Source organism: Xyrauchen texanus, chromosome 5 (assembly GCF_025860055.1).
Source record: "Xyrauchen texanus isolate HMW12.3.18 chromosome 5, RBS_HiC_50CHRs, whole genome shotgun sequence".
NCBI classification, from domain to species: Eukaryota; Metazoa; Chordata; class Actinopteri; order Cypriniformes; family Catostomidae; genus Xyrauchen; species Xyrauchen texanus.
The window spans coordinates 42,529,376-42,673,554 of record NC_068280.1 but is presented as its reverse complement, the minus strand read 5'-3'; the positions used below and the strand labels follow the sequence as shown (position 1 = coordinate 42,673,554).

At 37.4% G+C, this 144,179-nt stretch overlaps 6 protein-coding genes and 1 long non-coding RNA gene across 8 annotated transcripts in view; 4 read left to right on the top strand and 3 right to left on the bottom strand.

Annotated features, from left to right (window-relative positions):
- The window catches only part of LOC127644308 (tetraspanin-5-like), a 13,412-nt gene extending 10,725 nt beyond the window's left edge, over nt 1-2,687 (top strand). Inside the window, exon 9 of the mRNA XM_052127432.1 lies at nt 210-2,687. Coding sequence (XP_051983392.1) covers nt 210-222 — 13 coding nt within the window. The 3' untranslated portion in view covers nt 223-2,687. The remainder of the gene's footprint in view (nt 1-209) is intronic.
- Nucleotides 2,688-12,159: 9,472 nt separating this feature from the next.
- Nucleotides 12,160-43,364, top strand: LOC127643465 (sodium/potassium/calcium exchanger 2-like). Of its 2 annotated transcripts, XM_052126247.1 has the most exons (11): nt 12,160-12,308; nt 16,506-17,564; nt 24,402-24,461; nt 29,331-29,366; nt 29,540-29,648; nt 29,756-29,830; nt 30,275-30,351; nt 30,491-30,628; nt 32,488-32,577; nt 41,384-41,550; nt 41,668-43,364. In XM_052126247.1, exons 2-11 carry the CDS (start codon nt 16,656-16,658, stop codon nt 41,915-41,917), a joined length of 1,911 nt encoding a protein of 636 aa, XP_051982207.1. In that variant the 5' UTR covers nt 12,160-12,308; nt 16,506-16,655; the 3' UTR covers nt 41,918-43,364. The 2 variants fall into 2 exon arrangements, with proteins under 2 accessions (XP_051982207.1, XP_051982208.1); XM_052126248.1 differs by lacking the exon at nt 24,402-24,461.
- A 1,084-nt stretch (nt 43,365-44,448) lies between these two features.
- Nucleotides 44,449-49,840, top strand: saraf (store-operated calcium entry-associated regulatory factor). The gene is made up of 6 exons (XM_052127020.1): nt 44,449-44,714; nt 45,853-46,031; nt 46,203-46,686; nt 47,778-47,940; nt 48,087-48,181; nt 49,122-49,840. The coding sequence occupies exons 1-6, from the start codon at nt 44,645-44,647 to the stop codon at nt 49,145-49,147; spliced, it is 1,017 nt and encodes a 338-aa protein (XP_051982980.1). The 5' UTR covers nt 44,449-44,644; the 3' UTR covers nt 49,148-49,840.
- Nucleotides 49,841-85,810: 35,970 nt separating this feature from the next.
- On the bottom strand, nt 85,811-87,373 carry LOC127644186 (uncharacterized). The gene is made up of 2 exons (XM_052127242.1): nt 86,988-87,373; nt 85,811-86,882 (listed from the first exon to the last, which is right to left on the bottom strand). Exons 1-2 carry the CDS (start codon nt 87,313-87,315, stop codon nt 85,819-85,821), a joined length of 1,392 nt encoding a protein of 463 aa, XP_051983202.1. The 5' UTR covers nt 87,316-87,373; the 3' UTR covers nt 85,811-85,818.
- Nucleotides 87,374-87,566: 193 nt separating this feature from the next.
- Nucleotides 87,567-98,361, bottom strand: LOC127644187 (uncharacterized). Its single transcript, XR_007970623.1, has 3 exons — nt 98,243-98,361; nt 87,881-88,011; nt 87,567-87,802 (listed from the first exon to the last, which is right to left on the bottom strand). It is a non-coding gene; the product is annotated as an uncharacterized LOC127644187 (long non-coding RNA).
- On the top strand, nt 98,252-111,664 carry LOC127644185 (uncharacterized protein C4orf54-like). Its single transcript, XM_052127241.1, has 2 exons — nt 98,252-102,450; nt 111,021-111,664. Exon 1 carries the CDS (start codon nt 98,317-98,319, stop codon nt 102,442-102,444), a length of 4,128 nt encoding a protein of 1,375 aa, XP_051983201.1. The 5' UTR covers nt 98,252-98,316; the 3' UTR covers nt 102,445-102,450; nt 111,021-111,664.
- A 5,277-nt stretch (nt 111,665-116,941) lies between these two features.
- Nucleotides 116,942-141,215, bottom strand: LOC127644194 (microsomal triglyceride transfer protein). The gene is made up of 18 exons (XM_052127252.1): nt 141,068-141,215; nt 137,501-137,688; nt 135,037-135,180; nt 134,758-134,865; nt 134,419-134,535; nt 134,183-134,322; nt 133,941-134,091; nt 132,826-132,983; nt 130,974-131,142; nt 130,278-130,385; nt 129,593-129,805; nt 128,580-128,791; nt 126,147-126,244; nt 125,729-125,850; nt 125,382-125,609; nt 122,219-122,343; nt 117,479-117,649; nt 116,942-117,263 (listed from the first exon to the last, which is right to left on the bottom strand). Exons 1-18 carry the CDS (start codon nt 141,129-141,131, stop codon nt 117,116-117,118), a joined length of 2,664 nt encoding a protein of 887 aa, XP_051983212.1. The 5' UTR covers nt 141,132-141,215; the 3' UTR covers nt 116,942-117,115.
- Between the last annotated feature and the right edge of the window lie 2,964 nt (nt 141,216-144,179).

Sequence of the window (144,179 nt, the reverse complement as noted above, 5' to 3'; positions counted from 1 at the left end):
ATTTCTAATTCAAAATTCAAATGAATTGAAATTAGAATAAATTTTGTTACTGTAAAATATTTATGCTGTCTGTCTGCCATCGTCAATCAGATGGCCAGAGTTTCAGTTCATAGTATAGGGACAAGGAGAGTCCACTGGGAAAAGACTATCAGTTTAATTGTTGAGATGTGTCATCTTGCTAACCTTTGTATCTTTTTTTCATCCTCCAGTTTGTTCACCTGAAACGCTTGAGCCGTTCCGCAGACAGAGCTTTCATCTTTCTGTCTCTCAGCAACAGAATTGGCACATTGTCATTACAATAACTTAGCAGCCAGTGAGGGAGTCCATTCACATACTTTCTTTATTGCAATGTGCAGTGACATCCTATTGATTCCATGATAATGGTGTCCAACGTTAGATTTGTATTATATTGAATTCACCTCTAATCCTCTGATCCAATCATCAGACACAAATTAATTTAAATAGTATTAACATGCTGACCCAACATGCAATTTCTAAAGAGTACCCACCCATAATGTTACAATAAACAAATAAGGGTGCATTCTTTCATTGCATCTGCACTATTTTTAAATTGTTTGTCTATGTAAAAGTACACTTTAAATGTTGCATTTTTAAGACGCGGTGTCAAGTTACAAATATTTAAACTTCTAAAAAGCATGTCTGGAGATCCATGTAATCAGTTTATTTTCATTGCACATGATGTGTGTATGCCCCATAACACATTTCTGCCTTATTGCAGTTGATGCAGAAGATGCAATAGTGTTAAAGGTGCTGTCAGTCATGTGTTTCCATGTTTGTAGGCAAATACAAACACACTCACTCAGAATTTAAAGTCTTCGTATACCCAAACAGAATCTGCAAATTATTATTTTTATTTTTCAAATTCTTTGCACTGATTTTGTCGGCAAATCAGTAGAATTATTTTAAATTCTATAATATGTGTTAAAAATTTTCAGATGACTTATATTGGTAGTTGAAAGTATTGTTAAATGATCCATAGTATTTAATAAACAAACACGCAATGGTCAGGATTGTTCTAATTTTGTGAACGACGAGCGTTCATATTCTGCAGAGCTTTTAGTAGAATTTTGTGGGTGCTGATTCAGTGCAGGTGTAGTTTTTAGTGAGACACACTAGATTGTGCAAAGTGAACAGTTACTGTACGTCTCCTGACCACTATATGAGTGTTTAGCTCTCATGTACATAATTCATTGAGACTATTTGTTTATTTTGTTCACATTGTCACATTGTGTATATTACCTGTTAAATGGATTTTATAAAAACAGTTGCTTTTGAATCTAAGGGAAAATGCATTGCATGCGTATTGGAATAACACTAAATTTTCCCAGTGTGAAAATATATTTGTGAGTGGCTATGTTTTTCTGTACTGGGTTTTGAAATTGTAGACACTGTATAAGTAATGGTGTCACTAGAATGTTTTAAAAAAGATTAGCACTTAGGTTTGATGGCTTTGATTTAAACTGGTGAGGTAAACCCAGAACAAAACCCACTAATGTGAGTATATGGGTGAATTTTTCAAAGTCTATCAAGAACATGACACATTTCACTTAAAAATCAAAAGACAAAATAACCCTAAAAAAATAAAGCCTATTATGGTGCCATTAACACTTTTTGCATTGTGACATAATTTCCATGACATTACTGTAAGATCATTACATTACAGTAATTCTAAAGACAGTTTGTGATGATGGGGATAAAGACGAGCCAGAGGCGCCAGTTCGAGAGAGATACGCACGCATTCGTGCTGAATGTGTGTTCATTTATGTTTTATGCTATTCATTTATATCATTAAACATTTTCGTTTCAGTTCAGCCGGTTCTTGCCTCATCCTTGCCCGTCCTTATACACTGTTACACAATTATATATTATTAGTTAGTAAGTATTTACTTGTACATCATGGTAGTATTGATTGTACTGTGTCCTTAATTTAAACTGACTAATTAAAAAATAATAATTGTGTCTACACAGGATGAGTTGCATTACACTATTGAGAATCTACCATTGGGAATAATGAGAATTACAAACTAACTCAGAAGTAAAACACCTTGATGCATTACCTTAATGAGAATTAAAGGACTATTCTGGGTTTAATATAAGTTAAGCTCAATCGACAGCATTTCTGGTGTAATATTGATTGAACACAAAAAAAATTTTTTTGGAGGGTTTAAAGGCCGTAATGTGAAGCTTATAATTTTATAAAAGCACATTCATTAATTCTTCTATTAAAACTCATGTATTATTTGAACTGTATACACATATATACAAAGCTGCAGGTCTACATCAACACCATTCTTTGTAATCTAGCCTGAATTTCAGCCCATTTGTCTGCAGGTCCTGTTCTTGATTAAATGGTCTGTAACTGATATTTAAAAATGTGCATATTTTCTCACAATAAATAAATAAATACTCATGTTCTAGTAATAACAAGATATGCTGTACAAATGGCATTTAGTGATTGTTATATTCTGGCTAGTATGATGTAATTATCTTGTTATTACCAGAAATGAGTTGATGTGATGTTTACAGCCATATAATAATAAGGTTTTACAACACAATATCTCTTAATAGCAACATAATTGAAGGAAAAAATGTATATGTACTGCATGTGGCGGCAATGCACCACTGTAAGAGAATTGTGTTATTGTGAATTTGTGTTTGATTTTGAGCTGGGTCTGCATGTTGATACTTGGCTGATGTCATAGTGTGAACCCCTTTTTGCCGTCGTTCTGTTTCCAGAGACTTTTATGTTGAAAATATATCGGACTCTTAGTTTGAAATTTTGGTATTTTCCTTGTCAAGTCTATGTTCCTGATTTTCTCCTTTATTTTTATTGCATTAAACATTATATTTATATATATAATGTTTAATGCAATAAAAAATAAAGGAGAAAATCAGGAACATAGACTTGACAAGGAAAATACCAAAACTTCAAACTAAGAGTCCGATATATGTATATATATAATTACACACACACATTGAATAACAACAGTGGGGACATATTGCTAACAAAGGGACAAATACATAAAATATCACATCTAAAGATTACGTTTTCAATGTGACATCCTTAAGGATGTTATATGTATTTAAAGCCTTTGGGTTCAGAGGTTTAGACATATTATTAAGAGAGGCAAAAAGGGATTTTACATCAGCAGAAAAAATACTAAAATTAGGTTTCTGTTGTATTTCTCTGGCTTACTGAAGATTAAATTTACCTAGAAGACAAAGTAACAATAAAGGACAATCAAATTTAGCTTAAAAAGATTTAGAGAAAGTACACTGATAAAACAAATGTAAAACTTATTCTTCTTCCATTTTACAAAAGGAACACAAGGGGGGATACATTCTCAAAAAACCTGTTTAAATTCTGATTGCAAGGGTAAAATTTGTGAGTGTAGGAATATGATTAGAAGATTTCCTCCCTGATTGTTTTCAGCTGTCCCTAGTTTACCCATTAGTCTTTGTGTGTGTGTGTGTGTGTGTGTGTGTGTGTGTGTGTGTGTGTGTGTGTGTGTGTGTGTGTGTGTAAGTGTCAGTTGTTCCTTATCAGTTCTTGTCTTTTCTATGCTGTAGTGTTCAACGCAATGTTTCTGTGTCATTTTTAAGTATTCATTTTTGCATTTTCTTATTTAACCAATTTAATAAACAATGTACATAATTTTCTGAGATGGTGGTATCGGAAATAATAAAATAGTAAATTTTTTTGTATGTGTGTCAATGCCTGTGACTCTTTTCTATTTCCTTATTTATGTACTTTTCACTATTAACAAACATAATGTGATGACATTTCATCAATTGTTTCTAATATAAAAGCATCGCCATCCTATAATGGGAAATTTAGATTTTTTTGTGGTAGTCAACATTATCCCACAAATGCTGTTGATTGAGTTTAACTTGTATTGAACTAGGAATTTTCCTTTTAACAACAAATATATAATCTAATGAAATGGTAGCCTATATAATGTCTACATACCATATAAAATTTTATTTATTGTCTCTAAATAGGCATTTACCTATTAAATATATCTAACACAATGTTAAATGTTTTTAAAGATGTCCAATTTAAAATATTACTTTTTAAAGCTAAAATATTTCCCAAAATTGTTACTGGGCAAAAAAACAACAACAAATATTTTTTTTTTTGCCTTTGGATACTATTCAGCCAATAAAGTTATGTTAGCATAACAATGAGTTATACAATTTTTTCAGATTACAAACTGTTGCTAAACGTTGTCTCAGCAGCATGGAGAACACATTTTCATTCATCCTGAGGTTTTAAATGTGGACACTAGATGGCGCTAGAGGTTATGCGAGATGTTCAAACAAAGTGGCCTTCAATGATATGTCGATTGAGATTGTGAATATTAATTCAGATAAGACTGAACAAAATATCTACATAACTTGTTTCTTGCTTTATAAAAACTCTCATGATTCAGTTATGAGATAGTAAGTGATTTCTGTAACACACGTGACATATGATTACAGCTTTACCTTTGTCTGAGGCTTCATGTCCCATGGTAAAATAGACTGCATGAATTGCAAGCTAAAAATCTTTGTCTGCGCATAACCACTTCAACTATGTTTATCTCAAGAGATAAAATTGTATTGAAATCCACCAACCAATTGTATAGTGTAAATGTGAAACATTAAACATTGAAACATGATTATACTATCACACAGACACACACATAGCTATCTTAACTACATTTCATGGGTGTGTCCACCTTGAGACCTGTTGGGAATGAAACCGTGATGTCTAAATCACTTTAAGTGCACTTGTTTATAAAACCCCCTTCTTCCTTTTGGAAGCAGTATGGGTAATCTGAGCAGATTAGGATCAGATGTGTCTTCTAAATCTCACCACAATTAAAATAGGATTAGATCTCATCTCCTTGACACAGTATCACAGTAACTGCTCTCTCTCTCTCCTATGGACCCAAAGGCACAGCATCAGGGGTCACTATGTTTTGATCTCTCAAAATCATCAGCATCAGGAGTCACTGTCCAAGCAATAATATGACATAAATAATGCTGTCATATTAAACACTGTACATATGCACAAGCTGCACAGGCATAGCCTTTAAGTGTGGGTTTGTAATTAAAGTTATACCACATAGATTATGTTTTAGGTTTAGGGTTAGTAATTTACCTAACACTGATGGCTAAGAATGATAATACATGTAATTTTACTCTAAAAAGCAAAAAAAAATTAAAATAATAATAATAATATTAATGGTGGAAATTAATATTTTATTAGTAAATTGATGCATATACTTTTAGAGAACATGTTTTTACACTTAAAAAGTATGATTTGAACAGCAAATTGCTCATGCAAAGTCTTCTAGAAATGCCCCTTTCTACATTAATTTTTAATTAATGTAGAAAGGGGCATTTCTAGAAGACTGGAAAGGAATTGTCTTCTGTTGTACCCCCTTTAAATATGGTGTTTAAACCAGTACATTAAAAGCAACAAGCAAATATTTGTTGTTTGAGTTTGTATACTGTATTTTGTGCTTTCTGTTTGTATCTTTACACATATTGTATTTAACATAACATTTAGTTCTCAGTTGGATGACAGTTAGTCATTATCCTAATTTAATGAACAAGTGGTATTCCAAAAGTGCTGATATTTAGAATAATAGCACTGTTTGCATCACACTGATTGTCTCTATTTAATTTGCTGGCTACTTTTAGATCTATTTTCATTGACAAAATTGTGTAAATGACACAATTCTGTCTGAAATGTAAGTTATTTCATATTTATATAGTAGATCTGTTGTATAACAGCAATATTACATAAACAACAATGCAGTTGTACTGAATATCAGAATTGCTGTGACATGTGGCACTCGGTTTTCAGGGGTCTTCCTTAGGAGCCTCGCGTACCTCTGAACTTGAAAAAAGGCCAATGAGAAATTGGCAGACAGAATTTGCATGTCTTACCCCTGGACATACGGGCATGTGTCTGTCAGTCCGATTTTTTTTCCAGTGCCAAGCGGTTGTGCAGCAGCAAGCTGAGTCTCACTACAGTTCCACTCAACTCTGTTGGCAGATCACTGCTGCTGGATCTACAGTGCATTTCTGCATTTCTGTTCTCTCTCTCTGCACACTGTGCAGTTCACACCCCTGGGCGCTTCAACAGCGCTTCTGTCTAAAAGAGTGTTCTCCCTCCTAAGAGTTGTATTTCTCTAAAAGTGTTTATTTTCAATCACAAAAGAGCAATACACACCAGGCGTTGAACGTCCTTTTCAGGACGCGTCTTTTTAAAGATGTCCTTCCACCTCTGTGTAGTTCCTGTATGCGGTGGATTTTTCTCCACTTCTGATGGTCATAAGAGCTTTTTGTTTTATGAATGGTTTATGTTCTCAATGCGAGAACATAGCCATGGCAACGCTGCAGTCGCGGCTTTCTTTTCTCAGGAGAGAAAGCCACTTCAGCCGCCCCCCGCATCTCCTTCCAAAGGGATTGGGATTGGCGTGGCTGGCGATGAAGGCATGCCCCCCCCCCCCCGAGGGCATCCCTCTGCGTCCAAGCAACAGGGAGCTCCGCCTCAACCCGGGCCCAGCTCTCAGCACCCAAGCCTCGGGACGCACTTTTGCCTCCCGATGCATTATTACCTGCTTCCCCCGCTGCAAAGCCCCACCTGGTACGTCGAAAATGATTGTCCCCTTAGTGCCCCTCGCACGGAGCTTGGATGCATGGCTTTCGCTGTCCAACCCGTCGCGCTGGTTGACCAGGACCACCTGACTCAGCTACGCAATTCAATTCGCCAGGCTCCTGCCTCATTTTAGCGGTATTCGCTCCACTTCTATGCGCACCGAAAAAGCCAGCACCTTACGGGCAGAGATTACAACTCTGCTACTCAAGGACGCGATAGAGCCTGTCCCTCCAGCCGAGACAAAGAAGGGTCTCTACAGCCTTTACTTCATCGTACCCAAAAAAGGCGGTGGGTTGAGGCCAATCTTGGACTTGCGAGTTCTCAACCGGACTTTACACAAACTTCCGTCCAAAGTGCTCACACAGAAACAGATCTTAACCTGTGTTCAGCATCAGATTGGTTGGTTACTTGCACATCTCCATTCTGCCTCGACGTCGACCCTCCCTACAGCTCGCGTTCGACGGCCAGACATCTCAGTATAAGGTCCTCCCCTTCGGCCTGTCCCTGTCCCCTCAGGTCTTTACCAAGGTCCAAGAGGCAGCCCTTGCCCCGCTAAGGGAAGTGGGCATCCGCATACTCAATTACCTCGATGACTGGCTCATTCTAGCTCATTCTCGAGAGTTACTATGTGCTCACAGGGATCAGGTGCTCAGGCACCTCAGCCGTCTAGGGCTTCAGGTCAATGGGAAAAGAGCAAGCTCGCCCCGGTTCAGAGCACCCGTTTTCTCGGCGTGGAGTTAGACTCAGTCTCAATGACAGCACGCCTCACGAACAAGCGTGCGCATTCAGTGCTCAGGTGATCGCTCTCTCCGAGCCCGGCACAGCAGTTCCTCTAAAACAATTCCAGAGGCTTCTGGGGCATATGACATCCTCATCCGTGGTCGCGCCGCTCAGGTTGATGCATGTGAGATCGCTTCAGCACTGGCTTCAGACTCGAGTCCTGAGATGGGCATGGCGCCCGGCACATACCGTGTGTTAATCAACCATTTCTGACTTTCAACCCTTGGACAGACCTCTGTTTTCTGCAGGCCGGATTCCCCCTACAGCAGATGTCCAGATGTTTCGTGGTCATTGTGCCCTCTCAACTGGGTTGGGGCACTATGTGCAATGGGCACACTGCCGCTGGCTCCTGGATAGGGCACCGGCTGCGTTGGCACATCAACTGCCTGGAGTTGCTGGCTGTAATCCTAACCCTGCGGAGGTTTCTCCCGCCGATTCGGGACAAGGACGTCTTGATCGCGACAGTAGTGTACATAAATCGCCAAGGTGGTGTGCGATCTTGTCATATGTCACAACTTGCCCGCCATCTCCTCCTTTGGAGTATAAAAGAGTCTAAAAGATTTCATATCCCGGGCAACCGCAACATGACAGCGGAGATGATGTTACGACAGGTTTCGCCCAGCGGAGAGTAGAGGCTCCACCCCCAGGTGGTCCAGCTGATTTGGGGCCAATTCGGCATGGCAAAGGTAGATCTCTTTGCCTCCCAGTACAACACTCACTGCCCACTCTGGTACTCCCTGACAGAAGCCCCTCTCGGGACAGACACGTTGGCACACAGCTGGCCCCGGGGGCTGCATAAGTACACATTCCCCCCAGTGAACCTTCTTGCACTGGTGCTGTGCAAGATCAGGGAGGATGAGGAACAAGTCACCTTAGTGGCTCCTTACTGGCCCTTACTTGAGATGCGCAGTTTGGTCAGTGCTCTCATTCCTGCAAGCGAGGCTGGAGGGGATGCGGTCCCCCTCCACCTTGAAGGTGTATGTAGCCGCTATCACGGCCCACCACGACGCAGTGGACGGGAAGTCCTTGGGTAAGCACGACTTGATTATCAGGTTTCTTAGAGGCGCCGGAGGCTGAATCCTTCCCGGCCAAGCCTGTTCCCCTCCTGGGATCTCTCAGTGGTCCTCTCGGGCCTTCAGAGACCCCCTTCTAGCTGCTTGACTCAGTTGAGCTCAAGGCCCTCTCCTTGAAGACTGCCCTCCTGATAGCGCTAGCTTCCATCAAGAGGGTTGGGGACCTGCAAGCGTTCTCTGTCAGCGACACTTGCCTGGAGCACATACTCACGTTATCCTGAGACCACGACCGGGCTACGTGCCCAAGGTTCCTATGACTCCCTTCAGGGATCAGTTTGTGAACCTGCAAGCAAGCTGCCCCAGGAGGAGACAGACCCAGCCTTTTCGTTGCTGTGTCTGATATGTACCTTTGCGGGTTTGAGCACATTCAACGAGAAGTGTGGCATCCTCATGATCACTGGCCCACGGCACCTCTCTAGCAGACATCTGCAGAGCAGCGGGCTGGGCAACACCCAATATCTTTGCAAGATTTTACAATCTCAGGGTTGAGTCAGTCTCGTACCGTGTTTTGTCAGGTCCGAGCCAGTAGAACTCTGTATTGCAGAACAGCCAACCGAGTGTTCTGCTTACACCTAGTGCCCTTCACCAAGATGATCCAGTGCACTTTCTCTCCCAGGTTAGCAACTAAGCGTTGCTTCCTGAATGTTCTTCCTCCCTAGCCTTTTGGCCTGCGAATTCAGCAGAGCAATTTGTGACCAGACTCACTACAAGCCACAAGTGTTCTGTACTGGGGTAGGGCTCCAAAGGCTTAATTCCCTCTTCAGGCAACTCCCTGTGATATATTTTCCACGATAAGGTCCCCCTGTCAGCGGACCCGCGTCTCCCTTGGGCAGTCCCACTGCCCCCGGTCGCTGTGTTTGTAGAGCTCCTCCCTCATCAGGTAGGACCTACCACCACGCCGCTCCCACGTGTAGCTTGACAATCCACATGGTGTATTAGCCACATATCACCTCCCCCTAGTCTGGGCAGGATGTGGCCTCCGCAGGGTCTTTTCCCCCTGAAAGAATAGGATCGGGAAAGACCGCCTTCCTCGACACATTTCATAACGTTAAGATAGCCCCAGCTGCTTCACTGATCATTTAGCACCTGTTCCCCCCTCAGGGGTGCTGGGAACTTAAGGTCTGTATATGACACCTTTTATGTGGGCATTGGGGAGGGTTACGTGCGCCGATACAGTTGCTTCTAGCACGCAGCAGCCTGCTTGCACCTGTGTCAGCAGTTCTCGGAGCACGGTCTAGTACATGATGCTTTTGAACAGGACTCCTTGTGTCACTTCATTCAACACACTGTCGAGTGAGTGACAGAAGGGGAACATCACGGTTACTGTTGTAACCTCTGTTCCCTGAGGGAGGAAACGAGACGTTGTGTCCCTTCTGCCACGGCACTAGACCTACCACTGTAAACTTGTTCTCGGCTCCTCAGTGCAAAAACCTGACTGACAGACACACGCCCGCTTCCCTTTATACCCGTATGTTCGGGGCGGGACATGCAAATTCTGTCTGCCAATATCTCATTGGCCTTTTCTCAAGTTCAGAGGTACACGGGTCTCCAAAGGAAGACCCCTTGTGTCACTTCATTCGACACAACATCTCAATCCCTCCATTGGCGCAGTGTCTATTTTTGTATACAAGTATATTTTTATCAGTGCTAAAAATAACTGAGTATGAGATAGCTTGCAATTGTATGATTGTGAGTCTGTCATAAACAGACAAAAAGTGAAGTCCCCCCTCTGTTGTATGAGTTAATATCACCCAACTAGTGTCACGCAATCCCCTTATAGTGTAGACGGCGTCTACTTTCCTCAGCGCTGGCTAGGATAAGCCAATCACAGTCATTTATTATTACTGATGGAGATTATTTTTAATGTTTTATAGATAATGCAGATAATCTTAAACTAAAAACTACTGATTTTAAATTATACTGCATGCAAGCTGCTAAGTGTCAGTGTAAGTCCAAGATGACTGTTACTGATTGCACCTTTAAATTCAGATGCATGGAATATTCTGTTTTTAGAGCGTTAAGCGCCCCTGCATGAATTAATTTTTGTGTCTCACAAGACACATTCAGTGGCTGACAACATGTGCAATTTCAGTTTGTAAGTCTGTTACCCATACAAAGCTTTCATTTGAATTTAGAAGACATGAAATATATCACATGAGTCATATGTGGAGTCAGTATAGATTTTAAAAGCATCCATAGAAATGAGCAGTTGTTTTTTCAGGGTGAGGAAAGCAGACCAGCATTTCCAATGAGCAGATTTTCTGAAAGGATTAATGTTTTTCCTGAATGATTGATATGATAGACAGTATGCAAATATTTAAGAGTAAGCAATGAATGTAATTTTCTATTTATATATGATTTAATTTGAACAGTTCAACCAATCCATAATACCTGAACAACCCTCTGGCAACCACAGATGTTATAAATATTTTTTAAAAAAAATGTAAATACAGTGTAGGACAAATCTCCAAAATTGCAGGAGAATCTTTCACCCTGCAGAACAAAGTTAGCCTCAGGTCAGATATGTTTTTACACTCTAATAAATTTTCCATACAACCACAATGTCCAGACTCCTGGCCTATTTCCTGGAAGATTGTGTGGTTGATTGGAGGTGGAATTAGTCAATAGTTAAGCTGAAATGTCCTCTATGCAGGGCAGGGTCAGGTTCAGCTGCATCCAGCATACTGCGCTCATATGCTATTTAAAGCCCAGCGAAAGCTTTTGCCTTACAGGCCTAATCTGCTCTTTTCAAAGATGCATTAATCTATGGCTTCAATCTATGGCACTGGACAGCAGCTATACATCCAGCGAGAGAGAGGGAGTTACCACTGCCTCAGGACCCTGTGGTAGGTGCATCTCGTCCTTGCGTGATGGGCCACAGCTCTCTGACATGCATTTTTCTCTGGGACCAGGCCCCTGAGAGATGCAATGAGAGACACACGGGGAGGGGAGGGGTGTGGAGATTGCATAATACTCGCCATGGCTTAAGAGACTTTGTGGCTAAAGGTAATCTTGAACTTGCAACAGAGATGGCCACTAAAGGATGAGATCACAGCTAAAGATACGTTTTTTGTAATAGTGAGTAATGCTGGAACACAGTCACACACAGAAAGGTTGATTTCATTGCGTTTGAAATTCCCCTAAAAAACGGATAAGCTTATGAAATACATAGGTATGGCAGATATTGAAAGGTTTCCATCAATTATCAGCGAATCAATGGGTCAATAGACAATTGAACTAAATGCTTATTTCATATACACCCTATACTCAATGCAAAACTGTTTTAAATATAATATTGCTAGTTCTTTTATCAATTTTATGAAATATTAGTACTATTTATCACACTGCAGGACCATTTAAAATGAACAAATAAAGGCAAAAGGCGATTCAAATGGTTATTCATACAAAAATGTAACCTAAAATATTGATGTTGATTAAAAAAGTCCATGTACATGTTGTGTGTCAACTACATGGCAGGTGGCAGGCTGTGCCCGACTTGTCAAGGACAAAGCAAATGGGTAAGGGATGGGACAAGGTAGGAGAGAGTGAAAGTAGAGGGCAGAGAGAGAGAGAGAGAGAGAGAGAGAGAGAGAGAGAGAGAGAGAGAGGGGGTAGAGGAGAGGAGAGGAGAGGAGAGATCAGACCTCCCCTTTAACCTGTGGAAAAAGCAGCAGCAGTATTCTTGGTACATGAAAGTGAAACAGCAAGTGGTTGGTGTACATCAGTCTGTGGGTTCTTCTGGAAGATTCCCCATACAGAGTAAACTATCAGATGCTAAGGTAAATGAATTTATTCAATAGAGTAATTTAATTTTTTTATTTGTTGCTGTCTTTTTCCTGTTATTTTATCTACATGAAAAGTTAGTAAGTCTGTAAAGCCAATTTCAGGGGAAATGTACACAAATATAAATAAATAAGGTGATTCTGTTTCATTTAAAATGATGAAACGCATTTCTGTTGTTTCAATATGTCTTTAAATCAGCGTGAACGATGCAAACGGTATTCATTGACAAGTGTATTCAACAAGTTACTGATTTCTTATAATGCTGCTATCATCAGTCATGCTGGTATGTTCATACGTGATAAAGAGATTTTAGTGTTTGGGTAATAAATGTGCAGATATATACTGTGAGTCAGGGTAAGCATAAAGACGGTGCAAATCAGGATAACACTGGCCTATTGATCCGATTAAATCTTTAACTTGACAGATGGACTGCCAGGCAGTTCGCAAACTCACTTTTTTTACATTTTAGAGATTAAAGAGCAATTTGGGCTTTTTTTTTTTTTTTAAGCTTACAAATATTCGATTGTAGTTTTACTTCACTGTCTGTGTTACGTCAAAATAACATTTTGCGAAGCGTTTCGTGCAGTTTAATCATTTTCAAAGTAACAACAATTTACAGTTTTAATCCACATTCTCAAATTAATATAATTTTTCTAATATTTGAAATGTAATTAATTACTTTTAGGCATGTTTTTAATACGTTAACATTAGACAACGAATAGTCTCTGGGCTGCATTCTGATTGGATGAACCGCTTTCGAACACCTGTGATCTCTGCACGCGCATCGTATGCGCCAAATTGCTGCATTGATCTGCAGTTATATTCTGTTTACATTTACTAGCCTAATACATGTACCCTAATTATACTTTTTTTGTTGTTAATTAGTGAGCATAGGCTTTAGTGAGCATGGTGAATTGCCACCATTTAATATGTTCCTTCTGAATTAAATAAATGTTGGTGTAGCTGTGCCGTTTTAAGAGAACACGGGCTCTCTGCCAGATTACATTGTGTGCCTGTGAGTTATTTATTGGTTTAGATGCTAAACATGAGCTCCCGGCCTCCTGTAACCTACACATGCCAGATTATAGCGAATGTGGCCCTTCTTAGCGCTTCACCCTGTGATTAGTCCATTTTTGGAAGCAGTTCTAATTAGCTTATTCACAGATTTTTACGGGAATGAAAATGAGGCTGTGAGAGATAGACACGCATCAAAAAGCTTCTAGTTCCCATCAGATTTTTCCAACAAGCATTGTCTACTGAATGCTCTTGAAAATATATTTTTCACGGGTTTGTCCACGGAGCGATCCAAAAACACTTTAAACTGTAGTACAGCCCATTGAAGAGACCGTACATCTGTCACTCACAGCCTTGGTCTATGGACTACTTGCCCAACTGCTTCCGTGTTCTACGTAGTGCAGCTCAGACATTTTCGGTTACCGCATTCAGTACACCTATATGAGGTTTATTCATGGGAAGGCTGTTTACTTTTTAGGGTTATCTATCATTTGATAAAAACAATAAATCATGTTTTTAGCTTGACTGATCTCAAATTGATAATTTGCTGATATGTGCCTCTAAATGGCCTTTTTCCTTTCCAAATGTAGCTTCATTCAGCTGCTGAATAATAAATCAAACATAACCTGCAGCAGTCTAGCCATCTTGTTAACATGTTTCATTCATTGATGATAGCACAGCTTCAAGGATAAAGTCCACCATAGAATGATGGCAAATTACTTTACTTTGGTTAAATGTCCCAGATGGATTGATTTATAAATGTAGTAGCCTTTCTCTTACTTTGAACAGGCAAAATCTACGCCATTGGCTACAGACCTCTGTGTGATGAGAAATGGTGAAATGCGCTTGGACTGTTTACCAGTCATTGCTTTCTCAGATCGGTTTGGGCTGAATTAAAGCTCAGAAAACTTTTTATCTACAGTAACAGGTACAGCGTAATGAAAAATGTGTATTCTTTCTGATTTGTTATCAAATATTAGATAGGTCTACTAGACTATATACAATTGAGTTATCAAGAGTGTTTGGAAGGTGATTTTAAAGATATTGTCAGAGACAGGAGAAGAAATATTCGGAACATTACCGTGCACTATAAAAAAAACTTGTGAGGTAACCTGTGCTAACATGGTAACATCTGATTTAGCTGGTTGTATTTAAGTCAAATATAGCCAATTATTTAATCTGAATGAATTCATCTACATTACTTACATTACCAAAAGTAATTTTTAAGGGTTGAATGAGTTATCAATAGGGATGCATCTATATGAAAAATGAATCCGATACCGATTTTATCAAAAAATGATAGTCTGATACCGATATTTTGCCATTTACTTAAAGTTAGGATATTTTGCCTTTTACACATTGTGGCTATTATTATCTTTGGATTGTACATCTGAATTCACAGAGTTTTTACAAAGTGTGTTAATAATTAATTATTAATCAACCAACGGTTTTTCATATAGGTGTTTTAATGCTTATTACTGTTAGTTTAAATTTGGTCAATAATTATCAGAGGATAAGGAAATTAAGTGAGAGGAGTTTAAGGAAAGCTCCTATTTTGCTTTGTTAAAATGATCAGATCCAGGTGTCACACAGATTACAACTATAGCTCAACGGCACTATTATACTGCAAAAGAGAACTATGTGTGCCAAACCAATACACTGCCTGGCCAAAAAAGTCACATACTCTAATATTTAATTGGACCAGCTTTAGATTTGATTACAACACACATTTGGCATTGTGTCGACAACCTTACGCAATGTCAAAACATTTATTTCCATCCAGAGTTGCATACATTTGTGGACGAGATTTTGTATTGATGAAGGGAGAGTCGAACCACTCCGTAAAGTCTTTCAATGGGGTTAAGGTCGGGACTCTGTGGTGGCCAATACATGTGTGAAAATGATTCGTCATGCTCGCTGAACCCCTCTTTCACAATTTAAGCCTGATGAATCTTGGCATTGTCATCCTGGAATATGCCTGTGACATCAGGGAAGAAAAAATCCATTGATGGGATAACCTGATCATTCAGTACATTCAGGTAGACCGCTACTGCATAATGTTGCTGATCCAAGACCTGACCAATTGAAACAATCCCAGATCATAACACTGCCTCCAGAGGCTCATACAGTGGGCACTATGCATGACAGGTGCATTGCTTCATGCGCTTTTTTTTTTTCAACCACATTACTGCCGTGAGGCTGACAGTTCACCACTATCCTTCCACGTTGTAATAATGCATTGGACATTTCTTAAACCAATTCCAGTGATTTCAGCAATCTCCTTTGTTGTTTTTGTTGCTTGATGTAGGCCAATAATTTGCCCCTTCTGAAACACAGTAACATCTTTTCCATGATCATTGGATACAAATTCCGACATGGTTATTTAAGAAATGAGAACCTCCACACTGCATCAGTTAGGGTTAAAAGAATTGTTGCCATCTGAAACATATTAATCACTGCAATAATGATCCAATAATAGGCTCTTAAGTATCTGCTTATTTAAATCCAAATGGCAACTTATGTTTTTGCCAGGCAGTGTATTTAACATGTTGTCCAAAATTGACTAATAAGTCTTAAAGGCAGAGAATGTTTGCTAAGATGTAATTAGTTTACAAATTCTTACAGATTTCATGTGATCTCATCAATATTTTTATTTAAAAAAAACATGTTTTGCGGTTTGCTCTAATCATGGACTTACAGTAATACATGAAATTCTTCTTTTAGACATAATGATACTTTTGGCACTTATACTTTTGATTAGATTCTTAGGAAGCCTTATTTAACATTAGAAGTGAGCAGTGTTGCTTTAAATCATCAGCCATATGGAACAGCTGTGGGATCAGTCTTAGAAACAGTCCTGTCCTCCTTCGCCACAGCTAAAAGATACACACAGGAAGTTAATAGGTTACAGTAAGGTGACTGATAGCCAGCTTCCTGATTGGCTGAGGAAAGCATCTGTTATCTTAATCCTTTGGCATGAGGACAAAAAATGTTGCTTAAAGGAATTTATAACAAGAATATTCAAACGACTCAATCATACTAACGTCCACGCATGTGTATGCATGTGGTCGCACAAGGTTAAAGGGAAATTATAAAGAAAAATCATAATTCTTAATTTTATTTCAAGACTAAGCTAAACTAATCTCTGTGTTTCTCTTTCTCACACCCTCATGTTTCAGAGATTATTATGAGGAAACCATTAGAGACTCTGGACCCTGTGAGGAATCTGGAGTGTTTTGTTCCTGTCAGGTTTAAGTTGATTGGGTGTGTAACCATGCCTGGCACTCCATAGATTCGAGACCTTTGGACCCCTGACCTGCCCATCAACCATGGTTCCCAAGTTCCCCGGCCCCAAACTGGGGTCAGATTCCATCCCTCTGGAGCGGAACGGCAAACGCCATCTAGTGCAGCATGTCAGGAGGAAACTGCGTCCTTCCCGGATTTTTGGTTTTATGCTGAGCATCTCTGCCCTCTCACTCTTCCTGTCCTGGAGTGCCTTCACTTTTACATTGGGCCCATTCTCAAGATGGATGCCACTCACCCTTCTCACCAACCATGAGGGACTAGCAGAGCCAGTGCCACATAGAACTGTCCTTTCTACTAAGAAAGAACACAATGTTTCAGCAGATATGCCCATTGCAATGGCGTCGTCTGGTGAACTCAATCAAGGGGATTACCCTGTGGATCTGTTCACGCTGGAGCAGAGGAGGCAAGGGGCTGTGGTGCTTCATATGTTCGGAATGATCTACATGTTCATCGCCCTAGCCATTGTATGTGATGAGTTCTTCGTTCCCGCACTCACTGTTATCACAGAAAAACTTGAGATCTCGGATGATGTGGCTGGTGCCACCTTCATGGCTGCAGGAGGTTCAGCACCTGAGCTCTTCACCTCTGTGATCGGTGTGTTCGTCTCGCACAGCAACGTGGGCATCGGAACCATCGTGGGTTCTGCTGTCTTCAACATCTTGTTTGTGATCGGAATGTGTGCTCTGTTTTCACATGAAATTCTGAACCTCACCTGGTGGCCTCTATTTAGAGACGTCACCTTTTATATTATTGGACTAATTATGCTTATTGTCTTCTTCCTGGATAACATAATTACTTATGGCGAGAGCATTGGTCTGTTGCTCTGTTACGCTGTCTATGTCACATTTATGAAATACAATGGGACTGTCGAGACGTTTATCAAAAGCAGACTAAACACAAACCAAGTGGACGACATTGAAGTTCCTCCTAAGGTGAGTTGAGTTATTCCAGGTGTGTTGTCTGCTTGCCATATTTGGGCAAAAATCTGAATTTAAGAATGGCACCCTCTCATTGCCTGAGTTGGATTAAATTGAATTAACAGGAAGTGGAATTTACTGATTTGAAATTCAAAGAAATTCAACACACAACAGAGGAATTGTATTAGGTCAACCTTTTATAGTTTTGTGATAAAATGTAATTACATCGTGTTTAAAACTTATTATGCCTATTTACAGTATCCCCTAATTTGTTGAATACACTCTTCTCAACTGATTAGTTATATTTTTCTAAACTAAGTTCAATACAATCTAAACTAGTACACCACAAAATGCATAGCATATTGTTTTTAGGTAACTTATATATTAATATCGAAATGTGAATACTGTATTTTGATCATATATTGACGTTTGGTGTTCTTTCACCGTGGTCCATAAAATGAAATGTATATAATATATTGAAAACACACATACAATAAGGTAACATTTGTATAGGTGCCATTTCAAAAATGTTTTATTAATAGAATCTAACATACCCCATGAGTATGATAACATGTTAATAATTACTTCATACTGGGAAAAACACCTAAAGCAGTTGTATGCATTTCTTTGAATTTCGTTCCATTTTAATTCTACTGCCACAAATTAAATTCAAATTGAAGTATTTAAAAGGAATTCGAAATTTAATTCTGAATGGTAAGAAATTGCATTGAGTTTGAATGTTTTCATTCAATGGGGGCAGAATCCTATGGTTGGCTAAGAGTCAGTGTTCTTAACAAAAAGAACACAGGCAACAGTTTTATCACCTCTCTGAGTCGGATTGGGCATTATATCAGGTGTCACCTAGACAGAGCAAACATTCAGCTGAGTAAAATGGAGATAAACAGCAGGATAAAAGAAAGAAAGCAAGAGAGCAAGAATAAAAGTTGCATACTGTAAAAAGTGGTAACCAGTTACCTTAAGGAGCTATTTCTACCTCATCTAACCATTAATGATACACTTTACAATAAGGTTCCATTTATTAAAATTAGTTAACATGAGCTAATGATGAACAATACTTTTTCAGCATTTATTAATCTTGGTTAATGTTAATTTCTACATATACTGTAGTAATATTTTTTTAAACAAAGAATTGTGTACATTAACATTAGTTAATGCACTATAAACTAACAATAAACAATTTTATTTTTTCATTAACTAACAAAAAAAATATTGTTCATCATTAGTTAATGATATTTAATGCATTAACTAATGTTAACAAATTGAAACATATTGTTGATTATTACTCCAGTAAAATTAGTTTTCTTTGTGAAACCTAATATATTCAGGTTGATTTTAGTGATGGTAAATCATTTTCTGACTTGGATACAACCAGTTAATTTAGATGTTACCACATAAAACCACATTTTTCGTTGTACAATATAACATTTTTAAGGGTTATGTCAGGCAGAAATCACTCCCAAAAGTAACAATTGCTGGTTACCATGTTTTACAGTGTAAAAAGATGCAGACATACAGTATAGGGAGAAAGAAGATTTGGTAAAATCGTTTTCTATTAACCCTTATGTTAAAAAAAAAAAAAAGAGTTGGAAAATATACCCAGATGAAAAATAGCTCTATTTCTGTCTGTTCCTGTTTATTTATTTTTTTACAATGTCCATGTGTTGGTGGTTGAGGCTTATAATACATAGGCCTACACAAGGAGAAGGATACACCCCCCCCAAAGAGAAAGTATCACCAAATTTCTACATATAAAGTACTATAGTGTTTAGGCAATAGTGGAATTGTATCATCAGGTCATATGGGAATTCTTACAAACTTGAATTATTGACCAAAGGCAACAACTGATTGGACTCACTTCTTTCAAACTCCGTTTTCAAAGAACAACATATTTTCACACTTTTTAAGGCATAATTGTATTAAGCATAGCTGGCACAATATGCACAAATGTAGAGTAAATGCAGCCCAGTTTTGTATTTGCAATAGATCTTGATTCCAGTCACAGGTGAGAGCTTATTGAACCCATTTTGAAGATGATATGACTTGTTACGCATTACTATAAGCCATGCACTGTCCGAGTATTGACACATTGGTACATCACATGGAATCAATTAGAACTCAAACACTACATGAACATGGATCTGGATATTAGTCACAATTTGGTGATGGTCATATTATCTTCTGTTATTATTATCTTCATATTGTGTTCTATCTTCTATCTTAGATTGATCTTTGCATGTAGACTGGGGCTTACATTTTTTCTGAAATAGCTGCATCAACAAAGAAAATGTTTGAAAATGTTCCAGTTTTAACTTTCTGCATTAGTAATACATTTAACACGACCAAATAGAATTGATAATCATATTGGGCAAGTACACTAAAAAAGTGATAGGTAAAATTTGCAATTTAACACTTTTTTTGTGTACTTTCCCAATAGGATTAAAAATTATATTTGGTCGTGTTAAATGTATTAAATGTATCACCTAAAAATGAAAGTTCTCTCATCATTTATTCACCCTCATGCCATCCCAGATTGTATGACTTTCTTCTGCTGAACACAAACAAAGATTTTTAGAGGAATATTTCAGCTCTGTAGGTCCATACAATGCAAGTGAATGTGTACCAAAGTTTTAAAGGTCCAAAAAGCACATAAAGGCAGCGTAAAAGTAATCAACAAGACTCCAGTGGTTATATGATAGTGTGTGAGTGATAAACAGATACATTTTTAATTCCTTTTACACGATCAATCCTGACTTTCTCATTCTTCTTCTTTTGTATTAAATATTGATACAAAAATATTGACTTAAATATTGAACTTTCCCTTTAAGGATCTATTTTTACTTTATCTAACCCCCCAAAAAATCATGACAAATAATTTTTTTATGGGTTAAATCAAATATAATTTTGATCTTGGAGGCAACAATTGCAGGTTACCACTTTTTAGTGTAACACCATATGTGCAAATGATGTGCATTTTATCAAAAAGGAACTACCTTATGTTTGAACGTATGTTTTAGAATGACTTGGAAGTTCAAATTAAGCTATACCAAGAGAGATGGAACAAGGTTGGGACAGAGAGAATGGCAGAAACAGAACACTTATGTAGATAGAAACAGAAATAGAGCGGTTGGATGGTACATGTGCTCTTTGATGTTCCTGTAGCTGAAGCTCGAGCTAATCCAATTAGTTTGTGATCCTTTTAGTACTGCTAAGTATAGACAGGTGTCCTGTTCTTATTTAAACTGCAGCCATATATGGAGCATTGTGAGGGAAACCTGCAGGTTTTTATATCATGTTTTAAGATTTCCTATTGCTGTCTGGCCTTTTTTTGCCAATCATTGGTTAATGAATGTGTTCTGAAAGATTGTTGATATCTTAATTTCTGTTCATCATTTTTGACTCCTGGCCTGAAATCCTTTGTAATCCCAAATCAACTGCTTACAAGAGGTGACGACAACCAAAGTAAAAAGACTCTTAGTGCTTATGGGAATGACCTGCCTTTTCAGGGAGTGGTGAATATTTTTAACAACAAGTCTATCCCACAATAGATAATTTCCTGGAAAAGGGGGATATTTTTGAATGATGAACCACAAAGTGTTGGTCCCTATTGGTACACATAAAACGTATTTAATTTTCACATCAAAATGGTAGTCTTTTGGTGAACAAGGGGTGATTAGGTAAGAGAGAAAATAGGAAAAGGTGGAAGAGCAGCTGTACAGAAGACAAATAATAAAATACACTTAATAATTAAAGGTAACAACATAGTTTAGTAGTATACATTGGTTAGTCCCGCCTTACAGGTAAAAACAATCACCAGATACAGACATCGCCTGTCAATCAAATTGAGATTGACAGGCGATCTTTAGCGTAATCTGAGGTAAAGAAGCACAATTTATGATACCAGTGTTGTCAGATTTTACTGCTGAAAAACCAACCGTTTTGGAGATTTCGGTCTTTCCCCATTCAAGTGGATAGGAGCTGCACTTTTATGCCGCTTGTTTACATAGAAACATTGCTTCCCAAGAGCATTCCAAAGATGGCTGTCAAGTGGACTGACTTGCTAGAAATACTTTCATATAAGTCAATGAATATAAGCATTATAAGCATGATATTCTAAATACCCTCTTTTTTTAAAAGGATAGATTAAGGTGTAGCCTATAAGGATATTTGATTCCAAATCGAAAAGTAAAGGGGGACAGTGTGAAAACCTAGTTATGTTTTATGTTTACTTGTGAATCCTTAAATGCCTCTGTCTCTAAAATTGGTTACATGTCACCTTAAGCCGCTTTAGCATACTTGCCTGCCTTCTGTGTTTAACTGCAGGCTCCCTACAAAGAGACACTGCGGGTACAATATGACACGAGATTTACGAGATGACCTATATGATTAAACCTGAACTCAATTAGCAATGTACTGTAGATAACCCATATTAAATAGCACATGTACTAAAAGATAAAAAAAAATGATTTCAGAATGTTCTAAAGAATATCATGTGTGCTTCAATTGAAGCAAGGAGCTAACCTGGCCAATGTCACAAATTTGCTTAATAAACCTATATTTGCTTCATAGTGTAGAAATAGTGCAGAATCTTTTCTTGTTGAAATGGAATTTTAAATAGCAAATGTTTAAACTGGCCTCGGATTTGTGGCCCCCCCTCAATACATATGAACCACACAGTGATTTCTTTGTTTCTCATGATTCATTAAAACAAAGATGATTCAGCATCTTTCACAGTATCTCTGACTCCTCTAGTTACATCATCCTGAATTAACTTCATTAGTTAAGGCATCAGGCCAGAGGACTAACAAGAGCTTTGTTCCGTCTTAGCATGTTGATGTAACAGTCAATCTATATATCCATCGTTACAGACTGATTGACATTGTTACCATGGTGATATTTGCATTATGTACATTTTGCTAAATGATTTGGGCACATTAGCCTATAATGAAACAATGCATGTTTCTCAGTGTACTGGATTAACACTTAAAATGCTAAATGTTTTATTTTAATTTAAAAATATTTTAATTACATTTTCTAACTTAAATGTACTCTTTATATGCATACTTTTTAATTTACATTTTTATTTATAAATATAAACCCAAATATAGTTACTTAGAGTAACTAAAGGTAATTAATGAAGTGATTGAAAAGGAGAAAAAATTCAGGCTAAAAAATTTGATTCAGTGTGGAGTAAATGATGTATTATTGCTTAAACAAAAGTAATTCAATAACTACTTAGTGCCCACACTGCAGCTCAAGAACTGTTATCTATAGGGCTTCTTTATAGGGCTTAGTAAGTTCAACTCAGGAGTACTAAAGATAGTTCTGTAATGTTGGCATTGCAATCTGGATTCAGCATCCTAATTGGTCTGACTAACTGTTAAACTGTAACTCCACAAATATAACTAGCTGCTTGCTGGGAAGACTGGCCTTGATCCCAGTGACTTTCTTTTCAGCATCTGTGTCTTGTGTAAGGGTACATGACAAAAGAAACCAAATTAGATGACAAAGTTATGTAACATTTGTTAAATATGCTTCGGCTTTGAAAAAGGCTGGAAAGGTCTCTGTTGTTTTTCCCCCCACAGTCAGTTTAGTCATGCATTAAGTTGCACTTGTGATATTAAAGCAGATTTTAAGGTTTCACAAGGTCAGTTGTTGATTTTCTAAAATGTTCACATGATGGCGACAAAAGGTACTCTTGGAAGTTAAGGTATTGAATAGTTTGTGCATGGAATGCTTGTAAGAAATCATGTTTATGCTATACTTTGTATGTTAACTCACAACGCACAGACTGCAAGAAGGACCAGTGTGGATTCTACATATTATGGGTTGCGTTCGCAAAAACACGCTTTTGATCTTTAGACTACCGATTACTATAAACTGCAGGAGTGGTGGTGGCGTAGTGGGCTAAAGCATAGAACTGGTAAGCAGAAGGTTGCCGATTCGATCCCCACATTCACCACCATTGTGTCCTTGAGCAAGGCACTTAACTCCAGGTTGCTCCAGGGTGATTGTCCCTGTAATAAGTGCACTGTAAGTCGCTTTGAAAGTAAGCGTCTGCCAAAATGCATAAATGTATAAAAATAGTTCTTAATGTGAGTGAATTTGTACTGTGAGAATTTGTATGGCTCATTTGGCTTCGGTTAAATGGTCTCAGACACCCATGTATGTCTTCTGTTAAGCAAATATGTTTTGGATAGAAAATATACAGTATATATCAATTTTGGTAACTGCCAATTATTTAGTCTAGTTGTTAAAGATCAGGGATGATACCTGAAAAGTTATATTCCTGCAAGGGGTGTCTCGCAGATAATCACCTGTGTGCCCTTTAAGTGCATTTTATACAAGAGCGTAGATTCCGTGGGTGGTGACCCCCAAATATTAAGACTTAATATCTAAAAATATGAAATCGCATCCTCAAAAACAGCTATAATATAACTAGCTTGCTACTTCAACTCAGTTTAGTACCACAACTATCAATGTAAGATGTTAGAAAAACACAACCTTACTTTGTCACTTTTATTAATTCATTTCCGTCATGTCACAATGTGTCGGCCCGACAGAGGGCCCAACAGTGGCATCTTGGCGGTGCTGGGGCTTGAACCCCCGACCTTACGGTCAGTAACCCAGCGCCTTAACCGCTATAGATACCCATTGTACTACTGTTGATGTCTAAAGATTCAATGTGAACGTCCTCAAAAGCTTAATGTCTTAGAATGTCTTTAAGCTCCCATTTAGATATATAGTATGTGTAATACAATTCATATTTTCAATGGAGATGCTAAACATTTTCATTGAAATGATTAGTTGTTTTTGTTTTTCTGTGAGGGACAGTTATATCACAGCGAGGCACAGGGTGAGGACAGCAGCCAGGCAGGCATTTCAGATGAGCAGGTAAGGATTTTAACTTTATGACAGGGAAGAATGTTTGATATGACACAATCTGTAAATACTTAAGAATATTCTATGAATAAGAATTTCTATTTATTTCATTTGAACTGTGAAATGTGTAATAATGAAACCAACCCAGTCTCATGAAAATCCGTACATATTTTTCGAGTTGGCTCTTCCATATGATTTTGTTTGTATAAAATTGTACGACAATGCCTGGATGTCTAATGCGGATGTAAGCACGAGTTTCGCGGACGAAGCATTAAGGACATGCTTGTTAATATTATGCCCTTACCCAAACCCCTTATCTAAACTTAACCGATCAGTAGAGTGTGTAAACATGATAGCAAGCTGTTGTGTGTGACAGAAGCAATTAATTGTCACGTATTTGATGGAAATGATGTCCAGCGCCGTCATTGGCTGTAGTGAAATTCAAGTGTGAGTGCAGTCGCACGATATCATACAAATTAGCCAAATTTAGAAAAGTCCTACGAATCCTTACGATTTCGCCATGAGAGTGTGTAACATGAAACATAATCTTCATGATTGGGGACTCCTAATATAGTATAAGGATGGGTTGATGGCTTAATGTTGCAGTTCTGTTATTACAGCATAAGGATAAATTACGCTTGATAATTATTGTAATAGTACTAACTCAAATAGAAAGAGAAGTAGAGGGAAATTAGGCAGATGTTACAAAGTGTATCTAACCCTGCGCTGGTTGCTAGGGCGTTTTCAAGGTGGTTGATTGGTTTTGGCTTTCTAACCTAAGTTAAAAGTGCCTACCCCAAAGATGATGTGATATTCTGATCTCTAGATATAGCTTTGGTCCATCCTTCAATGTAAATCTGCTAGTCCTCTGTTCTAAAACTTACTGAGCATGCAGAGCTCAGCTCTGTTTCTACAGGTATTGCTGGCGATAGGCCAGAGCTAATCTTCCACCTGCAGAAGAACCAAAGCTGGGGCGGGAAGAACGTGAACAGAGACCAAATGGCAGGGCTCACTAATCATTAATGAAACCTACTTATGCTCTTTATGTTCTACTGAGATGATTAGGCTTAATTAAGGCTGTTTGTCAATGCTGAGCCAACCAATATTCTCAAGAGGACATTGCTGGTGCTGCAACCACACTGGACAATTCTTGAACTGCTTTTTTGTACTGTTTATGAGCCATTTTGGTGGAATAATTCACCAAAAAATTCAACTTATTTTGTTATTTACTCACACTCATGTTTTTCCAAACCGTATGACTTTCTTTCATCACAAAAGGAGATGTTAGGTAGAATGTAGGGACTGACAGCCTCAGTTGCCATTCAATTTGTTTATGGGAAACTAGAGCAGCATCAACATTCTTCAAAATTTCTCCTTGTGTTCCACGGAAGACAGAAATAAGTTCTTATAAAGTCCTATGTGTTTGGGATGACATAAGTCAATTATATCAGAATTTACATTTTTTCATTCTTTAAAGGAATATTAATAGTTCAATACAAGTTAAGCTTAATCGAATGCATTCGATGTGGCATAATGTCAATTACCACAAAAATTAAATTTGACTCGTCCCTCCTTTTCTTTAAAAAAATCTGGGTTCAGGTGAGGCACTTACATTGGAAGTGAATGGGGCCAATCCATAATCATTGAAATACACAATCTTTCAAATGTATAGCCACAAGGTGTAAACAGTATGTGTGGTAACATGATTTTAGTGTGATAAAATCACATACTAAACTTTTCTGGGTAATGTTATAGACAATTTTACAACTTCGTTGCTCTGACCATGCAATATCAACAAACATTAAAACCTTATAATGACTGTAAAAATTACACTTTAAACAACTGTTCATCTCAAATATTACATGAGTTTTAACAGAAGAATTAATATCAGTGCTTTTATAAAATTATAAGCTACATTTTTCTGCCTTTAAACCCTCCAAAAATGTTGACCTTTCTACAGTATGTAAATGTAGTGTTCTTGTAGTTTGTATTTAATATAATTTTATTCTCTCTTATTATGTAATGTTCTCAAATCCTTTGTACCAAAGGACTCTGAAATAGTTAAACAGCTAGATTTAGATCAGATTTTGCCCTGCAGTCTATAAGGGCTGATTTTAATATTTGAGTTTTGGTTTCAAGGGCTTCTTAGAAACAGTTGCTGATTGTCATTGAAAGATTGGTCACAGTTCTATGAATTCCACCTTTCAGTGCTTGAGAAATGCTATTTATATGCAGACTGAAGACCAGAACTACAGTAGCTCCTAGCTGTTGTATTTATCCCAGCTGTGATATGGAGCAGCTTAATGTGTTCTTGAGACTTAAAGGGAGGCCCTGAACAACCTCTGCTTACCCTGTAGAATACCCTGTAGGCAATTAATAAAAGATTTCATAAAGCAGCCCCATTATACTTATAAAATGTGTTTGCTTTAATAAATAATAATAATAATTAAAAAAAAAAAACATTAAAAGATTTGACAGCTGATTCCTTCAGTTTGTTTGCTGCTTGTATATACTGGTCAATAATTTACATTACTGTAACAATTAAGAGGAGTCATATCTATTTTATAGGTGAGCAATATAGTATACATTTGTTTAAATATTATCCTTATTTTAATAGAGAGAATATACCGCGCTTTAATATCTAAAATTTGTATTTTTTTAAATGAGTATAACCAGTAATATAGATATTTATCACAACTACATCGATCTAGTATTTCCTTTATAAAACAAACAGTTTACCGATGTATCATACCTTACTCTACAATAGATTGTTTTAATGCACTAGGCCATTAAGCAACACCAAATTTAGCAAAGGCATTAGATTAACATAAGTAAAAGCATTAAATATTATGAACTAACAATTACAAATAAGTTTTTACAGCATTTATTAATCTTGGTGTGTGTTAATTTATCCAATTCTACTGTTTAATGTTAGTTCATATTGCGTAAACTAATGTTAACATATACAACATTTGTGTATGCAAAACATTGATTTGTTGTAGAAATTAACATTAATCAAGATTAATAAATGATGTAAAAGTGTTGTTCACAGTTAGTTCATGTTAAATAATGTAGGTACATTAGCTAATGTAAACAAATACAGTACAACCTTATTGTAAAGTGGCCCTTATTATGTTTGAGGGCGTTATCTTGATAAATTTTCCTAACAAATTTGGAACCATCTGTACCATTATATACAATATATAACCACTGGTGGTTCAACGCTAAATTAAGGACACAATGAAGACTTAACAGAGTATAGAGAATCAATATACTAATGTAGGTACATGTCATTTAGCTGACACGTTATCAAAAGAAGCACTGGTCCAACAGAGTACATTGATTTGTGATCATCAATCAGGAGTGATGCCATCTATAAAAGCAATTGTGCAATCTCTGTTACTGTCTAATTCAAGTTTGTGATTCTGATCCATATTTGCAGCATAGACCAATGGGAAAAACAAAAAATCAATAGAATCAAGTGAATACTTTGTGGAATTGGAATCAGGCATCCTGCTGCTGTGGAATTAACATCTATGGCACTTGCAGTATATGACTTTCTAAAGCCACTGAGTTTTCCCCCCTTTTTTAATTTCTGAGCTTCTCTGTAAATGTTTTTTCATCTCTGAAAAGGATGGTTCGTCCAAAAAAAAAAAGTATTTCATAATTTACTCACCTTCATGTCATCCTGGATGTGTATGACTTTCTTTCTTCTGCTGAACACAAACAAGTGTTTTTAGAAGAATATTTCAGCTCTGTAGGTCCATACAATGCAAGTGAATTGGTACCAAAATATTTAAGCTCCAAAATGCACATAAAGGTAGGATAAAAGTAATCCATACAACTCCAGTGGTAAAATCAATATCTTTAGAAGTGATATGATGGGTGAGAGACAGATAAATATTTTTTTAAAGTTATTTTTTACTATAGTAAAAAAGTATAGTGCCCAGTAGGTGGCAATATGCACGTAGAATGCAAACAGCCATAAACAAAAGAAAAAGAATGTGAAAGTGGAGACTGATAGTAAAAAGGACTTCAATATTGATCTGTTTCTCACCCACACCTATGATACCTCTTCTGGAGATATGGATTTAACCACGGGTGTCTTATGGATTACTTTTATGTCACCTTTATATGCTTTTGGACCGTCAAGATTCGGGTCATCATTCACTTGCATTGTGTGGACCTACAGAGATTAAATATTCTTCTAAATTCTTTGTTTGTGTTCAGCAGAAGAAAGAAATTCATACACATCTGGGATGAGATGAGGGTGAATAAAGGATGAGAGAATTCTTTTTTTTTTTTTTCATTTTTGTGTGAACTATCCCTTTAAGGTGTGGGGATGCTTCACACTCAACAGCTTTGAAAGAAAACCCCAAACTGACCTGGGCTGCGTTTCTCAGATGAATCGTAAGCCTAAATAGACCTTAGAAACTATTGGCATCAATGGTCTCTACGATCAACTTAAGCTTTCGATGCTTTTGGGAAACACAGCCCTTGTGAATTAAATTGTTGCCTTGTCCAACTCTATATTTTGCTCTCTTTGTTAGAAATCCTAATCTTACAATTATGAATAAAGGCAAACATGAAATATACACAAACACACAAAAGTATATAACAAGTATTTCACATGAAATATGTAAGAAATTAATTAAACGATGTCAATCGTTCTAAAGAAGAAATTTCTCTACGGTTAAGGAATAAAAATCATACCACACATGAATATCAGATCAAGGCAGCACAAATGAGAAACATGAAGTAGACAGACAAAGAATGTATCATCTCTTATCTGCTTCCTGACAATGGATTTGTTTTGTTAATGAATGGTTTTGATTTTAATTTTCACATGTAAATCTTCTTGTCTTCTTCTTTCCCTTCAAGGTTAATAGTACTGGAGATGACGAGAATAAACTTTCCGTGAGTACTGTCCTCAACACGGCATTTACTGTATACAGTATATACTGTCACAGCTCACATCTTACATTTTAACACAGTTATACAAAATAAAAGACAATGCAATATGGCAGAGTGGCCGTGATGAGATACAAAATTACTTCTGAATCTTTTCTTATTTTTGTTCCCCATATTAGGCTAAACCCCGCCTCCAGAGAGGAGGAAGCTCCGCCTCCCTACACAACACTCTAATGAGAAACAGCATCTTCCAGCTAATGATCCACACACTTGACCCTCTCAGTGAAGGTAATGTGCTAACTTTAATAGTTACGAAATGTATTAACACTCATACAAAAGACTCACTTTGTAGATTTGTCAAGTCTAATGAAATTTGTTATATATATATGCTCCAGGGAAGTTCAAGGAGAAGGCATCAATACTACACAAGATTGCAAGAAAAAAGGGGGAAGATGAGGCAAATGGTGTTGGTAAATTTAAACTCTTTCTGTAATTTCAACATGGAAACCTATTGTATGTAATATGGTGAGTGAAACAGAATATTCAACAAGAAAAACTGGACTTGATTTGATTGATGACTGAATTGAAGTGGAGCAAGTTATAAAATGTTTATGAAAGATTATTGAGACAAACATATTTTTAGAATAACGTGCACCAATTACACATTCACAATAAGACCACAAAGCGTGCATTTAGAAATTAAATATAGGGTCAATTACAATATAACTTTGATTTTAATAGCTAATTTCCTTTTGGCTAAACCAACTGTCACAATCTAACTTTACAGCAGCCCAAGTTACAGCCCCAGATTGAACTACTTCAACAACAACACAATAAAATGCATACTAAATATTTACACCTAGCAGTACATTCTCTGCTCTCTTCCTCATATTTGTATTCATTTTATTTTCTAGTTAATAAGCACGTTCCCAACATCACTAATGTGGAGGTGGAGGTCACTCCGCCAATGAATGGTAGCGCTGGACCTGAGGTGATGTCATTTTACTCAATCACCGAGTGCATCAAGACCAAATCACACTGCACATATTTGACATATTCCCTCATAGTGTTCATTTTAATCCCCAAATGCAAGGAAAACTGACATCATTTTTTTGGTTCTATTCATAAAGGCTGAGGAGGAGGATGAGGACGAAGACCAGCCTCTGAGCTTGGCATGGCCAGAGACGGCAAGGAAACAATTAACATACCTCTTAATATTCCCCATCGTCTTTCCATTGTGGCTGACACTGCCGGATGTCCGCAGAGATGTATGATTAAGATTTATTTATTTATTTATTTTTTACATTTGAACAATGATGTTATCATTTATCACACAGACTTCTGTATGGAGCAGTTATATTTAAAGGAACAGTTCACCCAAGAAAATTCTGTTATTATTCACTGCCTCTAATAGCACCCTTATGACTTTCTTTTTTTCTGTGGAAAGCCATCAAAAATGTAAATCTCTTAAACATGCCGAGAGTGCACTTGACTACACTGCACATCTGGATATGTGCCAAGTTATAATGCTCTTTTCCATCAAATGATCATTACTGCTGATACAATCGATAGAAAATGTACATAAACATAACTTTTAAATAAAACAAATTTTACCACCTACTTTCATCAGGTGGTAATAGTGTGATGATCTGTAAATTGTGCCAGGCAATTTTTTTGAATGAAGCACAAACTATAATTAGCTTAATTTATATAGAAAGGAGGACTGTTTGAGCTAAAACAACTGACAATTATTTAATTTAGATACTTAAGACACAGCGCAATTACAGCACTGATTATGCCTGCTTAAACTAGATTGCAAATGGTCAGTAAATAATATGTAGCTTTTTTTCACAGAATTACCATGTGCTAAAGTGGTGCAACTATTAAAGGTGCACTTAGTAACTTTTGTCTTCATGTCATCTTGGACTAAACATAATTTAAAATGAATAGTTTTCAGATTCAGATACCATTGTAGAAATTTAGTATTTACTGTCAGCCATGATAAATTTAATCAATGAGTGAAAGTGTCAAATAACAGGAAGGTAACTTGGATTAAGTGAGTAGTATTCGGCTGGTCATGTGATTCTAACATAGCAGCCCCCATGTGCGGACCCTCATCATGTAGAATAAAACAGCTTTTATAAGGTTATTGATATGACTGGAGTCTTCATTTTAATGTGAGTGAACATGTTTTTATACATATTGCAATATTACAATTCATGTCTTTAGGAGTTTAGGGCCCAAACTACAATTTAATAAATTCTTCAAATAAATACAATTTAACTGAATTAAAAATCTGATTTTCAGGCACCAGATAGGTTTAACCAAAGGCTAAAGGCAAAGGCAAAGGCAATGCATAGTACAGACATTCTCACATGCTTCCACTGCCTCATTCAATCCACTGCCTCATTCAATCCACTGCCTCATTCAATTCTACACCACAAACATGCCAAACTCATCTCATTTTGGTGAGCTCCTTGATCTTCTCCATTTACCTCCTTTTCTCTCCGCTGATCTTAACAATCTGCCACCTTTTTTTCTCTTCCACTCTTTCGGTCTCAATATAATTAAAGACAGGTGTGGGTAATTGTGCGGGTGCAATTCTTAGCACCTCCACAACTTGATTTGAGATCTAATATTGTCTTACCTTTTGGTCTGTTTATCACACAAAGTGACTGTATGGCTTCAGATGACTTGGAAAATAGTGCACTAGTCGTATTGACTACATTCACAGTGGTTTTAAGGTGTATGTTTTTTTTTCGTCCTTTATGAAGCTTGACAGCCGCACTCACTATTCACTCTCATTATATGCCAAAAAGACTTGTTAAAACCTTTGCTTTTGTGTTCCACGGAAGAAAGAAAGTCATATGGTTTTGGGACGGTATGAGGGTGAGTAAATAAAGACAGACTTTTCATTTTTGGTTGAACTATTCCTTTAATGCTATATTTGAATAACAACAGGAAGCAAACGTATTGTGTCCTTATAGTTATGCTACTTTCGAATAAGATTAGTGACACTGCTTTATAATATTTAATAACATGGTAAAAGTAAAGGTATAATGAGTGAATGTCCCTTCCTCATGGTTCCCTCTTCTCTTCCTTCCATCTTTCCCATGGCTTTCCTCAGACTTCAAAGAAGTTCTTTCCCATTACATTTTTGGGATCTATCAGTTGGATTGCTGTTTTCTCTTACCTGATGGTGTGGTGGGCTCATCAGGTAAACAGATACACACACCTAAAGCTCACAATTCATCACTCAATTACACATTACCAGCTACATCTGGGGTTGGGGTCTACCTTCTAGAGTTTAGCAACTCTGTTCTTCTAAACTACAGACACACTCCACCAATAACACAAACTTACTCAGCCAATCCTCGATATATGTATAGTTTTCTAACTGGCTTTCCTTTAGCTTACCACATTCAAGGTATATGCTTAAATGCACTATTTTCCGCAGAAAGAATGTTCTTGACTTTGGCAAGCATCATTGTTTCTTGAAATACAGTGGTCCCAAAAAGTATTTGGACACTTCAAACACACTTTGTTATGTCACTGCATTAAAGAACTAAACATCACACCAAGTGGCATCTGCAAACAAATGATGCTAGATCTTTTCTCAGTACTAACTTTTTTGCACGTACATTCACCAGCTGGTCCCAAAGTCATTTCTTTGTAGCTGTATGAATATGATTACTATCATTTCAAACATTTTAAACAGTATATCTATTGTTAAATCGTTTAAAAAAGAAAATTCATTTTGTGAAATGTCCTTGTGCTATCTTTAAGAGAGAGAAAAACAAACGCTTGTCTAAATGTTTTGTTCTTCCATGCAATTACATTCATATATTCAAGTGTGGCTTACATGTCAAAATATTTAAGTGTCCTATACTGTGTCAGTCAGCACAAAACAAAGGGATGATTCAGTATTTCCAGTGCCTTCTGCAGGAAAGATAACAATGTCATCTTAGGTTTCTTTCACCTGCATTTTTGTGACTATACAATTCCCTCAAGCCTCACTGTTTAAAATGTTCATACATTAGAAAGCTATCCCTGTGTGGGATTCTGTATTTTCAAAAAAGAATAGAGAGTATGAGAGAATAAAGAGTATATCTTCCATGTGAGGTAGTCAGAGGTGAAGGTTGATCTCTCCTGTAACACTGCTGTAAATCTGTAACTCAGAGCAGCACAATAAAACCAGCAAACCCCAAAGCCAATTAGCTATTCTTGTCATTTCTCTGAGAGCAAATGGTTCTCTAGTGCTGCATCAGCTCCCTCTAGAAAGTCCCTTTAGTATACCTAAGTAGCATTGCAGTCAAACAGTCAACGTTTTCCACAGAAAGTCTATAATCAACCATACACATTTTTTTTTTTACTGGAGAACAGATTTTAGTGAATCAGTTCTAGTTGTATCCTAATATTAACTGTTAATAAATTATATAAACAATAAGGTACAAGGAGAAATGACACTGTGGTGAGAGTGCAATGACTGATATAGTGCCAGACAGCTGTTTTGTTCCAGATGTATTTCTGTTCATTTTTCCATTGGGGTTTCATAAAATTTTTCATAAAAGCTTTCCAAGCCAAGAACCAAACCAACTGGCTCCAAGGTGAATCACAACATTACAAACTTTTACTTTATGGCAAAAACAATTTATTTGAAGATCGGACAAAAAGACAGAAGAAAGGTACAAGATTGTGTATTTAGCGTATTTAATGCAGGAATGAACTACAATCCCATAAAGCATTACGAATAACATAATCATATGAAAACCTCCTGAGACCCGAGCGTGACTGCTGTATGCATTTTCATTCCCTATTTGATTTGTAACTAGTAGCACCTAATAAATATACAAAAACAAACATTCCTAAAAATTGATGTCCACATATGTGGACATCGAAACTATGTTTTTATTTTTTAACCCTTGTGCACCAATTTTCAGATGTCGTTAGAGGACAAAAATGTCCACGTCAAAAAATTGCCATAATAATATTATATATTAATATTATGTTCCACTTTCAATGAGTTAATTTTTTTAACCAACATCAGTACTGAACAAAACTACCAAATATTCATACATTTTAGAGATATTAACCCTTTAAATGCCAGTTTTTGTTTATATAATGCCACTGTTGTTTTTGTATGAAAAAACTCCACAAATTAATTATTTTCCATATACTAAATGCTAAGGGGACAGCCTAAACACAGTCTGGGATATGTCAATGATTAGCAACAACATTGATTTTGATGCATTATTATTTTTTGTGCAGTGTCAGATTAAAAGAAAAAAAAAACTCACATTCACAATTAGAGGACAAACATGTCTGTGTCAAATAACTGTCATAAACATATTATATATTAATATTATTTTACCACTTTCACTGACTTAGATTTTAACCAACATCAGTCCTGATCATAATTACCAAATATTAATTCATTTTCATGATTTTAACCTTTTAAATGCCAGTTTGATTACATAAATGTTTACTGTTGTTTTTTTAAACACACACACACATACATACACAAATGTATCAATACACACATACAAAACACACTCTGACATCCATACCAACACACCCACACAATGTTAGCTGCATCATTTATTCAATTAGCCTGCAATGCTCTATAATACAGAAAATAGGAAAAAAGCATGTATATGCTCCATAGGCTAAACATGAGAAAAATGGTGCCATCTGGTGGAAAATATTACAAATTAAAATTTTGAAACCAGGGCTCCAAAATAAAAGCATAATATAATAGAATTCATGATTTTATGCTTTAATGGCACTGGGATCAAATATTGCTGTTTTAATGGGTTTCAGTGGGGGCACATATTTGTTCTGAAGGTCCTGAGTGTGAATAGTTTGTGTACACAGTGTATAATACACAGTGTATTATAGGAACTGAGGTTGAAATATCAAAATTCCCCCAAAAATACACACCTTTGGCAAAATGTAACACGTTTAACACGTTTGAAAAAACAAAAGGAAAAAAATGTCCTGAAGGTCGCACAAGGATTAAATAATTCCAAGCTATAAAAAGTCCGACTTTTTTTATATTATTATTGTTTTTTATGTTTCCAGGAATGTTAGTTATTCATGTTTTTGAGACGTTACAGACATTACATATGAAATTAGCATAATTCATTCTGATTCAAAGTTGATATATATGTTTTATATATGTTTATATATAATATGTTTACCTTCTCTTCCATTCAAAGATTACATGAACATGTGAACTCATGAACTCCCTATTAAGTGAATGTCTTGACCTTCAGTGTGCTGTCTTTCTGCACTGGTCTCAGAAAAGTTCGAAATGCACCTTATTTCACCCTAACTCCATTTACAGCTCCTGAAAGCAACTTGTGACACACGTGACACAGTGTGGCAGATGTTTAACCCTTAAATGACAGTCTAGAGCAGTGGTTCTCAACCGGTGGGGCGCGAGTAGGCTACGATGGAAGGGAAAAAAAACTGGATAAATAAAATTTTGGGGCACATTTTTTTTATCACTAAACTACTGTTATAAAAAGTTATAGTTTTGTATATACATAACTCCTGAATAAAAATTAAAATGTGTTTGGACTGATTTAAAAAAAAAAGTTTTGAACAAATTTGATTGGTTTGTCGATAGTGAGCGCAAATGCAGGTGATAAGCATAAGCGGTTTCATTAAGCGAGTCATTGAGTCGTTCATTCAAACGATTCGTTCAAACGGCCGATTCATCAAGAATGAGACATGCCCTGTCCCAAATGTCTCACTTCATGCGGACTTTCGGTCTCGTGGACTTAAATTGCGCGTGCTCGCTGAGTCTACGAGTCCGTAGGCCGTCCCATTTAGCATTTTAACGCTCTGAAGTGTGCTCAGCAGCGCCCCCTTTGTACCCTTGAAGCGGTCTTCCGCGAAGCCCGCATAGATCCAGGCTTCACGCACTTCAAGTACCCAGGAGTCCTTGCGAAAGGCCAATCAGACAACTGGTGTGAAGAGCGCTTTCGCTCACGGACACAGACAATTGATAACATGGCTGAGAAGAAAATATTTAAGTGTAAGTATCATTATGGTTTTTATGACTGTGTACATTTTACCAGTTGTTACCTACAGTTTATACAAACATTATGGTCATCGACCAGTGGTTGATGTCTCAAACATAGTAATAGCGCTGAATAATAGGCTGATCGCATAATGATTCATTATATAGAACCGAATGGCAGGGCTTTACTGAGTCATATGTAAGTGAAGTATGGATATTTAAATCTGTAAATTAAAAACGACATAAACAAAACAAGGTACACATAAAAAATATAAAATACATATATATATATGTATATAAAGAAAAAAGAAAATTAAACAGTAAATCAAATAATAATGACTTAATGCATTAACGACTTTTGACAAGTTATATGTTTATCTACAAAGTCAATAACATTTACTTGCTTACCCTTTCCTCCGTGCATAACATCAGCATTTGTATGCATGAAAAATAATCTTGTCTTCTACGACGTCGGAGCGTATAAATGTGATTTCTCTGCATGGCAAGCCATCTCGCAAACACAATAGTAAATAAAAACAACAACAATAGGCAGCATATTTCCCCGAACCGAACCTGCAGCTCCTGTCCAACAATAACCACGCTTCACGATCGAGTCTGTCCCAAAAATACTTCTCAATGCGCCCTTGTGGATTTGCGCGAGGGGCCCTATAAGTCTGCACTACATGACGTCACCGAAGTGTGGAATCTGAGGAAGTCCACAAGTCCGGAGTGTGCCATTTGGGACAGGGCCACAGATGTTTGTGAATGGGTCATTGAATCTTTGACTCAACTGATTCGTTCACAACACTGAATCATTCAAAACACGACTGAGTATTGCTGTGAGATGCACTATGCTAAATAAATAACAATACATTGTTGTAACAGCAATATCTCCAAGTTTTGTTTTTCACTGTAAAAATGTCCCCCCACTTCAAGCACTGATTATAACACAAACAAATCATCCTCCTGGCGGCTTTTTTTTTTGTCAAAAGCGACATATCCAGCGACTTTTACTGGTGTTTTTGGAGACTTTTGTGGTGTTTGGAGACTCGAAAGCACGAATCACTCTGCAGTTAGGCCTACTGTGCTCAACGAACAGCGGGTGCTGCCGTGAGCCCCTCTCCCGTCCAAAAGCACTCACAGGCGGTCAGTCTCTCAGTAGCCTCGCGCAGCAGTCAGAGCAGAGAGGAGACACACACCCCTCCGCGTCCAGGCTGCAAATGAATCGCGCATGCGCATGGCTGCCGCCGTTCCCGCCCTGGCTTACAGAGCGGGGTATAAATGTAAATGTTCACTCACTCTCACACAAAAATAAATCACTGCATTTAAATTGACTCACGACATAGCTTTCCATTCACTCTAGTCTAGTCTCTTGCCAAGTTCGCTTGTGCCAGCTCTCGCTAGTCTTATCAATCTCGATTTACATAGGCCTTTACTACAAAACCCCAACAGTCTTTTTAAAGACTAAACCCACAAACATTCTTTTTTAAGATTAGATCAAATCTCAGCCCTAGCCAGTATTTTTTTTTTAACTGCTAGGCAGTAGCTACACTTAGCTAAAACTACCCACACGACTAAGACACACACACACTGACGAGGACTACAATCGTTAAGTATTAAAATAAAATCTGAATTGTCTGCAAAATAATTATTTTGTTCGTTTAATTAAAGATTGTGCCTAAGTCCCGACTGATTAGCCCCTGATACGTCTCTCAACATACACCACACACACAGTTACATATTGCCTAAACTTTATTGAAAACACATCAAAATGGAGAAATTTCTTGTGAGGACCAACAAGCCAACCGACGCACCACCAGCTGTAAAAAAGCTTCGAAGGTACGATGAAGCGTACCTGCAATTTGGGTTTACAGTCACGGCTGATCTGAGACCTCAGTGTGTCGTGTGTGCCGAGGTGCTGGCAAACGACAGTATGAAGCCCTGCAAATTAAAAAGGCACCTCGAAACAAAGCATGCTGGCATTAAAAATAAACCAGCTGAATATTTTAAAAGAAAGCTTGATGGCCTCCATCAGCAACAGGCAACCATTTCAGTGCACAGCACTGTGTCTAAACAGTGTTTGGAGGCATCGTATGTAGTGGCCAAAAGGATCGGTAAACTGGGTAAACCGCATACAATCGCCGAGACTCTCATTTTGCCGGCAGCGCAAGACATGTGCAGAATAATGATAGGCGATAGTGCAGCAGCCAAACTCGGTGCAGTACCACTGTCCAATGACACAGTCGCTAGGAGAATTGTAGACATGTCCAATGATATCAGAGAGCAACTGATAGAGTTCAGTAAAAAGAGTCCTTACTACGTGCTGCAGCTGGACGAATCCACTGATATTGCTGGGCAGGCACAGCTCCTCACCTATGTCAGGTATCTGCGGGACAAGGCGATTGAGGAGGATGTCCTGTTTTGCCGGCCTCTTCAGTTGCACACTGCAGGAGAAGCCATTTTCAATGTCCTTGATATTTTTATCCATGAAAATGGTTTGGCTTGGGACCGATGCGTTGGCCTATGCACGGATGGTGCGCAGGCAATGACGGGGCGTGAGCGCGGCCTAGCTGCTCGCGTTCAGCAAGTAGCTCCACTTGTGAAATGGACACATTGCATGGTCCATCGCGAAGCACAAGCTGCTAAAAAAATGCCGGTTCTCTTTGACTCCGTGCTGAACCAATCCGTGAAAATAATAAATCTCATCAAATCACGGCCGCTAAACTCTCGCTTGTTTGGGGTCCTCTGCCAGGAGATGGGGTCAGGGCACGAACAGCTGCTTCTGCACACTGAAGTTCGCTGGCTCTCCAGGGGGCGGGTGTTACAGCGGTTGTATGAGCTGCGAGAGGAGGTGAAGTAGTTTTTGACAGAAATCAAATCAGATCTGGCAAAGCATCTGGATGACACTATGTGGCTTGCGTCTCTGTCCTATTTGGTCGATATATTTGACTGCTTGAATGGCCTCAACCTGTCTTTGCAAGGCCGCAAAACTCATTTTGCTCCTTGCAGACAAAGTGCACGCCTTCACACAAAAACTAGACCTCTGGCATGGCCGCATCAGTCGAGGGAACTGCGACATGTTCCCCAGCCTTGCAGACTTTATCACTGATGCAGGCACGTCACACGATTTCTCCTCCCTATTTCAATCAGCGTCTGAGCACCTGTCAGCAATGAGAAAACAATTTGCGACGTACTTTAAAGATGATTATCGCTCTTTTGCGTGGGTTCGAGATCCGTTTGTGTGCACAGCAAACGAGCTATCAATTGATATGCAGGAACAGCTTATTGAGCTGAAGAGTGACAGTAGACTGAAGGAACTCTTTAGCTCCTGCCCTCTTTCATCATTCTGGGCAGCATTGATGCAGGAATACCCTGAACTCTGTGACATCGCCTTGAAGATTTTCCTTCCTTTCGCGTCAACATATTTGTGTGAGGCAGGATTCTCAAAAATGACTGCACTCAAAACGAAATACCGCAATCGTGCACAAATCGAGGATGATTTGAGGCTATGTTTATCAAACATTGAGCCAAGAATTGAGGATCTTTGCAAGGCAAAACAGGCTCAGGTCTCACATTAACATCACCTACCAGCAAGCTTCTGTAAAAAATGCAGATGATGCCTATACTATTAGGCCTAGTAATAATAACAATAATAAAGCATAAATTAATATCAGAGGTCTGGTGCCAATTCCCAATTATAGCAATAGCCTAGTAATGATAATAGGCCTACTGATTATGATAATAATAATAATAATAATAATAATAATAAAAATAACAACAATAAAGCATGTAACCTCATATAATTATATAGCAATAGCCTAGTAATGATGATAGGCTTACTACTACTCATAATAATAATAATAATGCCTGCAAGCTCACATTAGAAGTCTGGTGCTACTGCCAATTATAATAATAATAACAATAATAATAATAATAACAACAATAAAGCATGGGGCGGGGCGGGGGGCACTGGGGCCCCAACTGCAATGAACCAGCTTTGGGGGGCCCAGCTTGCAAAAGGTTGAGAACCCCTGGTCTAGAGTCTTGTGAACTATATTCAGTCAGTGTAAATTAATTTATATTATGCATTGCGTATAGCACAGCCAAAATACAATGTCCACACATGAGAACGTGGGGTCGGACAAGGTTAAGTATAGGAATGACATATTTTATGTTTGATATTTACAAATATATAAGCAGTTTGAGAGTGTAGTGATACTGACTCTATTGCGTCATTTACAGTGCGTCATGTGAATGGGAGGTCGCTGCAGTGTTTGTTGGTTTTTTTTGCCATAGTTTGTTTACAGCGACTCTCTGATTGGTGGATCTTTCTCATCAGGTTTCACAGGTGGTGTAGTTCTTATTTTAAAATAATGTGGGCTGATGGCTATGGTACAGTGCCATAGATTAACAACCTCAGAGCTCACAGTTGGTCTGTCGTAAAGTATTACAAATTACCTTTAAAAATCAATTATTTTATGGAGAAAATAAATAGTATTTGTACTTCCTGAACCAGACTGCTGTGCTATTTTAAGGAAGTAAAGAGAATAAAGATAATGGCTATGTTACAAAAACTAGCTGTCTCACCGTCTACTGTCTACACAGACAGCTACCGTTTAAGGCAATGAAACTTGATTGATTTAAAATGCTTAACATATGCCGTGACATTGTTAATGGTCACTCAAGTGCGCCACACAAATAGCGCTCATCTCACAAAGTGCAAGAAACCTGACACACTCAATTGAGTCTAGCATTAGCACTTGTTGCTAATTTAATTACCTGATACTCTAAAAACTCTCAAAAATACATAGCCTAAACAAGTATTGGGGGAACTAGTCCATTTTAATTTTTTTAATTGATGATGAGCTCACTTGGATGATGCCATTGGATTCCAAGCTTGTGATATACTGGTGTGTGCATTAACAATTAGATGGTGATCATATGTTTGCATCTGTATGTGTTACTAAAAAAATCGCAATGCATATTTCCCCCGCAGGTTGGTGAAACTATTGGAATCACAGAGGAGATCATGGGTCTGACCATTCTAGCAGCTGGTACTTCCATTCCAGATCTTATCACCAGTGTTATTGTTGCACGGAAGGGTCTGGGAGACATGGCAGTGTCCAGCTCAGTTGGCTCCAACATTTTTGACATAACTGTGGGGTAAGATATCCTCATCTTTGCTACAATAATATTCATCATCATTTCAATTTATAGTAATTGACTACCTAAAGCATCAATTGAATGCTGAATCTTGTTGTGTTTGTTTACCATCCCCAGCCTGCCGTTTCCATGGTTAATGTTTTCATTGTTCAACGACATGAGTTCAGTGACCGTGAGCAGCAATGGTCTGTTCTGCGCCATTGTACTGCTCTTCCTCATGCTCCTCTTCGTTATTATCTCCATCGCTGTGTGCAAATGGAGAATGAGCAAGTTCCTGGGTTTGCTCATGTTCTTGCTGTACTTTGTCTTCCTGGTAGTCAGTGTGATGCTGGAGGACAAGTTCATCATCTGCCCAGTCTCAATCTAATTCCTTTATCTTGCATGTCCTTGTCCTTATCTCGATGTCACAGTATGTTCCTTCTCACTTGAAGCTCAGGGCATCTTAACTTTAACACAGAAGCTTGGATGTGGCAGTGTGTTACATATCCACTAAAGTCTGAGTAGAGGGGTTTCTGTAGCTTGTTATGGGAAAGTAGCGCAATTTTCTGCATGCACTTTCAAAAGCAGTACATAGAGACTTGAGATTGAAGTCTGATGAACTGTAGATTTAGCCATTTGTTAATATGCTGCATGCAGAGGCTGGATTTGAACAAAGGGACTTTAAGTCCAAGGAGACACTACATCCAAGAAGAAGACGGACATCTATAGAGAATGTCTATAGACTCAGGGGAGGACCTATGGTGCAAATATGTAATAAAATAAATAAATACCAATGAGGACAACAATAAAATAATGGTACAATACTGGATCATGGTACTGTGCTTTATAGCTCATGATATCAAAAGCCTTGTGTTGCACAATTACTGACGAAGAAAGCAACAAAGCTCCATATTTGCTTTGTCTGAACATTGGTCCTTTCTGATTGTTACTTGAGCATTTTCTTTCTAAGTATTTCAAATAATTTATTGAATAGGCTTGTAGACATAGTCTCCAGAATCTAGGCCTACAAATAATCACTATCCAACTCACAGATTTGGAGCACTCATTGTACTATTGAATATAATCGATCATGTTAAATGTTATTTGTTAATGCAATATTTTATGTTTATTCTTTGGGACTGATGTTTAATTTGATCTGATTTATTAGTCAATTTCAATGAATGATTAGTAATTGACATACTCTTCTCTCATTAATTTACTATACAAGCAGAGCCCTAATTTCTTATTCTGTAAGACATGTCTTGAGCAATATTAATAAACTTTTACTCACTGTACTGTTATTGGAGCTGCCAGTTGGTGTAAATGTGAATAGATCTGTACAGTGCACTTTTCAGAATCTGTTAACAGTCATTCATACCTGCCTGTATCTCTTATTTCTGTCTGATTTTGGTACTCTAAGGGTGCTCGCAAAATAAATGCAGCACGCTTTGCAGTTGACCGTTATTCTTAGCTAAAAATACAAACTATATGTGTCGATCCATTTATAAATTCTGTATATAATAAAATGATTTCTAAACACACACACAAAGAGTATTACTTTAAAAAAATCAAGTAGGTATATTTGTATGTTGGTGTTTCTTCAACGTCAGGCACTTTTAGCAATGTGGACTTCTAGAAAGTCTTATTATAACATGTTTACAAACTCTCAATAAGTGTTTTAATTTGTCAAATAACAATGTCCAACAGTGTGTGTACACTTATCACAGGAGATTTATGTCATTTTGTTTTCTGAAAGTCATGAAAATTTCCACTACAGTGTAATTTTCACCACGTCTTAAATTCTGTATTGTGTTTAATAAAATGCCATGGTGGAAATGACAGGGATGGAAATTACATTGGAATTTGTTTACACTTTTTGCATAATGTGGCAAAATTACAGCTTGATTGGAAATGATGTCCAGTAAAAATACTCTGCTCTCAAGTAATATTTAAAACATCACTTGTCTTATATTTTGGTAACACTTTACAATAATGTTCCATTTGTTAACATTGGTTAAAAACATTAACAATGAACAATACTTTTACAGCATTTTTAATATAGGTTAATGTTAATTTCAACATATATTAATATATTTTAAAATCAGAATTTGTAAATGTTAACATAAGGTAATGCACTATGAACTAACATTAACAATGACAAATTGTATCAATTATTTTGTCACTATAATGTCTCTGATGTCCAACTGTACTAGACAGTATTGTATTTACTTGTACTTCTCTTTTTTATCCTTGAATTAGATGTTCTGACGTTCGTCACTGTAATCCTCTACATGTACGTGGCTTTAAACAATAAGTGAAGGTAAAGATGATGTAAACAAAGTGAAATGGACAACCCTGACAACTCTTCCTTACTCAACGCAACATCATTCTTCACACACTTCCACGTTTCTGGTCATGAAGATACGTTTCTTCTTTTCTCCATCTACTGACAGGAACCTTGAAAAACATTTCATTATCGTTCTGCAATGTTTGCTTGCTTGTTTTTGAGAGAAGGTTCTGAGAATAGTTTCTTTATTAATAACAATGCTTCAGTACTGTCTTGCTACTGTCAAACAGAACACAGTCAAAAAGGAAGATAATGTCCAGTCGCAACAGACCAATTGATGTTTATTTTGGTTTTATACTATACAATTTGCTGTTACGTTAATGTGTAATTTTGGTACACATGGGGTCTGTTGAAAGCGGAAGTGTGTGAAGAATGATGTTGCGTTAAGTAAGGAAGGGTTGTCAGGGTTGTCAATTTCACTTTTATTTACATCATCTTTACCTTCACTTATTGTTATTAATAAAGAAAATATTCTCAGAACCTCTCAAAAACAAACAAGCAAACATTGGAGAACGATAATGAAATGTCAGTAGATGGCGAATAGCAGAAACGTATCTGCGTCACCAGAAACACGGAAGCGGAAGTGTGTGAAGAATGATGTTGCGTTGAATAAGGAAGAGTTGTCAGGGTTGTCAATTTCACTTTGTTTACATCATCTTTACCTTCACTTATTGTTTAAAGCCACGTACATGTAGAGGATTACAGTGACGAACGTCAGACCATCTAACTCAAGGATAAAGAGAGGTTCAAGACATCATATTTGGAGAAATGAAGAGCGCTGGAGTTGTATTGCTACACATCTTGCTTGTTGTGCCTCACATCATCTGCTGGACGAATGGTAATCATCTTTTATTCGAACCTTAGATCTAAATAAACAGTACAAGGGATCTCAGTAAAGATAGATGTGTAACTTGGGATTTCTAAGTTAGAACTAGAGGTGTCGGAAGAGTTTGACAAGTCAGTTTAGAAACAGTTTTTGTGAGTGTTGTAAAACTCGTTTAGTTTTGTTCTCAGTAGTATTTATATATGAGCAATGGCCAGTATGATGATCTAAACGTGTAATAATGTTTATATAACAACATAATAATAAGTGAGAACATATATATATATATATATATATATATATATATATATATATATATATATATATATATATATGTATATGTATATTTTCTCACTTATTATTGTGTTGTTATATAAATTGTCATGTATTTATGTAATTTTTACATTCACAAGTATAAAATTATTATTATTATTATAAATTTTATTTATAGGTGCCTTACATGACACTCAAGGACACCTTAAAACATTAAACAACAATTAATCATTATAAAAGCCTGAACAGACTTAATACAAGCATAGAAGCAATCACATAAAAGGCTGCCTAAAAAGATGGGTCTTAAGGCCCATCGAGCACTATAATTATCTAAATACTAAAACCGTTATTTGTTCTTGTTAAAGAGCTTAAAGGAATATTACAGGTTAAACTCAGTATTATTTGACCTGTAAAGTTGTGTGTTTTGCACCATATTTACTGCAACAACTGTAGCAAAAATGTGAGCGTATGAGTTTCTTAATTTGTGATTCGTAGAAAAGGATTTGTGCACCTGCAGTGAAGAATTTTAGAAGGTGTAACTGTTGTGTTGTGTTTGTGGGAAAGAAAAGAAATCTACAAGCTTGCAACTCTTAAAATAATTTTCTCTGTGACTTCAAATTTACTGATACACATGTGTGGCTAATCTCTACAACTACAAATAACACTGTCACAGGTGCTCATTTGATTTGCACCAAAATTATCTTCATGGAGACGAGTCAAAATACATTTTTAATAAATAGATAAAAAAATCAACGTTATGGCACAAATGCTGTCGATTGAGCTTAACTTTTATTGAACTCAGAAAATTCCTTTAATGCAAAGAAAACCCATTGTTATGTGAAAATGCAATTTGATTGTTTATCTCCCAATTTTGCAACAGATGCCGTGTTACTGCATGACGTTCAAGTGCTCACCCTCTACAAAGGTCGCTATGCCACCGCACGGCGCTCCAGTCCGGTTCAACAGCTTCAATGTGTCGGGGGGTCAGCTGGCTGTGGATCATTCGTCCCAGAGGTGGTCCAGTGTTATAACAAAGGATCAGATGGCATAGACATTCAGGTAAGGGCCACAAAACTGACCCACTGCTGATTACATTACTAGCCTCATATCCAAAAAGGTTGTGACAGCGTGTAAAAAACAAATGTGTATCAGACAATTGTTGTACGGATTGTGAAAACAGAAGTTTCATTTTTTGTGTGAACTATTCATAGTCTCTCTCTCTGTTTCTAGTGGGAGTGTAAGGCTGACATGGATAACGCATACAGGTTTGGCCGCGTGGAAGTTTCCTGTGAGGGTTACAGCAGTCCTAATGATGCATATATCCTGAAGGGCTCATGCGGTCTGGAATACACACTGGAGCTCACAGCGGAGGGGAAGCAGCAGCACACTCGTGGCTCATCTGGCTTTTCAGGCTTTGCATCTAGCTTCTTCCAAGGCTTCTCTAATCATAAACAGCAGCAGAGCGGTGGCCACTATCAGCAGTCTAATAGCCATTATTCCTCCCAGAACGGCCAATCAAATGATGGAGTGGGTGGGCTTATGGTGGTAGCTTTCTTTTTGCTCTTGGCATATGGTGTGTATAAGATGTTTCTGTGCAGCCCTACTCATGGCCACCAAGGTCACAATGATGATCGCTCCCAAGGGTTCAGTGGGCCCTGGGATAAAAGCCATGGCATGGGACCACCACCCCCTGGATTTAAACCAGATTACACAGGTACTAAAAAATGTAATGCCTGCACCACTTGCATCACCAAACAGAATTGCAAAAATAATGAAGGTTCAAAGAGGTCCTGAAATCTGCCCTGTATATCATTTGTCAGACAAACAGAGTCATGCCCAAACTCTAGCCATTGGTTGAGCCAGTGTTGGTATGTTTGCTATGTAGCTGTATTTACACTTTTCAGGAAATCAAGCTATGAATAGCTTTCAGCTGTCTCTGTATATTAAGATTGGATAGGAGAAATGGTTTTAACAAAGGGAAACTTACACACTTCACCTATTTAAAGAGCTCTGAGTTTGGAGTGACTTCAATTTACTTCTAAGCAGTAACTATGATCAAGTGCAGTGTGAGTAGTCCAGTTTGTTTCCTTTCTCCATTATCGTAGACATCATAGACTGCAAAACCTATTCTTAGGCACTATAATATTTTAGCATACATATACACTCACCGAGCACCTTATTAGGAACACAGTGGTCCTAATAAAGTGCCCGACGTCGTCTTCTGCTGTTGTCGCCCATCCGCCTCAAAGTTTGATGTCCTGAGATGCTATTCTGCTCACTAAAATTGTACAAAGTGGTTATCTGAGTTACCATAGCCTTTATGTCTGTTTGAACCAGTCTGGCCATTCTCCATTGACCGCTTTCATCAATAAGGTGTTTCCATCCACAAAACTGCCGTTCACTGGTTGGTTTTGTTTTTAGCACCAGTAAATTCTAGAGACTGTTGTGTGTGATAATCCCAGAAGATCAGCAGTTACAGAAATACTTAAACCAGCCTGTCTGGCACCAACTATCATGCCATGGTCGAAAACACTGGGATCACATTTTTCCTCATTCTGATGGTTGATGTGAACATTAACTGAAGCTCCTGACCCGTATCTGCTTGATTTTATGCATTGCACTGCTGCGACATTGGATGTTTAGATTATCGGCAGAATAAGTAGGTGTTCCTAATAAGGTGTTCGGTGAGTGTATGAAACCCTGTTAACTAAAACAGTAACCAACTATGCAAAATATTTGCATAATATTTATCACTATGGAGTGTATAAGATTTAATGCTTTCCCTTATGTGTGTTTAATCTGCAGACCAGTCCAGCTCAAGGCCTGGCTATGGTTTTTCTGACTCATACACTAGACCTCAAAATTCTTGGACTGGTTCCACTGGTGGAAACAGCGGAACAGGAGGTGGTGGATTCTGGACTGGAATGGGCACAGGTGGAGTTCTGGGATACCTGTTTGGGAGTCAGAGGTAAGTGAGAGCTATGTATTCTCGCACAAAATGTTCACCTTTAGTTACCCCGTTTACATTTTGGTGATCTAATAACAACTGAACAGTGCTAATAATTGAACCAAATCATGCAGCCCATCTCCACCTGATTTTTGTATTGATCTTAGACGACAACCACCCATGGGCTCCACAGGACCATCTTACTTCAGCAGACCTTCTCCACCATCACAACCAACAAGCTCAGGAACACGCACTGCCTCAGGTAAATTACAGGAACTTTCACACTTAGTTTGATTTCAGAGTTTGTGTCCTCACACCTCTGCCTGCACCACTGGTCTCTGTTCACATCATATTATTCATGCTGTTATCTAATCAGCCAGTTGTGTGGCAGCAGTGTAATGCAGATATGGGACAGGAGCTTCAATTAATGTTCACATCAACCATCAGAATGGGGAAAAAATGTGATCTCAGTGATTTTGCCCGTGGCATGATTTTTGGTGCCAGACAGGCTGGTTTGAGTATTTCTGTAACTGCTGATCTCTTGGGATTTTCAAGCACAGCAGTCTTGATTGTTTATTCAGAATGGTGCCAAAAACAAAAAACATCCAGTGAGTGGCAGTTCTGCGGACGAAACATCTTGTTGATGATCAAGGTCAACGGAGAATAGCCAGACTGGTTTGAGCTGACAGAAAGGCTACTGTAACTCACATAACCACTCTGTACAATTGTAGTGAGCAGAATAGCAACTCAGAATGCACAACATGTCAAACCTTGAGGTGGACCATGTTGGGCACATTATTAGTACCATAGTGTTCCTAATAAAGTACTCTGTGAGTGTATTATACCATAATAATAGACTGGCCTGGAAAGAAAAATTATTAAAATGATGTTGCGTCAGTCTTTGCAAGCAATTGCACAAAATGCTGAAAGATGCGTAAAGCGTACAGTACAGAAAAATACAGACTATTACACAGACATGATTAAGAAAGTCAAGCTCAATGCTTTTACTCTAGGGAGTTGCTTTAAATCAGATAAGTGCTTTTTGGATCGAGAAACCTTTTTCAGTTTTGGGTACATGCATCAGATTGTCGTTGAACGACCTTGCCGTCTGAGGCTGAGACTATTATTGTTTAGTCTGCATGTCAATCACATACTGTATGTGTTTAAAAGATGAGATCAATAAAAGGTGTATTCTGGTGCAGGTTTTGGGGGAACTAAAAGAAGATGATTGAAGACGAGCTCCTAGATGGACACCCACACTCAAAGCCTAAGTTCACAGATGGGTCAAAACTGATTTACACCAAATTAACCCTTTTATGGGATATTACGGTTCTTTGATTACTGAGATGTTGCTAGACTAAATCAAGCATGCTATTCATATGGATTTCTGAGTTTTTTGCTGTTCTCTCAAACTCTTAAAAATACCCTTTCTTCTTTCGTACTGAGGAAAACTATGGATTAATTAAATAAAAAAGTAGCTGTTTCTGCACTGATGAGAAATGTCTGTCAATCATTTCATGCAATGTGAAACCAAAAGAAAATCTTAGTTCATAGTTTGAAAAGGGACATTGATTGTATATTCACTTACATCAATATATATATATATATATTACATGTATTTTATACTTTAAAATGTATGGAAATGCACTTACCTTACCTTCTATGTGCAAAGCTAAAATATAATGATTGGATTCTTGGTTTTTATTATCAGTGCTTTGTGTGTGAAAGATTTATTAGCTATTTCTGGACATTGCTTAGACATGCTGTGATAAGTTGAAACATAAGTTAAAATTTGTATGTTGATCTGGAAAGGTTAAGTTGATGCAAGATGTTTGTATATTAAAAATCTTTCTCTATCCAGCTTGCTTTATCTGTTTTACATTAAAGTACTGTTCTGCAGATGTTTTGGTTATACATTTTTTTCATTAGGTTGTAAGATGGTAAAAATGAAAGGTGCTGATTTAAATAGGTGAATTATGAATAATAAACAGTTTTTCGAGTTATTACAAGAGTGTTAATATACATTAAGGGTACAGATTAAAAAAAAAGTATGAAAATAGTAATTAAAATGAACACAACAAGGAAAAATGCCAGTTAATGCACAGTAAAAACTTTTATTAATCTTTTTAAGATTGCACTCCATAATTTAAGGTTACGGCAGCTTTTTATGATTGCTCTCCCATCTTTTTATGGTTGCACTCTTTCTGCTTCATGCGCTTCTATGCTGATCATTTTCTCAAGGACATGGATTCACTTGGCATCTATTTTTTTCTCCTGAAGATTTTGGATAGGGAGGCTCGGATACGAGAAAGCAAAGAGCGGCCTCTCTTTGCTTTAGGTGCTTCTTCTCTGGGAGGTGGACTGCGAGATCTTCTCTCCTCAATGAGATCTTCATCTATCTCTCCCTGATCCGAATCTTCTCGCTCAACCAGGTAAGTTCCAGGCCTCATTTCAATAGGTGAATCGTCACTGTCAGATGTTGAAGTACAAGCCTGGATCAGTTCTTTCTCACTGTTTACGAGACTGCAGGACTCAGCCCTTGACCCATATGGCATACAGTCACTCTTCTGTGCCTTCACACGCACCATGGTGTAGTCAAAGACGACTGCTGACAAGATAACTGTCATATAGGCAACAGCCATCTCATCCTCATACCATGCCGCCCTCAAATACCTCTTTTGTGCCAGGATGTCATGGGCTTCATCAACAATGTTTGAAATAGTAGTATCATTGGTAGACCAGTGTTGTGTAGACCTGCCATGAATAATTCTCTTTTCTGTAAGCTTTTCCAGTCCCTTTACCACGTTGTCGACAAGTTTGTCACACAGGTAGATGCCGGGGATGTTCACATCAAATGTAGCCTCAAGCTGTGAAACAAGTCCTTCAACAATGCTCTCTATAAGGTGGTATGGCAAAATGAAAGAGGCCTCAGGGATTTCTTCCATTGGTGTTTCAGGTCTCCTAGTGGAATTTCTGTTTTCCTCAACTGCCCAATGCTGACAGTCTGGTTGACAGTAAAGACCCTGGTCAACATTACCACAGCTACATTCATGCTTTATAGAAGAACTGTGTAGTCTGCTTTCTTGGGTATGATGACTGCTTCTCTCAGTGGGAGCTGGAGATTCATCCTTTCCAAGCAATTCCTCAAGGTCTATCTCTTCCTCTTTTTCTTCAGCTTCATCCTTCCTTCCAGCACTTAGACTGAGCATATCATTCTCAGGCATCACATCAGGTTTGGGAGTTCTTTTTCCCAACAGTTCTGCCTCATCCAGGTCCTCAAAGCATCTGGAAGTGACATCATTGGATTGCATACCTGCTTTCTTCCCTAAAACAACAACATGAATTGGTAAACAATTCAATTTGATTACAAATATACTTTAGAAATTATACACAATGACAGCAAGTGGATGAAAACAATAGTACATGTACCTTGTCTGACTATCTCTGCAGTCCGTAGAGGATTTTCAGTGACTTCATTGATGATATCCATCACTGTGCTGTTCACTAATTTGCTGAGGGCATTCAGTGTAGTCTTCTCAGCTTTTGTGATGGTTGTGGAGCTAGTAGAGTCCCAGGTCAATTCCAAGGTGCTGAAGCCATCCAATTTCAGGAATATTTTCAGGTTGTTCTTTGCTGCACACTGAGAAACGTGATGAAGCACGTCCAGGTAGAATTCCCGGCGTACAAACATTTGAGTGGGCCCTTCAAACATCAAAAGCTCAGAGAACAAGTCATCTTCATGTAGTGCCTTGCCCATGTTGTTAGCTAGGAGTTCACTGTAAACACAGTTCACCAGGTCTTTAGTAAACCTGATGATTAACTCCTGATTGAAGCACTGCTCTGATGCTCTAAAGTTGCCCGATAGCCCAAGTACTTCCATTGAGCGTCCTCGTGGCATCATTGGCACATATTTGCTCTGCAAGAACTGCATCATACAGGCAAAAATTTTCTTCCCGATAATGCGTGCCTTTTCAGCAGAGCTCACATCTGAGATTCCATGATTGTCAATAGGATCAATGTTAAGATTGATGTCACTGTTGAACTTCCACTCTTCAGCTCTCTTTTGAAGTACCTGAGCTTTCTCAAACAGACTTTTTTCCTCTTCCATGCAGATGGAAAAAGCTGGAAGGACCACATCCATGGAAACCGTTTTTAAGCACTCAACAGTTTCCTGTATCACATTGCACAGTTGTGATTTGCTAATGCGTTTTTCTTTTAGGGTCTTCTTAACACTTTTGCGGTATCTGAAAGAAAAGAAAATTGGTTTATGCTTAAAATTACAATTATAGTTATGCTGTTCTATACATTGCAATTGAGCTTACTTGTCGGGCAGAATCAAGTATGGGTCAATCACTTCCCATGTTGCTGGTAATTGAAGCTGTGGCTTTGAATCGAGTGTCATAAAAGTGCATTTTCCATGGAGAGGTGCTTGGTGTGAGACGAGAGCTGACACCTAAGCAGACAATGGCATAGCAGAGAGTTAAACTTGCACTGTCAACATATTACAGATTTCCCTCACCTTTTGACCCAGAAAATAAGAAAACCCAATGAAAATGACATTTTTGTGACTTTTCCAGTTGTTTGTGATTTATGATTTTTTTTCTGACAGAGCAATTTCTTGCCAATGAAATATTTAGATATTTACAGCTTATCCATGACCATTATATGACATATTTATATATAATCTATCTATCTATCTATCTATCTATCTATCTATCTATCTATCTATCTATCTTCTACAAAAAATATTATTTATGTATATTTATAAACAATTATGTTATGTGATACATATTTTGTTTATATATATAGTCTAACTCTTACCGGAGCTGTAATAGGTGGAAGCATGGAATTTCTTTCGAAATCCAGCGGGGTTAGACTCTCTTTGATTGGGGCCATTGCCCCATGAAATGTTGACTTGAAAGTTTTATTCATACTGTCTGAAGAGCGATACAAATCCATCACTGCAAAAATACAGACTGAAGAGTCGATTCACTCTCTACTGCTTTTATTGGCATAATGCGTCAACGAGTTCTAAATCATTATGACGTCATAATGCGAGTTGCATTCGCGAATGCATCTGCTGCTATAAGCGTCCTCTCGTCACTTCCATTGCCTATTAAATCAGATCCTGAAGAATTAACACATTTTTCCGATTAATGCTTTAATTTTACACTTTGGTCAATGGCGCTTCACCGTGTGTCAGTTAGTAGTTATTTTTGATTAAATAAACAGAATAGTATTTTGCAATGGCTTTGGGATAGAAAGAAAATAGTATTAGCCTATTAATAATATTTACACAATGAATGATGAAGTTACACATTTATAAAATGAAAAGGTCTGTATCCATACTTTTTTTTTTAACCATAGGCTACACTAGTGATTAATAAAAATGTAAAAGCAAACAGGATATCAGAGCCTGTATAATAAAGTGTTATATGGAAAGATAAATAAAAAAAATATCACCCTTTTCTCTCTTTGTTTCGTTTTTTTTATAGGCTACTTTGGCTCTTTGCATGTATTTTAATGTTTGCGTAATTTAAGCCGTGTAAAGATGGCAAATTCTGTTCATTGTAGACGATAAATGATTATTATGCACGTTTTTAACGTAAATGCGCTCAATCTCAATGTTTTCCACAACATAACCAGTAGATGGCGATGTTGATCTCGTGCCAAATATCCAGAGAAGAAAAGGAGTCAACACAACATTTCATTCACAGTGATTCTCTTGGTTCCACTGACGTGCGGTCTGGGTAGGCAAACTAGGCACTGCCTACCCTGCCAAAATTCAAAAATAAAATGTTTATTAAATAATAAACTTGTATTTGGATTTTTACTTTTTATTCTTGTGATTTATACATGCAATATGTGTGTTATTCCAATTGTTTAGACGTTATGATGACAAATGTAGCAGTTACGCATAATCAACTAAAAACAAATGGTAGAATAAGCAGTGCTTTTACGGTCCATTCATTGCAGACGACAAGCGGAAAACCCATCCTGTATTCGATCCTGTATTCTTTAACATGTACGGCAGAAAGCACAAATCTGCTGTGCCTTTTGACGTAAATATGTTATGCCCGTAATCATCTCCGTTACGTATCAGACATGGACCAATTAAAATCGAGATATTCCTGGACATTTGCGTAGCTAACGTCATTACACCACAGCTAGCGTACATGCCTAATCCCCGCAAAATTCAAAATGACAGCACCAGCCGTAATCACGGAATTAAGAAATTTTTCCAAGCTCGATTTTAATTCCAAATAGGAGTTAATTGCAAGAGGGAGGTCTACGCCAGCCTTAGATGGGGCCCAAAAATTATCCGATCATTTCAAACTGATTGGTATGTAAGAAAAGATTGGCTATGTGGCTGCGCTAACAATCAGCGGCTGTACTGCTATCCCTGCCTGCTTTTTTCAACCAGTCAGACTGTTTGGACTTCAGCGGGATATTGTGATTTGAACAACCTGCCCGCAGCTTTAACCAAGCATGAAAAGTCGTCAGCTCACATCCAGTGTCAAATTACACTGAAAACCTTTGGAAAATCTCGGATCGACCTTGCACTTGACGAGCAAAGGAAGCTGAATATAACCTACCACAATGAAAAGGTAAAGGACAACCGAGAGGTTTTGAAGGATCTGATAAATGCATAACGTTCACTGTTTACGCAAGTGTGTGTGTGTGTGTGTGTGTGTGTGTGTGTGTGTGTGTGTGTGTGTGTGCGTGAGAGAGAGAGAGAGAGAGAGAGAGAGTGTGAGTACACGATATACATCCTGATTTGTACATTTCTTGATATGCCGCGCTTGTGTGTAACGTTCACTGTTATTACGTATTATTAGCTTAAACAATAAATCAGGTAATCTGGCTTTCATAACTCAGTGCCTAGCCTCTTTAAGACATCACCGCACGTCACTGCTTGGTTCATTGTATCACTCTAACTTCAAACTAAAAATCCTGACTAAAAAAATGCAGTCAAATTACATTTATGCATTTGGTAGACGCTTTTATCCAAAGCGACTTATAATGCATTTATTACAGGGACAATCCCCCCTGAGTAACCTGGGGTTAAGTGCCTTGCTCAAGGACACAATGGTGGTGGCTGTGAGTAACGAACCAGCAACCTTTGCTTTAGCCCACTACACCACCACCACTCCTTATTAGGATTAGATCAACCATAAGTTTCGAGGTGCGAGGTTTTGAGCTATTTTCTTCATTTACAATAGTGACCAACTATATTTTCTGACAAAATACACAGTCACTATAATTATTGTTTCCACATTGAAATCATATCAAACTCAAATGAATATGAGATATTATTCAAAACGTGATAGAAGCTTTCAGAATTGCTCTGTTCATTTGTATAACAAGTTACCACCATTTTATTGTAGAACCATTGACTGTAGTCATTGGCTGACACGGCGTCAGCCGATTTTGCCAAGTTTTTTGAAAAGTTGACTGACAAATATGAAACCGGAAAAAAAATTAAATAAAAAAATAAAATAAATATGAAACCGGACAATAGCCTATGTAAACCCCCGAAATCATAAGTTGCCTTATTTCATTGTGTTTTGGCTTTGCACATACTGCATACAGCCTGTAAAAATAGACATGGGTCTTAAAAAGAATCTAGCCTGTATAGAATAAGTTACTTTGCTGTCGGTAGCCTATGGGCGACTCCGTTTCTTCCTCTCTGTTGAATATGCAGCAGGTAGAGGAGGAGCTTGCACAGTCGTTGACATCAACTAACGTTACTTAGTGGCGAGTTAACAGCAGTTAGCAGGAAAGACAGCAAAAATGAAGCAAACGAGGCTTTGGGGAAAAGCCGAAAGTAGTCGGTGGCTAAGAATTCAATTTTATTTTGGTCCTTAAAGTCTGAAGATCATCATCTGGCTGGCTTTCACCCACAGTAGGCTAGTTATTACATAGCCTACTGTTAGCTCTTGGACCAGCATGCTTATCATCGCATTTGAAGATAAACAACTGCTACATATTTCGAGATAAGTGTGCCCATTTCTAGAAAAGTGTAGGCTACATAACCTTGCTATTGTTCATGCTGTAGGTAGCCAGAAACACTAGTTTTATCCCACTGCACTGAATACTTTCCTTGTTTATCAGGTGTTGTTTTCTCTAAGGATAACCAATAAGCATTAACATAAAATATATGTGTGACTTGTTTTGTGATATTAGTTTGTAGTAAATATACACTTTGATTTGATTAAATGGTTTGTAGAGGGTAGCAAAGATGAGCTACAGACTGAGGAGCCAGCAGCAGCAGCAACTGTGCCAGAATCAGGCATGGAAACTGGTAACAATTAATCAGTCACTTTACTTTAGAGAAAGTTAAAAGTGAAACATTGTTTATCCCAATGATCCTAACGATCCTAATGAAAGGATTTTGACAGATGAACATTGAGAATTATATACAGTTCGATGCCATGGTGTGTCAATTAACTTAGACTAAAGTCATTCATGTATTGCTTTAACTTAGGATCTTATACATCATTTTGACTATATATGTCAAAAAATATAAATTATTTATATTAAATAACATTTTTTACCTCACTTTACTCACTATAATATAACTCTTTTTTGATGACTTTATGGTAATGTACATGAAAATTCAAGAATCATGATAGATCTTAAGGCAATTCCACTGATCTGCTCTTCCCAATACATTTTCTTCAATGGTATTTGTCTTCTATTTGAAATATGTAGCATTTGATGAATTAGATGTTTGGAGCTGATTTGCAATAAGTTTTATGCTGTATCTGTTCTTTTGCTTCACAGATGATTAAGGGAGGAGAGAGGATGAGTTAGTAGAGAATAGTACTAGAGAGAGACTACATTAATTGATGAGAGAGACAACAGCAAGTGATGAGAGAGTGAAATATAACAAGTAATGAGAAGGACACCAGATAGACAGCATGAGGTGAATAGTGTATGTTGTGTGTGTGTGTGTGTGAGAGAGAGAGAGTGAGAGTGTGTATGTGTGTGTACATTAGTGTTGTCACAGTACCAAAATTTCAGTAGTCGGTACCAATACCTGTGAAATTTCACGGTACTCGATACCATTTTCGGTACCAAAGCAAAAACAGGTTACTAAACAACACTCTTTTATTAACAAAGTCTACAAAACCTTAGCAGCAGAACTAAGAACAAAAATATGCCATTGAGCATCACTTTAATTTAAATATATTATTTTTGAATTATAACTGAACAATGTATGCTTAAAGTATTTTTGAACACTTATATAAGATTTGCTTCAACTTTTAAGTTTTTACCAAGTACAAAAAAAAGCCTAAATAAACAAGCATACAATAGAATGATTAAAAAACAATTTCCAAACTAATGTGCAAAGTGCACTCTTATTAATAAAGCTGCATATTGCCAATTTTCTTCATGATAAGAAATGCACAATGACATATATTATGAGTCTCTCTCAGCCTCTCAGTCCCCCTTAGATCGGGACATTCGCGCAACTCATAGAAGAGGCACCGACCACACAGAGAAATGCCCGTTTCTGAGTTTATAGTTATTAACATGAGCTGCTTCTGTATTATTTCAACTTTAATAAAGCAATTTTACTGCATTTAAGATGTTACGCCGGGATGTTTCCTTTAAAGAGCTCCGCCTCCGTTTATTCAACAACGGTACATGCTTCTGAATGTGTGTTTTTTTTTTTTTAATCATTCCCTAATACTTTGGGATCTACATAAAATAAACTGTGAAAGTTTAGAGTGCATCTGGACAGATCTGTGTAATTCTTCCTCCATTAGGTGTGAATTGCTGCTCTCACGCGGTATCGTTACAGTTTAATGTGATTTCATGTTACGTTAAATGAGATCAAACGGCTATTCGACAACGAACATTTTTCTCATCAATTTTGTATTTTCGACGATGTCGATAATGTCGACTAAACGTTTCAGACCTAATGCAAATGATAATATGCTTTTAAACTCGCCTGCTTTATTTGCTTGAATAAATCCGGGTGTCTGCGTTTCCTCCTTTCGTCAGAAAATTGTGAAAGCAGCGTTTACAAATAGGTTTTTGCTGATCTATGATGTTTCCCTTTTCATCAGCCTCAAATTACCTGGCTTTTTCCCACTTTTCATTTCAACATGATTCAGTTGAGACTCCACAGCAGCTTTGCTTGCCGCAATCTTTTGCTTGTTGTGAGCGTTCGAAAGTTCCCGCCTCTGCGTGGGTACCAGGGTACAGGTATTTTTGACAACACTAGTACATTACTAATTGTAATGGCAATTGGTCCTTGCTTTACCTCTAGCTTGAAATTTCCAATGTCCGTATCTTTGCCATCATACACAGGTAGGAGTGAAGTATATGAAAGGAGCTACATACATTACACATTACCCCCCCCCCCTATATTTTGGCAATTAATCTTCTTTAGTGATTCTTCTGTATTCTTTTTCAAAATAGTAATTTTTAGGGCCAGAGGTTCCAGAACATGGCACCTGTTGGGATCTGGTCTTTACCACCAGTCCTTGCTAAATCTCAGTCTCTTTAATCAGACATATCTTTTTTTATTGGTCTTTCCAATATATTGTTTTTTATCTGAAGTCGAACAGTACGCACAATGCCTTGTGCATCTGATTTTGTCTCCAGTATTCTGCCCATTAACCAGGAGCCTCGTGGTACAGTCGAGTCAACCACCACAACTATGTCAACTGGAGCAAAGTTCCTTTTCACCTTTGACCACCGCTGTCGTTCTTGGATTAAAGGGAAGTACTCCTCTGTCCACCTTTTCCAGAAGAGATCTGCCATGTATTGCACTTGTCTCCATCTGCGCCTTAGGTATAAGTCCTCTTTTACGAAGAGTCTAGGAGGTAGTCTTGGCTTGGTTTTCAACAGAAGAAGGTGGTTTGGGGTGAGTGCTTCCAGGTCCATTGGGTCCTCAGAACGCTTTGTAATGGGTCGATCATTTAAAATTGCTTCAACTTCACAAATTAAAGTTTGCAATCCTTCATCATCCAGAACTTGATGGCTAAGAACAGAGCGCAGCATCAAGCTCATCTACCTTCTGCACAGAAAGCTTGATGAGAAGACTGAATGTAATAGGACAAAACACCTTTTGTCTCTCTGGTAGCTTTCTGGTGTAAGGAGAGAGAAAAAGACAGCAACACTTGATGAGAAGGGAGAGCGACAGGAGCAGGTGAAAAGAGATTGACTGAACTCTCTTGGACAGTTGTTTTGTTGACTTAAAATGTATTATACCAATACACAACAGTTCATATTATGTTCTAAGGAAGTCTCACACAAATAAGATGTACTTTGACTGAAAGTAAAGTGTTACTGTAAAAAAAAAAAAAAAAACTCTGTGTTTGCATAAAATGGTCTGGGCTAAGCCCCGGATGTACTTCAATGCTGGAAACGCCTCTGGTCATTGGATTTGTCAGGTCAAAAGTCGTGGCACAGTTGACTGAATTTATTGTTTTCATTATCTTATTAAGGCATTTTATCTAGATACTTGTGCTTAAATGCTTGAAATCTATTTTGTAGACAAATTAAAATGGCTCCTACTAGGGTTGCAATGGTATGAGATTTTCACAGTATGATAAACGTCTCAGAAAATATCATGGTTTCACGGTATAACACAATTACTATTTTTTACACTTTTTTTTAATGAGGAAAAAAATGACTGAATGCAGCTGGATCATTCCTGGCTATTGGTGACTTTTCCGTCCCCAGGAAATAACTCTTAATATTTTACTTAAAATAAAATAAAAGGTTTATTATGAAAGGCTTTTATTATAGATTGAGGTCTTTTTTTATTACATTAACACAAAATAATATATGTAAAAATAACTTATCATTTTAATGACCATTTTCTTTGGCACATACACTCCTTTACGATGTCCCCAAAGAAAATTTTCAGTTTCAATGAGACACATTTGCAATATAAATAAATAGAAATATGCCTTTATTATTGTATGATCAAGTTAAAATCTCTAACTTATATACACTCACCTAAAGGATTATTAGGAACACCATACTAATACTGTGTTTGACCCCCTTTCGCCTTCAGAACTGCCTTAATTCTACATGGCATTGATTCAACAAGGTGCTGAAAGCATTCTTTAGAAATGTTGGCCCATATTGATAGGATAGCATCTTGCAGTTGATGGAGATTTGTGGGATGCACATCCAGGGCACGAAGCTCCCGTTCCACCACATCCCAAAGATGCTCTATTGGGTTGAGATCTGGTGACTGTGGGGGCCATTTTAGTACAGTGAACTCATGTTCAAGAAACCAATTTGAAATGATTCGAGCTTTGTGACATGGTGCATTATCCTGCTGGAAGTAGCCATCAGAGGATGGGTACATGGTGGCCATAAAGGGATGGACATGGTCAGAAACAATGCTCAGGTAGGCCGTGGCATTTAAACGATGCCCAATTGGCACTAAGGGGCCTAAAGTGTGCCAAGAAAACATCCCCCACACCATTACACCACCACCACCAGCCTGCACAGTGGTAACAAGGCATGATGGATCCATGTTCTCATTCTGTTTACACCAAATTTTGACTCTACCATCTGAATGTCTCAACAGAAATCGAGACTCATCAGACCAGGCAACATTTTTCCAGTCTTCAACTGTTCAATTTTGGTGAGCTCTTGCAAATTGTAGCCTCTTTTTCCTATTTGTAGTGGAGATGAGTGGTACCCGGTGGGGTCTTCTGCTGTTGTAGCCCATCCGCCTCAAGGTTGTGCGTGTTGTGGCTTCACAAATGCTTTGCTGCATACCTCGGTTGTAACGAGTGGTTATTTCAGGCAAAGTTGCTCTTCTATCAGCTTGAATCAGTCGGCCCATTCTCCTCTGACCTCTAGCATCAACAAGGCATTTTCGCCCACAGGACTGCTGCCTACTGGATGTTTTTCCCTTTTCACACCATTCTTTGTAAACCCTAGAAATGGTTGTGCGTGAAAATCCCAGTAACTGAGCAGATTGTGAAATACTCAGACCGGCCCGTCTGGCACCAACAACCATGCCACGCTCAAAATTGCCTAAATCACCTTTCTTTCCCATTCTGACATTCAGTTTGGAGTTCAGGAGATTGTCTTGACTAGGACCACACCCCTAAATGCATTGAAGCAACTGCCATGTGATTGGTTGATTAGATAATTGCATTAATGAGAAATTGAACAGGTGTTCCTAATAATCCTTTAGGTGGGTGTATATTTGGCATATACTTGTACTTAACCTTTTAGTCAAGATATACTAAAGAAAAGTATTCTTTCCTTCTACTGAAAGTTTAAGTGTACTTGGCTTGTAGTTGTGCTTAATCTTGTGGTAGAGTAGCCTATTAAATACTTTTCACACACATTGGCTTTTTTAAGGTAATACGCCAGCATGTATTACACACCATCTTTTAAACTTGCATGCTCAAGTTTATGGTAACGGGTCAGCTTTGGGGTGGAATAGTTTAGAGTAACTAGTGCATGATCGCCAAAATAATCTGTGCGCATGTCATGAGTCAGGTTTTTCTTCCCTTTTCACCCTCGCACGCACTCGCAAGCACGCGCGCATGCACGCGCACGCAGACGCACACCCACACGCACACTCTTTCTCTCTTCTGCTTCGTTCTGCAGGCCCTCTCTCTACCCGCACCTGTTAGTCATCACAATTAGCGCTCGCGCTGATTTGCTTTGACACCTGTTTCTACTTTTCCCTGAGTTTGCACCCTTTATCTGGTGTTTGTTCTGGTAGATTCTTTGTCGGATTATTGTTGCATGTTACACGTTACAGGTTCTGCGACCTTCATGTCTTTACAGTTTGATGCTTACCCTGTTTTGTCCTGTTTTTCTGGATCAGTCTTGCTTCGAAGTTTTTTCCATGCCCTGCTGTTGCTGCTGCATGTGAACCTGTTCGGTTCTCTCTCCCTGACTGAGACTGCGACCCCTGTTCATCAAGTCTGCTCCAAGGGAGTCCTGATCTGTTTTTTCATCGTGACAGGAGTCCGCTCTTTTCTTTAAGTTACTCTATCCAGTTCTCTGTGCATTAACGAGAGACTGCCTTTGTTTGTTATATCTTCATTAAAGGACTGTTATACCTGTCATCACTGCTTTTGGATCCATCATTTTACCTGTGACAGAGCACTTGTTATTAACCCAAACAGAAACATTTAAATATTTGGCTGATTTTAATGACAATTCTTTCATGGTGTGAAAGGAGCCATGAGCCATTACCAGTTCATTATATACATACAGTATATATTTAGTCTTTTAAAATATCATCATCACAAAACATCACGTAGCAGGTCTCTTTATGTGCTAGGCCTACATAAATCATTGGCTACAACACTGAATATGACTCATGACTCTTTTAGTCCCATTCATATGGATTTGGCAAAGGTGTAATGTACATTTAATACATTTCATCGTTATCACATCTGGTCAGATGGCATTTAAGTTTCCAGTCTTCCTTACCTCATGTATGAAAGTACTCTGTACATTTATTTGTGTAATCTTTACATTAAGGCCTGCTGGATTACTAATATACAGCAATGTTTGATACATGCACAAGATGCAGGGCTTTGATGTGTACACTTCTGTTTAAAAATGACCAAGTCATTAATTAAACACAATCTTCCATCTTTCAAGCATACAGCACTGTTGTATCTCTTCTTTAGTCTGTCATACTTATGACTGTGATACAGAACTCCATCAACCAAAAAACAGTTGCAGGACCAGAAGCAGTTACTTAGATTTCCACATAACTTAGTAATGGCAAGCCTAGATGAAGCTGTGATATTTTCTTGCAAAGGGGGATGCCCAAAACCCATGACACTTTCATTTAGTATTTCACATTTTTCTGTTCTTCGCTTATTAACCCTTTAAGACCTAAGGGCATTTTTACAATTCATTTTCCGTCTGGTTTTATTTACTAAAAAAGCTTGTAAAACATCAACCCTGTTGTGCACAGACAATTGACACACCTCTTTTTTTTCAAGACAAATTGGACTTTCAGCATATTTGTGTTGCATTGATGTCACCTGAATGTAAAATAAGTTATGGGACCATAAAGACAAATGAAAAAATAAAACGGAAATTGAATCACTCAAATATTTATTGAAATCACACACAAATAAATAAAAGCTAAGCAAATTTCCTCTGGAAAACAGTTTGTTCATGTCTTTGGAGTCCTGCAGCACAGGAATAAACATTGTAACTTCTACAGAACCAAAACTATTTACATTTTTCCAAAAAAGTCCAGGCGTTTTTGCCTCATTCACTGGTGCCAAGCCTCAAAACAGTTCCTATCAGCAATCACACAGAGGGCCACATCACAGGCTTTGCATTTCCAGGGGTGGCCTGTTTGACCTGCCTTGTCTGCTTGCAGTTCACACATTGCCTTCTACCATAGGAGGCCTTCTTGCTGGTTTCAGTTTGGTCTGATGTTGGCACAGGTACATGGTCACTTTGTTGCTGGGTGGGGGAACAGCAACTGTAACACCACAGAGTTGGGCTGTCAGCTCCTCCAGAAAAGCCTTGTGGGTCATGGGCTGTTGCTGCTTCTCTGCACAAACTTCCTTGTGAAGTAAGTAACTGTTGGTCACAGCAATGTCCAAAAAATGGAAAAACAATGTCCTGTACCATCTCATAGTTTTATGGTGAACTGAGTAGTATTGGATGAGTTGATCAGAAAGATCAACACCTCCCATATTCTTGTTGTATTCAGTGACAGGGGTTGGGCATGGAATGGATTTGGTGTTCCAGCCTCCATCCTGAGTTCTTACCCTTCTCTGAACTGTGTTGCCGTGCATTTCTCTCTCCACAATATCAGAGCTTGGTTCATGCGTAATGACGCACACCAACGTGGAAGACGGATCAGCCTGTCATTGGTCAACAACCTCACGCAAAGCATCATGTGATATCCAAAATGGCAGCTATCATCGAGCTAGCGGCAAAAATGATGGAGAATTGATAAATTATGGACATCAAGTGGATAAATCTTGGATGTAAGTGTTTGGATTTATTGCTGAAAAACTCCGAAAAGAGGCACAAGTTCCGGGCTGGATAGAAAACCTTCTGTAAAGGCTACAAAGACACCCCCGTGATGGCTAGCTCGTTAGCTTTCTGCTGGAAAAAACGGTAAGAAAATCGATAAAACTTTCAGCAAATTATATAAATATTTATCGGAGGTGCCGTGTGATGTCGTGGACGATGCCGTCGGGCTCTGAGGGTTAAAATAAAGTTTGTCAACAAATGATTGAACCTTTGCACTTTTGATAGTATGCTTTGTCTTTTCTGGTAATTCTCTCCACAATATAATTTTTCTAGCTATTTGTGAAGGGACATACTGTGTTCCATGAAAATACTTCAATAGAGTGCCCATATTGAATTCAAAAGCAAAGGTTGATGTTGCCCATAATGGACCCTAGTGTTTCACACTTTGTGTGATATGTGTGAGCAAGTGTATGTTGAAAGTCATGTGGTATTTCCCGTATAGTCTTTGAAATTCAATGACACATTTTTTAAGAGCCAATTCTGACATCAGGATGCTTCTAGTCTTGATCTTATCCTGCAGTAATGTATATATGCCAAACACCAATAGGAACAAATGATTCCAAAATCTGCCAGGGAGTATGCCTTTCAGTACAGGCAGAGTATAGAAGAGGAGAAATGCTCACCACTCTGAAGCTTTACATAACTTCATTTCACTCACTGACCTTGGTGTCCTATCTCAACAGGAGGTTTTATTTTTACAAGTCACAAATCAACCTCTTCACTTTGTTTGCCAATGTATCAGGGGGCTTCACTGTTCGTTGTATCAAACCACAACATAGTCAATTGCCGAGTGACTCCAAGGCAAACATTGTGTTGATATTCAAGAATGAAACCATTGATCATTTGGAAGTGACTAAGCTTCATTAAAGGAGATGGCCCTTTGACTCCAAACACTGGCTCATTTACTGAAGTTGACATTGCATGACTGAAATGATCTCTCTCATTTCGAAGTGGGGGTTCAGGTCGATCGCATGGATAGGATTTACCACCTTTGTGATAGCAAAAGTCACAACCGTAAAAGCCATTAAACTGCTTTGTGTTTCTAAGCAATGTGCGAGCCATTGAATCAGAGCAACAAACCAGCACAAACACTTTAGATACATGATAGTTTCCCTGTACGTCTTGCCATTCAATACCTTCAGTCTCTAATAATGAGGCTTCTTTAAAAAATGGTGTTAGTAATGCTAACATGGATGGTTTACTTGGCCCAAACCATAATGCTGACATCAAAATGTGCTTTTTCCTCACTTCTGGTCCCAGTTCAATTACCTGACACTGAATTGGCCAAATGCTGCATTTAGAACTTTTAAACACTGGTGCACCATCACAATTCCAAATTAGCGTCAAGTCATCTTTTCCAAGAATGCCACTGTCACATACATTTTGATACTCTTCACCAGACTGTATGTCAGAGAGAACCCCAAAGGTTCTAGTTTTTTCATTAAGACTGACACCATGTTCTTGCAGAAGTTGCTTAATCTGTGCATACAGGGGCAACACAAGAAAATAGAAGCCATTCTTTAGGTTTGCATTGGCATCAAATACTGTGTGTAGCAAGAGTCACATTGAGAGGGACAGTCTGTGCTAATGCCCAAGTATTTTAAACAGATTTCACAATAAAAGTGAACTTCAAATTTAGATGAACTTCCAAATTCTATGTGGAAAATGTAATGTGAAGATGGGATCAGACCTGGAAACATTGTTAAACATTTCCAGTAAGTGCCTCACCTTTTAAATTATGCTGCAACAAATATGACATCAGCATCAAAACACTTTCTCTTTTTGAAAGATGTGCACCAGGATACAAGGGCTTGTCACCAGTATCTGCTGTATCTTCACTGCCCGAGAGAGAGAGAGAGAGAGAGAGAGAGAGAGAGATAGATAGATACTCAGACCATAAGGTCAAATTGGCTATTCTAAGACTATTCAATACTATTTTAACAACTGGAACTTTTCCAGACATCTGGAACAAAGGTTTAACAAACCCAATTCATAAATCGGGAGATAAATATGATCCAAATAACTACAGAGGAATATGTGTATCCAGTAACCTGGGAAAAATATTCTGCAACATCATTAATAAACGGCTTGTCAACATTCTTGATGACCACAATATTTTGCATAAATGCCATATTGGTTTCTTGCCAAATTGCCACACAACAGACCATATATTTACCCTCCAGACTTTAAATTATCAAGAATTAAACATTAAGAAAAGAAAGGTATATGTCTGTTTTGTTGACTTCTTCAAAAAAGCCTTTGATTCCATCTGGCACGAGGGCCTTTTCTATAGGCTACTTGAAAGTGGCATTGGGGGAAAAACATATGATTTGATTAAGAACATGTATACAAAAAGCAAATGTGCTATAAAGATTGGAAACAAACAAACAGCCTTCTTCTCCCAGGGCCGGGGAGTGAGGCAGGGATGCAATCTCAGTCCAATTCTCTTCAATCTACAGGTATATATCAATGAATTAGCAAACCAATTAGAGCGTTCCACGGCACCTGGCCTCACAAAGATCTGCTGTATGCAGATGACTTGGTGTTGCTTTCACCTACTAAAGAAGGTTTGCAGCATCACCTTAATCTCCTGCAGAGATTCTGTCAGACCTGGGCCCTGACAGTAAACACAGCAAAGACTAAGATAATGATCTTTCAGAAACAATACAGAAATTAGGTTATCACACACAATTTCTATTTAGACACCACTAAATTACAACATTCAAAAAAACTACACTTACCTTGGCCTCAACATTACATACACAGGAAACCTCAACATGGCTGTGAAAGATCTGAGGGACAAAGCAAGGAGAGCTTTCTATGCAATAAAAAGAAACATTAAAATCTATATTCCAATTGAAATCTGGCTTAAAATTTTCCAATTTGTACTAGAACCAATAATTCTATATGGCAGCAAAATTTGGGGACCAAAACTAAATAACGAATTTGACAAATGGGACAAAACAATCATAGAATCTTTTCACACCGAGTTCTGTAAGAGCATCCTGCAGTTGCAGAGAAAAACACCAAATAATCTGTGCAGAGCAGAGCTCGGCCAATACCCCCTCTTACTAAAAATACAGAAAAGATGAATACAATTTTACAATCACTTAAAATCAGTTAACCCCCAGACATACCATCACACAGCCCTAACATACCAGGTGCTGAAACCAGAGAAGAGTCCCCTCAGCCATTTGGTCCTGAGGTTCTCTACAGTAACAGGTCTCCAACAGCCTCAGGACAGCAAAATCAACTCAAGCAGACCAAACCAAATTATCAACAAGCAAAAAGAAAAATATATTGAATACTGGAAAGAAACGACCAAAACTCAAAGTAAATTACAATGTTATCTGACTCTAAAAAGAGAATTCACACTGGCAAATGACCTGAGCACAATAAAATGTCCTTAACTAAGAAAAATGTTGAAAACATAAAGACTGAGTGAACACAGCCTGGCCATAGAAAAGGGTCGCTGGCCCACAGACAGAGCTGGCTACCAGAAGAGGAGAGACGCTGCTCCCAGTGTGACAGAGACAGGTAAAGACAGAGCTGCACTTTCTAACCTCATGCCCTAAATATAAAACCTTAAGAGAAAAACCCTTCGCAAACATTTCCCAAATATACCTCGAATTCAAATTTATATCAGACACACAGAAACTCCCAATGAGAAATTCCAAATCATTGCAGCAAAATAGATCTCCTCATGCCACGAACTGAGGACAACCAGTGGAAACTCAGACTACACTGATAAATATATTAAATAATTGTACTTTTAAAATTTTAAAATTATTATTTTCATTGTTTGTTATTTTAGTAATTGTTCCTTGGAAAAAGGAACCCATGAACCATAAATACTTCATGGGTTTATTCGTTTTTTAAAATTTCACATTTGATACTGATTTTGTTTTGTCTATTAATATTTTGTTGTTTCTTTTTTGATCCTAAACATAAAATTACTTCTTAATACTACTGACCTATGGCACACACACACCCACACCCACATGTTTACGGTTTTATTTATTTTATTTACATTTTTTATATTTTATTTGTATTTTTTAACACACACACACACACACGCTTGCTGTTTTATATATTTATTTTTATTTTTTTACACACACAAACACACACTTTTACTGTTTTATTTACATTATTTTTATTTTTTACATTTATTTTAAATTTTTGTATTTATTTATTTTTAACACACAAAAACACACACTTTTACTGTTTTATTTAATTTATTTAATGAACTCAGGGTTTCTGCAAGTATCATCAAATCTAATTTAATGCTTTTTAATGCCTTTTTTAATGCCATTTTTAAAATTTGTAATGCCATACATGACCCATGACTAACCACGTATACACACACACACACACACACATAAATACACACACATACATATATATGTGTGTGTGTATATATTTGTATGTGTGTGTGTGTATGTATATACATATATGTGTGTGTGTGTATATATAGTGTGTGTGTGTGTGTGTGTATATATATGTATATACATACACACACACACACACACACATATATATACATATACAAACGATACATTTTTAAAAAGCCCATGTCCCAATTGTAACCATTCAATCTGACAATGATGCAATGATGATAATCTTGGATATTTGAGACAATCTACATAATTTAAATAAACTGTATCACTCTGAACTGAATCAAAAATGGCTCAGGAGACAGCTTAAAATATCAAAATGTATTTGCAGATATGTCAAATTTAATTTAACATAGTACCAATCAACTAGATATTGAATGCTATAAGCATACTGAAAAATCAGTCCATGACTGAATAAAAAAGCCATTATGTTTCCGTTTGAGTAAATTGTACCGCCATCGAATAAACGTAACCTCCTTCAACTATAACCACAAATTCTATCAGTCTTGACAGTGAAGGAAAAACTCTGAACTTTTTAAGGCTGGAAATTCATGTATGCAAAATTCAAGTGCTATAGAAATTACACAGTTTTAACTTTGTGTAAATAATAGAATTAATCCATGTGCCTTAGTTCGCTCACTTTTAGTTCCAACTCTGACTCAACATTTTTCAATTCATTTAATTTGTCCTTGTATCTCCTCAGAGTATTAGATTTTGTAATCATTTGAGCCATGAGTGTGTTAGATTTGTTTTTGGCCTGCTCAGCTTTTTGATCAACATCATTCTGAAGGCTGGCGCACATCTCCATCAACACCTCCCTTTAATTTTCTTTTCCAGTTCTTCCAGCTCATCTTCCAAATCTTTTCTCTTAAGTCCATGCATGGCAGCCTCTCTCTTGCTCCTCTCTACATCAAGGTAGATCCTGTATATAGTCCTGGCTGAGGCTACAGAAGCCAGTAGTTCACAATTGTCCTGCATTGTTAATCGCAGAAATCAGTTTATTTTGAAGTATGGGGCAAGTCCACATTTTAAAATGAAGCTGGTTTTGTCCTTTCCACAGGTGAAAGATTTGGCTATTTGCGAATCAGGAAACATTCCCTGGAACAACTCAGAAACACCTTCATTTAATACGTATGAGTGGTGCTGCACGCTGTGGTGTCTTAAACGTCTGCCTGCAGCGTCGCATTCGAACCAACCGCTGGTCAAAGTTCGATCGATTTTCCTTCTGTAGTGGCTCCGCAGGAAGCGGTGGTCACTACAGCAGCAGTTGATGTTACTTTGTCGGTCACGGCGAAGTAACTTGAGATAATTAATTGCTGTCTGCCTTATACAGCCGATATGTGGTCAGACTGCATATGAGATTTAACGGCTCTAAATTCTTTGTCTTCTAGCCACTTTTGCTGGAATTTGCGTTTACCCATTTCTTTGCAACTTTACGTTCTCTGTTCTAACTCCTCCAGGTCCCAGCCTGCCGCTGTCCAAATATCCGGCGTTGCGTAAATTTTGCACCGGCCAGAGGCAATTGGCAAACTGGATCCACATGTTTATCACACCAATGTACGTATTTTGTGAGTGCAAATCAAAGTTATTAATTGTGAAGTCTATATTCAAAATAAATTGGTAATATTTTTTTCAAAACTATCTAATATTTTTAATGCCTGTAGGAATAACATTTAATGCTTTTTAATGCTATTTAAGGCCTTAGTTTTCGCAAAATCCATTTAATGACTTTGAATGCTTTTTAATGCTCTCTCAGTTTTGACACATGACAAACACAGACAAAGCAGATTAGCAAATATAAATAAATCCCGTTCCCTTTTTTTGTGCAATCATAATTATTTTGCTAGTACCTCTGCTGAATGTTGGCGCAAGGCTACTATTTTGGCATAATCCATGTTGCTATGTCTGTCATTGTCCATTATGTCAATTTATATGCTAAATTAGTGATACTTTGAGACTTTTTTGATATGCTATGAAAGTGAATGGACATACATTACAGTAGTAATTACTTAAGTAAAAATGACATTACTTTATTATGTGGAATTTTATTGTGTCCAGCTAACTATACAATCCAAGTCGCTACCCAAGTTCAATTCTGCTTTAGACAGGCTAATGTCTACTCTCCCTATGTGTCCACTCAGTGCAGTTGTAATGCCACATTGCTTTACCATTAAAACAAATTTAACCCAACGACTTTGTAGACAAAATAAAATGTGCTTAAAGGTTACAATTAACAATACAATTTGAAAGAAAGATTCAGAATTGTGGGTGTTTGGTGGAGAAACTGAATTCCATGTTTACAGATGGTGTTATATTTAATTGAATATAAAGCCTTGCACTACTTCCTGCTTCCTTGACTCCACCTAACACAACTATAAAATAAAGTATCATGTAAGGACAAAAAGCCTAAAAAATGCTCGCTAGGCAACACACCGCGGTTTCCCCAGGTGATCTAGGCACAGCAAATATCTTTCTATCTATCTATGGGAAACAGATAGCCCATAGCTATTTTATATAGTCTACAAATGCACTCATTTCAGGAACTGGGCTTTTTTACACTAACTACTAACACCATGGCATTGAACCATTTACAACGGAAAAAGATGACTTGAAAGAATTAATTAAAAGGGGCATTTATTTAACCAAAGGTAAAAACTGTGTGATGTATATTTGTGTATTTACCTCTTCAATGTTAGTACCCAACAGGCTAGTTGTGGAAAAGTTTTCATCCACAACCTCTTCGTCTTCACTGTTGGATGCATTACTCATGTCATCTTCTGTGTTTACTCGGTCATCTTTATTGTTGTTCTAAAGGTTAACAAGGGAAAAAACATGAAGGGTGAAATGCCAAGGAACATTTCAAGAAATGACAGGCTTTTCTTTACCACAATTAATAGATATTAGAGCTGGGTGATGTTTGGATTAAATTACTAATCACGAATGGGTGACAGACAGTTTATGTGCAGGAAATTGTGATATGAGCAGAATAAAGGTAAAAGTCTATTTGACAATTTGAGGACAAAAGTGGAATGTCTGTTTATAAATAGGTGTATATTTATTTAATGAGTGTCAAACAATCCAATTTTGATCAACAGGAAATCTGATAATAACTTTGATAATAAATTAATAGTTTTAGTCCTTTACATTACATTACAAATACCAAACATTTGCTGGTTATAACTTCACAAATACTAAGAATTATTTGCTTTCTCTTCTTTCATAACATTATAATAAAACATGTAAAAGCCTTTTCTGGCTGCTGATCTGATTCTACTGATGGGCATTTGTCATTACTATAACATTTAAATGATTAATCAACAATAACCATTAGTTGCAGTGTCAGCCTCCAATGATCATCCTTCATACTGACCACATTTAGCAAACTGTCATCACCATCTTCATTATTTGCACTTGAAGTGCCATCTTCTTGGCTTCTCTGCACTTAAAAAGAAACACAGAGACGTTTTAGTCATATAGCTATTTGTAGACACTTCATTATGCTACATATAAAATGAAGCCTCATATGACAAGAAGCAAAGTTATCCTGATAGAGTAACGTTAGACAAGCACTAAGTTACAACTGTACTGTGTAATCTGACTTTGAACAGAAATTAAAGCGGTACCAAAGTTACTTATCTTTGCATTCCATCTGAACTTTGTTCTCCTTGGTACTGCGTCTGTGCCTCGCAAGTATCTTTTGTAAGGTCCAAGACGTTTTCAAGTCAAGTCAAGTCAAGTGGTTTTTATTGTCGTTTCAACCATATACAGTTAGTACAGTACACAGCAAAACGAGACAACGTTCCTCCAGGACCATGGTGCTACATAAAAACAACAAAGGACCAACATAGGACCACATGAGACTACACAACGAAATAAAATACCTATATAAACTACCTATATATACCTATATAAAGTGCACGTGCAAACATGTGCAAAAAGTACAGGACAGTACAACAAATTACTGACAATGAACAGGACAATAGACAGTGCAGCGCCGACCAGTACTCAGTAGTGCAAAAAGATGACAGTTTCTAAAATGTAAACATAACATACTATGAGATAATGTTCTATGCACATAGCAGTTATTGAGGTAGCAGACAGTTATAAAGTGACAGTTATTAAAGTGCAACTCAGGACACGTGTGTGTCAAACCAGTCTCTGAGTATTGAGAAGTCTGATGGCTTGGGGAAGAAGCTGTTACACAGTCTGGCCGTGAGGGCCCGAATGCTTCGGTACCTCTTGCCAGACGGGAGGAGGGTAAAGAGTTTGTGTGAGGGGTGTGTGTGGGGTCGTCCACAATGCTGGTTGCTTTGCGGATACAGTGTTTTTTGTAAATGTCTTTGATGGAGGGAAGAGAGACCCCAATGATCTTCTCAGCTGTCCTCACTATCCTCTGCAGGGCTTTGCGGTCCGAAACGGTGCAAGTCCCAAACCAGGCAGTGATGCAGCTGCTCAGGATGCTCTCAATAGTCCCTCTATAGAATGTAGTGAGGATGGGGGTTGGGAGATGTGCTTTCCTCAGCCTTCGAAGAAAGTAGAGACGCTGCTGGGCTTTCTTGGTGATAGAGCTGGTGTTGAGGGACCAGGTGAGGTTCTCCGCCAGGTGAACACCAAGAAATTTGGTGCTCTTGACGATCTCCACAGAGGAGCCGTCGATGTTCAGCGGAGTGTGTTCACCTTGTGCTCTCCTAAAGTCAACAACCATCTCTTTTGTTTTGTCGACATTCAGGGACAGGTTGTTGGCTCTACACCAGTTCGTCAGCCGCTGCACCTCCTCTCTGTATGCTGACTCGTTGTTTTTGCTGATGAGACCCACCACGGTCGTGTCATCGGCGAACTTGATGATGTGATTCGAGCTGTGCATTGCTGCAAAGTCGTGAGTCAGCAGAGTGAACAGCAGTGGACTGAGCACACAGCCCTGGGGGGCCCCAGTGCTCAGTGTGGTGGTGGTGGAGATGCTGTTCCCGATCCGGACTGACTGAGGTCTCCCAGTCAGGAAATCCAGGATCCAGTTGCAGAGGGAGGTGTCCAGGCCCAGCAGGTTCAGCTTTCCAATCAGGTGCTGGGGAATGATTGTGTTGAATGCTGAGCTGAAATCTATGAACAGAATTCGAACATATGAGTCCTTATTGTCTAGGTGGGTGAGGGCCAGATGGAGGGTTGTGGTGATGGCATCGTCCGTTGAACGGTTTGAACGATACGCAAACTGCAGTGGGTCTAGTGAGGGGGGCAGCTGGGTCTTAATCTGCCTCATGACGAGCCTCTCGAAGCACTTCATGATGATGGGTGTAAGTGCGACGGGACGGTAGTCGTTGAGGCAGGACACTGAAGAATTCTTTGGCATGGGGATGATGGTGGTGGCCTTGAAGCACGTTGGAACACCGGCACTGCTCAGAGAGATGTTGAAGATGTCGGTAAGAACATCTGCTAGCTGGTCTGCACATCCTCTGAGCACTCTGCCAGGAATGTTGTCTGGTCCAGCAGCCTTCCGTGGGTTGACTCTACGTAGAGTTTTCCTCACATCTGCCGTGGTAAGACAGAGCACCTGGTCGTTGGGAGGAGGGGTGGACTTCCTCGCCATCACGTCGTTCTGCACTTCAAACCGAGCGTAGAAGTCGTTCAGCGCATCTGGAAGGGAGGCATCTTTGTCACAGGCAACTGATGTTGTCCTGTAGTTGGTGATGGCCTGGATGCCATTACTTTGCATGTTGCACACGGTTGAACACAACTGCTGTTACTGGACCGAGAGGTAGTCAGCTCAAAGAGTACAGAAGCACGGTAATAATCTCCCGCTTGCTGAATTCCAAAATGCTTTTCGATGCAGTCGCAGACCTCTCGCGATAGTAGGCCGTGCGATCCGTTTGCACCTTTTGCGTCAAAGAGCTGTGGTTCGCGCGCATCTCACCCGACGGTTCAGCATCTTTGATGTCACCTAACGGTCGCGGTTGCCAAAAACAAACATACTTGTCAGTGATAACATGATTTATCCACCACAATGGCATTTGCCATATAATACCGTGGAAGTTGGAAAAATGTATTGGATGAGTATTAAAGGCCAGCAAAAATCTTCAAAAAATTATCACAGAGTGCCCCAGACTGGAGGATGAAGATGGATGGAACAAAGGCAGAAAAAAGAAAGATGGTCCAGCTTTTTTCTATGGAGCTAAAAGAGTCTCAATAAAGATAAATGCACACACTACATTTACATATGCACACACATGATTCATACATGAACACACAGGATTCATACATGCACACACAGGATACACAAATGCGCACAAAATTCACAAATGCACGAACAAAATTTAAAAAGCACAGAAGATTCACAAAAAAATCATAAATGCACACAAAATTCATAAATACACACACAATTCAGAAATGCAAACAAAATTTACAAATGCACACAAGATTAAGAAATGCACAGGACAAGATTCAGAAATGTATTTCTGATGCACACACAAATATATCTTGATTTACAAACTTTTTGCGGTCTGTGAACTTCACTGCATTTCTGTGTGAATTTTGAGACTCCCCTGACTTGGCTCGACACACAAATGCCTTTTTTAAACAAGGAATGATCTGGAACCAATCAGATATCTCCCTTGTTTTAGCCAATCACGAGAACGCACCCCACGTGGGGATTGAGCCAATCACATGAACGCGTTCACACAGCGCGTGCATGTGGTGCGGCGCGTTCACGGTCATTGTCACTCAGTTGAGACCTCAACATGGCTTCTGGCAACGACAGGGAGCGGTAAGTATAACTTAGCGTGTTTAGCTAGTTATAGCCCTGTTATGAGATGTTGTTTAATTGTTAATGTTAACCGGTTTATTTGTGCAACTATCAACATAAGCTAGCGAGCTGAGCTAGCGAACTATGCTAGCGCGTCTGCATGCTAATAGGGTCAGGCTAACGTTAGTATCTTTCCATAAAGTTGAAATTCTTGTGAATTAAGTGACTGTTTGACAGGGTCTGTCAGCCCCAAGCCGAGGTAGCAGCTCGGGCTTTTGTGCAGTTATTGGCCCGGAGCTGTCCTCGGCTCCAAACGCACCGAGAGAGAGTACAGCAGCAGTCAGGGCTGGAGGCAGTGCTCCTCTGCCGGTTAGCGATGGTAGGGTGAGACAGGCTATGAGAAGGTGATCCATTTAACTTAGTATTTCTACATTTGCTAGTAAAGTATAAAGAGAGACCATAGTCCCTCATCTAACTATTCTTATTGCCCTCTGTCTGGTAGGGTTGGGAATCTGAACTCAAAAACTAATTTTATTTTGGGGGGTGTTCCATGCAGGTGCTGAACTTTGTATTTTATACTGTTATTGAGACATTATTTAAATTATTGAAATTATTTTAATTATTTATTATTTAAATTAAACGAAACACAAAAATATCTGGTTTCCCTACAAATCTTTTTGTCTTTCCCACATCAGGCAGTTCCCGAGTATGTTTAATACTGATCAGCCAAGAGGAAAACGACGATTCTCGACCCCTGCCCCTTGCATTGTGAAAAGGACAGACTTTCATATTTATGTCCTTTCGGAACCCAGTCAGTTAACACCAAAGGGCTCAGAAGAGCTAGAACTTGCCCATGCTGGCCTTGGGAAGAGGATGTTAAATATACCAGACCACTTGAAACACGATGAGGTGATCAGTATTAAACATACTCGGGAACTGCCTGATGTGGGAAGGACAAAAAAAGATTTGTAGGGAAACCAGATATTTTTGTGTTTCGTTTAATTTAAATAATAAATAATTAAAATAATTTCAATAATTTAAATAATGTCTCAATAACAGTATAAAATACACTAACGCTATTCATTACTGTTCCAGACACCAATATTAAATGTGTCAGAATAATATTATTCACTGTCAGTAAAGTAAACATGTGTCACTTAATAAACAATACATAATGCTTTATCTATGTACCAAAAACTTTGGAGGACTGATTAATCTTTTCTTAAGCACCAAATGTAAATTTGTATGTGAATTTCTGCTTTAGCAACATTCTTCACCTAAACATTCATGCCAATTAAGCTATTTGAAATAAAGTTTGGGACAAGTTCAGCACCTGCATGGAACACCCCCAAAATAAAATTAGTTTTTGAGTTCAGATTCCCAACCCTACCAGACAGAGGGCAATAAGAATAGTTAGATGAGGGACTATGGTCTCTCTTTATACTTTACTAGCAAATGTAGAAATACTAAGTTAAATGGATCACCTTCTCATAGCCTGTCTCACCCTACCATCGCTAACCGGCAGAGGAGCACTGCCTCCAGCCCTGACTGCTGCTGTACTCTCTCTCGGTGCGTTTGGAGCCGAGGACAGCTCCCGGGCCAATAACTGCACAAAAGCCCGAGCTGCTACCTCGGCTTGGGGCGACAGACCCTGTCAAACAGTCACTTAATTCACAAGAATTTCAACTTTATGGAAAGATACTAACGTTAGCCTGACCCTATTAGCATGCAGACGCGCTAGCGTAGTTCGCTAGCTCAGCTCGCTAGCTTATGTTGATAGTTGCACAAATAAACCGGTTAACATTAACAATTAAACAACATCTCATAACAGGGCTATAACTAGCTAAACACTTTAAGTTATACTTACCGCTCCCCTGTCATTGCTAGAAGCCATGTTGAGGTCTCAACTGAGTGACAATGACCGTGAACGCGCCTGCACCACATGCACGCGCTGTGTGAACGCTGCTCATGTGATTGGCTCAATCCCCACGTGGGGTGCGTTCTCGTGATTGGCTAAAACAAGGGAGATATCTGATTGGTTCCAGATCATTCCTTGTTTAAAAAAGGCATTTGTGTGTCGAGCCAAGTCAGGGAGTCTCAAAATTCACACACAAATGCAGTGAAGTTCACAGACCGCAAAAAGTTTGTAAATCAAGATATATTTGTGCGTGCATCAGAAATACATTTCTGAATCTTGTCCTGTGCATTTCTTAATCTTGTGTGCATTTGTAAATTTTGTTTGCATTTCTGAATTGTGTGTGTATTTATGAATTTTGTGTGCATTTATGATTTTTTTATGCATTTGTGAATCTTCTGTGCTTTTTAAATTTTGTGCGTGCATTTGTGAATTTTGTGCGCATTTGTGTATCCTGTGTGTGCATGTATGAATCCTGTGTGTGCATGTATGAATCATGTGTGTGCATATGTGAATGTAGTGTGTGCATTTATCTTTATTGAGACTCTTTTAGCTCCATATTTTTCCTGCTAAGGTGAGTAAGTTTGCTAGCTTAATCTGTCACCTAGTTTAATGGTTAGTTTCAAGGCTTAGCATAACTTGGTCTGTTCTGTGTTTTTGGGAGCTAATAATTTTAAATATTGGGTAATTTAACATTAAGTTGCCAACAAGCTGTCTGTTAGGGAGAGCTCAAAACACAGACAACTACATTGACCTCTGCAAGAAGAGGGAGGAATTCATAAAGTGTGAAGACATCTGGAACCAAACACTCAAGAGGAAGACAAAGCCAAACAGTAGGTGGATGAAGGATGTGGAAGAGGCGGACGAAAGGCCATCAAAACAGGTAAATCCCTTACTCATTATTGATGTGCAGAAAACTTAAACTGAAAAGCAAAACCTTACTTTCTTCCTTCCCATTGTTCTGACCTCACATGATCTCTTCATTGAAAAACAATGAATAGGGAATTCTTTTTTAAGAATGAAATGCAGAATTTGTTTAAAATTTGCTTAACTTTATATTTGCAACAACTTCCTTCATTCCATAAAGAGTGTGAGAGAATTGTGCCACATTTAAATGTAATCAGTGTTCAGCATCTCAGTTTGGCATTTTTACATCACTAATTAAAAGTAATGCCATCTCTGTGTTCCCTCTCACGTTTTTTCACTGTTATGATTGCTTTATGATAGATGCTTTATGATAGTTATGATAGTTTGTAAATGTGGTAATGTTTGATTTAATACTGGAAGTATTTCACAATTTCTGACAAATAAACATCTGTTAATCTTGTTTAGCTGATATTTATAAATGGGGCGCATCATCAAAACCTTTAAACCCTCAGATTTTGAGCCATCACTTGAAAAAACAATAATTGGCCAATCTTAGCCTCAAATCTTGATTTTCTCTCTGTGGTACAGTTGATTCTTGAACAACTAATTCGTTTTTAGAATCAATGTTATTGCACATCCATGCTGTGGAATAATTAATGCTTCTCAACAACTTCTCTGGTGATATAATGTGGAATAATGAAGGCCTCTTTTACACTTCTTTTGTTGGGGGTAGCTACAACTGTTTCTTGTTCCAAAGATGTTCTAAGGAATGTGTTTTTGTCTCTGTTCTCACGTTTCACACGTAACTGAAACATGTATGTCACCCCCATATAAGGTAAAGAACTATTTCATTGGTGAGGGTCCAGTGGAATGTGGTTTTCTGGACCATAAAACAGAGTGTTGAGACAATAAACTTAGAAGAGGAGATTTGATACCATGGAGTCTCTGTGTCATTTCTTTTCTTCCCTCAGCTGAGCCGTATCGAGACTGGGATTGCAGATCAACAAATACATTAAATACATTGGATGACAAAATTATCTAACAGTTTGGGGGCTCGTCCGGGATGAATTTGCCTTATTATAAATAGGAAGGAGGGTTTTTGCTCTATTATAAATAGGACAAACCCCACGACCGCAGCAGCAGTTTTAAGGATATCCTTATTCTGGTATGAATAGGAAGAGGACGGTAATTGTCCTAAGGAAAAGACGGAGAGAATTTGATCTGCATTATTGATCTGCAGGAACCGTGTCGATCGGGAAATTGTTTGTATTATTATTATTATTATTAAAAGGGTGACATTGTGGGACAGGAAATAAGCCGCCCGTTATCGGAAGTAAACGCCAAAATAATGGATGTTTTGCAATAAATAAGATTATAATACTGAGCCATCAGCAATTTGGCTGGATGGTCAGAGAAAGGAGAAAGGAAAAAGGAGGAAAAAAAAAAGAAAAAACGTAGTTAGATCAATTCAGGAGTAAATCCAAAATCTATGGTTAAAAAAGGGTGAACGGACCCTCAGTGAGATTATAAATATATAGTATTAGTATATATAGAATCATACGATGAGTGGAAGAAAATAAAACTATTCTGGGACATAGGTCCTGAACAAAAAGAGACTAATCAAATGCATGCAGCGGTCTCTGTTTCAAAACAAGCCGCCTAAATATGATATTGTCGTGAACAAAGCTTTAACCCCTAGCTCCCCAAAGACACCATGCGTTTGTATCCCGGACGAGCCCCCAAATTGTTAGATAAATTAAATACATTGGATGACAAAATTATCTAACACATGCTATTGAAAAACTTTAAATTGTCATTTTGACAGCAAAAGAGCAAAAAGGCAACCTGTGCCTCAAAAGAGACAGCAGACCAAATGATTGAAGACCTGAAGGAGGAGCTGATGGCTAAGAAAGCGTCTTTAGAGGTAAATTATTTAAGTTAGTCATTGACTAGCTTGTATGTGACTTTTGCTGCTACAGAGGATGCAGACCCTAGTGAAAAAAGTATACTTTATTGTATTTTAAATATATAATTTTTTTCAATTGTATATTGCAAATATACTTACCAAAATTGTACTAACTTTAAATATATTTAAAGTATATTAGCATCTTGCTTTTACCAATTTTCACAATACAGCTTTTAACACACTTTAAAATAATTGTACTTTAGTATATTTTCTAAAAATATATTTTTGATAAATATACTTGAAGTGAAAAGTGTCATCTTTAAATCATAATTTGGCTATGATTGTTACCCTCACATCTACCTGTATCTACTTTTTCGTAGTCATCTGATGTAACACATGTTTGCACTGCAGTGCTTCAGGGTCTTCCAATCCTCTTGGGGATGACCCAGAGTAATTTTTCAGGATGAGTTTCATAAGTTTTTTTATCGCCGTTTATACTTCTGAGTTGTGACATTGGTGATTTTAAATTAAATTAATGCAATAAAATATACTGTAAATTCAATTCTGTGTACTTAAAGGGTTAGTTCACCCAAAAATGTATTATTTAAAAAAAAATTAGCCCATAATTTACTCACCCTGTCGTGGAAAATCACGATGAATCTCTCTAAGTTGTAAGAAAACTCTCGGAGTCTTGAGTTCCAGATGCCAAAGTTGTAGTTTATTGAACAACAACAAACTTGAGACTGGTCAGCTGTCCGTTCTGACATTATCCTCCTAAGTTCTCAATTATATACCTTTTGTTATCTTTTACCCACTATCTCTGACCAATGGGATTATTGCCCTAGTCTCTTTCCCTCGCCACCAATATGTTTTATATCCTTCATTAATTAAATATTGGTGGAAAATCCCCCGCCTATCTATTTTTTAAAAACATACATCAGCTGGTAACTTCACATATTTTGGACATATGTCATAGTTCATGGAAACCCTTACAATGAGGCGGCCTTGTTTGTTTCACGGCCTTGTTTGTTCCTTCACATTATCATTTGATTAATGAAAGAAAATGCAAGCTCCAAAGATATTTAACTCATCAAGACAAAACACCATGGCAAAAACATATCATATAAGAGATATCGTCAAGGATATATGTTAAAATACTGCTGATTAACAGAAAAAGCAAAACACCAGCTGCAAAGATATCATACATTCAGCTTATTAAAACAAGACACCATTCTTATAATAACTGATTAAAAGTATCTTTGAAAAGATACATGCCAGCACAAAAGAAACACACCAAGGACTCTCATCAGTATACTATTGATTAACAGAAACACATTTTGTCTTTGAAGAAATACACCTGTTTTTCAAGGTTATATACCATTCTTTGTGTTCTCTGCAGCATCAACACTTTTAGTAAACTCATATGCTCTCTCCTGGGTCACACAAAGGCCTGGAAACTCATATAAGTGTTTTGATATATAAAAACATACTAGAATATTGAAAATATATAAAAACATACTAGAATATTGAAAAATATACTATAACCCTCAAGCCATCCTAGGTGTATATGGTCTTTCAGCCATACACAATCACTATCTCTTCCAAGCTTAAAAATGGGATTGAATGGTACCTTCGATTTTGAAGCCCAAAAAAGCGCAACCATCCATTAAAAAAATCATCCATACAGCTTTAGGGGGTTAATAAAGGCCTTCTAAAGCGAAGTGATGCATTTTTGTAAGAAAAATATCCATATTTATAACTTTATGAACTGTAATAACTGGCTTCTGGTCATGGCCGTTCACTGGCTTTCTCTATCCGCTGCTCTTTTGTCACTTATCACCGAAGCATATGCTACGCCTACGTCATACGCCGGAACTCGACTCTCTTGTGAGCGTGCGGACGGTGTTACCGGATGCCAGTGATAATAGTTTATAAAGTTATAATATGGATATGTTTCTTAAAAAAACGCATCACTTCAGAAGGCCTTGATTAACCCCCTGGAGTCATATGGATTACTTCTATGATGGATGGATGCGCTTTTTTTGGGCTTCAAAATCTAAGGTTCCATTCACTCTCATTATAAAGCTCATAAAGTCAGGATATTTTTTTATATAACTCTGTGTTTGGCTGAAAGAAGAAAGTCATATACACTTACTCTATGATAGAGTAAACTAGAAAACAAAGTTTAAAGGAATAGTTCACCCAAAAATTATAATTCACCCTTATGATGAGTGATTTCATCAATGTCTTCTGAAACAATATGTTCTGTTTTGTAACTCTGTAAATCTTGTCATCTCTCTCATGATTTAAAGCTTGATTACATTTCCTTGTGCTTGATGTTTGCATTGAGCACTGTACACCTGCTGTGGTTAACCTCCATGCTACCTCAAAGGACCAGAAAGGTCCTTTGAGGTAGCATGGAGAGGGGAAGTATCCAAGCCACACCAGTTACTTACTGGGGTACCTCAGGGATCAGTGCTTGGGCCACTTCTCTTCTCCATATACACAACATCACTGGGACCCATCATCCAGTCACATGGTTTCTCTTACCACTGCTACGCTGATGACACGCAACTCTACTTGTCTTTCCAGCCCAACGACACCACAGTGACCGTTCGAATCGCTGCCTGTCTGGCAGACATCTCGGCCTGGATGAAGGAACACCACCTTCAACTCAACCCTGCCAAGACAGAACTCCTTGTCTTTCCAGCCAACCCTATTGTTGAACACAACATCACCGTGCAGCTGGGTCCAACTACAGTTTCGCCTTCCAAAACGGTCAGAAATCTAGGGGTAACCATTGATGATGAGCTAAATTTCACAGACCACATTTCAAAAACTGCAAGATCTTGTAGATTTACACTCTACAATATCAGGAAGATAAGACCCTTCCTCTCTGTACATGCCACACAACTGCTCGCTCAGTCCCTTGTCATAACTAGACTGGACTACTGTAATGCTCTCATTGCAGGCCTTCCTGCATGTGCTATTAGACCTCTCCAAATGATCCAGAATGCAGCAGCACGTCTGGTCTTTAATGAACCTAAGAGAGCACATGTTACACCACTCTTTGTCTCTCTCCACTGGCTGCCGGTTCATGCACGTATTAAATTCAAGGCCCTGATGCTGGCATATAAAACAGTCACTGGGTCTGCTCCAGCATACCTAAAAACATTTATGCAGAGCTACGTTCCCACCAGAAGCCTGCGGTCGGCTAAGGAACGTCGCCTTGTCGTACCAAAACAAAGAGGCACCAAAACACTTTCCCGGACTTTCAGTTTCATCATACCACGGTGGTGGAATGACCTTTCCAACTCAATCCGGGAAGCTAACTCACTCTCTATCTTCAAAAACGGCTAAAAACACATCTTTTCCAAAAGCACTTAACCGGTCAATAATAAAAAAAAAAAAAAAAATATATATATATATTTACATTTCTTGTTGCACTTAAATCTGTTTTGTATACTATTATGATGATAGTAAAACTTTGTAATATGGCACTTTTTGTACCACTGTCTCCCTAAGATGATTCGCTGATGTTCTTCCTCTTTTGTAAGTCGCTTTGGATAAAAGCGTCTGCCAAATGAATAAATGTAATGTAATAAATGTTAACAAAATTAATGTTTAAAGTTTTGGTTCATGAACAGCCCCTGGTCAATAGAATACATCCAGCACTGAACAGAAATTCACACTTCCTATTTTTCATTCTCTTATAGGATTCAGATGTAGATGCAGGCTTCAGCTAATTAGATGTTGGACTGCTCAGTTTTACCTGAAGGCAAGCCTGCCAAACGTCCACATGCCCTCAACGTGGATGCATTGGAGGGAAGAATTGTCATGGATGATGTCCCAAATTTGCCACATTCTGTATGTCTCCACTTTGCTTTGATCTATGCTCTAAATTTAGACCATTCAAAGACAATGAGGAACACATTTTATTTTATTCAGTGGGTATTTCTGTCTTAGACACATGCCCCAGACACATGAGGCAGCACCCGTGGCTTTCGGAGACGGAAAGACAACGACCGCATCTAGGAAACACACAAAGGCATCTTTTTAAAGACACTTTTTCAAAAGATATTCACGTCAATGTGTTTGCTCTTAAAGAGGAAATATACTCTTTTTGCAGAAATATACTCTCTTAGTAGCGCTGCCGAAGAGCCCAGGGGCGAAATCTACTCTAGGCATGCAGAAGGAGAGAAAGTCACTGTAATGCGCCGTATATCCAACAGCATGCGCTTCTTTGAGGTGAATGGGACAGCAGAAGAATTCAGCTCACTGATACACAACCGCTCGGCTCCGAAGAAAAATTCTGAATGAGAGTGGGCATTCCTTCTCCTTTTATACAAGTATGTCCGGGGGAGTGGTATGCAAATTCCACATGCCAATTCCCATTGGCCTTTTCGCAAAGATTGAGGTGTGTCTGGGTTCTCAATGGCGACCCGTAGTGTCACTACATCTACACAACGTCGAGTGAGTGACAGAAGGGGAATGTTTGTTTGGTTTTTCATTTTTATTAGTTTAGTTGTAAATGTTGTATTCATAAATTGTGTGTTGCTTTGTGGCTTTATTGTTAACGTTAAAGTGGTGAAATGCTCTCTGGACGTGTGGAGCAGTGAGGACGCTCTGGAGGAAGCCAAAGAGAGCAGAGTGGAGAACAAGGATGTGCTGAAGCAAAAACGCTTCAACAAGAAATGTAAAGGTATGAAAGCCAAACGATCTCATGCCATGAATCATTGGTGGCTGGATAGACGGTTGTTGAAGGTGAACCCAAGCATTTTTTTTCCAGTTATAAAAGCTCATAAACAAATAATACTTTTTGTCAGATATTTTTATAATATCTGGATGAAGACTTCCTGTTGGTCTAGAAAAAGAATGATTTAGTGTAAATAGCAACAAAAAGCACATTCTTTGCACTAAGTGCAAATTGTGTTAAATGCTATTTGCACCCCTAATTAAATACTAACATACAGTATTACTGCACTGTGTTTGTGTTTATTTAGAGTCCCACAGACACCCTAAACCAACCCCTACCCCTAAACCTAACCTGCATTTACAAAAATGTACTATAGTTTTACTACAGTAACCACAGTATCACCCTGGTGTTTTGTAGTCAAATCAAGGTATACACGAAATTAAACATGGGTTACTTTATTAACACCATATTGCTTTAGTAACACCATGGTTAATTGCATTAAAACTATGGCTTCCACCAAAAAAACATGGTTACTCCAATATTGCTGTAGTAAAACCATGGTTAATTTTACCCAGATCAAAACCTTCTCTCAACTCCCCAACCTTCACTGTGAACAAATCACTGTGAGGCCATCAACCTTTACATTAATTTGTACTTATTATTATTATAAATAGAATTAAAGGAAATAATAAGAGTGGAAACATGATGAGAAAAAGTGGGACAAAAGGGGGAATCAAACCTGGGTCATCCGCATGAATAAAGCACATCCACAGTCTAAAAAGGTGCTACTTAACCTAGTTCAAAGAATCACTCCTAATAACAAAACTAAAAACTGTGAGTAAATATTCCATTAATTTGTTCCATAGGGGAATTGATTATTAACAATAAAGATAACCTACAAGATTAATTACAAGATTGTTAATTAGAACAGAATTTTTGATGAAGAACGTAACCATCAAAAGATCCACCAATCCCAGTGGCTGCTGCCCATTCTCAAGACGCACTGTTAATGACGCAATTGTGTCATTCTCCCAAAAATCTCAAACTATTTATATATTTGTATATATATATATATATATATATATATATATATATATATATATATATATTTAGTTTGTGAGTATTGAAATATTGATTTGTATAACAAAACAAATTATGAAAATAGTCATATAAATGTACACAACAAGTAACAAAAAAGGCCAGTTCATGCATAGCAATATTTTTTTATTAATGTGTTTTTTTGGGGGGGTGAACTCCATTTTTTTTTTTATTGTTACGGCATCTTTTTATGATTGCTCTCCCATCTTTTTTCTGGTTGCATTTCTATGCTGACCATTTTCTCAAGGACATGGTTTCATTTGGCATCTATTTTTTTCTCCTGAAGATTCTGGATAGGGAGGCTCGGATACGAGAAAGCAAAGAGCGGCCTCTCTTTGCTTTAGGTGTTTCTTGTCTGGGAGGCAGACTGGGAGATCTTCTCTCCTCAATGAGATCTTCATCTATGTCTCCCTGATCCGAATCTTCTCGCTCAACCAGGTAAGTTCCAGGCCTCATTTCAGTACTTGAATCGTCACTGTCAGTTGTTGAAGCACATGCCTGGATCAGTTCTTTCTCACTGTTCACGGGACTGCAGGACTCAGCCCTTGACCCATATGGCGTACAGTCACTCGTCTGTGCCTTCACATGCACCATGGTGTAGTCAAAGACGACTGCTGACAAGATAACTGTCATATAGGCAACAGCCATCTCATCCTCATACCATGCCGCCCTCAAATACCTCTTTTGTGCCAGGATGTCATGGGCTTCATCAACAATGTTTGAAATAGTAGTATCATTGGTAGACCAGTGTTGTCTAGACCTGCCATGAATAATTTTCTTTTCTGTAAGCTTTTCCAGTCCCTTTACCACGTTGTCGACAAGTCTGTCACACAGGTAGATGCCGGGGATGTTCACATCAAATGTAGCCTCAAGCTGTGAAACAAGTCCTTCAACAATGCTCTCTATAAGGTGGTATGGCAAAATGAAAGAGGCCTCAGGGGTTACTTCCATTGGTGTTTCAGGTCTCCTAGTGGAATTTCTGTTTTCCTCAACTGCCCAGTGCTGACAGTCTGGTTGACAGTAAAGACCCTGGTCAACATTACCACAGCTACATTCATGCTTTATAGAAGCACTATGTAGTCTGCTTTCTTGGGTATGATGACTGCTTCTCTCAGTGGGAGCTGGAGATGCATCCTTCCCAAGCAATTCCTCAATGTCTATCTCTTCCTCTTTTTCTTCAGCTTCGTCCTTCCTTCCAGCACTTAGACTGAGCATTTCATTCTCAGGCATCACATCAGGTTTGGGAGATCTTCTTCCCAACAGTTCCGCCTCATCCAGGTGCTCAAAGCATCTGGAAGTAGCATCACTGGATTGCATACCTGCTTTCTTCCCTAAAACAACATCATGAATTGGTAAACAATTCAATTTGATTATAAAATATACTTTAGAAATTATACACAATGACAGCAAGTGGATGAAAACAATAGTACATGTACCTTGCCTGACGATCTCTGCAGTCCGTAGAGGATTTTCAGTGACTTCATTGATGATATCCATCACTGTGCTGTTCACTAATTTGCTGAGGGCATTCAGTGTAGTCTTCTCAGCTTTTGTGATGGTTGTGGAGCTAGTAGAGTCCCAGGTCAATTCCAAGGTGCTGGAGCCATCCAATTTCAGGAATATTTTCAGGTTGTTCTTTGCTGCGCACTGAGAGAAGTGATGAAGCACGTCCAGGTAGAATTCCTGGCGTACAAACATTTGAGTGGGCCCTTCAAACATCAAAAGCTCAGAGAACAAGTCATCTTCATGTAGTGCCTTGCCCATGTTGTTAGCTAGGAGTTCACTGTAAACACAGATCACCAGATCTTTAGTAAACCTGATGATTAACTCCTGATTGAAGCACTGCTCTGATGCTCTAAAGTTGCCCAATAGCCCAAGTATTTCCATCGAGCGTCCTCGTGGCATCATTGACACATCTTTGCTGTGCAAGAACTGCATCATACAGGCAAAAATTTTCTTCCCGATGATGCGTGCCTTTTCAGCAGAGCTCACATCTGAGATTCCATGATTGTCAATAGGATCAATGTTAAGATTGATGTCACTGTTGAACTTCCACTCTTCAGCTCTCTTTTGAAGTACCTGAGCTTTCTCAAACAGACTTTTTTCCTCTTCCATGCAGATGGAAAAAACTGGAAGGACCACATCCATGGAAACAGTTTTTATGCACTCAACAGTTTCCTTTATCACATTGCACAGTTGTGATTTGCTAATGTGTTTTTCTTTTAGGGTCTTCTTAACACTTTTGCGGTATCTGAAAGAAAAGAAAATTGGTTTATGCCTAAAATTACAATTATAGTCATGCTGTTCTTTACATTGCAATTGAACTTACTTGTTGGGCAGAATCAAGTATGGGTCAATCACTTCCCATGTTGCTGGTAGTTGAAGCTGTGGTTTTGAATCGAGTGTCATGAAAGTGGATTTTCCATGGAGAGGTGCTTGGTGTGAGACGAGAGCTGACACCTAAGCAGACAATGGCATAGCATAGAGTTAAACTTGCACTGTCAACATATTACAGATTTCCCTCACCTTTTGACCCAGAAAATAAGAAAACCCAATGAAAATGACATTTTTGTGACTTTTCCAGTTGTTTGTGATTTACGAATTAAAAAAAATCTTTTTATAGAGATTACACTGACAAATAGCAATTTCTTGCCAATAAAATATTTAGATATTTACAGGTTATCCATGACCATTGGATCTGTGATATCAGAAACTAATCTATTCTATTAGTCATATTAGTGACATTATTCATAACTCTGGGACTGGCCATACTTGCATAGTTATATACTACTATTTCTCATATATAACCTATCTCTCTCTATATTAATATATAACCTATCTATCTATCTACAAAAATAATTTAGTTTCATATATAACTATTTATTTATATATTTTTATAAACAATTAAATTATGTGATACATATTTTGTTTATATATATAGTCTAACTCTTACCGGAGCTGTAATAGGTGGAAGCATGGAATTTCTTTCGAAATCCAGCGGGGTAAGACTCTCTTTGATTGGAGCCATTGCCCCATGAAATGTTGTCTTGAAAGTTTTATTCATACTGTCTGAAGAGCGATAAAAATCCATCACTGCAAAAATACAGACTGAAGAGTCGATTCACTCTCTACTGCTTTTATTGGCATAATGCGTCAGCGAGTTCTAAATCATTATGACGTCATAATGCGAGTTCGCAAATATCCGCTGCTAAGCGTCCTCTCGTCACTTTCATTGCCTATTAAATCAGTTGCTGAAGAATTAAACTAATTTTTTTGTGCGTGAAGTATTTATAGATTTTGTAAATGTTATGTATCCAAGAATGTGCAATATTGTTCTAACTATTTGAATTCTTTTTCCGATTAATGCTTTAATTTTACACTTTGTGGTCAATGGCGCTTCACCGTGTGTCAGTTAGTAGTTATTTTGATGAAATAAAAAGAATAGTATTTTGCAGTGGCTTTGAAATAGAAAGAAAATAGCATTAGCCTATTAATAATATTTACACAACAATAATTGACAAGTTCAACATTTATAAAATGAAAAAGTCTGTCTCCATACCTTTTTTGTTTGTTTGTTTTATTTTTAAACAATACTCTAGTATTTTATAAAAAATGTAAACGCAAACAGGCTGATCAGAGCCTGTATAATAAAGTTTTATATGGAAAGATAAATAAAAAATATCACCCTTTTCTCTATTTATTTTTATTATACTTTGGCACTTTTTCTTTGCATGTATGTTAATGTTTGCGCAATTCTGTTCATTGTAGACGATAAATGAATATTATTATGCACGTTTGTAACGTAAATGCGCTCAATCTCAATGTTTTCCACAACATAACCAGTAGATGGCGATGTTGATCTTGTGCCAAATATCCAGCGAAGAAAAGGAGTCAACACAACATTTCATTCACAGTGATTCTCTTGGTTCATTGTATCAGCTCGTAAACATCAAACTAAAAATCCTGACAAAAAAAATTCAGTCACATTAGATCAGCCATAAGAAAACGGTTTCGAGCTCTTTTCTTTATTTACAATAGTGAACAACTATATTTTCTGGCAAAATACACAATCACTATAATTATTGTTTCCGCACTGAAATAATATCAAACTCAAATGAATATGAGATATTATTCAAAACGTGATAGAAGCTTTCAGAATTGCTCTGTTCATTTGTTGGCCTATAACAAGTTACCACCATTTTATTGTAGAACCATTGATTGTAGTCTTTGGATATGTCAGGTCAAAAGTCGTGGCACACTTGAGGTTGCATTTTATCTACAGGGTTTGCTTCAATGCTTGAAATCTATTTTGTAGACAAATTAAAATGGCACCTACTTATGAATTACTTGTAAAACTAAAACTTAAGGTAACTTTTGTCTTTGAGTCATCTTGGATTACTGACACCTAGTGACTTGGATGTATCATCATTTAAAATCAATAGTTTTCAGTTTCAGATGTCATGAAATGTAGTATTCACAGTCAGCCATGATTACTTGAATCATTGAGTGAAAGTGTCAAATAACAGGACGGATATGGAGATTGAGCGAGTAGTAATCGGTAGTTCATCTAACATAGCAGCCCCCATGTGTGGATACTCTCCATGTACAATAAAAAAAGCTTTTATAAGGTTACTGATATGACTGGAATCTTCATTTTAATGTGAGTGGTCATGATTTTCTTCATATATTGCAAAATGACAATTCATGTCTTTAGGAGTTCCACTTTTTAATGAGGAAAAAAATGACTGTGTGCAAATTATCAAACCTCCCATACTCACAAAAAGCACAAACACAAACTCATTCCTTCATTGTCACTCTTTTTCACAACTCACCTTCAACAAAGCATACCAGATGTGGAGTAGATCATTTCTGTAGTTAAAAAGTAATGAACTTAGTCTATAAAAGTTGTGTAAAAAGGACCTCTTGTATTTTAAATAAACTTTAGGCATATGAGCAAAAGCTATTTTTCTACTCTGTTCTATGTTTGTATTGAATGATTATTATCAGCTATTATAATGTAATGTCAGAATGACCACAAACACGCATATAATTCTTCAGGGACTGACCCCATATGTTTAGAGATCAGACTAGTGACCACATTCCCACTTTTATCACTTTGCTGTTGGAGTCTTGTGTGTATGAGTGAATGCATTGTGTTCATTTTGTCGTATAATGTCCACAGGAGCAGGGTTACAGATGCCTTGCATTGCTGACATTATTAATGTTAGCCCTATATCTTGTTGGCTTTTTTTTTTTCTTTAGTGTCTGGCCACTTTGGGCAGTACAACCAACCAAAGGATATTGTGACTACAACTAAGAAAATACATAGTAGAAAATACTTTGACTAGCAACCAGGAACTTTCCTTTAACCACCCTTTTAGTTTACCTTTAAAATACAAAAAATACACATGTACTGTATGTATTATATGCAAGCATATGTGGATGCATCTTTGTGAAGTACATGCAATCTCATGAAACCTATCAAGAATATGTCCTGGTCAAGTTTCACACCTAAAGAAAACATAAGAAATAAGACATTTTTAAATTTTGCTTAAAGAAAATGAAGGCTATTTTAGGACAATTAATATTGTTTGTATTGTGACTTTATTTTCATTACAATTAAATATCCACCCCCTCCCCCACCCATTATCAATGCTGTTACATAAAAAAAGATGCAGTATATTATTTCAATGGTAAATTATTTATAGATCATAGTAGTAGTAATTGTTGTACTGCCTTTAAAGGAATAATTCACCCAACAATGAAAATTCTCATAATTTACTCACATTTATACCATCCCAGATGTGTATAACTTTCTTCTGCTGAACACAAACAAAGAATATCTTAGCTCTGTAGGTCCATACAGTGTAAGTCAACAGGGACCAAAACTTTGAAGATAAAAAAGCACATGAAGCCAGCAAAATGTAATCCATATCTCCAGTGGTTAAATCCATGTCTTCAGAGGAGATATGATGTGTAGGTGAGAAACATATCAATATTTAAGTCCTTTATTTACTATTAATTCTCCTCCATGCCCAGTAGTTGGCGATATGCACGAAGAATGTGAATCGGCAAAAAAATAAAAACAACTTATAGTAAAAAAAAAGGACTCTTATATTGATCTGTTTCCCAACAATAAGTGATACTATCAAATCACTTTAGAAGACATGGATTAAACTACTGGAGTCATTAAGATGACTTTTATGCTACCTTTATGTGCTTTTGGAGCTTCACAGTTTTGGTCCCTGTCATCTTGCATTGTATGGACCTATAGCTGAGATAAAGATAAGAGAATTTTCATATTTAGGAAAACTATTGGAATTAAAATGCATTATGTATACTACAGTAATTAAAATATAAAGAGAATCACTACTGGGAACAAATAAATAAAAAACTCCAAGTAAAATGTCTGAACACATGGTAATGAGAGTTGGGGAAGAACATATATTTTTATGAAAATAATGTCAACATGCAAAAACGTAATTAATGCAAATTTAATAATGCAAAATGTATGCAAAACTGATTATTTGATATTGGCCTGAAATTTGACCTGGACATGTTTTCATGAGATGCACTGATGCACAGAGCTGTTAATGTATAAGCCACACGTTTAGACCATAAATGTTCTGCTTCAGACCGTAAATTTCCCTCTTATTGAGTCTATGAAGAGCATAATAATTTTTATCAAGTTTTATCCAATGTCCTCAAACTTATGTAAACTATGGACATACTAAGAATGTGAAGTTATTTGACAGTGTTTACATCAAATTTGGCTAATTCATTTATTGGGTAAAGTTTAATAAGCTTCTTAAATGGAGGTGAATTTTATTCCTGTTCTCATGCCGGTTGCGTTCTTATGACCTGATTGTGAAGTCTCAGCATAGCAGTTTTGAAATCCAAAACCCTCCGCACTTTAATCATCACTCACACTGACTCAACTAATGCACGCAGGGACATGTGGCAAGCTGCCTGCTAAATTGTGCAGTTGGAATCACAGCCATAATAATAGACCAGAAGGCCTTTCTACACACACTTACATTACTTTATAGTTCATCTACACTCAAAGGCAATAGACATCTTGTCATTGCCTGATTTGTGCACCTTACAGTGGCCTAATATTAGCATGAGCATGGCTTATTACATATTACATGCATGGTCTACATGTACCTTGTGCTGTACCACTGCTGCTTTTTGATTGACCGGTGGTTTACAGTCTGTGCTGCTTTAACCCTGCTGATAATGTCCTATAACCCGTATTGACCTTTGGGGTCAATGGAAGGGTGAAAGACCAGCACAGCAGAGTGAGTGAGAAAGAGAGAAGGACATACCACGATAATGTCTGTGCTTTGATTAATGGCGCTCATGATTTGCCACCTGCTGTTTTATATGGCCCTCTGTGAGTAACTGATCTGGAGGTGCTTGCGTGAGTGGCGTCCACATTTTAAATAGCTGCCTAAATTTATCTGCTTTGTGGAGGTCGTTAAAAATTCGGACACCTACAAGTTTGTAAGCAGCTTGCAAGCTGGTGTGAATACGACCACTCAAAACCATTACCATTGTGCATTAGATAAACAACTGTCAGACCTATCTCTCAGCTTTTCTAACACATGATGGTAATACATGAGATGAGGGCGGGCCCATTTACTCTGTATACAAGTGCTTTGCGTAATAACAGCGGGTGTTGTTTTTATTTCTATAGCACCTTTCTAGAACAGACGTCACAAAGTTCAAATTAGATAAAAACCATTTTAAACAAGTTGGTTTTAGATGCTTTTTAAAAATGACCACAGAGTCCACAGATCTTAAATCAAAAGGGAGAGCATTCCACAATTAGGGAGCAACAACTTCAAAGGTGCAGTCAACTTTAGTCTTTAGTCTAGAGCGAGGAACAGCTAACAGGACCTGTTCTGAAGATCTCAGATTCCTGCAGGAGCTATGAGGTTGCAACATCATTTTTATACAAGTAGGAGGTTGACCATGCAATGCTCTAAACACATCACAAGAATTTTACATTTTATCCTAAATTGTACTGGGAGCCAATGTAAAGAAATTAAAATTGGTGTTACATGTGATCTCTTTGATGACTAAACGTTTGGCAGCAGCATTTTGAACCACTTGTAATCATTTCAAGGATGCAGCATTAAGACAAGTAAAAATAATTACAATAATCAAGGCGAGAGGAAATAAACGCATGTATAATCATCTCCATTTCTACTGTGGACACAATTTGGCCTTAGTTTAGGAATATTTCTCAACTGATAAAAACAAGTATGCACAAGAGAATTAACATGCTGATTAAGACTCAGTCTGCCCCATATAAACACCCAAATTTCGAAGGGTTGGCTTAACAAAATGAGATAAAAGACCAAGAGTTTCCATCACCTTTGGGAGAACACCAGCAGGAGCAGAAATAAGAACTTCTGTTTTTTCTGCATTTAACTGCAAGTAGTTATCAGCCAACCAATCTTTTATAGAGTTTAAGCAATTTAAAAGAATAGACAATTTAGTAATTTCACAAGGCTTAAAAAAATATATAGTTGAATATCATCTGCATAACAGTGATAACATACACACTGAAATGTACTTATTAATTGCCCTAAAGGCAACAAATATAATTTGAGAAAACAGAGCCCTGGGGAACACCACAGGACACAGATACTGTTGATGAGACATAATTTTGAACTCTGACTGAAAAAGACATATCTGATAAGCCACCTCAAGGCTGTTCCAGAGATACCAACACCTTTTCTAAGACATTCCACTAATATACAGTGATCGACAGTGTCAAAAGCAGCTGTGAGATCTAAAAGAATCGGTACAGAACATTTACCTGCATCACCTTGCATTAACAAATTATTTGAAACTCGAAGGAGAGCAGTTTCAGTGCAACCGACGGAAGCCAGACTGAAATTTGTCAAATACATTATAGGCATCCAAAACAGTTGTTAGTTGATTAGCAACCACTTTTTCCAAAACCTTAGCCATAAACGGTAACTTAGAAATAGGTCTATAGTTTTGGGGCAAAGATGGATCCGGGTTTGTTTTTTTAAGAAGTGGTTGAACAGAAGCTTTTTTGAAATAAATTGGAACATAACAAGATGTCAGTGAATTATTCATTATAGAGAGCACACAAGGACCAATAGTGTCAATTACATTTTTGAACAGAGCAGTTGGTACCCCTAAAATAAATAGCCCTGTACCCGGCTCCTCCACAGCTCCCCGTAGGATAGATTAACTGCTGACTGGGGTGGTACACATGCAGCTTGGAGCACTTTCGGATATTCACCTCTTTCCCTGTGTTGATAGGCTTACATTTTTCCATAAACTTCTCAACTCTTAAAATGCTCACATTTCTCAACCATTATTCTGCAACTATTCTTCAATTTAAACAGTGACAATACATCAGTTCTACTGGACAATTAATGCACCAATCGTGTAGGTTATTATATTAATACATTATATTATCTACCGTACAGTTAGAACTGATCAAAATTGCTTATTGTTGTGATTTATTATTAAAAGGATAGTTCACCCAAAAATACAAATTCTCTCATCATTTATTCACCCTCATGCCATCCCAGATGTGTATGACTTTCTTCTGCTGAACACAAACAAAGATTTTTAGAAGAATATCTCAGCTCTGTATGTCCATACAATGCAAATGAATGATGGCCAGAAATTTGAAGGTCCAAAAAGCACATAAATGCAGAATAAATGTAATCTATAAGACTCAAATGTTTAAATCCATGTCTTCAGAAGCAATATGGTGGGTGTGGGTGAGAAACAGACATATTTAAGTCCTTTTTTAATATGAATTCTCCTCCCTACCCATTAAGTGGTGATATGCACAAAGAATGTGAAATCACCAAAAACAAAAGAAGAATGTGAAAGTGAAATTGGAGATTTATACTTTATATTTATAACACACCTATCATATCACTTACAAAGATATGGACTACTTTGACGCTGCCTTTATGTGCTTTTTGGACATTCAAAGTTCTGGCCACCATTCACTTGCATTGTAAGACCCTACAGAGCTGAAATATTCTTATAAAAATGTTTGTTTATGTTCTGTGGAAGAAAGAAAGTCATATATGTCTGGCATGAGGGTGAGCAAATGATGAGAGACTTTTCATTTTAGGGTGAACTATCCCTTTAAATAATATAAAATTCAGACAAAAATACAAAGATAAGACTATGTAAATGTCTTTTATAAGGAAGACAGAAAGTCATACACATCTAGGAGGACATTAGGGTGAGTAAATGGTGAGAGAATTTTCATTTTTTGGGTGAACTATTCCTTTAATATTAAATGAAATTGCTATTTATTGCAAAGGTTTGTGTTTTCTGTTCGATTTAATTACTTTTTTTGTACCAGTCTGTTTACAAACATAAAATGTTTAACCATTTATGTACATCCAGATATGAGTAACCTATAAATAGGCTAAAGGCTAAATTAAAGTGTTAGCATTTCAAATTATTTAAATGCACATTAACTAATGATGTATGTTTTATTTATTATGCAGAGTAGCCCAAGGCTGGTGTACTCCAGAATATTTCTGAATATTTCACAGGGTAGGTTTATTTTTGAAATTCAGTTTTTGTGTGGGAACCTTCTTTAACAAGTTTCGGCTACATAAAAGCTATAATGCATTAATATATATATATATATATATATATATATATATATATATATATATATATATATATATATATATTAGGGCTGTTGATTTAAAGCGTTAATTCAGTGCGATTAATTTGACAAAAAATAACACGTTAAAAAAATTAACGCAATTAATCGCATACCCACGGACCATAATAAGGAACATTCCTGAGAATTGTAAGCTTGTAGTACCACCTGTTTACTCCAGAGGGCAGTAAGTGAAATTTCAGCTGTATGAGCAACGCACAGTTTATACAGTGAAGAACAACACAAACGTGCGTTACATTCTTGCGTTCAAAACATTCGAAGGAGTGCAAATGCAATCTAAGATCTCAAGATGTGTTTAAAGATTGCGTATGAAACTATATTTAACTAGACACAGTGACCTAAAGATTTTATGTTTATGACGCAACACACCCAAGACGTCTGATGTAGGTGTAAATTCATGGGACCTTAAACAAGCCCTCATAATAAATCTCGAACTGATTGACAAATTCACTTGTGAAATGGATTGCTGTGAACTGTATGCCAATGATTGACTTATGATCAATAATATGGTTGTAAACAATACATTGTATTCTAAAGCTGCTTTTTGAATGGTCTTATCAATGATGAACTCCTCTGCTACAAGAATGTAATGCATTTTAATTATCTGAATATTTATATATATATATATATATATATATATATATATATATATATATATATATATATATATATATAATTTTTAATATTTAAAGATGACTATGTATAATTATATATTGATAAAAATATGTATAATCACTATATATTGAGTTATTGTTATATGAGGGGCTTTCTCAGCAAATATTTGTATATGCGATTAATCACGATTAATCAATCGGGACACCACGTAATTAATTTGATAAAAAATTTTAATCGATTGACAGCCCTAATATATATATGTGTGTGTGTGTGTGTGTGTGTGTGTGTGTTTGGCAACAGAAATTGTAATGAATTACTTCAAAATGTATATCAAATGCAACTTAACATTTATGAAAAAATATTGCCTTGTTCGGTTAAATCTTCATTAAAGGCTAGTTGACTATTACCTATAGGCCTAGTGTGGTTTTATTGTACTCGCTTATATACCTAAAAGTTACTACAAACATAGGATAATATTGTAGTAATGGGATAGAATTTACAAAAAAAAATATTAAATAAAAATAAAATAAAAAGTTAACTATAGATAAAACAAGCATTTATGCAATTGGTCTTTTGATTCAATGTGGTCTGTTTTTTTTATATATATATTTATTTATCTATAAATATAAAATATCTATAAATTCTATATTGTCCCGAGACTCACAATGCGTTGTTTTTTTCCAATTGTTGAAAAGATTATTTCAATAAGTTATTAAAATGTACTATAGTTATTAAAATACTTTACAGCCTTTTTTCTTATTGGATGGCATTTTGATTTCCGTCTGGACAGTGGCGGTTCGTTCAAAAGAACTCATGTCCCTCACACCTCCGCAGTTGTTCTGCTCTCTCTTTCTTTGTTGGCTTGCGGTTCTCATGTCTCTTGCCCAGAGCCAACTGGCCTCCTGTGTGGTTGGCAGCAAGGCATTCGCTCTAATACTAGCGTGCAGCTGTCGCAGGCCAGAGGCGGACATTGATAACATTCAGTTGACAACAAATGTTTCGAAAGCGTTATGTGTATGTTTATGCGCTTCTGGGAGGCGCGCTTACAATAGACCGGTGTGTTTTGTACAGTATGACATCATGTCTAATCATACATGAATGGGCCTACACCATGTTAATTCAAATGGCAATTAGATCAAGTCATCATGAATTACATGTAAAACCATGTTGATTGTCATTATCATGATTTTGATTAGTGATACGCGTAATTATATAGCCTACCAATTACAATATAGATATCCGGGGGTTAGCGAGAGGTCGTGCCTTAGGTAGAGCACCCCCCCCCCCCACACCTCTCTGTGTCACTCTCCCCCCTCCCTCTATCATCACAGTGTCTTCCCTCGCTCACAGTTCCAGTGTACTCACTCGTACAATCCGTACTGCGGTCCGGTGTCATAGACAACACCATTGATCTCCGTGCGGGACGCCGTTAAGAGCAGATGGAGACACTTCAAACGGCCATCGCGAGCAGAGAGGACACCGGATCGTTCAAAAAGCCGCTGGAACACAAGAAAGAGCATTGCAACGGTGGCGAACACAACGAAACAAATTATGTAGACTTGGGCAATCCGGTGGACATGAAGACGGATAGCACAAAAACGGTAAAAGTCACTTTCACAGGCGAAGGAAACCAACTGGCCATATTTAAATGTAAAGGCGACACGTCCGTCTCCGGGATTAAGAGTCCTGGAGAGCGAGTAGGGAACGAAAATGCTAATAAAAGTCCATCAAACGAGAGTACTGCGGATAACGTCGGAATTGAAAAGTGCTATTCTGAGAGACTTCATGGAGAGCGCGAACGCAATATAAATGTTCCTTCCGAGGATGACTTGCCAGGAGATGAGGTTAATAATAAGGATGCGGAAACGAATGCAAAACTCGAAAATACCAAATATGAAACGGAGGAGTTACAGTACACTGACATGTACTTGAACAGCCGCTGCGAATCAAAAGATGGCACGAGCGCAGCGGACGCAGAGTCCCGCTACATAACAACGCACGAGATTCAGCTAACGGAGTTGGATCACGATGTGGATTATGAGTTTGGCCGCGGATCCTGCTGGGATTTCGAGGATGATAATCTGGTATATTCATTTGTTGATTACGCGTCATTTGACAGCGACGAGACAACGCTTGGAAGAATTCAAAGCAAGTCAAAGAGCAATAAGGTTCAGCACACTTTACGCGCAGCGAAGTTCTCCGACACTGGTGCGCTGGTCAGCACCGAGAGTGAACTTTACGAATCCGACAAATGTGCCAGCTCGGATGAGGGCGCGAGTAAGATCCAACACGACCGCAGAAATTCGGCAGGACATATTCAGCTGTCAATTAAAACGTCCTCGCGGGCCATCAACGACAATGCCGCTGTTTTAGAAGAGAAGAATGTCCGCTTTCACACCAGACGCGCGGGTGAGCTGGGTCATTATTCGTTCAGAAGCTCTGACTCCAAAAGCGAGACCCTTTATGACCGCTACTTCATCCCACCTCCAGGTCGCCAACACCTAGCGAGCAAACAGAGAGGTAAAGACATTAACGAATATTCCAGTGGCGCGTCCAGTTCCGTTAGTGAACTGGATGACGCCGATAAAGAGGTGCGCAATCTCACCGCCCGGTCCTTCAGGAGTCTGGCGTGTCCATACTTTGATGCAATAAATTTGAGCAGCTCGAGTGAGTCCTCAATGTCAGAACACGGACTGAGTATTAACAAATGGTCCGCTTTCGTCGACTTGAATTACAGCAACATGACACAGGGACGCGAGGAGAACAAGCTGGCGCGCATGAACTCTACGCCTCTTTTGGAGGGGAATAAAAGCGCCGAGTGTAAAAACATGAAAGATTTGGGTCATACTAATACGCTACACCCACAAACAAAAATATTGTCGCTGAAAAATAACTTGAACTCTCAACAGATATCCCCTGGGTCGTCTAAGAAAATAGAGATACTAAGCAAACCAGGTGTCAGTGAAACCTTAACACTAACTGAAACCTTGAATTTCAGCTGCAATGTCGGAGCAGGCATACCTGCGCGCGAGAGGCGCGCAAAACGCGCACTGAATGCCATAAGGTCACGTTCCACACCTGACGTCATGGGCAGCGTGCCAAGCAAGTCGGGATGTGAAGCAGAAAATCAGCTCCGTGAAACGGCTGACACCTTGGAAGATTCCCACAAGAAAGCCATCTTTGCCTCTAGTCTTTTGAAAAACGTAATCTCCAAGAAAATGCAGTTTGAGCAAGAACGTAAAATGGAAAGAGAATTACGCGCACCATTGTGCGCTCTATCTAAGGATCATGCAGCAAAGAAAGAAAAAGAGATTGTGCAAAGACAGACATCAGAAACCCCAGAAGACCTCAGAGATGACCAGTCACAAGATAATCAATGTTCCCAGAGTGCTGAGTCTCCCTGTGACCCAGGCGACGCCCTAAAAACTCCCCTGACCCCTAGTGAAAAGAGTGCTTTCAAAACCTGGAGAGATGGGGAGGAAGAATCTAAAGTTAACGGTGATGGAGAATGTAAGTGCGCACTGGATGAGACCCCGCCAAACACCTCAATTACACCCGTGATGGAAAGCAGTGAATGTGCTGACGGCGAGAATAGTAAGGTGATTAAGATGTCTCACTTGTATGTCCCTAGCTCGCAATTTATGCCTAATGAAAAGGAAGCGGCCGGGATTTCATTACATAATCTGAAAGTGACTGGAGATCTTGACGGGGGAGGGTGCGGACAACTAAACTCAGGCCAGCTTCAGTGCTCTGTGGACAAATATAAAACCTCACAGTGTCAAAAAGCGCCCGAAATCAAAATACGCCTTCGAAGTGTCAAAGAAAACCAAAGCAATCAGTTTAACATCGCCAACCTTTTAACTCCAAAAATACATTGCAACGTCAGCCCCAAAAAGGTGACAAACGCGTCTAAAAGCCTAACCATATCTGACAAAGTACCGCATTTCATGGTTAGGGATATCAGAGATAGTAAATGTAAGTTTCAGACTCCTATTCACCAGGTTCGAGATGTGCGTAAATTGGTTAAAAGCTCATACCCGGTTGTTGCGCTGGAAAACCCCACGACAGAAGCGTTACGCGAGGGGAGCAAACCTTTAAAAGGGGGACCGCTTCCTACACCAATAGTCATAAAATGTCAGTCTGTGAACACAAACAGTGCCACAAAACCCAGTGAGCCTGTAAATCTCCCCTCTAAACGCGAGGAGGGCGACATTTTGACATCGGAATGTGCTTTTAAAAGAGTCCCGTGCGCAAAGCAGACTTTGGCTGAACAGCCAGAGTTTAGCTTAAAAATAGATGCCAAAACGGCAAAACAAAAAGCGGAAAAAGTAGTAGACGCCAGCGAGAAGAAACCGGAATCTAAAGTTAAAAATCAAATAGCGCTTGAAAAGTTAAAGGCAGCTGTGAAAACCATGGAACAGCTGTACGTTTTTGATAGGAATGAATGGAAGCGCAAAACGCAAGCGCCGCGACCAATAACGGACAGTCACGTCCTGTCCCTAATCACGCGAGAGGAGCAAGGAGTGGCGACCAAAACGGACTTTGATAACGAATATGGAAAAACTGACAATGAGAAACTCTCTGGCTCTACCACAGCCTCTTATGCGGGTGTGGTGATGGATGAGGATAAAGTGTGTATTCCAGCAGCTAAATTTGTAGCCCAAAGGGCAGATTCTTTCAATAACAAGTGGGTGTTTAGTCTGGGCAGTATCCCAAAAGCACCTACCCATATAAACACAGTGAATGAACATGCTCAACAAATGTTTTCTAGCAAGGACCATTCTTTTAAATCCCATAAAGTGCCTTTGTCACTGAAAATCTGTCCTCCTAAAGTAAAAAGTGAAGACACGGATAAAGATAGGAATTCAATTTCAGAGCACCAGCAGCCTCCGCACTCAGACACTGACGATTACCTAACCATCCCTGTTAAAACTCAAGCTTTTGATTCCAAACTTACATGTCACCCAAAACCTCCAATTCAGCCTTTGCAACGTTCACCAATCGTAATGGAGTCTTGGTCCCCAGAGAGTCAGGCGGCCACGATATATCACCACGCCATGCCCGCTGTACCTGCCGCCCAACCCCAGGTACTCTGCCTCACACCCCCTGCAGAACCCACACCCGCCCACATTCAGCGTAAGCTGCTTCTGGACCCCACCACGGGCCAGTATTACTTAGTGGACACCCCTGTGCTATTGCAACCAGCCACCCAGCGGTTTTACCATCCAGAGAGTGGTCAGTACTTGGACATTCCTTTATCAGTCCCATCAGTGCCCATATCCATCTCCCCGATTACCCTCAGTCCTGCGGCAGTTTATCCACCCACCTACCTGGTCTATCCCCCAACCTTTCTGCCACCACACCCAAATCCCCAGTCTAACTCTTCCACCTTCTCAGAGGGCGAGGACACGGTCGAGACAGGCAGCATGTATCTGATACCACCAGGCCCGTCAGCAACCAACGGCACCAAACCTGTCATTAGTATTACATCACAGCAAGGTGCCCGTATAGTTGCCCCTCCCTCCTTTGATGGGACAACCATGAGCTTTGTGGTGGAGCATAGATAACTGAATGTAAGTAATCTTTGCATTATACATATGTGTATAGAAATTAAGGTACTGTAGTTCTCAAATTATCAAAGCACACGGTGTATGGAAGTATATTAATGACAAATGTCTTTGAAACAAAAAGCATGCTGAATTGCACTAATTGAAAATTATTTAACAGTGCTTGCATTTTTGGGGGATGCAATTTCATGTGGTTGTATATTAAAGCTTTGAATATTTCAATTGAAAATATTTTGCACAAAATTTCATAGTTAAAATTTAATGATAAATATTAACCTTCCAAGGTCAGTTCCAAAATATTCTGTTTTATTATTCGACAGGTAATATTCTGTTTATTTTATTTCACTTTGCAAATTCGCCTCCAAAATTTCAGTCTTGAACTGTAGTGGAAATTCAACGGTGGTGAAGCATAGTAGTAGCAAGTGAAGATTGTGCATCGGCAGTAATGGCCTTTTCACATCAAATATGACTCGAATATGAGAGGCGAATCACTGACAAATGGCCATTTCTCATAGAAAGCGAAGCAAATGATCGATGTTATTACATTCACGCCTTTACAATAGGTGGTGCTAATCGACAAGCAATTTTACTCTTGTATGTAGGTGGCTCAATGCAGCTTTGAGCTGGTCCACCCTCTGCCCATCACAAGGTTAAAATAAGTAACTACTCAACCACTGATATACACTCACCTAAAGGATTATTAGGAACACCTGTTCAATTTCTCATTAATGCAATTATCTAATCAATCAATCACATGGCAGTTGCTTCAATGCATTTAGGGGTGTGGTCCTGGTCAAGACAATCGCCTGAACTCCAAACTGAATGTCAGAATGGGAAAGAAAGGTGATTTAAGCAATTTTGAGCGTGGCATGGTTGTTGGTGCCAGACGGGCCAGTCTGAGTATTTCACAATCTGCTCAGTTACTGGGATTTTCACGCACAACCATTTCTAGGGTTTACAAAGAATGGTGTGAAAAGGGAAAAATATCCAGTATGTGGCAGTCCTGTGGGCAAAAATGCCTTGTTGATGCTAGAGGTCAGAGGAGAATGGGCCGACTGATTCAAGCTGATAGAAGAGCAACTTTGACTGAAATAACCACTCGTTACAACCGAGGTATGCAGCAAAGCATTTGTGAAGCCACAACACGCACAACCTTGAGGCGGATGGGCTACAACAGCAGAAGACCCCACCGGGTACCACTCATCTCCACTACAAATAGGAAAAAGAGGCTACAATTTGCAAGAGCTCACCAAAATTGGACAGTTGAAGACTGGAAAAATGTAGCCTGGTCTGATGAGTCTCGATTTCTGTTGTGACATTCAGATGGTAGAGTCATAATTTGGCGTAAACAGAATGAGAACATGGATCCATCATGCATTGTTACCACTGTGCAGGCTGGTGGTGGTGGTGTAATGGTGTGGGGGATGTTTTCTTGGCACACTTTAGGCCCCTTAGTGCCAATTGGGCATCGTTTAAATGCCACGGCCTACCCAAGCATTGTTGGGTCTGTCAAACACAGAATTAGTATGGTGTTCCTAATAATCCTTTAGGTGAGTGTATATATATATATAACTGGATTGCTAAAACGTCATATCAGTGAAGCCTCCTGGGTCATTATATGAAAACGTGCCATTTCCCACTTTTAATGTTTGATTTTCAAAGTACTGTTTTGAAAATCTTTAAGCCCCTTTTTGGATGAAGTAGATCCTTACCTCTCAGGAAAATGTGCCGTGCCATCTCAGGCTATCTTATTTTTTTTAAGTTTTTTCATATAACCAACGTAAATGTGTGTGTTTGGTCAACCCTGTTACCGACATATTATTTACTTTTTGAAAAGGTTTTAAATACATGTATAGTTCAAATATGATATACTGTGAAAAATAACACCCCCCTCCCCCAAAAAAATTGAGAATATTGAAAGTTTGATTTTTTTTTTTAGTGGATGAATACGTTCATTTGCAAATGACACTCTCCCAGCATCTTCTGTTTTAAGAAAAATGTATGGAAACAAAAATAAAACACCTAAATTCAACTTTGAGTGGATTATTAGCCTGTCTTACTAAACATATACAATTAGTTGATTACTTTTTTATTTTCATTTTTTAAATGATATTAGAATATTATACAAGTAACAGGGTTGACACGTCAGTAACAGGGTTGACAACAGTTAATGTATTGGTTATACTGCTTGTTTGAGTAACAGTTATGGGTGTAATGGAGTGTTAATTGGACATTCATAAACCTTTAATTCAACATGACTAATCAGCATATTTTGGAGACAGCTCTTTTGAGATATTTTAGCATAAAAATTATGAAAAATTATGATGATTCTGCGGATGTAAATGTAAACCAATTGTTTTATTAAAACAATTACATTGCAATTAAATGATCAACTGAACATGTTTGGCCTTAACAGAATAAGTAAAAACCACTAACGATCACTTACTAAAGGCCACTATAAAAAAGTATAAAAAACAAAATGCAGATCATATAATGATTATGTAGGCATTTGGTGAGTGTGTTGTAACATGGAGGAAGTAAACTGGTGAAAAATCTTATGTCTTTAACAGCAACCTTGTTCATTTATTGACTTCTCATAATAAAAATAATAATGACTTTTGGTTTATAAAGCACATTTATAAAACCCAATGCACTTGTGTGTATCAGTATAGATCAGTAACCTCAACACATTTTAGCCTAGATCAGTAGAATAAATAAAAAACATGATTTTTAGGGATGAAAACTGTAAAAACATGTATATTATGTGAATAATATTAGTAAGAAAAGTACGTCTGTGAAAATTCTCAGTCATCCAGGTCATAGTTATCCAAGAAGGGTTGGCTCAAGGGTGACAACCCCATAGAAGTTAGGGCAAGTGTACCCATTAAGCCCATGTACCCTTTAAGCCCATTTTCAACTCTGAAGTCAAATTAAAAAAAGAGAAAATAATATTTTATGCTGCTCATTGTTTTAACCAATCCAGTGATTTGTTACTTACCTGGCATTTTTTATTGCATACCAATCACATCTGGCAATGTTGAGTTAGCCCCACCCATGTGCATGCTGTATCAGGGGACCTCACACAAAGTCACCTCAAAACTTTGGTGTTTCAGGACCCTTCAGAAATCAACACATTTCTGCAATTTTCAGCCATTTCTTTGGTAACTACATTGATATGATGTCAAATAAGAGTTAAATGTATTGTTTTTTGTGTATGAACAAATAATACTTTATCATATCATTTTCCTTTAAATGGAAAGATAAGTTTTATTAGCTTGCTTCAAAGCTAATCTCTAGGTCAAACATTAGCCTTAAAGAAAGATTGACTGCCAAAGAATTAAGCATGTGAACTGCAAAAACTAAATATTTTGTGATTCTTTTTACATTCTTTTACAAATAAATACATCATAACTTGTTTTGTAGAGAAGATTATTTTCATAAATTAACTTTTTTTTAAAGATGGGCTTAAATGGTACAGTGCCACAAATGATGATGTCACTTCCTGGAACTGATGCAACTTTTGGAACAGTCCATTATCTTTAAAGAGGTGTTTTCATAAAAAGTAACAGGGTTGACGAGAACCTAGGGACCTCACTAAATTGTGTTTTTTTTTTCACAATTTGACATGTTAAGAATAAAATCCATTCATGACTAATGAACTGACACTTAAGGCTTTATACAAGTATATGTTTTTTATGATAGTTTGACTTTTTTGGCCTCGATAGCAAGTAGAAGTAGAAAAATCATACTGAGGGACAGGCCATTTTCAACATTTCTGCAAGATGCTTTGCACAAAAATGTGATTAAAATCCTTTAAAAACAAAAGATACAGAAATTAATTTATTCTTATATTATGAGACATATTATGGAAACTAAATTATAAAATATTTTATTTGTTTTATGGTTTATTAAGATTTACAGAGCTTTTTTTCTGAGGGATACAAAATGGCACGTTTTCGTATAATGACCCCTCTGCGCCGCCATATTGCTATGCCCAAACATTCCAACGTCCCAGGAAATCATCTCAAAATCATTTCAGCGAGTAAACATTAAATCACTAATTTTATATCTGAAATATGAATGTACATCCCTACAACGCAAATGTCCTACACATGCAATTATTTAAAGTCGGAAATGTTTCCTGTTTCTTGAAAACCAGAGCGAGTTATGTGTAAAAAAGTCTACCTCTAACGAACTTATCAATGAACCGATCAGCTGAATGTAAACAAGTTCGCTGAAACTGAGGCTAGATACAAACCGACATTTTCTTATTACAAACAGACTTATTTATTGTGATAATGGAAGTGTTTGTTCAGAGTTACTTGTTTTATGTTTCCATCAAAAGGTGCCTTTTTCTCACGGTCACTTGAATGAAAGCGCGCTCTCTCTCTCCCTCACGCTCAGCGCCTGAGGGTTATCAATTTTTTTTTTAATTATTCAAAAGATATTATCAATACAATTCCTTCGGTTTAATGCGATTTGAGTAATTGATCAATATCTACTCAACGCAAACTCCAAACATAAAAAAAACGTAGTAAACATAATCAACAGGATGTTTATAAGATGTCAGCAAAGTTTCGTACAATTCCGCCCCTAGTGGGCACTACAACTAAATGCTAAAATATATATAAAAAACTAGATTAGACAAATATACAAAAATGGCCACCAATGGCCAATAAAATTTCAGCACATTATAACTTGTATTGGGAATGGCCGAGGGTTATGGAAATGACTAAACACAAGCAGGATGTCAACTCGAAGCCGCATATAAAATTTTGTGACAATCGGCCACACGGTGGCGGTATAATTAGCCAATTCAAGTTTTTGCTCATAACTCCTGAACCGTATAGGCTGCAATACACATTTGTAGCTTCTCTGAATCCACCAGTGCCCAGTGAATTTCACTTTATTCAAAAATTATAATTTTTTGAACTCATCCTAGGTCGTTTGCCCGATTCTCATGAAACTTGGTATGTATCATCTACAGACCCTCCTGACAAAATGTAATCAAAATAATTTTGGTCCGTCTAATCTTTCCAAAGATATAAGCAAATATGTTATGGCCATGGCCTATGATGACTAATTAGCCTACATCTTGTGAGCGCAATTTTCAAACTTCACAAAATGTGTACACTTGGACAAGAGAACATCATTTTTGATGCTAATGGGTGCTATAACTTAAGAAAAACTTAACTTGCAACTGTGCTCAAAGCAGGTGAAATATCATACTAAAATAGCTGTCAAATTTGATTATTTTGGTCATCTCGCCATATGTGCTTGGCCCCTGACAATAGTCACTTGCGGGTATATTTTTATTATTATTATTTATTCATTGATTCTTTTTGATCAGTTTTTAAGGCATTTTCTGCAAATGAAATACACATCCTCACTTCTGGATCAGGATTTCTTCCTTGAGTTACTTCAGCGTTTAATGTCAGTGGTGAATAGCTTTCTGTGCTTTCTGTGCTTTAGTGTGTGCACATGTAATGTGTGCTTTTGCATGAGCTGATCAATGTGAAATGAATGGCCATTTGAGATTAGTTAGTTTTTAGGTTTTTGTGTAGTTACATTTGCATTTTTAACAGGAACACATTGGCTAAGGCAGAGTGTACAGTAGGAGTAATCTGTTTCAATGTCATGCAAGTACTGTTATGGAAATAAAACATACTGACAGTGTATAGTATTTTCAATGTAAACGTTCTGCATTACAGTACAGTATATGAACTAAAATTGCATGGCTTTGTGAGCTTGATTTTTGCCTCTTCACACAGACAAAACGTAAACGACAAAGGTGTGTTAAACACGACATTGACAGAATCATAGAAAATACCCAGCATTGCCAGCACTTGACTGTATGCATCTGTGTGAATGTGAGCTGGAGTGTGCATATGTCCATGTGTGTGGAAAGGTCAGTAGGCGATGAAGTATTTGTTGTGCTGAGGCAGTAGGATGACAGCTGCTGGGGCAGATCAGAAGACCAACGAGCCACAGCAGGGTCAAATCTTTTTATAGAGAGAGACAGAGCGAGAGAGGGACTTTGTATGTGAACATTACAGATACTAGTCTATTGCATTGCTATCACCACCGATGAAAAAAATTTGGCCATAAAATTCCATAGTGATGTTCGATTTTACATTTACTTTTAGTCTTTTAGCAGATGCTTTTATCCAATGTGACTTACAAATGAAGAACATAGCAAACAATTTGTCATATAAACATAATCAAACTACACTGGTATAGATTCCGGTCAACCATAGAATGAAGACCAAAAGGCACATATTGGGTCATATTGTCACATTTTTGTTAGTGCAGGTTGTTTTAAATGTCATAAATTAATACGGTTTTTCAATTACAATATTTGTTGGCCAAACAAAATTTTGATATATTTGTACATTACGATTTTTGTTGTTACATTCTGTGCCTCAGGGGTTTTACATTTTGAATTTAGCTGAAAATCTGAGTATAGGCTGTTTAATGCAGGTGTAAATATAAAGCGAGGCATGGACTTAAGTAAGTAATGTAAGTAATATTATTTGGTGTAGATTGAAAAAAAATGTTTAATTGGTCTAAATGGTTCACAAACAATGTAAACCCTAATAAGTTAGCAGAACTTAACAAATTTGAGACATTAAGAGTTCAAAGAACATTAAGATTAAAATTTTGTACTACACATGGATGCTAATTGCTCTTAAATTGAAATATTGAGTTAGCTAGCTTGTATCTTTTGATAGAACTTTAAATTTAACTATTTGGCTGTACTTAAAATTAACAAGTAATCTCAATTTAGATACTTCAAGTAGAGGAAACCTAGCTTGTACTAAATAAGCTAGTACAGTGAATGCTATTCTTAGCACTATGCTTTGATTAGCATAGCAATGGCTCATTATATTTATATTACAAATATAATGGTCCTCTTTGGTCCTTCAATATAGTAAAGGTGCTGAATGCAATAATTTTCTGAATGCATGTGTTGATTTTTGGTTTTAATGACATGTATTTTAAAAGTTCACACAGTACAAGACAAACACTGTGACTGCACTGATAGCAATTTGCCAATACATTTCACTATAAACTGTTATTCTATGTAATAGAGCTGCTTAAAATATCTATTTTTATGTTCCAAGAAAAAAAACAGCATATGGGTGAGTAAATGAGTGAGTAAAAGTACATTTTCCATTTTTTGGTGAACTACTCCTTTAACTATGGCTCATTTTTAGCACAAGTCTGACAAGAAAGACTCAATGGTCTCTTTTAAAAGCAGATTCTTAGGAGATGCCGTACAAAATTCAGAATTAATGACAAAGAAACTATTTAGAAAATCTTAAATTGATTTTAAATTATTACATAATAATATTTGCATTAAGAATATACACGGTCCTTGCCAAAACCTAAAAGCACAATAGAAGTCACAAGTCACATTTCTAATCATGTTCTAGTTCTAATCTGAGGGTGATAATGCTCTAATTTGTGTGTGTTTTTTATAGTGGTGGATAGTTTGCACCCTTGGAAAATAATGTTGGTCGGTACAACATTTCAATCATAAAATAGTGGTCAAATATTGCATGTTTAGTTAGATACTTACGTACATCTCACATGACACTAACACTCTTAACCTGAACTGCTTGCTGATGTGCGGTGCTTAAATAATCTGCAAGATTCCCCCATAGCATTGTAAACTTGAGTCCCGCCTTCATCAATTTGATTGGCTATCTCATATGACATTGACGAGCGGTGTTAAACTACTAAGCATGGTAAAAATTTAACTTTTTTTAAAACCATTATGTTATTCCTGCAACAACTTAATGACAGTTAAACATCTGTGAATAATGAACTGCAGTAGAACAGCAACAAGGATCTCAAATATTGCGGGGGCAATCTGGCCATATCTAATTATTGTGGGGGACTTGTCCCCCTCAAAGTATATTGTGGTTACAGCCCTTTTCAAAACAATAAATCAAGTTACTTAAAAGGCGTACGTTTCATGAGCTCAAAAACAAAAAAACATTTCTAAATACTCATCAAGGTTCATTTATTTGAACTAATGTTAATGATTTTAAATTTTCCCTACTCAAAACAATTAATTAGTTTGAGCTTTAGGGTTTACAGTGAATCTGTCTGAATGAATGATTGGCAAATCAGTCTGAATCAAAAGGATTTTTAAAAATCCAAACATGGACAGTCATTGCAAATGACTGGAAGAATCACTGAAATTAATTTATCAAAAGAGGTGGGAACCTTTATTGATACATTATTTAGTATTATATTTCATATAATTGTATGATATATTCAAGTTTCTGACTCTCATATTTAACTTCCTAGCTTGTTGCTTTGAGATATACAGTAGTAAAATGTGCTTTTAATGTCTAGTGTCTGATATACAGTAAAATATAAAATGCGGTATTAAACAATATATAAAATGTTGTCCACTCCAGGCTTCTAGTCACTTTACACACTTTATACATTTACTTTATTGCATTTTGAAAAAATAAAAATGTTATAAGATTATGTTCTTGACATTAGTTCTTGATCTTTATTGTTTCTCTGATTAGTTTCTTCGCTCTCTTTTTCCTTCTCAGGATGGTCTGTGTTACAGTATGTAGGACTGTGTCCTTTTCCCTTCCACTTCATCAGAAATTCCTCTCACTTTTCAGTTTCCCACTCTTGTCTTCATCAATTCCTACCTGCTATTGTATCCTGATCTGTGGCTTTTGCAACGTTTCCACTGAAGACGAATAACTGTAATTGAAGCCGTTTTACAAACTTTTTCAAAGAACATTTGCTTTTAATGTATTAGGCTTTAGTCTGTAGACATTATGAGACAACTGTTTTTGCTGAAACACTGCATAATTAAGGGAAATTATGTTCATTATATATTTCATTTTGTATATAGTGTTTTTATTCTTGCATTTTAAGCTATTGTTATAATTATACAGTACATGGATTGGAAAATGGGCAATTCTGTACAGTGTCAATGTGCAATGATTATCATAGTCATAATCATATTATTATAATGGAATTTAGGAAGTAATTCAGAATTGTTGCTGAATATTCATGCTGCAGATTACCTCAGTTTGTAGTGCTGGCATGCTGCTATCTCATGGTATACTCCCCCCACCCCATCCCCCATCTGTCCTCACTTTCATTTTTTTCTATTTGTCTTTTTTGTTACATTTATTATACAATAAAGGTATATGGATCTGCAGGCCAATCTATGTACCACTTCTAGAAGGAATGGATTGTTGTTTTTGTCAGAGCTGGCAAATATGTTTATTTTAAATGTTTTATTTAAATTAATTCCATAAAGTTGATGACATCTGATTTTAAATCTTATATAATAATGAAAAATTCTAAAGTCTAAACATATTGAGATTTCTTAATGTACTTTATGTTCTAACACAAGGATACAATTACAAATAGGATTTAAGACACAAATAAAACGCAATACAAATTACATCCTGCTACATCAGAAGCAATAAATTATAATTAGCTGCCAGCCAATCATTTTTTAAATTGCGATTAATCCAAAATGTTTGTAGTTAATCGTGATTATTCACAGAAAGTGTTGAAATTTGACACTATATAGTATCTATTTTCTTTTCCTGTCGAAATGCATTTATTTCACTCTTGGGAAAGATAACTAAACATAATGTAACAATGCAATTTCCAAACAAAGCCTTCCACAGTATAAAGATAGAAATGCACTAAAATAGCACCAATCAAGTAACATTAAATGTTTCCTAAAGTCTAAGTGGGAGTTTGAGTAATTAAAAGAACTAGTCTCCCCATTGATTGCATTTTCATAGCAATGGACATTAAATCTCTTAAACTCTCATCTTCCACAATATTAATATGTCGGTAGACTGCTATCCGCTTTGGTACAGCAACCGTGAAGCCGCATTCATGATTTGTGTTAGGGCATCAACCCCAGCATCACAAGGCGCTTTCAACTCCACATGAAAAGCACTTGCAGACAAAAACATCTCATCCTGCATTTTGGTGATAGTTAAGACTTGCCGTGCCTCAGAGGTAATTAAAATGTGCCTTACTTAGGCTGAAAAATACTTGATTTCTATCACAAGTCGCATCTGGGCTTATACATCAAATAGCATTAAGAGCTCCTTTCCTCATCACTTGGTGACAGACTCTGAATCACTGCTGTGTTTTTGTGGTGTATAATGACTCCGGGTGGACACATAGCAAAGGTTCCACCCTTCCAACAAGTGTCTATTCTGGTTTATACTTTATTAACAGTAAATCAAATACATTAATTGTGTTAAAGAAAAATTTGCATGGTAAACTTTTTTAATTAATCGCATGTGTTAACGTGTTAATTCTGACAGATCTACTTATTCATAAATACTTATGTTAAATATATTATATTGCTTAAGTTAAGTTAAATAGTTTGATATGCACTTTTCATGTTAGAATGAGCATTTAATTGTATCTTGCTTTTTGAGCAAACATACGTAGTTTGATAGGAAAAAAAAAGATCAGACCAATTTTTCACACAAAGTAATATGCTGAACATTAAAAGTTAAAGTACTTTGATATTTAGAGAACACTTTGAAAAATCACATTGAAAAATTATTGTATGAATATGATTAATAACTAATCTTATTCATTAAAATATATTTTTTTTTAATCAAGTAGCCTCCTCAATAACAGTATGCATTGTTAAAAATACTTCTGGCATGCATGTATGATGAGTACAACAACCTGAAACTTGCCTACTTGTTTTTTCTAACACATTCAGTGGAACATGTACATCATTGCACTATTAAAATCCGAAATACGTCCAGTTCCCAGTGATGTTATTAGCACACCAGTACTAGTGTAGGAAACTACTGGCCCACTCAGCAGCCTGGTGTTATAGAATTTGAGGGCAGCTGTAAGGGCAATGTAAATAAGATGGCTTTTCGATGTTCTGTTACAGGTTGTGAATTGAATGTTGAGAGAGTTAGTATATATTTCTGATTTCATTATTTCAGCATTTATTCAATCAGCTTCTGACATCTACAGTATAATTGTGTTTGTTTACAGGTGCCTTTGCAGGACTTTTAGAGGTAGATAACTATTAGACCCACTATAAGTGACAGGTTGTTTGCTCCAATGAAAGTTTTATAAACCAACAAAAATATGTAAATATTTTAATGCATTGATTGTTTCAACTTATTTAGAGACTTAAAGGGATTGTTCACCCAAAAATGTAAGTGATCTCATCACTCACACTCATGCCATCCCAGATGTGTGTCTTTCTTTCTTCTGAAGAACACAAAGACTTTTTAGAAGAATATTTCATCTCTGAAGGTCCACACAATGCAAGTGAACGGTGACCAACATTTTGAAGCTCCAAAAAGCACATAAAGGCAGCATACTGGTGGTTTAATCCATGTCCTCTAAAACCATCTGACCAGTTTTGGGTGAGAATAGACCAAAATGAAACTAATTTTCTATGTCCATTTTACCATTGCAGTCTCTAGGCATGAACATGATTTCAAGCTTGATTACACCAGTGCTTGACACTAGAAGTGTAATTGTGCTGAAATCATGATTGCCTAGGATACTGCAGATGCCAAGATTTATTTTGTGGATTGTTCTAACCCCAAACCGATTGGATTGCTTCAGAAGACGTGGATTAAACCACTGGAGTTTTATGGATTACTTTTATGCTGCCTTTATGTGCTTTTTGGAGCTTTCATTATATGGACCTACAAAGCTGAGATATTCTTCAAAAAAATGTTGTTTGTGTTCTGTAGAACAAAAAAGTAATACACATCTAAGATGGCATGAGGGTGAGTAAATGAGAGAATTTAAATTTTTAGGTGAACTACTCCTTTAGTTTAGTGTGTTAAAGGTGAACTCAGTAATATTTCCCCATTAAAAAATAGTGAACTCCTAAAGACACAAATTGTAATTTTGCAATATACGAAGGAAATCATGACCACTCACATTAAATGAAGACTCCAGTCATATCAGTAACCTTATAAAAGCTGGTTTATTGTACATGGAGAGGGTCCACTCATGGGGGCTGCCATGTTAGAATCACATGACCAGGTGAATTACCCTTAATCTCAGTTAACCATCCTGTTATTTGATCCTTTCGCTCATTGATTAAATTAAGCATGGCTGAATGAATAATACATTTCTACAATGGCATCTGAAAATGTAAAACTATTGATTTTAAATGATGCTACATCCACGTTTAAAGCTTATTTCTTGCATAAATTCTGACTGAGTGACTCTCAGTCCACTGTCGGCCATCTTTGGAACGCTCCTAGGAGGCTATATTTCCTGCCACAAAAGTGCAGCTCTTAACTACTTGAATGGGGGAACACCGAAAGCTCAAAAACGGTTAGTCAATATTACGATGAAATGACATATTTTAAATCAGCAGTAAAACCAAACAACAATGGTATCTTAAATTGTGCGTCTTTACCTCAGTTTACGCTGAAAAACGCAATTCTACCGGTTTGTTTTGCTAATACGTTTTTGTTTTGCTAATACGTTTGTTTATCCAATTTCTCCCTTTCATTTAAATAGACGTGACCCGTCTCTACTAAAATAGTATCTGGTGGAATCTCTTCAGAATGTATGATGGTCGTGATTCCCTCTCTAATTTTAAAACACATCATGTACTTATGCTCACACCCTCACATGGCGTTATCGACCTCATAAAAGGCCCGAACTCTTTAACAGAGACACATAGTTGTTGTGGGGCCCGTTTGATTTACACAGCTGGCATAGGGTCGTTTGACCTGCTGCCAGAGTGCTAGGTAAGTTTTCCGTGAGCTCCTGAAACTTCACCCGCCAAAGGCATTAGCTCGAGCTGACAGTTTGCGCGTTTATTTACGCGGTCGCCATGACAGCAACGCCAGTGACAGACACGCGCGCTCAGCTGCGTTGGGCCGCGTGAAAGGAATGTCCGTGAGAGCGCAGTTGTTGGTTTTCAATTGCCAACTGCCCCAAGCGGAACTCACATTATTCGAAACGTTTGACCTAAAAAAAAATAAAAAAATTGAAATAAACTTTATTTATGGGTGGGTTATTTTCGTCTTTTAGAGGAGACCGTGTAAAGTTGTCACACTTTTTACTCCAGTAAATTTCTTAGGCTAATTTCTGTACAAATACCTTTAAGTCTTAGCTACACAAAAGCTTACAAAATGTCTACCGTTATTGCCCAGGAAAAAAATCAGTTCAAACGTTAATGTATGTTATTGCACTGGGGTAATTTGTAACAGCAGGGACCTACCATTAAAATACCTATTATAGTTTTTTCATCCAAATTTAAACATTAAAACAATTATGAAACATCAAAGAAATATAAAACTATTGTTTGACCTGATCAAATCCAACATTCAACCTTTGAGTTAAAATCTACCTTCATTATATTTTTGACCCTTGGTTTTATTATAGTTTTGTTGTGTTCACTTGTTTAGTCAGAGCTATAACAAAAATATGATATTAACAAACTTATTCTAATTTAAGAACATTTTTAATTAAGTGTTTAAAACTACAACAAACAAAACCACTGCTAGAGAAAAAAGCATTTTTATACTCACAACCACATGTATCCTTGTGTGACAACTTGCCCCAGTCTCCCAGACATACTTTTCTTTGCAAATTATTTGCGTGTGTAATTTGCATATTAAATGAATCGCTACGTAAATTATGCATTTTTGTTTTTATAAACTTAGATAAACAGATGATAAATCAACAGACCTTCTTTGCATGTCCACTGTCTCACAAATGTCATATATTAAAGGTTCAAAATGTAGCTTTATTCAAAGCCATATTTTTTAAAATACATTTAGACACACTGTTGAAAGGACTACCCATGTTAATTAGCCTACTTACATCCCCATTTTGGGTTAATGAAGCCTTTAACGTACCATATATTGTGATGCATCAGTATTATCTATCATAATTATTAAAATTACCCCTTCAATATTTACACCATCCCATACAAAAAGATGGTGACAGAAAATAAACTTTCTTCTCCCTGAAAAACCACAACAAAAAACCCTTTATGCATGGTTGATCATGTTCCCATGTACAAGACTGCCATTAATATTTGCAAGAATGTAAACATCTGATGTAATCATGGAAACCAGGCGGTTTGAACTGCCTGTATAGGGGATAATGTGTGTCTTAAAACTCTCTGATTAAATAAATAACACAGTAGCACCTCAAATACACATTCTATCAATGTATCAGTCATAATACATGTATAAATATTTTATAACAGCAGATACCATTTTTTGTTTTGTTTTATGGGTTGAATAATACCGTCAGATGAGGAGCGTGCCATTGGTTATACATACAATTTGATCAAACTTATAAAAATGTATTTTGGTGTCTATAGACAAAAAAAAAAAATAAAAAAAAAATCAGATAGTATATATATATATATATATATATATATATATATATATATATATATATATATATATATATATATATATATATATATATATATATGAATTGAATTTGTGCTAATAATTCATATAGATATGTATATGCCCTCAACATGCCAGATTGACTCTTTTTTATTGTTTTAGCACATATGCCCAACCCAAAACATACACACTCATGCAAATGCACAAATGTTAATCGGTTGTTTGTGTAAAGACCTTTTACATTTGTTAAAGCGTCCGGTGCAGGTGCAGCAGGTCTACCAGTCTTGTTCAAAGACTTTTTTGCACATGTTAGAGTTCTCCTGGTGTAGAGGGAATTCTGAGCCTGGCACCAGCTGCTCTCTGCTCCTTCTTGAGGAGAAATTCTGTCCAGAGGGCAACTTCTCCTGCTTGGACACCGTCTCTCTAGAGTGCACGTGAGACAACAACAGGTTAGTTTTTTTAAAATAAGAAATATGGGAGTATGGAATATAATTTTCTGGGTAGAATTTGTAAATGGAGATTTTCCCCTATTTTCATGTTATTTGACAGCAGTATGGATTGACAATGTTTCATATATTATTTTTAATAACATGCATATATTTACAAAGTAAGACTGGATGAGAATAAAGGAACCATACCTGAAGGGGAAAGTAGTTTTGTCCATCTGCATGCAGACGAGGAAGGGGTACTCAGAAAACTGCACAGTGGTGATGAAGTCCAGGGCGGCTTCTGTCTCAAAACTCACCTCCACCCCAGCGCTTACAAAGTCCATATCCACAGTCACATTACCGATGACAACCAGTGCTCCCCTGTACATACAATCAAGGATGAGCTTAGTTAAGATGTTTTTAAGGTCAATGCTTTATGAGTTTATATCAACGAAACCGACCTCCCTACCCCAAACCTTAAGCCTAAACCTAACCGATAGTGTCTTAAAAGCAATTGTGGGATGGAAAACAGAAGATGTTTTTAATATTAATGCTAAATTTAGTTTAAAAATCAACAAAACCAACCTCCCTACCCTAAACCTTAAGCCTAAACCTAACCAGTAGTGTCACAAAAGCAGATGTGAGATGAAAAACAGAAGATGTTTTTAAGGTTAATGCTCTATTGAGTTTAAAATAAACAAAACTGACCTCCCTACTCTAAACCTTAAGCCTAAACCTAACCAGTAGTGTCACAAAAGCAGATGTGAGATGAAAAACAGAAGATGTTTTTAAGGATAACACAGTTTTAAATAAAACACTTCCTACCCCAAACCTTAAGCCTAAAACTAACCGATAGTTTCATAACAGCAATTGTGACATGGAAAACATGCTCTATTGCAGTGGGGATTTCTTTAAGACTGCAAGGGAAGCTCAGCTTCCCCTATAATGTCAAAAAAATAATGGTCAAATATGTACTATTGTGTAAACAATTTATTGACTAAAAATGCGTTAGAACACGTTCATCTCGAAGACGAGTTCGTTCAGAATCAGCTACATTACATATAGCAGGTCGGCTGACTCGATTTACTTCTCATACATTCCCTTAGCGTCAGTGCATTTCCCTGTTGAAGCCGAGCGTCCATTGACTTCAATGGGGCTGCTCTGAACAGTTTTTTCAGTGCTCGAAAATAGACGGTCATTGGATAAATACTGCGATTATGTCCGCCCACGGACGCTCAGCGTCTCTGGGGGTGAATGAGGAGTGGGCTGGCCCGACTCCAGGCTTCCGCGTGATGATTGGAGGATCTGTCGAAAGACTGCATCTCCTTTTGATTGACAGCTGAATCTGTACTATAAGAAGTCACTGAAGCTATTTCGCGCTCAGTCCCATCGCGGATTTCTCAAGTGTAGTCGAAAGACAAACTGCTGCAACCTATTTCTTTATATTTGTTTGGCGAAATTGCTTGTCAATTTGCATAATACATTTCACACAATTATACACCACATTCCTTGTTTCAGTTTTACCAAGTTTAATATATTTTGTTTTAGAGCGTTCGTTCGTTCGTTCGTTCATTCATTCATTCATTCATACAGTAGGCTAGGCTAGCGTCGTACGGGTGAAACTGCGCACGATGGCAGACGGTGCTAATATTGTCGACCTGATTTTGGCGAAGCCATTTGAAAGTCTTCCTTACGAGGAAAAAATTAGAATTAAACAGCAGGGCAGATCAACACCTAAGATTGATTTAGTGCAAAAAATAGGGTAAATAAGTTTATAATGTAGGCCGAAAATGAGCTTCCCCTCTTTGAAAGACCAGCAGCCGCCACTGCTCTATTGAGTCTAAATCAACAAAACCGATCTCCCTACTCTAAACCTTAAACCTAAACCTAACCGATAGTGTCATAAAAGCAAACGGGACAATTTGTAGTAGTTCTATGACAGTTTAATTTCACGTGTCAACTTGTGTGCTCTTCAGGAGTTGTACCCTTTGCATTGGAAGTGCAGTACTCTTTCAGTTGACACACTGCAACTTGGTTTTGCTCATAAAAGCTTGTAAATGTAGTTTGTTATGTAATGCAAACGTTCAAATGTATTGCCTTAAAAGTCATACGTTAAGTGATTTGATGTCATAACAGCATTGTGAGGAACAGGGCAATAAGTGTTTATGAACTGATAATTTGCACGTTTAGTCATGATTTGTGTGAAAGCAAATAGAAGTCATTGTTGTCATAGTGCCTCTAGTGTTAATTTCACCAGGAATCTGTTGTGATATGTACAATGAGCCACGTAAAAGTTGCTTTGTAAAAATAGTAGGTATAGTAACATGATTCTATGAGACCGGGTTAGATAAAGATTTACCACGATTTCAGTCTCTGCTCAGTCAGTTTTGTTGTTTGAGCTCACATATCAAATAAGATATGGCTCCATGCTTTTAACCTCCACCTTAAATTATCTATTTAACATGGCTGCCCCTGATGAGTGGGCTGAGTGGAGGCATGCTAATCTTGTGCGCCCGAGAGAGCTGTGGTTTATACTGATCCTATACATAGCCTGCCTCTCTGTCTGAATATGTGTGTGTCTGTGAGTGTAACTATCTGTTTGTATGATTCAATGTGCCCACACGCACATGTGTTTACGTATTAGGTTGTGTGTCTGTCAGTGTGTCTTTGTCCATCTACTTGTGTGTGCATTTTCATAGAAGGTAAAGCTTGCCTCCCTGATCCATACACCTGTCTCTGCCTGTCCTGAGGATTGGCAGATGTAGAAAACCAGATGCCGCCCAGAAATACCCGTCGTAAAAACAAAGACCAGCAAACCCATAATGCTATATGCAAAACTAAGTGACGTCAACGCATAAAGCTTCACATTGGTGGTGTAGATATAAAGCTATCTTTAACACCACTGAGTCATGTTCCTTGCTTAGCATTTCAGCTGTAAAGATGAATTATAGAATCTTGGACATACTGAAATCTTTTTCTTGAAGAGGCTTTGTAAGTAGTCCTTTAGACTTTTTTATTCAAAGCGATTTACAGTACAGTTCAAATAGGGTCAGTCTCCCTTAAGGAACCTGGGGTTACTGACTGATAACATTGTCCATTCGCCAGTAGATCGCCAGTAGATTTGCTGCTGAAATCGGCCTGTTCATACTGAAATTCTAATCACTAACCTGCAGTTGGCGAAACTGAAAGTGTTGAACATATTGGCACATGTGAGCTCCAGTTTCCGTGTGGAATGTCCACAGAGGAGTGCCAAAAGCAAGTTCTACTTTTAGTTGTAAATGATGTACCAAGTCAACAGGAATGCATATTTTAATAACAGGAATTTATCAACTTTAACCCAAACCTAAACCTAACCGTCAGTGGAATAAAAGTGTAATTTTAGTAAAATGCAACCTCTGAATCACGTTTACCATTGTTTAGATGAACGAGATTACATCCTGGTTTGCATAGGACCAGAACCTGTGCATTGGAGGTTGCTTCCGCTACATGCTATTAGTAACGCTAGAGCAAAATGTGATCACAATGTGAATTGATGCAGAAATGCCTGATGGGGGATAGTACTCATCAGTAATTTGGCTAAAAATGTTTGGTTTCAGGGTACATTAACTTTTGGAATGTCGAATTCCTGTGTGATCATGCTGGGGATAAAAGGAATAGTTTTAACACCCACAAATAAAAATTATCTCAACATTTACTCACTCTCATGTCATCCCAGATGTGTATGACTTTCTTTCTTCGGCTGAACACAAACAAAGATATCGATTGTTCCATTTAATGTAAGTGAATGTTGGCCTGAACTTAATATAAATCTCCCCTTTCAATCCTAAGAGTTCTTCTTCTTTTGTTTTTGACAATTCTCATTCTATGTGCATATCACCAACTACATGGCAGGAGAAGTTATAGTAAAAAAAGGACTTAAATATTCTCTCCCACACCTATCATATTGCTTCTGAAGGAATGGATTTAAATACTGGAGTCGTATTGATTACTTTTATGCTGCCTTTATGTGCTTTTTTGAGCTTCAAAATGTTGACCTACAGAGCTGAGAGATTCTTCAAAAAATGTTGGTTTGTGTTCAGCAGAAGAAAGAAATTCATACACATCTGTGATGAAATGGGGGTGAGTAAAAGATGCGAATTTTCATCTTTGGGTGGACTATTCCTTAAGTGCTTCACTAAAGGTTAGCTCCTTGTAGGGATTGAACCAGCAATCTTGTGATTACTGAGCTTTAACAACAATGCCAACCCTATGATTCTACCAGCATACACTAATTTTACCCTCAACCCCTGATATTTACTCCTACCCCACCATTTTTCCATTGCCCTCTTTTCCCGCCCGTCTCAATTCAGCCAAGGTGCCGTTGCTAGCATCCACAAATGAACAGTAAGCAAGCAGGTGCAGATGTGGCTAAAGATAAGGATTAGCAGCATCAAATCTCTTGGAAGAACTAATGATGTTATATTAAGATGTACAGTCTCATATTTAAGACTGGTATTTTGAAAAGCTAGAAAAACATCTGGCAGTGGGTTCTAATTTACATTCACCCCACGCATTGTAAATATGAACCTCAATTCAGTTATAAGTAACAGAAAAGCTTTAATGTAGTAAAAAACTTTAGTGTTCCATTTGGGACGATACTACACTTTGAAAAATGTATACACTACATGGCAGAGTGTATAGTGTATAGTGAATAATTTAGGACAAAGCTTATAAAATTTTAGTCCCTACACAAGTCTATGGCATTTTTTTTTGCCTATTTATTTGTCCAGCTAGCGTAAATCGGATTGTTTTGTAAAGAAAATAGCATACCTCTGCCAAATGTTTTATAAATGTTTATAATTCATGTCTTTAGGCAATATGTGCAGTAAATGAATGAATCCTTGGGGTCAGAAGGCTGTTCAAATCCCTTACCCTAAGCAAGAGCATTACTAATAGTTATTATTGCTTTACCTGTTGTTGACGCTGGTCTTAGACTCTCTGTACCACAAGCTGAACTCCATTCCTCCAGAGATATCGATGGCAAGGCCACCTTGGAACTCAGCTCTGGCTCTTAGACCAGACTGCAGTGGAATAACCTTAGAGAAAAGATAATCAAATTATCAGTTACTAGGGCTGTCACCCATCTAGGATTTTCCAGAATTGTCATGTCCTTTTGGCCATTGAATTCCATTCCAGGATGCACAATGTCCTGGAGTTTTAATATTTTGAACCCTTGTTTATAAGCACACTAAGCAAGGAGGAGAATCAAATGCATGCCTATATGAATCATAAGAAAGTCCAATTAATTTGAGTGAACTGGTTTGTTCGGATGATTGAGATTTTTTAACTTTTGTGTGAACAATCTATAAACTTTAGTCTTCGTAATATAATGTTTTAATGTTCTGGAAAACATGTCCAAAAAAGGAAAGTCCTTCCTTATACTGTATGATTTCTTGAGGTTCTTAATGCTCAACACACACACATACATGCAAGTTGATGTGAGGCCTCTCCATAGACATAATGATTTTTATACTGTACAAACTATAGATTCTATCCCCTAACCCTACCCCTAAACCTAACCCTCAAAAACTTTCTGCATTTTTGCATGTTCAAAAAAACATAGTTTAGTATGTTTTTTAAGCGATTTAAATTAAGGGGACACTAGAAATGTCCCCATAAACCACATTTATGGCATAATACCCTTGTAATTACCAGTTTGTAACCTAATAAAATTCCTCGTAAACCACCCAACCACCCACACACAGACACACACAAACTCTATTTTTAAGATTTACGAATATCCATTTCATAACAAATTTCCATCAAATGGAATTTTGTGATCTTAAAGGAATAGTTCACTAAAAAATAAAATTCTCTAATCATTTACTCACCCTCATGCCATCCCAGATGTGTATGACTTCCTTTCTTCAGGAGAACACATTTGAAGAAAAAATTTAAAATATCTCAGCTCAGTAGGTCCTTATAATGCAAGTGGATGAAAATGTTTGATGCTCCGTAAAGCACAAACAATCAGCTTAAACGTCATCCATACAACTCCAGGTGTTAAATGAATGTCTTATAAAGCGATACGATTGCTTTTGGTTAGAAAAAGATCAATATTTAAGTAATTTTTTACTACAAATAATCACTTCCGTTAAGCACACTGTAAAAAATCCAACTTCAATTTTGTCAGATAAGCTCAATTTTAAAAGTTGAATTGAATGTCGAAAAAAGCGAGTTTACTTAAAACAACCAATAAAGTCAACTTTTATGCGATTTAAGTCAGAGCAACTTACATTTTTAAACATTGAGCACATACAATGTCAAGTTTGGTGGTGAAGGTAGAACATGCAGGCTTTTGAGCATGCTCAGTTTTATCACTGCTTGAAAATAATGTTTTTATATAATTTTCAAGAATATTGAAAATTATGGTCAGCTATACTTCAAAATGCAAGTTTATTTAACTTAATAATCAGTGATATTTTTGAGTTCGCTGAACTCATTGTATTAAGCCTATGGAGCTGTAAAATTCTTTGCAGCTGGTTGCCTTATTTTCTTTAAGTTTACTCAACATTTAATTTTTTACATTGCAGCATTGTGCGCATCACGAGAGGGCTGAAGTCACGCGGTCTCTTGTGTGACGGATTGGGATTGGTATGTTCACTTGAGAAGAGCAGCGCTGTTTACAACCGAGTAGGAGGAATGCTGTACAGACCGAACACCGTAAACAAATCAACGCAAATTTAAACAAAGATGTCAGAAGATTTTGATTTAAGAGGACAGGAGGAGATACACGTTTTTGCATAGTCATATATATATTTGAACTTGAGTACTCTGACCAGGAGCACAGTGAGATGGAGGAGGCTGGACAAACAGCAACGCAACAACAAGCCTCAGAGGGACAGAAAGCTCAGAGATGTGGTGATGTACATGTAGGCAATGCCAGGCAATGCCAGCACAGGTAAAGAGTATTTACTGCAACAAATGGAACATTCCCATGCCATCGCTGGAAAGACCACTTGACCTCAGCCCTCTCATGAATACTGCTACTAACTGGAGGCGATGATTTATAGTTAAAAAGTACTAAATATTGATCTTTTTCGCACCAAAAGCAATCATATAGCTTTATAAGACGTTGAATGGATGATGTTTATGCTGATTGTCTGTGTTTTTTGGGGGATCAAAAATCGTGTTACCATCCAGTTGCATTATAAGGACCCACTGAGCTGAGATATTTTTCTGTTTTTCTTAAAAATATGTTCTGCTGAAGAAAGGAAGTCATATACATCTGGGATGGTATGAGGGTGGATGAGAGAATTGTCTATGCCTTTAAATATAATAAACGAGTAAAACTTTAAATATCCAAGATTTTTTTACTCAATTCAAATTGATGGAAAGTTGTTATGAAACTGAAATGCATACATTTTTAAATTCATACTGTAAATTTTGAATATATATATATATATATTTTTTTTTTTTGAGTAAATGTTTATGTACATTTATTAGATTTTCTTTGGTTTAAATTTGTGACTGTTTTCTTAAACTTTATACAGAACTACATACATATACATTTGAAAAAATGTAATGTTCAGTGTGAACCAAAAACTCAAGAAAAATGGTTAGGGCCAGAAGTAAAACATATGTTAAACCTGTGCACAAAAGAATTACACACAAAATTAAATTTCATAACAAAATTCAATCAAATGGAATTGAGTAATATTTAAATAAATACATAAAGAAATAAAATATTTTAAGTTATATTTAATTTTTAATTTCTAAATATTTAATATTTAATAAAAAGTTGCACAATTAATTATGATGGAATTTTGTAATTCAGTTGAAATTCTGTTTAAAATAGGCTAAAATATATTTTTGAGTGTATTGATGTCATAGTTTGATTTAATGATATACTATACTTTTCATATCAAACAAGGAGTAAACAATCATACATAATATATGATGTATATGATAGCCAGCAACACAGGAATTTGTGGCAACCCTATCAGTTAAAGGAGATCTTTCCTTTAGATGGTGAACCATACTGAACTTCACTAAAAATGTCTGGAAACCTTTAATTGCCACCTCTGTAAATCTAATACGGAATTTGATTAGTACATTGAGGTGAATGCCACACCTGTGAGTGATCTGAGAGCAGAATAAGGCCCTTCACCACACTTATTGGGTCACCAGACATGGAGAACATCTTGGACATGAGGTCACTGTAGCCTTTGAAGAAGGTCACTGGGTGGAGCTGCACGTCAAACAGCAGAGCAGACATTCCAGCGAAGGACTCGAGATCTTCTTCCCCCTCATCCGCAGTGGCTGCAATCAGAGACTCCAGACCCTGGGCTTCAATTGTCACCTGAGTTCAGCACGCAAGAAAGTAAATAGAGGTGATGGTTAGCACTCAAGTTCAGAGAAGGCTTGAGATTTTATGATTGCATTGTATGCTGTACAACATTGTGTTATGCTGATGGTTACCTGGAGGCCATGAAGGAGAGTATCTTTGTTCTGAGCATAAATGTTCATGTTGCTTCTCCTCAGTGCGCCAGAGCCAGAGTACAAGATGTCCAAATTGTAGGTGGAAGTGACATCAACAGTTTCTGTTGGAAGATACAATTTGAACTTCAGAATACTCTTCATACATGTATAAAGTCAATTAGCTTTGAAAAGTATTAGGATACCTCTTTTCAACAAATTGCACCATTTGAAATATTTATGTCTACACCACAAAGGGTGCTGGTTGAGTTACGCACCAGACTTTAACACTTAGGGTTAGGGGATTTGACTACATTTAAATCAAACTACATCTGTGATAGTCCCATGCAGTGTTTAAATCAGGTATCATATAAAATAGTAGCATAGTAGGTCAAAGTTTTAAGATCAGGAAGTCACTTACGTGCCATGAAGCCTGAATAAGCAGAGGAAGAGCCAGACTTTGAGAATCTGTCATAGTTGTGGGAAACCATGTCCTTCATAACTTGCTGTACCATTTGACTGCAAACCAGAAAATAGTTCAGAAAATGTGAATAACTTTTTTACTGAATATGCTAAAGCCACTTACATGAATGTTTTCAAGAATATTGGTCATCTGTGTATATTACATTCGTAAAAGATGTATGCCCACACCTCTTTAGTATTCCTAAACCTTTCTCTTCAAAATAGTGTAACAAACAAACAAAATAAATGGCAAAATTGCATATATATAATATATATATATATATATATATATATATATATATATATATATATATATATATATATATATATATAAAACTGCTTAGTTACCAAATGTGTAGGGTCATTAAAGACCCTAGATATGTAATAGTGTTATTTTCTTTTCTTTTCACTTCCATATCTATTTAAGTTCACATCACAGGACCTATATTTATTTGTTTATTACAAGACAAAAGAGTACTATATTCATACAAATGACTACTATATCACATTGATTTTCTGTGTGACAGTGGTGAATTATCAGTATTCCATATGCGAGTACACATACTATATATATTATATAAGAAAAGTGGAAGTTATTTTTCAGTTAAACTAGAGCTGTGTCCGAAATCACCCTCTCTCCACTATATAGTGCACTATTTTGGGTGTCGGCCATTTTGTAGTAGTGTCCGAATTTGTTCCCTACATCTCGTTCCTTACATTTGTTCACTCATTCTTACCCACAATGCAATCTGATTTCGAGTGTACAGTCGATGTACACTAGCCTACACTATCTTGCCCATAATCAAACGCAGGGAGAGGGAGTGTGAGAGACGCCAATTTACAGCTTCATTTCATTCCTGAAATTTTTTATTTCACACTGGCTGCAGTGTTTTACTTTTTGACATATCAAAACTAAATTAAAATAGCATGATACAATATTCCAATCCAGAATCATACAGATAAATGGAACAATTTATTATTTATTTATATAGATTAATGTTATTTAAATTATGTTTTTTCCTATTAAAATGCTAAATGATTTCTTCCTTCACTAATACACTAATGTGATATTATTGTTAACTCAGAAGACGGCGCACAGTGGAAATTATCAAATATTTATCACATGTATAAATTTAAATGCCGGGAAAATGATGCTTCAACTTTTTTTGCACCAAAAATGCATCTTGTTTTGTCTTGGCAAAATAATAACATGCATTTTACTCTCCGTTCTTGTCAGAGAGCATTCTTTCTTTCTTAGCAGTGTATAGTAAACAGACACACAAATTTCGAATTCAGTCTGGCTTATGAAACCTTTGGAAAAAAATAAATAAAGACATCATCAGAAGTTATGCAGGTACATGTGAGCTGAGTTTTACATGGAGACAAGAAAGACTGCATCGTCACGATCTCGGTAAAAAAGTAGCAGATTTTATTACTGTCTCTTCAATACAACAACACACAGCAACAAGCAAATTATTTACTTACTCTTTTACTTTAAATGCTGGCGTTTGAAAATTATCCGACATTGGCACATAATTCTGCTGTACATTCTGTGGCTGTGCGATTGTTTTTAAGTCCAGATCACAAAATTCTGGTATTATAACCTTCTAATTATTTACACTGCAGTCAATGCCAGCGGAACTTTCTGACATTCGCTGGAAATGCAGCCGCTGCTTACTCTCGCATTGCAAAATAAGGTGGATAGCAAGTGATGATTTGGCTATTGTCATTTGGGTACACTACTGAAATTCTGTAAATTGTGCATCCATTTAGACTCAAAAACTACCTGAGAAAATACATATGTGTAGTTTATGTGTAGCTAATGTGTTATGTGTAGCTCGGTGTGTTTTTGACAGCCAGTGGTTTCTCATGAAATATCAGTGTGGAAGTAATGAAGCCAGTTGTATATTTGTTGCATCATCTCTTTGATGTTTAAAAAATTAAATCTGAATATTTTCTATTCTATTATTTTCTAATTGTTTTGAAAATGTTTTGAAAATTTGACACTATCTGGGCATTTTATAGATCCTATGTGCTGGATCTCTAAAGACCCAAGTATTTAATAATGTTTTGCGAAACACTATTTAAGGGTTAAGAGACTTAATGAAATATTTGTAAATTAAAAATATTTAGTTATTAAAAGTATTTACATACCCCAACCCAGGACCATTTTAAATGAACTAGTGAAGTTCAAAAACATATTAAATATAGTGAAAAACTTGGAGAACTAAAAAAGGACAGAAGGTATATCCTTTTCTTTATAGATCCAATATGACATTTTTACCTACAATCTTAATGATGACAAAAAAAAAAGTTTATGGACATGTTATGTGTCAACTACCCATTGTGTGTGACGAGTAATGTGATATATACATGTGTGCATGAGACCCACCAGGATGGCATCTCAAAGCGCAGTATGTCCTGAATTTTAGACAGCATGTACTTATTCATCTCATGTGGCAGGTGTCCGATGGACAGCAGAAGGTTCTTTACTTCCATATAGGATGGATTATTGCTCATAATCACATCAGCAGCTGCGGCGCGAACGTTCTTCTCGTATATGCGTTGGTTCTGATGGTAAATCCGGTTTAATGTCTTTTTCACCTGTGGGAAAGACGGCATTAAATGTTTTATGCAAGCTAAAGGGAGACCTGTAGTTCACCCAAAAATAAAAATCATAATTTACTCACCCTCATATTATTCCAAATCCATATAACTAACCTGCTTTAAAATAAAATATTTTTTTTGCATGCATTTACAATGTTTTTATAAATGATCATACTATAATTACTATCAAGGGGGACTGAATATTGGAAATTTTAAAAGCTCCAAAAAGCACATAAAAGCTGCATAAATGTAATCCATAAGACTCTAGTTAAATATATATCTTCAGAAGCATCATAAAAGGGATGGGTGAGAAAGAGATCAATATTTAAGTCAATTTTTTACAATAAATTCTCCTCCCTGCCCAGTTGGTAGTGATTTGCATGAAGAATGTGAATTGCAAAAAAACGAAGAACAATGTAATATTGATCAGTTTCTCACCCACACCTATCATATCGCTTCTGAAGATGGATTTAAACACTGGAGTAATATGGATTACTTTTATGCTGCCTTTATGTGCTTTTGGAGCTTCAAAATTGTGGTCACCGTTCACTTGCATTGTATGGACCTAAAAATCCTTGTTTATGTTCAGCTTTCAAATTTGTGGTATGGATTTAGATGACTTGATTCAAATCTTATCAGTCCCTATTCATTATAACTGCATGGAAAGGAAAGACCAGCACAGTCTTCAGTATTTCTCATTTTGTGTTTCACGGAAGAAATAAATTCATACATGTTAGAAACAACATGAGTGTGTGTAAATAATGAATTATTCCCTTGATCCCCTTATTGTTCATTTACCTCTGCTGTGATAAGGTTAGGGTCATATCTCTGCAGAGCTGTGATGGCGATGGTGCTAAACCCTCCCACCTCCGACTCTGCATATTTGGTTATTAGAGGAATGGCTTCTGGCAGGAGAGCATTCTTCAGTGCTAACAAGTACATCTGAACCTCTGACTCCACCTGTGTGCTGTCAGGCCCTGCCAACAACAGCTCCTTCACTTTCAGCACCGTCTGCACATCAGAAACAAGAGACACAGTCAGCTATCTTGAATGATTCAACAGAGTTTGATTCATTTGGGTTTAGGTTAAAGGGATAGTTCACCCAAACATTTATTCATCCTCCTCATGATGTTCCAAACCTGTATGACTTTTTTTCTTTAGTAGAATACAAAAGGAGATATTATGCAGAATGTTAGGGACTGACAGCCTCGGTCACCATTCACTTTCATTGCATTTTTCCCCATATAATGACAGTAGATGGTAACTGAGGCTGTCTTTCTACATACCATCTCCTTTTGTGTTCCACAGAAGAAAATCATTTTTGAATCTATATGAGGGTGAATAAATGATTTTTTTCTTTGAATTGTCCCTTTATTGTTGATTTAGAGGGCCATAGATGCATGTCTCTTTGAGTAGCAATTTCATGATCTGAATCCAATAGAAATTTGAATAAAAAAATATACAGTAATGCATGTGGACTCACTGGTAGTTCACATCCTCCTTTAAGACAAAGTTTCCTGATCAGAGCCCCCATGATGATCACAACTGACTCCTTAATGTCTGTACTGCCAATCTTCCCTTGAGAGATATCCTACAGGGGGAATACAGCACAGATATAAAGATATTTCATTCAATAATAAACCAAAAAATCTAAACACATTTAAAACCTTTAGAACAATTGTTTATTGCATTGCAAACACTACAATAAGGCTGTATTTGTTAACATTTACGACATTAGTAGGTAGTATAATTTTGTCAACATGTCAGCATTACTTAATGCATTATGAACTAACATGAACAAACAATGAACAATTGTACATTTATACAGTGTCTATTAATCAAACTTAATAAATTAAAGCGGTGACAAAAAAAAAAAAACATTGCTCATATTGTTCATTTTTAGTTGATGATACCTAAAGCATTTACTAATGTAAATGAATAGAACCTTACTGTAAATTGTTACCATTGCATTTGTACATAGCTCAGTATTTGTCACTGTTCATAAAAACTTCTGTGACTAGCACTAACATTTAAAAAAATAAATCAGACTCTTTAATTCATAGAATTGAAATGTGGAAATCTGACTGCAGATTAAATGGCAGTAATTACATTAACGTATTGTATATAATGCAAAAAAAATTATTTTTGGGCACCGCAGATCTGAATGCAGTAATCTTACCAGCAGGGACTGCAACATGGTTTCTGTAGGGTGGGAGGCAAAGCCACATGCGTACAGGAAGCGCTCTTGCAGGACTAAACCTTCTTTCTTACTGAAGTCCAAGAACTCCAGAATGGCTGAGAGAGATGCTGGAGTCTGAGCTGATGTCACTGCATCCACCAACTGAGGCCTAGAGAGAGAGAGAAAAGGAGTTCAGGAAAAGAACGACAACAATGGTGAATTCCCAATTTGCATACTTCTACTATACACTATATAAGTTTGTACTTGGCCAGTGATGGAAAAGTACATACTGTTGAGTATGTTAAAGAAAGTACATCAGAATTGTTACCTAGTATTACATCTTTATATTGCATCTTGATAGCACAGACACCCTGTGGAAACTATAATGGTGCCTGTGCATCTCTACTAGTAATGTGTTGGCTTCCACCGGTGCCATGTTATGTCTAGTGGATACTATTAGTGACCAGTACATATCTGTAATGAAATATGGCCCAAAACACACTATACTCTTAAAGGGATAGTTAACCCAAAAAGGAAAATTCTCATCATTGACTCACTCTCATGCCATCCCAGATGTGTATGAGTTTCTTTCTTCTACAGAACACAAAGATTTTTAGAAGATTATTTCAGCTCTGTACGCTCTCACAATGCAAGTGAATGGGTTCCAACATTTTAAAGCTCCAAAAAGCACATAAAAGCTGCATAAAAGTAATCCATAAGACTCTAGTTAAATATATATCTTCAGAAGCATCATAAAAGGGATGGGTGAGAAAGAGATCAATATTTAAGTACCTTTTTACAATAAATTGTTCTCCCTGCCCAGTTGGTAGTTATTTGCATGAAGAATGTGAATTGCAAAAAAAAGAAGAACAATTTAAAAGTGAAAGTGGAGACTTTCACGGATATTGATCCGTTTCTCACCCACACCTATCATATCGCTTCTGAAGATGGATTTAACCACTGGAGTAATATGGATTACTTTTATGCTGCCTTTATGTGCTTTTGGAGCTTCAAAATTGTGGACACCATTCACATTTACATTTACACATTTGGCAGATGCTTTTATCCAAAGCGACTTACAGAGCCCTTATTACAGGGACAATCCCCCTGGAGCAACCTGGAGTTCAGTGCCTTGCTCAAGGACACAATGGTGGTGGCTGTGGGGCTCGAACCAGCATCCTTCTGATTACCAGATTACCAGTTATGTGCTTAGACCACTACACCACCACCACTTGTTTGTGTTCTGCAGAAGAAAGAAAGTCATAAACATCTGGAATGGAATGAGGGTGAGTAAATTATGAGAGAATTGTCATTTTTGGGTGAACTATTCCTTAAATGGTATTTGTAGTGGAAGCCATTAGATTCTCTATTGTTTTTTAAAGCATGAATTGTTAACCATTCGAGAACCTTTTTTTTTTAGCATACTATGCTTCTTGACACTACTAACTCACTCTAATTCCACATACTATTTTGGATGTGACGTATGCAACTAGGAAGTTTATGAAGAGGAAACGGAGAAGAACAGGAAGAGAAAAGTTCACAAGACACTCCCTTGTCAATCATGTTGATAGATACAAATAAAATCAGGACAAGGAAGTAGCGAACACAGACAGTGGGAAAATAGCACAGTTAAAGTACAGTTACAGCACTTAAAATGTACGCAAGTAAAAGTAGACAATTTTTAAACTACTTTAAAAAGTAAAATTCTTGGAAAAAGTAGTTAATTACAGTAACGTGAGAATTTGTAATTCGTTACTTTACACCCCTGGAGAAAACTAACCCAAGTGATGAGTTTACAAATGAGAAAGAGGGAGATGAACATAAATTGACATAATGAAAAGTGTGGTCTTACAGTGCAGTCTTACTGCAGTTGTGCAGTACAGTCAGGATCTCTGCATTGCTGGCTTTGCGCAGGCTGTGTAGGAGTGAGAGGAAGCTCCTTGGGGCTGTCGCTTTAGAGAGTGAGTCCGGCTCAAGCTGAGACCTCACAGCCTTCCATGTGTCCATCAGCTATTGTATAACACAACAACAAGCCAATACCAATACAAATCAGTAGAACTATAAACGCATACCTGGCCTTAAAGGGATAGTTAACTCCAAAATGAAAATTATCTCATCATTTAATCACCCCTATGCCATCCCAGATATGTATGACTGACTTTCTTCTGCTGAACACAAATTAAGATTTTTAGAAGGAAATTTCAGATCGGTATGTCCACACTTGCAAGTAAATGGGTACCAGAAGTTTGAAACTCCTAAAAGCATATAACGGCTGCATAATAGTAATCCACACGACTCCAGTGATTAAATCCACATCTTCACAAGCAATATAATAGGTGTGGGTGAGAAGACGATCAATATTTTAGTCATTTTTTACTATAAATTCCCCTCCCTGCCCAGTAGGTGGCAATATGCACAAAGAATCCGAATCGGCAAAAACAAAAGAAGAAGACAGTGAAAGTGAAACTGGAGATTTATAGTTAAAAAAAATCTTTAATATTGATCTGTTTCTCACCCACACTTATCACATCGCTTCTGAAGATATGGATTTAACCACTGGAGTCTTATGGATTATTTATATGCTACCTTTATGTCCATTTGGAGCTTCAACATTTTGGTACCCATGCCAAAATGAACTGAAATATTCTTCTAAAAATCTTTGTTTGTGTTCAGCAGAAGAATGAAAGTCATACACATCTGGGATGGCATGAGGGTGAGTAAATTAAGAGAATTTCACTCACAGAATAAATTTAACCTGGCTATCTGCACATAGGGCATTTTTACAATGACATCGTTAACTATGACCTTCTGTTTTTGCTTATTCTGCATCAACGCTACTATGTCAGTGCACCTTTAAAAATAAATTTCACACATTTCTGTTTGTGATCATTCACAACAACACGATCAAGCAGTCATGTTACTGTTATCATCAGTATGAGTGCAAACGAAATAGTTGATGAATCTTACGTTTGGGCATCCCTTGCATTTGGCTTTTACTTTCTCCCCTATGACTCCGACCGAGATGAGTTTGTCATCCAGAGATTTTACCACGCTTGCAGCATCCTTACCAGCCTCTTCTCTTGGGCCAACCTCAGTCTTTTTAAGTGTCAGTGATTGCCTGTGGGGAGCCAGGGGGCAGTTTAGTTTAACTGATTAATTATTGAATTCATTCATCTGTTTTCTTATTTCCTTCCTTATTTCTGTGGTACCTGGACAGGACTTTTGTTGCGGTCGTATGCTGAGCATTGACAGACAAAATGTGTGATTCCTCCACATCAGCAGACTTAATGATGCCATCCTCAAGAGTGATGACTGTAACTGAAGCACACTTTCCACTAACACCCAACACCTGTGAATTGAGGAGTGGGAATGTGAGGAAAGACCATAAAGTGTGAATACATTTTTGTTTAATGAGGGCAGAAGAGAAAAAAGTGTTTCTTATTACTGGGCTGTGGGTAGTGAATCCCGTCTCCTGTGTTTTGCAGGTCTCCAAGTGTTTTGTGCGAATCACCTGATCTTTAGAGGCCTTGTACTCAACTAAACATTTCCCTGAAGTATCAGCCTGCAGAAGAAATGCATACGTGCATCACAGATCAAAATCTCAATCAACCCATCAGTTCACTGAAACAAAAAAGGACATGTTAGGTAGAATGTTAGCCTCAGTCACCATTCACATTCATTGCATATTTTTTCCATTCAATCAAAGTGAATGATAACTGAGGCTTTCATTCTGCCTCACATATGACTGGTGGATCATTTAAAAGTATTTTAAGTCAGACTTTACCTCCATCATTTTCCCAGACTTTAGCTGAATCATTAGCATACTGGCCACGCCTCTCTTCAAGTTTTTGATTGTGGCAGGCTCCCCTTTATAGGCATACATGCTTCTCAGCTGAAGGTGAGTAACATCACCCACAAGTCCAATCATAATGAAAAACATATTTTGTAAGTTGGAAAAAGTGGATATTTCTACAAAGTGGCTATGGATGCATATTATATGTTTGCCTTAAATGTTTGATTTCTAGTTAATATGATGTATATGAAACTAGAAATTCTTTATTACCTTGCCCATTTTCCAAAGCAATATAAAAGGCCTATGCAGTGCATCAAGCCTGTCTTTCCCCATAATGCTTTCTGTTGAGCTGCCATGGAAGATGTTGTTTTTGCGGGAGCGCTTTGCAGCATTCTCAATTTGAACATTTGAAATCTGAGAACGGGACAGGAAAACATGATTTATAAAGAGTCACATTTATTAACTTAAGTGATGTTCATTAACCACTGAATTATAAAGATTAAGAAATATTGGCTGTGTTCAAAATGAAATTCTTGCTTACTACTTACTAAATACTGTGCAGTATACACTGTACAGTCTACTATTTTTTATGGTAAATGAACAGTAGGCATTATTCCACAAAACGTTTAAACAGTAAATAGAAGAATACACAAATTGTATCACATGAACTCAACCCTGCATGCACAGTATGTGGTGTCCAGTTATCAACATTTTGTGTAAAAAATAACTGTTATTCCTGTTCATTCATCATACAGTACTATGTGCAGTGTGTTCTGGTTGTATACTGCACATTCTGACAAATAAAGTTGGTCAACTGGGTATATTATATGCATACAGGAAATCTGCATACTGTGCACAGTGCACATGTTATTTACTGCAAAAATGGAAAGAGTAGTGTGTTAGTCTCCTACTCAGAACACAGCCATTTTCATTTGAGGTGTTCAATTTAAAGGAATATTCTGGGTTCAAAACAAGTTAAGCTCAATCAACAGCATGTGTGGCATAGTATTGATTACCACAAAAATGTATTGCAACTCGTCCCCCAAAATGCAAAAATCTGGGATCCACTGAAGCACTTAAAATGGAAGTGAATGGGGCCAATTCGTAAACGCTAAAATACGCACTGTTTAAAAAGTATAGCCACAAGACATAAACAATATGTGTGTTAACATGATTTTTGTATTTTTTATTTATGATTTGTGATTTATGATATCTACAGGGTGGAAAATGGAAAAAAAATTAAAACAAAAACATTAACAAAAGGGAGACAAAGGTAATAATAATGATAATTAAATATCTTAATAAATAATCAGATTAGTACATGATACTAAATGCTTCACTGTACAAACATAAATAAACAAACTTTTTGGTGCACTGTGCAACATATTGTCCCAATGATGATGTAGCAGCAAAGCATTCTGTGCCTGGGGAGAGGAAGGTTAATCGACAAAATCAAATTGCAGGGTGCGTACATATGCTAGAAAAGGCTTCCAGATTATAGAGATTGATGTGTTGGGTCGATGGAAGGAATATCACATTTTTTGGAGTCCTTTATTTACCCATCGAGTATGTGATGGTGGATGGGGGTTTTTCCAAATAAGTAAAATTTGTCATCTAGTCAGCAATGTGAGAAAAGCTATAAAGTCCATGAAATAATGGGGTAGCGAGTGACCAGTGGGCAGGACAACAAACAGGCCAGTGGCAAGGGCAGAATATTAGAGGAAATGACCGAGAGAGAGTTGAAGACTGAACAACAAAATGAGGAGAGGGCAGGACCAGAACATATGTATTAGCCTGGCTTGGCCAAAATGACAACATCGCAGTCAGGGTTGATGGCAAGGTTTAATATGAGCCAGTCTGCTCTTAGACCAATGTGCTCAATGAACAGCCTAACCATTGCAACACTCCATGTCTAGCACAAATAGAAGAGGAGTGGGCCCAGGTCTCTTCGTCTTTTTCTGTGCTAAGGTCTTGGGACCAAATAATACAGAGAGTAACTATTAAAGACTGAAGAGAGGAAATTGCACTATATAATCTTGAAACAGACCCTCTAACAAGGGTTGACAGTGACACTAAGGATAGTGTCTATTTCAGAGAGTGGAGGTTTATCAGGGAAATTATTTTTGGGAATGTTGAATGAATGGGTTAGCTGGATAAAGGAAGCAAAAGTCCCAATCAATATACAGGTCAGAAAATGAAACAAGCCCATGCTCCATCCACGAGACGAATGCAGCATCCAGGGTGGAGGGAGTGAATAAAGGGATGGAGTATATAGGAGATGACAAGGGGGTGGCCTGAAGTCCAAATTGGTGCAAAAACTGGGCCCAAATCTTGAGACTGTTGATCACTAATATATTATTTGAGTATTACAATGCAGAGAGTGTGGTCGGGAGACAATGTTAACATGATTAATAAATCTTACTAACCTTTTCTGTGTAAAGTTAAATCCAATTTTATAATGTCATTTCCATAACGACGTAATGTTATAAACCCTGAAATGCCTTTAAAAATAATGATTTAAACAATTTTACAGCTCACACAATACATTAATTTTATCATAAGAATGTATGCAAGTGCTTTTAAAAAATTATAACCTTCGCATTGTTTTCTTGAAACCCTCCATAAATTGGCCCCAGTCAAAATAAATGTTTGTGATAATTGACATTATACCACAAATGCAGTCGACTGAGCTTAACTTGTATTAAAACATGAACATTAATTTGTTTCCCCTCACCTGCACTTGAAGTAGCTGTTCATCCTGGTTCTCTGGGTTCCTCCAGATGAGGTTGATGTCCACATCACTTTTAATCCTGAATCCAGCATTCCCTCTAGTGGATCCCGTCGGCCTGTTCAGCCCGACCTCAGCACTGTAGCTGTATCTGTAGAGTTTGTCATTATCCAGTCGAGGTCCAGCGTTCGCACCTGAAAAAACAAAACAAAAAACCCATGCTGTGATGCATTCTAGACCTTTAACGGCTGACTTCAGGTCAGTGCACATTGTTTACCCTTCTTGGGGTAACTAAAGGCTGAGTAAGGTACAGCTGGTCTAAGACCATTGAGGAATGTGAAAGGAGAAAGGCATGCAGGAAGTGGATTGAGCATCCTCTAAAAATCACAAAGGCTTAAATCCCAGTTACAAAGAGGGCTGTACTTACTCTTTGGGAATCTGATTTTGAATATGATCAACGGGTTTCACCAATTTAATGCACAGGGTTTACATCCATATGCATTCAAATGCATGTGTAGGTGAGAAAGCAAGTTAAACAGGCACCCTGAGGTCTTTCACTGAATGATCAGATTAGTAATACAGTAGGAACAATTATGCAACTCTATCAGTAACTGTAGGTGGGTCTCAGATAACAGCACACGGTGTACTATAAGCTATTAATCCTCTGGACAGTTATTTCATGACTCACCCTCAGTTCTTTAAGTCTGAAAGTTTTATACTAGAGTCAGGACACATTCAAGGTCAGTTTTGCATAAATCAATGTAATTCCTTAATTTAGAGGCCAAAAATTTGAACACGTCAAAAATTGGCATGTTAGTAACTCAAACATTTCTTTAGTCCACATTTTAGACTAGAGTCAGTACACATTCCTGTTGTTTGGGTAAATCAAGATAATTATCGATGTTAGGGGCAAAAAAATTAGCAAATCAAAAAGTTAATGGCATGTTGTGATTTAAAGGTGCACTCAGTAACTTTTGTCTTTGTGTCATTTTGGATTTACACTGACACCTAGCGGCTTGGATGCGATGATAATTTAAAAGCAATAGTTTTCCATTTTAGATGCCATTGTACAAATATAATAATCACAGTCAGCCATGATTACTTTAATCTGTGAGTGAAAGTGTCAAATAACAGAACTGAGATTAATCGAGTAGTATTCATTTGGTCATGTGATTCTAACATGGCAGCCCCCATGTGAGGACCCTGTAGAATAAAACAGCTTTCATAAGGTTACTGATATGACTGGAGTCTTCATTTTAATGTGAGTGGTCATGATTTCCTTCATATATTGCAAAATTACAATTCATGTCTTTAGGAGTTAAAGTTATTTAAAGGAAAAATGTGCAGAATGTATGTACATTTAATGATTTGCACAGACATTGTTGTCTGAATATGTGCTTTTAGGATAATTGTTTCATTAAGCAATCTAAAATGACCACTCTCCACTGTGAAGTCAGTTGCAGTCGGTTTGCATGTTTTTTCCTAAGTAAACTTACTTATCTGGCTCCTGAACTTTTTAAGTAATGTTAACAAACTTGTAAACTTAAATCATCTGTGATTAAAGTATCATTGTTTTTAGTTAAACATTTAAATTGATTTATAGCACATCTTATAGAATATAGACCATTTCAAGGACTGTTTGTTGGTGACGTCAAGTGACGTCATTGTTCCACGAACATTTCCTGTTTGTCAAAACAGAGACTGTTTAGCAGAAATGGACCACTTTTATTCAAATTAATGGAAGAAATTGGGACACCCAACTCGCCAACGGTTAACCTGTCTAACAGGTAAAATAGCCAATCACCTTTTAAATGGAGAAATCACCTGTCAATCAACTCGAGAACACGCATGCGTATTAGCTATACAAGACGGTATAATTGCGTTTTTAGCATAATCTGAGGTAAAGAAACACAATTTATTATACCAGTTGTGATGGAATGACACGCCCTTCCCGTGGATCATCGTCGCCCCGCCTCACGTGATCCCAACAAAGATTCTCAACACCACTGCCTTTAAATACTGAGCGCGCCGCTTCTCGGGAGACCCGCTGGCATATTAGCAGGTCCAGGAACAGAGCGGGGAGGGTCCGGTGCAATTTAGATGTGTTGCTGGACCTGCACCCCGGAAACCTGGCGCGAGTTGGAGCATGAGTTGGGCCCGGATGCCAGGCCGCTATTTTGCTTATGTGCCGAACCCCATGGAAGCAAGACCGCTCGAGTGAAGCCACACAAGTGTTGTCAGAATTTAATGCTATTTGAAATATGTTCTTTCATCGTAATCTTGACCAACCGTTTTGTAGATTTCAGTTTTTCAAGTAGATAGGAGCTCCACATTCATGACCCTTGTTTACATAGAAATATAGCTGCCAAAACTGCCCAAGAACATTCCAAAAACTTACGCCAAGTGGACTAACTTACCTTAAAAAAGAGACTTTGTTGAAAGATCCAGAAATACGTCTGGACCATTCTAATTCCATTGTTTTTGTTTACATTCTTGAAATGGTCTATACGGTATAAGGGAAATTATGATTGGACTCTAGGTTAGCCATATGGTACATTGGATTCTCCTCAGTAGGCTACTTCTTAGTGCACATAAATCTGAACTTTTGCACTTTGGCTTAATTTGAAAACAAATCCCCCACATACATGACAAATCACAACTGTCAACCAGCTTCAACAAAACAAACAACAACAACAGTAATACAAATACAAACTATATAGGCCTACATTTTATATATCAACTTTTATTATTCTACCTAAGTTCCATTGTTTTGACAAAGCATACATCATTTATTCAAGTGCAAAATCTCATGAGTATTCCTCACAGCCTTTTGATAATTTTGAGTTAACGGTGCCAAAGTTTAAATAGTGTATGTATTTTGTTATGATTCAAAATGTGACATTTCAAGTACTGTATAATTAAGACCACTTAAATGTTTTTATTAATGACAACTTTAGGATTTAGAGAGTAACGGTAATTTAATTTAAACTAGTAAGAATAGTAAAAACTTAAGCTTCAGTTGGGTAAACTATTTTTTTCTTACAATTTGAGATAACTATCATTGTTTACAGTGGGATCCTTTCAAGCAGTACAGTTCAGGCCTGACCTATAAAAAATGACGTGTCACATTCGGATTGCATCAACTCGACTGATTCAAAGATTGTACTCTGATTTTTATCTCCTGCAACAACTAGGACTAAATGTTTTTTTATTATTATTATTCAAACTAATATACGCAGACAAAAAATTTAAATACTTTGATGCCAGACATACAGATGAGTATTGGTTTGCAATGATTAACTCAAGATGGGCACAGAATGAATGAAAAGTAGGCCTAAACCCTATGTAAACTGTAAATTATGTAAATTCATTTTGTAGACATTCCAGTGCACCAACTAAGTCATTATACACTATAATATTTGCCTAAACCTCAAATATGATCATGAATATATATTTGAAACCTTTTAACAAATTTGCAAGCTTCAAACAATCAATTCTGTTGAAATAGCCTAACCTAATTAGAAATCATTAAAATACATATATGTACTCTTTAGACTTAATATAATCACTTACCCAGAGATGAGGTACTTAAAAAGGAGGTCACACATATTAAAAATCCAGCAAGCTGCCGCAGCATGGTTGGCTCGCTGTGTAGTCCGTTCGTATGAGGTCTGCGGGCCAAAGAAAGGATGGGTGCCTGGATCCTTCAGCTCTGTGTTTATCTGGATACGGGGGGCAGAATCCAAACTCCAAGCTCCAGTACTAAATACTAGATAACGGCTAATAATTAACCGGCAGAGTTGACTGAGATTTATCAAATTGACGCTGCACGGAGTAAGACGCTGTTTGATTTTTATAGTATAAAGGGTCCGAATATAGCTGTATCTCGGTACCCCTCTTCCTAGAGCGCATCAATCAGTGCACAATGAAAGCGTTTGTAATCTCCGATGGTGTGAATTGAGTGTTTCTCGCTTAATCACAATGATCAAATGCTCGTGAAAGGATTTGGCCTCATTTCACAGCATTTAAATGTAAATCTCATCAATAACAAAATGCAAAAATCTCAAAGATCTCTCTTTAAACAGTTTGAGTTTGGTTGAGCATTGCTTGGATTTCCATGAAAAGCAAATGGAGGAAAATTGAGTCATTAAGTAGATGATGTGGTGGATGATCTTTGATGCATGATGTGATTGCAATCGTTTATATCTAACCATTTATATCTATGGGCTACGCGTAATTATCGGCGAGTAATTTTTATTTTATTGCAGCACCTTTCACCTATAGTTCTCAGTTAAAGCTTAATTATCTGATCACAGCTAGCATTACTTTATCTCATGGAGCTCACAGATGGGCAATTTCGTTTAACATTATAGTCCTTTCAACATTGCAGAATGATGGTTTATTAGGTTGTTCTGTTTTTCGGACAAGCGCTGCGACAGCGACAAAAGAGGGATTGATTAAATCAGGTTTAACGAAGCGCGACTGTTTGATTATTTCCTGTAAATGAACCACTGTCCGGAAATGATCAGATTACAGAATTGAGTAATAGCTCATCAATTGCTGTTGTATGGAGTAAGCCTACTAACTTTATCCAGCACTTAAGGATATTTTTGAACATCAATTTAACTTTTAACCAGTGACTAAAAACGGTTCAAGGAATGAAAACCGAAAACAAGCAGAACGTTTCGTTCTGATACATTTTTCATGAAACCAAAGACCAAAAGGTTTATTAGGCTACAGTACATTTTCGGAACTACCCCACTTCCTGTTGCCCGAAAAAATTGCCCTTTTCTCTTTTTAACTAGAACATTTTCATGCGCTTTGATCCTGAATGAAACTGCTACATCAAATATTTCTTTGCCAGGGCCGGTTTAACCGTCCATATGGGTAGTTGGGCACACGCATGCCCAGGGGTACCACATCCAGGGGAACACCACGTGATGGCATTGAAATGGTCTTAGGTCAATTTTATTCAGTATGATTAATCAGATGTAAATTATTATTCCAGAGGTCCGGCCCATTGCTGAAACGAAGCTGTCACGTGGTACCTGTTGCTTTTGTCAGCGCTGGCCAAAATTGGCCAATTGGAGTTGTTTATTATTACTAGATTAGGATTAAAAAAAAAATGTATCGATTCCGATGAGGCAGATTTCCATTATGAATCCTTGCAATTATCAGTTTTTTATAAAAAATGACTATCCATGTAAAAATGTCTCCAATGAGATATAAAAGTTCTTAGATTTAAACGCGGATGAATGGAGGATTTGGTTTCCGTGGTATTTCAGCGCGAAAACCTGAGTCTTATTCACTAACCACTCGCAATATATTTTAGCAGTCGCAATCAGCGCTACTTTTTGAGTATTTAAATTAAGTCAATATCATTCCTTTCCACTCAATCACACCTCCTCCAATCTGCATAAATCAGGCTCATTGTAGATTCCACTTCATTCACAAAAATATCCTGTCACAATTTACATCATGCAATTAGCCTACTGCGAAATTAAACCAGGCGGTTTCAACAAAATTGTATTTTAAAGAGATGTGGTCTGCTGCATGTTCCGCTTTATGGCGCTCAGATTCGGCCCGTAAGGTCGGAATTGCGAGGCAAATTGAGTTCAGCACACATTGTGATGCTATGTTTGCACTGTTGGCTGATCTGTAGCTACTTTAATTAATGTGAGGCTAAACCAGCACAGAGAGCACGTGCTAATAAATAGAGGGCGCAATTCATTCTTAGTGCTTTCCCCCTTTTGTGTTTCATAGGAAACAGCAGTGGCTGACAACATTTGCAATTTCAGTCTGTTCCTGGCACAAAACTATCTTATGACTTTAGAAAACATGAATGAGTCACACAGAGTTTGGATTGAAGGTGAATAAAATATGTCAACATTTTTGGTGAGCAATCCCTTCTTACATTTAATTTTGTACTTTATTTATATTTCACAATGTAAAAAATGGTACTGTTATAGTTTACTATTTTAACTAATACTTTATTAGCAACTACAGTAGTGTTTAGGGGTGCACACTTAGTATACCTTTTGTGATTTTTGGAGCTTCAAAAGTTTGATAATGTTTCACTTGCATTGTGAGAACCTATAAAGCTGAAATATTCCAATAAAAATCATCATTTGTGTTCAACAGAAGCAAGTCATACACATCTGAGATGGCATGAGGGTGAGAAAATGATGAGAGAATTTTCATTTTGGGGCGAACTATCCCTTTAACTTCAATCAGTAGTGAGAAAACAGTAGTTCGGCACCTTTTGGCCCAGATTATGAATTACAAAAGGCTACTCGTAGCTTTCTCCTTCAAAGACATTATTATACTTTGACTGTGTTAATCTTTATTAGCTCTTCATATTCACTATTAAAATCAACATTATTATCGTATTTACATTTTTCAGTTATATGAGGAAAACATTTCTGCAGCTGTTCCGTGTATTGTGTCTTTTTATTTAACACTTTATATGTCCCCTCATCAGGTATGAAACACACATTAATGAAATATATTCATACTGTGAAATTATCAAGTCGGTAAATTTCATTATATAGAGTGTTAAAAAAATTATTTTATCAGAGTTTAAAAGTTCGTTATAAATTCAGTCTGCACATTACTCATGCTAGTCACGTGCTCTATGATGGAGACAACATGGTCTTAGAAATAGCGTGGTTACGGAGTGAAAACA

Coding starts and splice junctions, on each gene's coding strand:
- LOC127644194 (XM_052127252.1), bottom strand. CDS start 141,131: ATGCTGCGGCAGCTTGCTGGATTTTTAATATGTGTGACCTCCTTTTTA. Junction 134,092..134,182: donor GCAACAAAAGTCCTGTCCAG/GTACCACAGAAA, acceptor GGCTCCCCACAG/GCAATCACTGACACTTAAAA. Junction 125,610..125,728: donor CTCTCCTTCATGGCCTCCAG/GTAACCATCAGC, acceptor TGCTGAACTCAG/GTGACAATTGAAGCCCAGGG.
- LOC127644186 (XM_052127242.1), bottom strand. CDS start 87,315: ATGGGCAAGGCACTACATGAAGATGACTTGTTCTCTGAGCTTTTGATG. Junction 86,883..86,987: donor TGCAGAGATCGTCAGGCAAG/GTACATGTACTA, acceptor ATGTTGTTTTAG/GGAAGAAAGCAGGTATGCAA.
- LOC127644185 (XM_052127241.1), top strand. CDS start 98,317: ATGGAGACACTTCAAACGGCCATCGCGAGCAGAGAGGACACCGGATCG.
- saraf (XM_052127020.1), top strand. CDS start 44,645: ATGAAGAGCGCTGGAGTTGTATTGCTACACATCTTGCTTGTTGTGCCT. Junction 46,687..47,777: donor ATTTAAACCAGATTACACAG/GTACTAAAAAAT, acceptor TTTAATCTGCAG/ACCAGTCCAGCTCAAGGCCT. Junction 48,182..49,121: donor AGGAACACGCACTGCCTCAG/GTAAATTACAGG, acceptor ATTCTGGTGCAG/GTTTTGGGGGAACTAAAAGA.
- LOC127643465 (XM_052126247.1), top strand. CDS start 16,656: ATGGTTCCCAAGTTCCCCGGCCCCAAACTGGGGTCAGATTCCATCCCT. Junction 29,649..29,755: donor ACTTGACCCTCTCAGTGAAG/GTAATGTGCTAA, acceptor TATATGCTCCAG/GGAAGTTCAAGGAGAAGGCA. Junction 30,629..32,487: donor TGCCGGATGTCCGCAGAGAT/GTATGATTAAGA, acceptor GGCTTTCCTCAG/ACTTCAAAGAAGTTCTTTCC.